The following is a 106,286-nucleotide window of genomic DNA, read 5'->3' on the forward strand; positions in this document are numbered from 1 at the left end:
GACGTCACTGAGCGTTTGGCGGGTTGGGAGCGGGTGCCGGGGCGGGGGGGGGAGTCTCGGTCACACGGCGTGACACACCCCACCCCACCCCCCGCCACCGGCCCTTTGTTCTTTGGGTGGATTTAAAAGAAAAAATATAAAAACTTGTCGGTCGTCATAGTGTTTCCCGCTGTAAGAGGACCGGGGTGGCCGTGTGATGTCAGAGCGGTGAATGAAGTGATCTCACAGTTTTGGGTGGGATGAGTTTTCCCGCAGAGCCTCGTAGGGCCCCAGCGGTGGAGAGGACCCCCATTTCCCCTAGTCTCGCCACTGGCGCACCTGTAGAAGCTTTTCCTGTTGCCCTTAAATCCCCGGCCGGATTTAATTCAGCCTGGGCTTTAGCTCTCCTAGCCTGATCCCCGGCTGCTCCGGCAGTTTCTCTGTATTCCCCCCAGGCCGCCTGTCCTTGCTTCCACCCTCTGTAGGCTTCCTTTTTCTCTCCGAGATTGTCCAGGAGCTCCTTGTTCACCCATGCAGGCCTCCTGGCGGCTTTGCCAGACTGTCTTTGTTGGGATGCAGCACTCCTGTGCTTGGAGGGGGTCGTTCTTGAATATTCGCCAGCTTTCTTGGGCCACTCTTCCCTCCAGGGCTTTATCCTATGGAAGCATGTCCTTGAAGAGGCCAAAGTCTTCTCTCCTGAAGTCCATGGTAGTGAGCTTGCTGTGCCCCTGCCTCGCTGACCTAAGGATCTTGAACTCCACCATTTCATGATGACTGCAGCCAACAAGTACTTGCAACATCAGTCAAATAAAGAGAGCAGCCTCCCTTGCTGAGCCCGTCGCGTGTCCTGCTCACCAAACCGAGCCCTTCCCGGGCTGTGCCGGCTCCTCTGCTGCGCCACCAGAAACTCCTCTGCAGGGGAACGGGATGCACTGGGGGGGCTGACAACCAGCTGAACCGCAACGGTGGTGGCTGCCTGGCATTGACCTGGTTTTGAGAAGATGAGTCTTGTATGCTTAAAGTTACACCAAAGAACCAGGCGGGACAGGAACTGGGTGATGGGTCCCACCAAGAACAGGGGGAGGGATGGTGGCTCACTGTATGTGTGTGCTCACTTGTTTGCCATTTTCCGGAGGGGAAACAGAAGCACGGGCACAGCTTTTCCCAGGTGTGACAGTGGTTCTCCCGTATGGACACTGGCCCATTGCAGCAGGACCGTTACCAGGAAAATATTTTGAATCGCCATCCATCACTTGTTAACGGTGCCGCGTGAGCAGGGTTAAGCAAACAGCCCAGAAACAATGGGCTCTGCAGCTCCCCTGGTCTTCCTCACCTGGCTGTCTTCTACCAGCTTAGTACTTGGCTAAAAACACAAAACGGGTTTTTGTATTGTCCAGCCAAGGTGGGTTGACCCTGGCTGGACACTAGGTGCCCACCAAGCTGCTCCATCACTCCCCCTCCTCAGCAGGATGGAGAGGGGAGAAAATAAGATGGAAAAGAACTCATGGACTATCCCTTTGGTCAGTTTGGGTCAGCTGTCCTGGTTCTGTCCCCTCCCAAGATCTTGCCCACTGCCAACCTACTGGGTGAGGGGGGGATGTTGGAGGGACAGCCCTGATGCTGTGGAACACTGGTGTGTTACCAACACCTTTCTGGCCGTGAGGGCTTCTAGGGGGGAAAATTAACTCCACCCCAGCCAGACCCAATACAGTGAAGAAAAAAATGCAGCATCACTACTACTCAATCAGAACACTCCATTTTCCCGTGCCATTTCATGGAAGACTATTTTTTTAACTTCTGCATTTGTAGCGCATTAATGTAAGTGTGAACACTTGTACGAATAGAAGGTCTCTGAATACAGCAGTAGTTATTTTAGGTTACAACACTGAAGTAAAAATACAAGAAGTAGGTAGAGTAATAAGGAGGCAGTTGAATACGAGTGCTATAAACAAAAATCTAGCAGCTTCTGACAGTCAACTCCTATTTCAGGGTGCTGATTAAAGCGTTATTGCTTACATTATCCCTAAAATGAGATGCGCCATAAATGTGTGGTAGACTGCCAAAGACCAAACCGTCTGTTGTTGCATTACACATATTTAAAGCAATAAAGCAGGAAATGTTCGCATCCACAGTACTGTATACTCCACTAATACATAGAAATTTCCTGTCTTTCCATAATATTTGTACAACACAGAGGTCATTTACTAAGTGCTTCAGCACATTCCTTATGGGCAACTAGGTCACCACAGGGAATGAGGACTACTGATATGTCTTCTTACCAACACTTACAAGTAATACCACATACTCAAACCATCTTTAAACCCAACATACAGATTTATACGTTCTCATTAACCACTGTCCCCTGTCCTTTAACAGACAAATATTGTTCTCCCATTCCACGGGTTTCCTTCACTCCTCCAAATGTTCATAAGAGCAGGCTATGATTTGAGCCCCATCTGTCAAGATGGGTGCTCAGGACAGGAGAAGCAGTATGTTCAATTGTTGGGTGCCAACACCGGCTTGGTTTGGGTCATTGTTATGTTCGCCTGGTTCCTTGTGAAACTCACTCTTTGTCGGTTCAGGTCATCCCCGCTACCTTACTTTCTACAACATACAACTCACATCACAGATTTCTTTTTTCCCCCAGGGTTGAATCTCCTTGAGGCACTCACTGGGTCTCCCCATCCTTCCACATTACCCACCAATTACACCCAGGTCCTTGAGTGAAGACAACCCCACCAATGGGTTTGCCTTTTCCCATGGGAGGAGCAACCCACACTGCCTTCCCCAGCCACTTCCCTACGTCCACTATGGGGACCTTATCTCCTCCCACAGTATGTAGGGGTTTTGTTTGGGCAGGACCAGGACGGTTAGAAGATCCTCTGGTGTTAACCAGCCAAGTGTTTTTTGCTGAATTTATATCCCAGTGCTTCCACGTGCCTTTGTCCAATGCTCTCAACATGGTCTTTAACTGTCTGTTATATGTCTCAATCTTTCCAGAGGCTTGTGGATGATCGGGGATGCGATACACCCACTCAATGCCGTCTTTCTTAGCCCAGGAGTTTATGAGGTTATTTCAGGAATTAGTCCCATTGTCTGGTTCAATTCTTCCTGGGTTCCGTGTTACCACAAAATTGGCCTTTCAAGGCCTTAGATGGTGTTTGGGGGCAGTGGAATGGTTTACAGGGTATATTTCTAGCCAACCAATAGTTGCTTCCGCCATGGTGAGTATGTAGCGCTTGCCTTGGCGTGTTTGTGGCAGTGGTCCAATAAAGTCAATTTGCCAGGCCTCACCATATTGAAAATCCAGCCACTGCCCTGTGTTCCAGCGAGACTTTACTTGTGTGGCTCACTTGATTGCAGCACATGTTTCATATTTATGAGTGACCTGTGTGATGGCCTCCATGGTCAGGTCCACCCCTCAATCACAAGCCCATCTGTATGTTACATCTCTCACTAGATGTCCAGATGTTTCTTGGGCCCATCAAGCTACAAATAGCTCACCCTTACACTCCCAGTCCAGGTCCACCTGAACTACTTCAGTTTTGACAGCCTTGTGTACCTGTTCATTGTTTTCATGTTCTTCAGTGGCATGGCTTTTGGGCATGTAACCATCTACATGACATACCTTCAGAGCCATGTTTTCTACCTGGGCAGTGATGCCCTGACACAATGAAGCAGCCCAGGAGAGTTTACCCCTGCGCTGCCAGTTGGTCTTCTTCCACTGCTGTAGCCACCCCCATGGGGCATTAGCCACCATCCAGGAGTTAGTATAGAGGTAGAGTACTGGCCGTTTTTCTTGTTCACCAATCTCTAGGGCTAGTTGGATGGCTTTCACTTCTGCAAACTGACTTGACTCAACTTCTTCTTCAGTGGCTTTAATGACTTGTCATGTGGGACTCCACACAGCAGCTTTCCACTTCCGATGGTTTCCTACAACACAACAGGATCCATCAGTAAACAAAGCGTAACGCCCTTCATCTTCTGATAACTCATTATATGGTGGTGCCTCTTGGGTACAAGCCACCTCCTCAGGCAATGCTCCAAAATCCCTGCCTTCTGGCCAGCCCATGATCTCTTCCAGGATTCATGGGTGGTTGGGTTCCCCCAGTTGAGCCCGTTCCCAAGCACAGCAAGATGAAGAGATAAGCAGTGCAGCCAACAAACTCTGTGACCAGCAGAGAAGCTTGCCACTTAATAACCACTGTAACTATAGCATGCTTAAGACAAAACTGCTGTTGTCTCAGGACCCACGTTGGGTGCCAAAAAAGACTGTGGTGACTTAACCTTGGCTGGACACCAGGTGCCCACCAAGCCACTCTGCCACTCCTCAGCAGGAACACGGGGGAGCAAATAAGATGGAAAAGAACTCATGGGTTAAGAAAAAGGCAGTTCAATAAAGCAAAAGCAAAGGCCGCATGCGGAAGCAAAGGAAAACAGAAGGTTATTCTCTGCTTCCCATCAGCAGGTGATGTCCAGCCACTTCCAGTGAAGCAGGGCTTCAGTACGCATAGCGGTTGCTCTGGAAGACAAACGTCCTAATAACAAATGCACACCCCTTCTTTCTCTTAGCTTTATTGCTGAGCAGGCATCATATGGTATGGACTATCCCTTTGGCCAATTTGGGTCAGCTGTCCTGGCCCTGTCCCCTCCCAAGATCTTGCCCACCCCCAGCCTACTGGGTGGTGGTGGTGGGGGGATGTTGGAGAGGCAGCCCTGATGCTGTGGAGCACCGGTGTGTCACCAACACCCTTCAACTACCGACACACAGCACAGCGCTGTGAGTGCTGCTGGGGGGGAAATGGACTCCATCCCAGACAGACCCAACACAGGTTTAAACAGAACAACAAAGGTGAGCGGGGACAGCTCCCAAGTCGAGCTGTCTGTCTTTCCATACCGTTGAAAAGCACGATGGCACTGTACAAATATTAGCAGTCCTATGATCCGGGGTGGGTAATGTTGTGAGTGAAGGATTTCTATAACCCTAAGGGCAGAAATGCATTAAAACATGGTCACTGCTATCAAAATATTGAACATTTCCTGTGCTGGAAAATGTTACAAATCTTTGCTGCGACCGGCAGCAGGTGATTTCTAGCTGCCTTATTTTTGCCTTAAGACTTGTAGTTTCTGGGGAAAAAAAAAAAAAATCTTGAATCTTCAAAGCCTGAGGAAACATCAAAACAGTAAGAAAAGAAGAGATGGAAAGATTAAATACGCATTATAAATGTCTACATCTCTTAGGGCTTGTCTAAACAGGGAAGCTATTTCGCAATAAGTGAGGGTGTGAGCTGAAGCACAGCAGCTATTCTGTGCTACTGCCACCCCCAGCAGGGACTCTCTTATTTTATTCGTTTCAGAAAGCCTAAATTTCACATAAAAGTGCCTGAGTTGAGTGTTTCCCATTGCTATGGCTCTGTCTTTACTCAATGTGCTAGTCAGGCCTGAATATCAGTTCAAACGTCCTTTTCAGTCAGCGCATTGACTTGCTCCAGGTTCAAGCCGTCCTGTGCGCAGCGTGGATGGCTGCGGATCAGCACCGGTGTCTGCCCAGGCCAACCCAACAAACTGAGCACAGTCTATAAACCCTGAAAGCCAATGGGTGGGAAATGTGAGTCAGTTTTTTGTTGGCGTTCCAGCCATCTCAGTGGGGTCCTCTATAGATGTGCCTTCTTTCGGTTTAATTCATTAATTAGAGTGTCCGTGTAATTCCTATTCCAGATAACAAATGATGCTGGGATGGGATACTCAAAAGAATTATTCCAAATCATAAAACGTACCATAGGTTCATTTGCCATGGTCATGGAAGCATAGGAAAATATATTTTGGGAAGGAGCACTGGAGGTGATGTGGTACAGCTGGACCTCAAAGCAGGGCTAGCCTTGAGGGTTGCTCAGGTCCCCGTTCAGAAAAGCACACGACATCTCCCAGGAAGGAGATTCCCCAACCTCTCTGGGCAACCTCTGTGTTCATATCCATTGACAGTGTGGTGGCGTTCACATCTTTCAAGACTTATGCAGATACGCGACTATTGAGACATCTGATGTCTTGTGAATCTGTTAGTGAAGGAAAAGGAATTTATGTCAGTAGAGAGAGGAGGAAATCAGTGACAAGCCAATCTGGGCCGTCATCTGTCCGCCATAAGAGACACATTTACATTTCTGATGCAGTGCAGAACTTAATTTTGTTAGTAAGACAGTGTGTCTGGGTGAAATTCTACACCTTTTGAATCAGATAAGGACAAGGAAGTACAAGCTACCACCCCCTAGGGTGGAGGGGCAAGGTGCGTTCTAAATTGAAGATGTATTTACAGAGGGCTGTGCCATGACACCATGAAAGATGCACAATTAGCTACGCAAATTGTTGCATAGAAGTTTAAGTGAGAGGTATGTAAATAGCTCCTAGGGACTGATGGAGCGATACCTTACACACCCCTCCCTCCGTTCCCCAGTGCCCAACACATCGTTGGTCCCACGGAGACAAGGAATTGTTGATGTTTTCAGGGCTAGGGTCTCTCCCTCATCTCACCCCTGCAGCACAACAGAGTGAGTTGAGGTTTCGGGTGTTTCTCTGCTGGTCGCTCCCTCTGCGGTTCTGGCAGACTACAGCCAGAACAACAGCACATCTTACAGGAGGTAGCTGGCAGTTCTTGTGTTCGCACCGCATCAGTACCTCCTTTAAAACTCCTTGCCCATCTCTCTCTCTATCCCTTTCACGTGAAAACAGTACATTATACAATGTAGTTTATGTTCCTCCGTTTAGTAAGTCTTGCTCTTAGCCACTCTCCTGCACCTACGGACTTTAGTTCGTATTTGTAAGGATGAAAAACTGGAAATGATATGTACAATTGGACCTGTTGGAGCGGGTCCAGAGGAGGCTGCGGAGATGACCAGAGGGCTGGAGCACCTCTCCTATGAAGACAGGCTGAGAGACTTGGGGTTTTTCAGCCTGGAGAAGAGAAGGCTCCAGGGAGACCTTATAGCTCCTTCCAGTACCTAAAGGGGCTACAGGAAACCTGGGGAGGGATTCTTCATCAGGGAGTGTAGCGATAGGACGAGGGGGAACGGTTTTAAACTGAAAGAGAGGAGATTTAGATTAGATACTGGGAAGAAATTCTTTACTATGAGGATGATGAGGCACTGGAACAAGTTGCCCAGAGAAGTTGTAGATGCCCCATCCCTGGAGGTGTTCAAGGCTAGGTTGGATGGGCCTTGGAACAACCTGGGCTGGTGGGAGGTGTCCCACGGCAGGGGGGTTGGAACTAGGTGATCTTTAAGGTCCCTCCCAACTCTAACCGTTCTATGATTCTATGAATTTATGTCTCATTCATCTTTCTTCCCTGTGCTTACTGTAGGGTGGGTGATGAGGGCTTCAGAAAGGAGACAGGAAGCAGTCCAGGCATGGACGCATATAAATAGTGCTGGGGAGGTGGCGGTGGTGGGAATGGGAAGTTTCTGGGCTTCTGCCATGACTGAATGACACAGATGGCTTTCCAGGGAAATGACTATTTCAGTAATGAGTAGTGAACGTGCTTTGGGCTGGCTGCACCTACAGTCCCGGGAATGCAAACAGTTTAGCAGCAGGTTTGTCAATAAATACCATCTGCTCAACAGCACTGAACGCAAAATATTGCAGAACCTACCTTACTGGTGGCTGTCGTTTTGCTAGGTAGAGGTGAGATAGAAACCACTACTAAATATTTATATTTTTTTTACAAATACTGTGATTGTCATCTAAACATTATAAAACTCTAAATTTAATCAGGCTTTTTCAATCAATCCCAGTTGAAACCTGGGAGAATTAAACTGCTGCCATTAGCTTTTTTCCTGGTGGACAGCACGGTGCCTCTACAGAAGGCTGAGCCAGAAGCAAAGCTGCTTCTCGCATGGTTTAGGACACCGAAGCGGTGGCTGAGAAACACCTCGCTTCCAGGGCTGCCCACAAGGGAAGGAAACGCCGCTCTGCAACCAGCGGCAGCGTCGGCAGAGCCGGGTTTGCTGGGGGCTGCGACGGGGGCTCGAGGCTGATTCCCTGCCCCGACAAGAGGTGAACCCCTGCCACAGCCTTTCTCCCTGCAGGGGCGCCAAGAGTCCTTTCTACCTGGCTCCCTGTTTTCCACGCATTTTGCCAAAGCAGAGTGTCTTGGGGATCTTTTCTGCTGTCAGATGCGGTTGAAACTGGCTACTGGATGCGAAGGTGTCTGGGAGAGAAATGAGACCTGAGTTTCAATGCTAATTCTTACCTCAGCAGAGACATGAGAGAAAAAAACCCCACACACTGTTGTCCAACTTGGATTTATGGGTCTGCCAGTCTCTTTTAGAGATCTTCATTTCCCTCTGTCTAAGCTGTAAAATGTGGATACGAAGTATAACTCTAGAACTGGGACTCTCCGCAGCTAAATTCATCCAAACCTTGCATAACTGCAAAACACGAAAAGATCAGATCATGAGTCTGACGTCGGAGATTGCCTGGCTGAAACTCAGACTCGGCATTATGTCTGAGTTGGGTTTTTAGCGCAGGATCAGAGAGAATTCCAGGGAGAGGTGGGCCTGAATAAGCAGCTCTTTAAAAGAATAATTTACTAGAAAAATGTCATGTGAAAATAATGAAGCAAGGAAAAAAGTGAAGATGCAAAGGAGGATGAGTACCGAAGAGTGGAGTTCGTGTCTCATTTTGTGTGTGGAAGGACAGAAGTGATGTACAGAGAGGAGTCCTGAAAGAAAAAAGTTGTCTGAGAGAGTAAACCATAAAAGATCCTTTTTTTCACAGAGCTTGCTTATTTGTGTGTGAATCGGGAACAGAGCCGCTTACCGTGACGTTTCATTGACATCAGTAAAGTTTCTGAAATGTACAGAGCGGCAAACAAATCTGGTCTGAAAATGGCTAGAGAAAAATTAGCTGGAGGAAATTTACTACAGCTGCTTGCTCGTGTATTGTGCTTAACACAAAAAAATGGACAGTTTGTTTTTCCGAGAAGCTTTATGACTGATATTATGCATCATAAGGAACAAGTAAGAAATAAAAAAGGCTGCAGTAGAAATATTGAATGAGCTTTAATCTGCAGTTTCTTGCTACGTTTTCTCCATGTAGTCTAATATCTGGTATTGTTTCTGGAATAAAGGAGGGGGGATTTCTGCTTCCAGAAATCAGGCCAGTGCTTCAGAAAGCTAAAGTGTGTCTCCTCCGCTGAAACGCTTGGCACCACAAGACACTGTGTGGCTGGAGAAGCGGTGGTGAGAGGAGTTAGCAGCTCTTGCAGAAGGGTGGCTGTGCCGCCCCAGCCCGCTCCTGCAGGGCCCGCCAAGGCCGTGAGCCCTGCTGGACTCATCTTCTCGCCATCCCAGATAAAGCCCTTTCCTCCAGCACCATCAAGAGACCCTGAGTTGTGATCAGCTTTGCTTCAGGGCTGGTTTTGGAGCCCACGAGATGCAAAAAATTGGATGCAATCCCTGGGGCCTTTAAGCCCCTTCTCCAGGTGCCCTGCAGACGTGACATTTGTGCTCAACAGTGTATAACTGGAAAAAGTCACACGTTTTTCCCCATCTCCTGTCACATGAGGGTCAGTCATTCTTCCTCTGCCCCTTCCTTCCATCCGGCTGCTGTTGAGGAGCGGTGGCCTCTCAGCCGTCGCCAACTTCTGCCTCTCAAACTGCGGGTCAAGTTTGAACTTTTAAATTGCTGACTTTGTATAGAGAAGGGAGAAAAGAAAGAGGAAAAGACAGAAGGGGAAGGAAAAAACAATCTGGAGTTATGCCACAGTTGCGAAAGTGCTGGGAGGCAGAAGGGCAGGACCCCCGCAGCTCCCACTGCCGTTCCTGCCCTTATTCCCTGCAGCTGTGTTGCTGCCGATGATGAAGTATATGAGAAGATTTCTGTATTATTTCTGAAATATTTCCCTGTAAAAGAGTTTCTGTTTGGTGAAGAAGCTGTTCTGATTCTTACTGCTGAGCATTTAAGCAAGGTTAATACAGTCCCCTTTCTTTGACTTCTCTCCTTGACCTTATAATTCAGTATTTTTTAAAAGACAAAGCAAAATAAATACTACAATATGATGTAGTCAGTGTAATATAATTACCATAACTTGTTCCGGTTTGGTCTGTTACATTATGAATTTAATAAGGGCTGATAGGCTCTGAAAAGCAGGAGTTGACCGAGGAACCTCATGCAAATTTAGGATCTGACGTTTAGGCTTGGAAGATTAGTCTTGGTTTAAGCAGGGGGGGAGGGGGGGGGGAGAAGGGCTCTGTTTTGGCATTGGAGTTGCCCCAGGACAAGCCTTGTTTATTTTCCAGAACCCTATATATGTGTGTGTGTGTACGCGTACACGTGAGCAGTTTTGATATGGACAGTCACTGCTGGTGTTAGCAGACTCCTAATGAAACGTGGTCGTCATGTGAGAAAACGGCATGGCGAGCTTTGACGTTTCAGAGGGTTTGGGTTGACTGCTGACCAATGTATTAATCCATCTTCTTTCTATCACTTTGGCACTCATTTCAGGGAGCCTCTTTGCACGAGGCTTTTCGGGGCACTTAGACAAGGATGACATGCAGGTGCTGATGCTGTAGCCCTATGCCCGGGGCTGATTTGGCCACGCTGGCCTTAACTAGTGATGTTTTGGAAACCTTTCCAAGCAGGAGAGCGGAGCCTGGTTTGTCGGGGGCTGTGAACCTGCCCACCTGCGGTGAGCTGGGCGCCGCTGGGTTTGAGAAGGTCTGATTTTCAGAGCAGCGCAATCCACATCGCCCCTCAGAGCAGGAGAGAAACGGTCAGAAATGCAGCCTGTGCTTTACAGCAATCCATAGAAGGAGGATTCTTATTTTGGCCAATGATATCAGCGGTTTGGGTGTCTTTGCTTTCTGGCTGGGCTTAAAGGTAAGATTTGAAGCTTGGAGGACTCTTGGTCAGGATCAGTAGAGCTGTTCCCCACCTGACACTGATCATTTTAACCACGGACTCAATAACCCTGGAGAAACAAGAAAGCTAAAATCATCAGCCTAACAAAATTACAAAAATTACTGCATTGGACCAAAGAGGATCCACAATGTTTCCGTTCCCACCAAGGAAGAGGAACGTACCTGGTTTGGGGAAGAAGGATTTGGGGCAGGGCTCTGGCTGGGCTGTGGGGCTGCACCGTGGCAGCGGGGGAAGGAGCCAGCAGCACAGTCTCCAAAAACACATAACCACTGCCACCAAAAAACAGTCTTGTATTAAAGTCAGCTTAAAGCAGTCCTGGAAACTACAGCCCAGTGGCCATTCGTTTCATACGAAATAAATGAAAGGGAACAAAAAATGGTGGTAAACATGAGACATTTGGCTAAGCATGTATTAATAGAGGAAAAGTTGTGGAAGTCTATACAAGACACTCTTCCATCTCAAAACATATAAAATTCCTCGAATGTATCAGTGAAACAGAAGACAAGGGCAAACCAGCACATACCTTTTATCTAGACTTTAAAAATAAAAATTAAAAGACAAGGACAAACGAGCTAAGGCACTTGTGAAATGCCCTTGAGGCATCTCGCCGTGTTACTGGGTGCTCACAAACCTCTGAAAAGCTGATCCTGAAAGGGAGAAACGGAAGTAGAGGCAAACAGTAAAGAGTTACAAGTGTTTTGAAGGCAAAATACTTATTTGCACTACCTGTCATTGCTGATGGAACAAGCACTAAGTCAATACCATTGAAACACAGTGGATTCAAAATCATCCAGGAGATGGATTTTTTTTTTTTTTATACAAGACTCATTTTTTTATACAAGCTAAAATGAACCCAATCAAGATACTGGCAACACTAAGAATTTAAGTGAAACTGGGGTGTTACACAGGTAGCTGAGAACACCTAGAGACAGAGGAGGGGGTGGTCACGGTGGGGGAAGGAGCCTGAGCTGGTGCTGCAGCAGGTGCTGTGGGATGGGATGGGACGGGATGGGACGGGATGGGACGGGACGGGACGGGATGGGACAGGATGGGATGGGACGGGATGGGATGGGACGGGATGGGATGGGATGGCTCCCGCCGTACGCAGCATGCCTTTCCCTCTTGTTGTTTCATCTGTTTTTATGGGAAAATGCTGGATCTAACAAGCAGTGCCGTGCGCCACAGAACTACTAAATAAACTAGTAAATAACTTGCTATGGGTCTGTGCCTGGGGACTGACAGCCTGAGTTCTCCAGGGCTGCAGCACAACTCTGTTGCTTATAAGACATCAGAGAAGCCACACATTGCAAATGTCCTAACCACAGGAAAAGCTTTAATGGGAGTTCACGCTTCATTAAACACCAGCGAATCCACATGAGAGAGAAACCTTGACTGAAGAGTGGATTTTCTGGTGTCTAATAAGGCACAGACTCCCATCAAGGTTTTTCCCAGGGTTTAATTCATCCCGTTGCCTCTCTCTTCTCTCAGCCTGATTACCTGTTCTCACAAAATTTGCAAGACCTTAATATTTTCCAGACAGTCACTCCTTTGAGAGTAAGGTGGGCAGTGGGTTCAAGAATTACTGGGGAGGGGACGGGCAGAGTGTGACCTTACAGGAAAACAAGTTGAAAATCAGATCCCATCAGCCGGGCAGGGACGGGAGAAGCTGCTGTGCCTACCGTGTGGGTGAGAGTTGTGCACGGTATTTTTAGAAAGTCGGCCAAGCAGATAGTGCCACATTCCTTTCTGGGCTCTTGTTTTCTGTTTACACAAGCTGTCGTCGTCCCAGAGGTCAGAATGGGTGTACAAAACAGCAGTAAAATAGCCATTTTCATGATCCAGCATCGCTACGGAGGTGATGTTTTGCTATCCAATCCATTGCCTGGGAGGAAAAAAAAAAGGGCAAACGACTTGCATGAACTCCTCTGGGGTTTTTTTGGGGTCCCCGTTGCTGGGGGTGGGTGGGCAGAGGCTGCCTGGGGTGCGCGGCCGCACAGCCCGGAGGGGTGTTGCGCTTTTCCGCGTGCTGGAGACGAGGGGAGGTCGGTGTGTGTGCTCAGCCCCGGCAGCGTCACCCGGCCGGGCCCTGCTTTTGATTGCGCTGGAGAAAAGCCACGGAGAGCAGCAGCAAATTAATTAGCTGACGACTGCAAGGCTTCAGAGCGGGCTGAGGGGAGAGAGGAGCCGTTTACTCCCCTGTAAGGTGTTTTTAAGGGGCTGCAGAGCGATGCTTCTTCCATCGCATCTGTTCTTTTCTGCCAGATGGTGATGTTTGAGGGCACAGGTAGGCCGGGCAGCACCCGGTGCTCCGCAGGCAGCCAGCACGAGGTGGCTCTGGCTGCTGAGAGCCTCACGGCTGATTTTACACACATTTCCAAAGGGAGAAATATGTACACGTTAATGACACGAGCCCACGCGCACTTCTTGCTCTCAGCAAGCATGGCTTTATTTTACCTTCCGTTGTGATAAGTTAAAACCAAAGCGTTCATTAGCTGTTTGTACTGTCATTACTTTACCTCTTTGCTATGGCCAGTTATGGACTGGCTTTTGCATTACAATCGGTTGCTTTGGCTCCTGTTTTATTCTGAAGTACTAAAGGTGTGCAGGCTGAAGGAGCGTGCCGGCAACGACAGAGGCATTTGTGTGCTGAAAAGCCTCTTGCCATTTTCTCCGGCTATACCGTCGTACCTATTCAACAACATCACCTCTTACTATAGGTCTCACCATCCCTACGCCCCTAAACGTCATGTCACAATTGCAGTCCTGTTTTTGTAAGAGTTCCCCTTCTGTCTATAAGATTAATCAGCGAAACCGGAAAGTGGGTACTGGCACCCCCTAATGCATCCCCACTCCTGACAGTGTTTTTATCTGCTGAGTGCAAGTATGGGATTGATTTAATATGCAAGCGCACACTTTCTTAGTGATTGATGACGTTTCTGTTCCTCACACAGCAGTGGGGTCGGTATTACCGGGCGATGCGCTGGTAGGCACTGCAGGGAACTGGGCTCTGCGGTGCTGTGCAAGGGAGATTCCTCGTCCTCAGGCATCCCTGCGGCTGGCAGAAGACGCGCCAGAGAAGGTGATGGAAAACTCCAGCTGATTTGGCCCAGACGACACAGTCTCGTGGTCCCCGAGTCCCCTCTTCACCCCTCAGTGTCTGTGCCTTGGTGGGAGCAGGGAAACCTCACTTGAGAGCAGCGAGGGTGGGCACGGACAGAGCAGGGTTATATCTGAATTGAAGCGTGTGAAGGAAATGGCACCGCTTTCTCCTCCGGGATGGCGGCTGAGAAGGCTGCAGGGCTGCCGGGGGTGGATGCTTATTGTGGGCACCATCCGTCGCGCCGTCCTTCACGGCAGTGCCGCCCGCTGCTGGACCAGGGTGGGTGGAGGGCTGGTGCCCAACAGGTCACGGGTGGGCAGTCGGGGGCAACGGACCAGCCTCAACACAAGATTAGCTGCGCCGGGCGCCGTGTTCCCGGGGCGATGGGTATCGCTGTGTCTGGTGCCCGGGATCACCACCCTCCATGAGGTGTCTGGGGAACGGCCCAACGACCGCAAAAGTCCGTGCGCCACAGTGTGAAAACAGCTGCATTAACATGGACAGTCGTCTGCCTGCTTCAGGAGGTGAAAAGCCGTAAAAATAACAAGAATAGGGACTGCAAAGCCTCTTGCATGCAAAACTGAGAGCGCTGGGACGCAGAGTCCTGGAGCAGATGGCCGCAGTGTGGCTCAGAGTCCCTCCACCTTAAAGCCACCGGGTGTTGGCGGGTTCCCAGTGCGCTGCTGGTGTGCCCAAGTGCAGAGCAGCCCAGCGCCTGGGCCCAGCCAGATACCGCTGCCTGCCTTATCTCCCCGGGACAAGGAGCCCCAGGTGCTGGAGGGGAGATATTTCTGCCAAGGCCGACCTGTGTTTGCAGCTCATCCGGCGCTCACACCTCTGTCCTGCCGCGTGCCCGGGCGCTCGGAGGGCAGCGCCTGCACTGCTCACGGTGAGGACCTGCAGGGTCGGTGCCACCGCTCCCATCCCAGCGCAGCAGCGACCCGTAGGTTGGTACCCACTTCTGGCAAACCCAAACCGAGAACCAATATTGCAAAAAGTCCCACAGGCAACACGTGAGCGGGTACGAGTGAAGTCTGGCCGCTGTCGTCTACTGACCTGGGCAGGGAACGGAAGCAAAATCCTTACGGGGGGCACAACTGCTGACTTCTGTAGCCCGTAGCTCACTTTCATCTTCCAAAGACAACGGTGAGACGGGTCTACATATAGGGTATGCAGATTGCGGTGCCAATTCTGCCCGTGGTGACCGTCCTGTAGTGCCGGGGATTTCGGCAGGGCTGCAGCCCTGCGGCTGGAAGGAGGAGGATGCGCTGTCAGCTTTGTCTTAACGGACCGTTAAACCCCAGTGCCAGGAGCCACTATGTGGGCTCAGACCTGCAAGATATTGAGAGCGTGAGAAAGCACATTTCCAGTAGCAATAATATAAAAATACCAAAATGAAAAGTTGCTTTCTGTTCCCCCCCCCCCGTGGGGCTGAAAACAGAAGTCACCACAGCTGGGTGGTGCTTTGCAGCATCCCCGTCACAGCCCACACTGCTGGTGGCGGTCACATCTGCCACAGGGCAGCCCTGCACGGGAGGAGGTGACAGGGAGAAACAGCATTTCCCTCTCCCTGTCCCCAGCCTGCCCGTTCCGTCATCACAGAGCGCTGCCGGCACGCGCACTCTCCCAGGTTTTGGTGCACACAGGCACCGGGCAGCGAGGCGGAAACCAAAATAGAAACTCTGATCTCACCGTGGGAATGGTGCGGCTCCAGACCGGCCCCCGCACACCTCCGAGTCCCAGCGCGAGAGACAGATGTCTTGTGCTTCTCAAGAATTATACATATACATATGTATGTCCTCAAGCTATATATGTATATACACACACACTATACAGACATAAATCGTTTTTATACAGATATAGGTGTGGGGTTTTTTAACTCCAGTACATACTATGTCGTTGGCAGCCCCTCGGGGCTGGGAGTGTTTCTCAGCTGGGCTGGGAAGTGAAGAAGCAGCATGTGGGGAAGGAGTCCGGCAGCACGAGGCATGGGGCAGCGTCCCGGGGAGGAGGAGGCGAGCCCTGCTTGCCGGCCGTCCTCGCGCTCTCTCCTATGCGTCTAACTCGGGGTTACAGAAGAACAACCCACATCAGAAATCCTGGATTACTTTGGTAAGTGCAAGAGTTGGGTTATTTGGTGTTGGCAGAAGCGGGCCGGACCTGGTGGCCCTTGGCAAGCGGTCACTGCAGGGGCTGGGAACAGGCAACCGCGGGCAGCCGCTTCTTCAGTCAGTTTAGTATTGACCAAAACAGCACTTGGACTGATTTTATTGCCAATGAATTGATGAAAAACACTCTTTTGCGAAATGAAATACAGGTGGATTGCTTTTCCTTGAGGGTCTAAGTCCTGGATTTCCCCTCTGCTTCGCGCTCGGCTGCCCAAGTTGCTGCGGACACACGGGAAAGTGAGCAGGAAGAGAGCGAGAGGAATACAGATGAACTTCATCCACTCTCAGTACCGTCCTCGACAAAATGTGGTCTGTGGCAGCAGCATTTTGTTTGCTTTTCTAAAAAATGCCCTCTTCAGCACTGAGGCATAACATCTGTTTGGAGACTTCCATGAAAATGACTCCAAACAACAGCTAGAGATCGACCACTTCCCCCTGAAAGGTTTCACAAGTCGAGATGGAAGATCAGCCTTTAAGGAGCCAGCGGCGGCGGTTCCTCTTCTCTGCCTTGACAGCAGCAGAGATTTATTTCAAGGTTACCTGTGGCCCCCAGACATGGGCACTGGCTCTCCCCTCTGGCTTTGCCTTGTGATATCTCCTGAAGCTGGTTACTGAAAAAAAAACCACAATCACAGCACAAAGTAGATCCCATGACAACTGAAAACCTTTATGGGGGCTGTTTGCTAGCACCGAGCGCCTTCTTTCACCAAAGTAGTTTCCCTTTTTTCCCTCTTCCTGTTTGGGGTGACGGCCGTGAGGCCACACATGATGTGAACAGCAGATGAGGAGAGGCTCTAGACCTTTTGAAGGACAGCTGCTTGCATGCCTTCCCAGCCAAAATAAAGGCTAATGTTTTGGGATGTGGAAGTTGTATTCCCCTGAGCTCCCCCCCACTCAGCTACAGATGTCTTTGGACACCTTGAGCACATCCTAAAGCTTCTGCCAACCTGCTACGAGCCTGTGCTGGAGGCTGCTGGGCTGTAATTTCCCTGTGGGAGCAGCAGCTAGGCATTGGGCACAGCAGGGTAGGGCTTGCTTTTGCCCAGCACCATCTCCCCCCGTGCCCAGTGGCTTTTCTGGCTGGGTTTCTCCCCGCCTGCACTGCCCTTGGCCCTTCGTACTGCGACGCTGGCGCGGAGGGGAAGCGAGCACCGCCCCGGGAAGCGGCCAGATCACGGTTTGACAAACAGGTTGCTCAACCCTGGGCTGGAGTTACCGATCCCATCTCACGCTGACCGCAGCTCCGCAGCACTGGGAAGCCTTTGCGTCAATGTTTTCCAGGCAGAGGACTCCGCTCGGCTGCAGTGCAAGCATCAGCGTTATCAGGGAAATCCGATTTTTAAGTCTTTTCTGACCGTTCAGAATTGCATGGGGAACACTGAGAAAGCGCATCCTGACTGCGGCTGAGGTGCGGTATTTGTAGGCAAGACCTCAAGCCGAGCGTGATGTTTTCTGCCTCCTCCTCGGGGGGCTGCAGGTCTCCCTCCCCCAGGTACAGGGCTGAGACTCTCCCCCGGGTGCTTCGGAAGGGAGAAGGTACAAGCAGCTGGGTGTGTTTTCCTCTTGATCCACGCAGCAAAAAGAGCCCGCACAAGGCTTTCACGCTAAAGCGACACCTTAGGTATTTGTCAAACAAAGCCAATGCCCCCGTACCGAGGGCCAGCGGGCACACAGAGCTGTCCCCACGGCCAGGCACAGGCTCTGTGCCGCCGCACGGCCCGACCTGCCAAACCTTTCCCCGCCAGAAGGACCTCGAGGGTTTCCTTATACCTCGAAGCTCCTTGAATCTGCTGCTTCCCCGAGAAGCGGGATCAAAGGCACCCGTAGGCCAAATAACCCCAATGAACACGAGACACAATTCAGAGCTGTTTCCTCTTTCTGCTTGTAAATCCTTTGGATGCGGTATCTGCGGGGCTGGGACGCACCTGCTTTTCTGCCCGTAAAGGTTATTTTCCTTACCTGTCTTGGGATGGTTTGGGGATCTGCCGGCACGGGCTGGGCTCTGCTCTCGGGATGCTGACGGTGAGGGTGAGCCTGGCTGCCTCTGCCTCCTCCGGAGAGGCACAAGTCAGAGCTAAAGAGTGGTGCAAAGAGCTGATGAATGATGCTTCGCTGCCTGGCACGTTTTACCCGCTGCTATAGGATAACGCTATACAGGTATACTGTTCTGAATAAGAACATCTGTTGCTAGAAACGGTATAGACTGTGTACTAGCCTGTAAAACTGAGTTTTGGGGTTGTTCACCTACTTAACCTTTTCTATCGGATTGAAACAAAACTCATGGATACAGCTGTGCTTTTCTTTGCTTTTCTTTGCTCCTGCACATCTGTTTCTCACCTCCTCCCACCCTACATGCTCCTGCCTCTAGTTTTTCAATGAACACCTGCGGTCAGCAGAGTTAGCAACAGCTCGTTAGGAGGATTAACATTATGCTGCCAAGGGAAAAAAATGGTGCTTTTGCTTAGATGCCTCCATTTTTGCAGCCGCAAGTGTACAGGCTACCATACCTGATGGAATAACACCAAAACATCCCTTTCTCCCAACTTAATCCGGAGAGGCTGGAGGTAAATAACAGCATTTGAGTGCTTTTTGAGCCAACCCAGCTGCAGGTTGTGGAGGCAGTAATAGTGTGGTCACCTGTGAGAGGAGCACAGGGAAATGGGCAAATCTGCAGTAGAAATAAAGGTATTTGATGACCTTTGTGTATCATTTAACAGTCGTCAGAGCTGTTTAGAGAAAAGCAAAGTCTGAAGAGATGTATGGATTGTAAAAGATGCTTTTGTGCTATGTATAAACATGGAAAAAAATTCACTGACATTTCTGGATTTATTCCAAATTTTTGTTTTGTGCCGAAGTCAGATCCTGGATGTGCTGATTGTTTAAATCCATCTTTGTTTTGTCTCCCTGTCATTTTCACTTTACATGTCATGCAAGTTTGCTCTTGAGCTGTCTCTGCTGCGTCCCTCAGCTCTGCCTGGGAAGAGCCAGAGCCCCCCCTCACCGTCCTCCTCGGCGTGTGCACATTCCTTGTGCTGACCAGGCAGAACAGGACGGATTTCCTTCGGTGGCATTTCCTGATGATTTCTGACTAACTGTGGAGGAAGTCGAACCAAAGAAGTGATGAATCTTCCACTTTTTATTTAAAAAAAACCTTTAAAACCAACATATCTTATTTTTGAACTGTAAACAGCCTGCCTACTACCCTGCTGACCGCCTCGTCTACATAGATAAAATATGTACCAAAGTCCAGATATGTCTTCTGCTGGGAAGCCTTTACCCTTTTTGGGGACCTTCGTTTGCCAGTGTCGGTAGGTCAGGCTTGCTCAGTGCTTCAAAATAAATAGTTCATAGTCTGAAAGAACATACCCCGAGATGTGAATGACGGAGGGCTGCCTGCTCCCGTGGCTGAGGGCAAATCTCTCAGCCTCTGCCAGTCTGGATTTTCAGTTTTGAAAGGGAACAGTTCAGCGCCCCTGAAACCCCAACTGTGGAAAGGGATCTCCGCTGGATGCCCCAGTGGTAGAGGCATCCAAACCCCACTCCTGTTTGAAACCTTGGCTCCCTTTGCCGGGCAAGCCTGGCTGCTTCCCAAAACCTGCGTTAATACAAAACAGAGAGACCAAAGAGTTACCGAGGCCTCAAAGATTTTATGAATCCCTTTATTGCTCAATCCTCCACCTCTCTCTGTAGCGGAACTGTCTCTCTCAGGCTGTACAAAAGGTCGCACTGAAAGCTCACCCAGAACTTTGATCTGGAAACCTAAAGGCAAAAGCTATGTTTGCCTTCTGGCATCTCCTCCAGCGCTGGCAGACACCTGCCAGCGCTGCCTTCATTTGATGTTTTGCCTTTTCCGTTGTCCCATAACTCTACAAAACGCTCGGTGCCTTCCCAGGGAAGGCCGAGGCGTCTGCAGAGCGGCGTCCTCCCGGGGTGGGCAGCCGAACCGCTGCTTTCATGTGAGGCAACTGCGTTTTTTTCCTTGTGGGGAAAAATATGGAGTAGGTCTTCCCCATTGCTCCGTGCTGTTCGTGTGGGGAAGGAAGCCAAGAAATAGCAGCAGCAGGAGCAAAACCAAGCGTCCCTAGATAGCGACATAGGCAGAGGCACGTCCAAGTAGCTGAGCTCCCGGACAAAGAGCTGAACGTTTTTGAGTGAAGAAGCAAACCATACTGCAACAACAACCACCACAAACACATGCATGGAAAACAGCCCCGAATTGCGTTAAGCTTTAAAGCCCTCGATGAGAGCCCACCAGCGGAGCAAGGGCTTTCCAGGCTCTTATGCGGTGACGAATTTGCCAACGCTGAGATCCCCGAGCTGCCAGAGCAGGGCATGTCGGGGCTGTATAACAATGAGCTGTTGCTAAAATCGGATGTGAAAGGAAAATCAAATATCAAAGTAAAACAAAACAGGACAATGAGTGAAAGGTTGGGTTGCTCCCTGCTTGCTCTTGCATTACAACAGGGCCCGGGAGCAGCTCCCCGGGTGGGAAGGGGCTGAACCTCCGCCAGACCCATCCTTTGTGTTTAAGCGCTGGATGTGGTGCTGCTGACACCCGGCGCACTCCTATAAATATGTATAACCGGTAGAGCACAGTCCCTCTGCACTCTCTGCCCTGACCAACTGGAAGAGGAGCTTTGGGTGCTGTTTGATGGGGAAATGCAGATCTTAAGACCTGTCAAAACACAGCGCGCAGCCTGCATTCGTTGCTGGCGAAACGGGCAGGACTAAGACTCTGCAGACCCGGGTGTCATCTCTGCTGCTGGTGGGGCAGTCACCGTCCCTCAAAGCACACATAAAAAATCAGAAATAAAGCACAAGTCCCTTCGCCAAAGCTCTTGGAGATCTACTGGAGAGAAATGAGATATCACCACTGTGATATCTCAAGACCTGTATCCTTGCCGTCCCCAGTGTGAACACAATCACGCAGGAATGCCCATTTTTAAGGTAGTGCTCTCTTGAGCGTCTCAGGCTAAAAAAAAGACTGGAGCAATTGCACTCTTAATCAAAAGAGTTAAAGAAGCAAAAGGCACCGGGGCGATAGGGAATTACTGCCTTTCTGGAGGGGTTTGTGTTTCATGCCCCATGAAGATGAGCTGGGGTTGGTAACTGGCCAGCTGCTCTGCAGCTTTTTGCTTCAGGGAAGTGTTTTACGTGGTTGGAAGCAGCGGATGTGATTAGAGGGGTTAACCTCTACAAGTGCTTGCACAGTCATACTGTCAGTTTTTTCCCCTCATTATCTAATCACCAAAGCACTTTGCGCAGAGGCGTGAGAAGCCTGAGAGCTTTCTGAATTTTGTGCAGCCTCATACTGCTTCGTTTCGGCACTGTTTACTCGCAGAGCCCAATTTCTTCATGGCGAGCTCAGAGGGGATTGGCTCCCACGGGCCGGGCTGTCCCTGCCTGCGGGGATGCTCTGGGTGCCGGGACCCTGCGTGACAGCCACCTCTGCTGCTCTGGGAAGTTACCCGTGGAGGCGACATGCCGGGCCATGGTGGGGATGGCGGCGGTGGCTTTGGCAGGGCTTGCTTCCCTGCGAGGGGCCAGGAGCTGGCACAGGAGAGGGAGGTCACTTTTGTGGGGAGAACTCCCTGCCGAAAGGGCCGTTCCCATCTCGGCTGGAGAGGGGCCGTGGAAGCAGCCCGTGAACCGGCAGTCAGGCTTTATCTGACCTTTTATTTATCCGACCTGCCCTGCCTATGAGACCAAACACAAAATGTCATGCAGTTCCCTTGTATCAAGGCCCCAGGCGTAGGCTTATCTAAATTACATGTGTCTGTGCTTCTTGAGTCCTGCAGCCAAGTTTCCATCAATGGCTCTCTAAGTGCTACAAGTCCCTCGACTCACCGCCGCAGGTATCCAGCCAGGATTACAAAGCACACGGATCCAAAAGTGACCCTTGCCTGAAGCAATAAATAAACTATTTCCCAAACTACCTTGCTTGTTAGCAACCAGGCTTGCTCAACTCTGCTCCCATGGACTGCCTCGTTTCATCTTCAAAATCCCGAGATGGGATGTTGGAAGGATCGCACGTCCCCAGCTCGCCGCACGTGGAAATGACATTAACAGCAGCTACGCTCCTCAGCACGGAGCAATGAAAGCATCAGGTTAAATAATGACTAGTCTTTGTAGCCAAGCCCAGAGCATATGCTGAACAAATTTGTGTCTTTGGTCAGTAAGCGCGGCCCCTGCCTGCCCCCGGGCTATGGCAGGGGCAGGAGCTGGGCTGGGGGGCTCCAACTTCCCCAGGAGGATGCAGGCCCCGGCCCAGGTCACAACTGCATTGTTCTTTGTTTCTTGAGTCACCCGCAAATTATCTTCCTGATACACGGGTGTATGAAATTTTTTTAGTAAATTTGTCTGAATTTGCATCCAAATAATTTCTATGAACAAGTTGCAGCCTAATAAGAGATTTAAAAAAAATGGAAAAAGCATTAAATGAAAAATGTGGAGGTTTTCCACCTGAGCACCTTCGCTTATCAAAATAATTAAAGATCACAGCCACATTTTATATTAATTTATTAGAAAAAAGATACACAGTTTAATGTACAAATATATACAACAAACATTACAATGAAACATGAGGAAGGCGAGCCCCTTCCCTCTATCAGCGACTTACTCCTTCATAACAGAGATGACTGTGTAATGCTTCCCCACAGATTTACATATACAAAAAATGTATAATGCTTCATTTGCACAAGACAAAAGTTTATTTTTATTTGAACAAAAAATATTCTGGCTTTGACATGGCAAAAGTCTGCTATTTTGGTGGCTTTTTTTTTTTTTTTTTTAAAAAACCTGAGCAAGTTTTGCGGAACAGGGGAACAAAGGAAAGGCATTGCCCTGTGCTTCATTCTCATCACAGCATCTGATGGTCTTTGAATTACTAAACCACTGAATCATTTCAAGTGAATGCAACTCCAAACTCTACATCTATGATGTAATTAGTGACATGGAACAGAGCGGGTGCTACCGCTGGCAAAATCGAGCTGGTTGAAAGCACCTGGCTCGAGTTAAATGGCTGTTGACATTTCTCAGGTAAAGTGTTCCTATCCGCCAGAAAGGAATCTAATGCTGCCTCCTGTAATAAAGGAATTACAAATGGAAAATACAGTTTGGTCCACAAAGCAAATGAATCTTAGATCCTGCTATGCCTTGCTCAAATGTGTGATCATTGAAAGACTGCAGAATAAGGCCGTATTAAACCCGAACTGAGCAAAGACCTGAGGAATGTGCGTAACTCCCAGTAAGTACTGAAATCCTGCTCGCTCCAGGGAAGACGTTCAGATCAGATTGATTTCTTTATGACTCTGTAGGATGCATTTCAAGCAGGTGTTTGACACAGGCAATTTCTGTATTCGGTGGCAACGGACAAATTCATCAAGAGAGATCCATCTCATCTCTGATCTCCTGCCTCCCGTGCCTGGGTGCTGGCACGCCAGCTCACTCACCGGCCGAGCCAGCACCGGGGGGAATCCACCCGATCGCCCTAACAATAACCACAGGACTCAAACCATTTAGCTTGTTTGTTTTCCACATCGTCCTGCAGCCAAGCTTCATCTGGCAACTCCGCATGGCAACATTTCCAGTTAAGCAAAAACTATTCTGTTCATTTAGCATTTTAAACAAGAAACCCCAGTGGTGCTGGAGAAGTCACTACAAGTCCTGAGCCATGCCAGTTCCCCCAGAAGACAAGAGTTTCCTAAGGGACCACTGGCCGCCCCATGCTCACTTAGGTGCAGAGCCTCTCCCTACATCAGCTCTCACGATACTTTTCAAAGAAATATGTACAAATAACCACGTAACAGACCCACAGCAAAAAGAAGACACTACCAGGAGCGTGCCTGGCTGACCCCGGAGCCAGCCCTAACCAAGGGCTCCTGCCTGGGCTACATTTTCAGACATGACACTGTCAAAAGCTGACTCAGTTTTTGGGTGCTTTCACAGGCTTTCTTTCCCCTTTGGCCACGGGATCAGTATTTAAGAACAGACTTAATTAGAGTGTCTCCTTTTTGCTCTGTACCACCCCCCCTCTCCCACCAGTAGGCTCTACGGGTTGGCAGCGTGGCAGCCCATAGGTATGCCAGTCCTGTACCACAGCAGGGGCTGCTGTGGCTCCATTCACACTGAAATCCTCAATGATGGGGTGGCCACAGCAGATTTGGCCTTTGCCATCCTCCCACCATCCTCCTCCTCTTTACCCTCTTCGGAGTATCATGGGATCTGACTAAAACATAAAAAAAAATTAGAAGCCTTGAGCTTGGGCTGCTCTGCTATTAATTTTTTTTTATTATTATTTTTTTAATTGCTCTTGTTTTGTGCATTGTGCTTACACAAGAATGCATGCCAGGGACCCTGGAGCAGCGGATAAAAACAGACCTTAAATGAAAAATAGGAATAAACCCCCAAACTTAGCTTTTAGTTTAAAAGTGAAAGTTAGAAACCAGGGAGCAGCGTTTGATCAAGATAAGAGAGCGGTGGGGGCAAGCAGGGGACACGCGGAAGTTGAACGGGGGCCATTCTGATCTAAGGACGGTCCCCACCAAGCTATGTGGTTATGTGCTTTTAGGGGGAAAAAAATACCAGCAGAGCTCCTTTTCTAAACTTCTGAATGATCCATTAGCCAGGTTTGTCAAAGTTTAAGTATTTTTACAATAAACTAGAACAACAAGCGAGTCAGTTGTCTCCAATAACTTGGTGTTTTTCCACTTCAGAAGATTCTCTGACAGCGTGAAAAGAAACGCTCCAGTCAAACCTGTGCTGATCTCTATCCTATTGCAATCCGCATCGGAGGCTGCCATGCCACCACGCTGCAATCTGGGGTCTGCAGGAGCGTAGCATAATTTTACCTGCCCTTTGTGGACGTTTTCTGTCCCCTACTGGTCTTAACTGGTCTTTTAACTCTTTCAGTCCTGCAGAATACACCAAAACCTTGCAAGAAAGGCAATTCTTTTGAGCAGAAAGTCTCCGTAAGTGTGGCCCTTCCTTGCGTACCTCTCTCTAACACCTCCGGGGAGGCGCCGGTCTCCACCGCCTCACCCCAAACCCACTTCCCCTGCAGCAGTACCACACCCAGGGCACGGCTGCTCACAGCTCTTCTAAATCCATTTTAGGACAAAACAACTGGGTTTTAACAAACTGAGTTTCACACTGGACAGGCAAGATTCGTACGGAAAAGTTTGAACTCTTTTCCAAACTCTTATGAACATCAACTTTCATTTTAGAGCTTTGGGGGAAGAGGGGGAGCAGAGTAGGAGGAAGCAGCCGGTCACCTATCTGTGGTATAAGCCCCGTTTTTCCAAGCAGCTCTAGTCCAGGACACTTCATGCCCGCAGGCCTGGGTGCCCAGTTTGCCCCAGAGTCAATGAAGGCGCTGGTGAACCTTGTTGTTCTCACAGGGTAAGCTAATAAGAACCTGGTCACCATGGATCCCCAGTTTTGTATTTGCTCTAAAGAAGCAGCGAGACTTGCAAGCACTTCAGCTCTCTTGAGGTAGGAGAAAAATGGCATTTCTGTGAGCTACGCTGCCTCTCCCAGCAGGACGCGTCACTCGGCCGTGTCTCAGCCTCCCAAAGTGCCCAAAAGGCTGAAGCAGAACGGGTGCATGGAGGACAGCAAGCAGGAGCCTTCAAGGAAATGCCAGCGGTTTCTGCAATGACATTTCTACAACCTCTGTTTGGTAAATCAGCGTTTTTGGGATGTCAGATTACAGTAGTACAAGGCGGTAGCAACAGGCACATGAAGGGAGGCCAGTGACTTGGCACTGTCAAAGAGGGAACCTTTCATAAGGGTCCTGGCCGTCTGTCCTGGCTGAGAGGATCAGACCTCCTATGGCTACTGGGACATGCCTGCACCAGCGAAGCCTGCAAGACCAAATCCAGTGTGGGTCACTCAGCGGCGCTGCATACTTCCATGATTCAAATGGCTGTGTGCCACCTGAAAATAAAGACTGCAGCCAAGCTTTTAAAGTTAAATATGTTATAAACTATACACATATGTGATCCTGAGATAGTGCCTGTAACAAGTCCCAAGGTAGATAAGCTTCCTGAACCCAGAGGTCCTCACGCCGCGTAAGCGCATTGTTGTGTTATTTTGGCAGGCCTGCTGGCCTCTCTCGGAGCATGCTGCACTTCCTAATTCTCTTTTTTTTGGGGGTGGGTCTAGTGAAACAATCAGTTTGACGACTGCTACCAGCAATTCCAATGGCATTTCTTCTGCAGTTCAGATGAAAGCATTCTTGATCCTTTGCCAGTTCTCCCAAGACTTGCAGAAACAGGCTCACAGCTTCCCTTTCTATTTTTTGGCCAGCCGAGAGCTGTGTGCCTGCAGCCTCCTGCTAGAGGAGCAGCTGTGCTGTGCCGTGCCGAAGACGTTCCTCAAGATAGGGGAGAGAACATCAGTAGGAATCAGACAGAAAGGCGACAAGTATAAGCCACAATGGAGAGAAGAAGCTTAATACGATGACCGTCGTCTAGAGGGTCAAAGACCATGCATTCCAGTCCCATCGGTAGGGTACATAGTCCTGTTTTGAGTCTCTGACAGCATCAGATCAGACCTTTTAAACCCAGGGGAAAAATATTTTCCAAAATTCTCTTTGCTTAAGCACTATGTATTCAAAAAGTTCTTTTTATTGTTTCAGTATTTTAGCCCTTAGTTGATTAGTCACCAATACCTGTCAGATGCCCGCTGCCCTAAAAGCACTCAGAGCACCCGCAGTATTTGTAGGAATATCAAAAAATAGATTTAGCAACTAGGAATTATGCAACAGAGGGAGAAGGCGGGACTAACTAGATTAATGCAACATGTAGTGGATTTGTTAACATTAAGTGTATGACTTGTTGCAGAATCATGCCAGAAAATGGTACCATGTAGCTTACTGGTAAGGGCAGTAAAAAGGGTAATGCATTACTTTAATCATCAGTGAACCACTCACTCATTCAACATACTATTTCCAGCAAATCAAAGGTTTCCATTAAAAATGTCATTTCTCTACAGACTGTAAGCATCTTACAACTCTCTCTGCCTTTGAACTCTACTGTGATAGCTGCTTCATTAACATTGTGGTTCCAGTGCAAAAAAAAAAACATCCTCCAGATCCCAAATCTTCTTTCTTTAGACTTTCGATTGCCTCTCATCTGTCCATTCCTGCTTAGTGTTCTGTAAAGCTTGAGTCTTCTGTTCATCTACCTGGACATAGTCCACTCTCTGCTCCTCGGAGAGAAAAGGTTTCTGTGGGAGAGAGGGGAAAAAAAACAACGCATTAATTTTAGGGTTGAAAAGGGATGCCTCTGAAACTTGGCTTGATTTTCTGTTTTCCCTTTCCCTTGTTCCTTGATTGCTTCACTTCACCTTGAAGCTCACAGTGACATCACCTGACAAAAGCATTGCTTTACAGCCTGCTTTAGCTGTAATTATCCATCTGTCACCCTGTCACTCAGCCCAGCACAGCGAGCGAGGGAAACGTGCTGTTCTGGCTATTTCCATGCAGATAATCATTCTCTTCTCACCCAAGTGATCCTGCTGCAGGGATAACCTAACTGCATTTTAACTATGGGGTGGGGGGGTGGGGGGGTGTGGTAAATAAGAAAGCTTAGGAGTCTGTAGTCTTTTGCCTCCAGGAGTATTAGCTGATGGGGAAAATGATACACAGGACATAAAATGGCCCAAACCGACAACAGTTCGTTGCTTTGCAGTGGTACCTACCCACCTCCCGGGCAGGTTATAAGCTCTTTGGAACAAGGAATGTATTTTCTCAGCATCGCTAAGGAAATTGAAATGCTTTTGGTGATGCAAGAATAAAGATGCACATTTTGCCATGTTACAAGAGAAGGTACAGTTTTACCCTGTGAACTTGTCATGGGCTGTAAACTTGTTACTGCAAAGAGATTTGGGGGGAAACTAGCAGGAAAGGGTTTGTGGAGACTCGATGAAAATGAAAGAGCATGCAGAGATCCTGCAAGCACCAACAAGCTTGCCCACAAGCCCTCACGGCTGCGCATCCCAGTGCGGTCTCGTGCCCTCTGCCGAGCTTGTGTTAATGGCATCCCTATGAGTCACGCTAAGGACACCTTGTCATCACCCTAATAGTGCTTTTATTATATTAATCTTGAGCCTGCCACAAATGCAGTCAGCTGGAAACACGACTGGCTTCGTCATGATACTTAGGGCACCTAGCAGAGTGTGGCTCTTGGTCTTGTTTTCCTCCCAGCAGACAAAAAGACAGGAGGCTGTGGGGATTTTCAGATGACTCATACCTTCTGTACAGGGGATGGGGAAGCAGAATTAAAATCCAATGCTAAGTAATCAAGGTTAGATTTCCTTGTCCATGGAAAAGCACCACTGTATGGAGATGTTGCCTGTCTGTGTTCCTGTCGGGAAAGAAGAGAAACTTTTAATGCTCTTAAAACACGATCCTAGAAGGAAGCAGGACTACAACTGTGAGGTGGGAGACTCGTCTGGCAGAACGCGAGTGAGGAGGGTCTGCACCCTCAGAGTTTTCTATGCCAAGGGTGCCTTTTGGTGACTAACCACAGGAGAACACTGATTAATTGCAGGATGGCATAAAAAAAACTGAGTGCGCCATTTTCTCCTGGTAATTATGACAAAACAAGCAAACCAGGATGATTTTCATTCAATGTTATCAGAAAGGACTTGCGCCCAGCTTCCAACACAAGCCCTTGTAAGGCTCAGATTTGCAGGGTGCCCTCTTAACTACAATCGTTCTATGAATTTGAAGAAATGGTGATAATTCTGTTCAAATCTAGCAACTAAAAATTAATCTCAGGAAAATCCCAGATGACCACAAATGTATGGAAGATTTTATTTGACTAGAAATATCAAATGGGGAGTCGTTACAACTGGAACTGCCTTCCTGAGCAGACTTTGATCTAGTAAAGGTGTGGGTTAAAATTTGAGACTACGGTTCATGGAGACTGTGGTCAATTTTGCAATATATTTCTGTAGCCACTGCTGTTGGACTTTGGCTACGGAGCCAAATCTGTAGACATTGGCTCAGATCAAGGGATTTGAGATCCATTTCCACCTAAAATTCAAAGGAAACTGAGATTCTGGTCTTTTGCAAGATATGGCTAAAGAGTGAATGAAGGAAAGGAAGCCACAAAGCCAGATGTTCTTCTTTCATGGGATGGGAAGTGGGGTTAGTGCCACCAGCCAAAGCAGAAGCAATAAGAGACTTTAATGGGAGTTCTGTTTCTGCACAATATTTGGTGTGTTTCTTTAGGAAGGGCACTAACGGCTTTCTGTCATTTCCTAGGAGATTTTGCAGGGCACACTTTTAAAAGGTGAAAAGATTTAATTTTCCTTTGCCTTAATGAGTTCTCATGTAAATATGGCTGATCCCTGTGATCTCTTGGAACTGCTCAGCAACATTCGTGGGCGAACAGCTGAGTTCTGCAGAGCAGAAGAAGGGCTTCCCTTATCTCTCCGTAAATTGGTCCCAGTGTGTTTGGTTTAAAACCGTTTCATCATTTTTTTAAAAAAACAGAAGGCAAAGGACAAACCTCCTCAACATTTTTTCTTAGAAAACAAACTTCTGCATTCTCCATCAATGTGACAGAGCAGAATAAAGCAAAGGATGGCTGTGTGAAAATGAAGATTACCATATGAATGTAACTTTCTTCCTCTTCTCCGGAAACTGAATTGGCAAATATTCTTGCTGAATTAATACCGTCTCTTTCTGGTGAGATAAAGCTCATTCGATTGCTATGAAGAAAAACACAGGAGAGGTTAAGGAAGCATCTTACAGATGCTCTGAAATGAAGCCAAAGCCTGACACAGTCCATATGGTGAATAAACTCACACTAACGCTGCAGCCTTTATGGAGAGGATGTTCAAAACCACTCCTTAGTTCCAGAAAAGTGTGCTATATTGCTATGAGTGGTTTTGTTGATTTTTTTTTTCCTGGGATTTATGAAAGTTTGCCATCTCTGGTATGACAGAAAGCATAAAACATTGAAGCAATTCTCCAGCAAGGGGCACAGAGACAGATATCATTCATCCGGGTAATATGTGCCAATGGGGTGGTTACTCAGTTGTGCGGGTATCCACATTTTGGAGATTGATGTGAATTAATCAGCTACTGGAGGTGCATGCAGAGGAATTTGTCTGGCTTTGAACACAGTGTATGTGCTATGGAGATGGCTGCGACTCAGCCCTTGTACAAAGAAATCTCTTCCACTAACGTAACCGTCAGAGGTATATCGTGAGTAAATTGTTGCAGGCTCACACAATGGGGTTAGTTATTAGGAAATTAGATGGCCATGTTGTGCAGCATGAACAGTATAATTCCTTTTGCTTTATTAGTTCCGGGCATACTTCTTTTTTAGTTTTGTTAATGTAAAACATGCAAACTCCCTCCGAGCTCGTTATCCTTCAGGACTCTGCACTGTGTCAGCACTAATTAACCACAGCGCTCTGGCAGGGATGCTTGGGAGGCAGGCTACTGGGTTTCCCTAACAGGCAGCAAGCAGCAGGCAGCGCTGACGGGCTTAACCGGCTTTAGGCTGTACGGCTGGGAGAGGGGTCTGGGGTCTGCAACTGAGAAACTGCCCATCTCGTGTCCCTTTTGCCCTCCAAATGACTACCTGAGGCAGGGGAGCGGAAATGCCCTGTCTGGCTCTCATGCTAGCAAAAACCCCGCATTTTCTGGAGTTCCCAGGGTATGCAGAGGAGGTTGGTGGGAATTCCTGGCTTTTGCATGGACATTTCAGCACAGCTCGCTCTGCTGTCAGCCTTTCCCCATAGCGCCAAGATCCCCCCAGCCAACAGGCTGCAGTCCTCCCCTGCTCATGTGTTCCCTGAAGATGAGTCTCTCACTGCCTGTGGAGCCCAACAGTATCACCTGTTCATACTACCCGCGCTTTGGGACCAAAAGCATTTGTTTTATCCCACAACTAATTTCCAGTGACAAAAGGTGACACCAACAGATCAAGCCTGAATTGCTGTATGGCAGTGCAGAAGTCTGCACATCATAGGCTGCAAGTCAGGCAGATCTTTATCTCGTCTGGTTCTCTTTTGCTATATTAATTTTCAGGAACAAAAATGTCTTGATCACTTTGAAAAAAAAATGATTAAGGCATGAGAAGCTTTTATCCATCACAGCAGCCACACCAGAGTGCAGACCTGCTCTAGTCTTTTCAAAAGGAACCTTCAAAGCAGACTGAGCATCACTGGAGCTGCCCGTCGTGAAAGGGAGCCTTGCTTTTTAGAGACAGCAAAAGCCTAGGGGATGCTGGAAGGAGCCCTTGGGAATTTTTGTTTGTGGACTTTGCCAGGAAACTGATTCTTGTGGGATGTGGTAAGTTATTTTTAACTCCATTCCACAATGTTAATGCTTGAAAGATTGGAACGGCAGGTTTCTTGTTGACTTACTAAGGCACAGTCCACATCCTGGTCACAGCAGCATGCTCCCGGATTGTGGAGAGGTTCCTCAAGTCCAGAGGAGGTGGCCGTGCTGCAAGTAGATACAAAAGGAACTACATTTCCAATAGCAGAGCTAATGAAAAGTACAGACTGTTTTGAAAAAATGCAGTTTTATATTAACAGCAAGAAACTATCGGAGTATTTCGCAGAACATAACTGATGCAACCAAGACATAAATAAGTAACAAATGACCGCTTCAGTCAGCGCTGGAAAGCAAAGTCCCCCATTTACCCTAAAGTAACAGAAAAAATACAATGGGCATAAGGAGAGCAAATGCCCCACAAGATCCATGTGCTTGCCTTAAATCTCTGCATGTGCTGCCTTCAAGAATATGGGCCAGTTCAGCCTACGGTCAAAACAGGTTTTGGGCTCTTTTCTAAACAGAAGTCCTACACATGGAGATCAAGATCATTCCTCTCACCAGTCAATGTACATTTCCCACTCCATTCCCAAAACCCTCTAAGAAAGGACCTGAGCTTAATTTGCTTCCTGGCTATGATCTAAATTTCTGTCCCCACTTCACAGTAGCATTTCCTGAACGAATTTCTGAGTAGTCCTGTGGCTCTGCAGCCCAAAGAGCTTTAATGTAGGCTAGGTTTAGGCAATTTCTCCACTGCAAAGCTGAATTTTATCCCCACTATATCCTCTGGAAGTGCAACCTGGATTTTGGAGATGCCATGAAAAGCAAGAGTGGAAAATTACCATCAGTAAAATTGTCTGCAGGAAATTCCTAATTAACCCAAGACAGCTGCACCTACCCAACAGAGGTTTAACCAACAGCCCACACATCAAGTTTGAGTATTTGAGTGTTTGGATGCCCTGTTCCTGGAAGGTCAGGGAGCTGGTGCGACAGCAGTACACGCAATCCAGAGCTGCAGGATTTAGTCTGCTGTCTCTCCAGGGCTACGGCCATTTGGTCATTTGCAGTCAGAGTGGAGCTGAAGCCATGCACCATGCTAATATGCAGCCACCCAGACCTCCGCTGCAAAAGTAGGCATGGATGCTCTTCCTCTGTCCACAAACAACCCTGCAGACACATCCTGTGTTCCAGTAGTATAAGAGTATAAGCCACTTACACAGCAATTCAATCCCTCTTCTAGAGCAGGAAGCACTTTAAAATGTGCCAAGGATGCTATCAAAGGAGGTCGCCCGTGTCCCCACTATCACCACCCCCTGGCTGCCAATTGGACTTTAGGTCAGAGCTTACATTTCCTACGAGGCTTGAGGTCTCGGTTCACCGGAGGGGGCTCCAGGTCCGAGGGAAGCTCAGGTAATGGGCTGGTGAGTTTTTCAGTGCTGACGACAGGGAAGGTAAAGGTGGCAGAGCCGGGGCTCATGGGGATGTAGCCGTCGGGTGAACAGTCGGAGCCGGGCGCGGAGGGAGAGGTGCTGGGGCGCATGGGCACGTAGCTGTCCTCCGTGCTGTCCGAAGCGGTGGAGTAGAGCGGGGAGAACCGACAGGGCTTCAGAAGCAAAGGAGGAAAAGAGAAATGGGTTGATAAACGAATAGCTAACCCCCTGCAAGCCAGGAGGTGCTGTGAGCTGGCAAAAGATCTGAGCCGAGCCCCAGGCCAGGAGAGTCCCAACGTGGCCTTTCTGAGAGGCGCAAGCTGGAAAGACACGAGACAAACGCATGAGTTCAGATGCACACTCCAGCTCTGGAGAAGCCCATTTCTGAGCTTCGCAAGTCACTGCTGGGAACTAGGACCAAGCTTATGGGTGACTTAAGTAGGTTAAATCCTCCAACCCTACTGAGGCTGCGCTTGCCTCTCCCAGCAGTAATTCCGACCTATAAAACAAAGGAGGCTCCTTTGTACAAAAACAAAAATCTGAAAGGAGAACATCTGATGAACTAGATTTTTGCAAATGTGGACGCTGAGAGAGCAGACACACAGACCTACATGTTGCTTCTGATAGTTGACAATTAACACAAGAAATTAATTTTATGCAGGTTAGTGCTGGCTGAGCGGCAAGAGGGATTGATTACCAACCTTGCAAGCTTCCAAAGGGGAGAAAAATACAAGTTGCCCACCACCAGAGCTTACGTACAAGCAGCAAAGGATCTCCCACAGAAAAGACAGCATCCAGCGCCAGGCAGAAGACTGGCTATGTGATGTGTGAAGGTGCTACATAACACCATGTCTGTCAACGGCTGAGTCGGGAAGCTTTGCACTGACAGAGCCCTGAATCACAGGCGCTTTGAGAGCAGAGACTTGCCTATGTCCTAAAGAGGAGATATCCCTCAGGATCATGAAGTGATAGGCTTCTTTACACCCTTTTTTCAAGAGATAAGCAGTTTTCTCAGGTGCCGTTGGTCAACAGTTTAATTCTCAAGGCCACTAGTATCCTTTTCACAACAGACCTGGCTTCATCTGCTTTGAAAACAGTGCTGTGGCCTCTCCCTCCCTCCTCTGTCAAAGGCTTCCTGCAGCCACAAAGAAGCAGCACAGTAGTTGCCCAAAGCCAAGGGCTTTTTCCATTTTTTTTATTCTTCTGCTGAACACAGGAGAGGAATGATTTGATATCAGGACGTGAAATGATTCACTTTCTGAAGTTTGTCATGTGCCAGTGTTTTAAATTTGTGAAAGCAGAGTACTTACCAAATTCAAGCTAAGCCTCTTATCCCGACTTCTTAAGGAACTGCCTTCCATGTCTGCTGCAAGGAAAAAAAAAAGTGATTAAAAATGTGATAAGGCAGCGCAACCTTACAGAGATAATTCTGGAGTAAAGCATATGGCTCTAAAATAATTAGAGCTTTATAAAGATTCCATAACTCCTAGTATTTATCCTAAATGAGGAAATCAGTGACACTTAAGACCAGAACCAACTCAGTAGCATTTCATCTTAGAGCGATTACATCTATTTTAAGTATGATGAAACCAAGGAACATGTTCATGTATAATCCAGCTGTAACTTACGCTTTCTGTAACACAAGGGGTTGGGGAGAAAGAGTGGTGTGGTGAGCAAGCAACCAAGCAAAAATTTAAACCCAGATCCTGCTTTAGTCCCGCTCTATTTTCCCCATCTGTCAAACTGGGGACATGATATGAAAAGGGACTGTAGAGAATATTAAATCATTACTGTTTGGAAAGTTATTTAGAAGCCTCGTGTGTAAGGTGCCAGGGAAGCACATGTTATTGTACAGAGGGTGCGTGGGGGGACTTAATGGTAGGAGAGAAATTCTTCTCTTTGTCACCCAGAAATGCAGATGTGGTGCAAGTGGCTCACGCTGATGGGGAGCAAACAGCCAGAGAAAAGGTCACCAGTCACAGTGTCCCCTTGTGCAGGCTGGCCTTTGTCTTGGTGTAGGTCAACTTTATTTTTGAAGCAAATGGCAAAAAACCTGAAATCCAGCATTCAGTGCATGGAAGATCAGCCATGGGAGATGCTCACAACTACCATCCGTTTCTGGAAAATTATTTTCTGTGCAGAAAATGACTTTTCTGTGGGAATGCCTTAAAATCCTGAAACCTTGTTAATCCAGTGCCTGCTTTTATGGTGGAGATGTCAATACTGCCCTGCAACTGGGGGTCTTTGTGGCGGTATCATAAAAGGCGAAAGTGCAAAACAAGAACAAAGCAATACTGTTAGTGCAGATACATATTCAGATAGACACAGTCACTGTCCTGGGGCAGCTACATTTATTTATTATTTGGGCAAAAAGGCATTCAGCCACAATGCTCCAGCAGATGCCAGGATAGAGATGCCTTATGCGTGTACAGCTCGTTCTCCTTCATGGCACTGCAACTAGCATACGCCGCCTTTGCACTGGGTTAATTACATCTGTTCAGCTCTTACAGGTTGCCAAGGGCAAAAAAATTAAGTAAATAACGCAAGTGGGTTCACTCTGGGAGCTGGTGAGGAACAGCTGCTTTCTCCCTGTTTCTTTCCTGTTAAACACATTTTAATTCAGAGTTTAACCTTTCAAATAGTTTCAGCTGCACTTAGGATAAGAAAAAATAGCAGCACTTATTAATTCATTGCTGCCCCCTGTCAGGCAGAGATAACCTTGCAGCACGGTAGAGAACATGACATTTGGCCACTTAATCCTCTTAAAAACATTTTGGCGTAAATTGGGTTGGAGGAACATTAACTGTCTCAAGCGCGCTGGCTGCACTAGAGCAGCATACGTGCAGAAACAAGAGCAGCACCTTTCAGGGAGCAACCAAATGTAACTGATAATTAAGAATACCAATTCCACTGATGGGTGTTTCTCCAGAAACCTTCCAAGAATTGTTTGTACACTGATAAACAGGCTGGACAGAGGTCTCCTTGCTTTAGCTTCTGAAGCTTTAAGAGCAAGATCTAAGGGCCCCAAACACCAGTTGGTCATTCAAACTACAGGAGTCTAAAGGATGCTTGTCCTTAAAAACCTACATTTTCTTACTCATCAAAAATGACACATCACTGCAAAATAATTGATGATTTCCAGCCAGGTATTCCAGCTCCCTTCCTCTGTTCTGTGGCTCCACAAGTTAAAACTTTCTCATACTGCACATGCTAGTTTTTGGCACCTTGGTGTTCTGGGTTCTTGACTGTTGTTTTTGTTTGCGATGATGGTGTTTCCAGGACAAGTGGAAAAGTCACCTCAGCTCAGAGCAGAACTTGCTTTGCAGCAGGTTTTCAGGCTACTCTGCCTGAAGTGCAAGGACAGAGTGGGATTTGCTCAAGGACACACAGAGTCCCTGGTTCAACTGGGATTACATCCCATGCCCAGCGTCTCCCTGGCTTCCCATTCTTTACTCTAAGCTGTGAAAAGACATGCTGCTGTTACGGAAAGGACTGGATGTAACGAAGCAGCACAGCTACAGGGGCATTTCCCATGTGCAAGCCCACATTTTGACCTGCATAAACAGAGAGTTTGGCATTGCCCGATTCAGTGGCTGGCTTTTCACTTTTCTTTTTTCTACCACTTTCTTTTTTGGAGAGGGAGGGGGCATGGAAAACTAGCAAGTCATGAGGCACCCTGAGGAGCTCACAGCCAAAGTGCTGCCCATGTGTACACACTGAGGGGGTTTTACAGAGCGGGAGCTGAATGTGAGGAACAGGTCTGAATCCTGTTCACTAATTAATTTGAAACAAGCATTTCGGCTTGCTTTGGGTGGTGTCTGATTTCGCGGGGCAGGGGGGGACGACAGGGAGGCACAACTGGAGGTGGGCACCCGCTCTGCGCTCATGGGCAGCTTCATCCCTCACACCGGTCCTGCTTCACTGGCTCTCGGAAGTGCACTCACCTTTCCAGTTCCTCACGTTGTCTAAGCTGGACAAGGAGATCCTCCTGGGCACCAGAGCGACCTGAGCCCGGCAGATCCCTGCGTGCCCATTCTGGAGGGTCCCGCCGCCCACCTCGTCCCCTCTCCTGTCTGAGAAGTGGGTTGGCTTGGGTGGCCGCGGCGGGGGCGTGTTGGACAGGACGTCCAGCTGGGTTACACCATAGGGCAGCGCGTTTTGGCTCTTGTCCATCTGAAAGGTTGGCGTCAGTGGCGTCCCCAGCAGTGGAGAAGAGGAGGAAAAGTCACTGGGTGGCCCGCTAATGTCTATGTTCCTGGACGTGGTGGAGGGATTTGCCGACAGGGCCCCGTCCTGGTGCACAGTGCCAGCACTGGATGGCTGTACAAGGTACAAGGAGGGCTGGGACTGCAAGGAGTCAACAAAAACATCATCCGAGGAGGTTTGCTCCAGAGATCTGTCTGAATTCGACCAGCTGTCGCACCTGCACAGAGACAGAGGTCAGACTTGCGCTTTCCTTTTCTCCTGGTTGCAACTGAACAAGTGTACAGCAAAAAAGAACCCCAACCCCATATTTTGAGACAAAATCTGTCCCTTCCATATAGCTGTGGAAGGTCCCCCCTGAGCTGGGCTGGGGGCCGGGGCACTTTGTGGAGCACCTTGGGCAGCAGCAGGCAGAAAGGGCGTCTGCAGGGAGGGTGTGTGTGAGGTGTCCAGCCATCCACCCTGGGAAGGGACAGGACCAACACACGATGCTCGACGACTAATCTGTGCTATGAAAAGCCCCCTGTAAACTGGATTAGGCTGATGGTCCCCTGTTGTGCTCAGGAGCCTACCCTGCATGGCAGGGCTAAAGGACCCGTTTGCCCCAGTTTCCCAGGACATCACTGGGCAGGCAGAGGGTAGCTCCAGCCCCACGCATCAGGCAGACCCCAGACCTACCTGTTGTGGCTGAGCTTGCCCGACTCACAGTTGGAGAGGAAGAGGTAGTCGGGGAGGAAGACTGACTCTGACTCGCTGGGGGTCTCCTCCGCAGCAGACACATCAGCAGCAGCGTGGTCGACTGAGAAGGAGGGATCGGCGATGCGGGAGGCGTGGGTGGAGGCAGCCGGCGATGGCTGCGGGGACGAGGTCGTGTGGGACAGGCTCTCCACCGAACCTGCAATGGGAATGGATGGCGCCGGCTGAGGGATGGCTCTGACTCGCCCTGGCCCACTGCCTCTCCTGGCCATTGCCACCTTGCTTCTGCGCCAGGGATGTTTTACCCCAGAACGACAGTGGGTCAAGGCAAAAATGGATCATGGGGAGAGGGGAGGCTGATTCTGCAACTGCTCCCCCTGCCCAGGCTGCGCAAGCCAGCTGCCAAACGGAGGGGCTGCGGGAGGTGCAGACTCCCCTTGCTCCGGGGTCCCCAGCTCCTGCAGGGCTGTAGCATCCCTCCTGTGTGGTAATGAAGACAGCCTCTGCTGAGGAAAGTGCTGAGGCAGAATGGTCTGTTTTATCAAGTATTTCTTAGGACCTAACACAAATAATTAATTATTAATCTCTGACACTTCAAATTAATGGTGACAAGGAACGGGATTGATTTCTTCCCCCTTTCTTGATCTCAGTGGACAAAACTGAGGTTTGCTGCTCATGGAGTAGCCAGATTTGTTGCACCCCTGAACTTGTCTGCAAACTCCTTATGCCTCTCTAGGCTGGACATCAAAGCCATGATGGCCCAGCTTTGGGGGCATTTCCACTCAAAATCAAGTCCTCCGTGCAAATCGGACCTCCCACCGTGGGCAGCTGTGGAGTGGGAAGGGCCTGGGGTATCCTTGCAGAGCAGCTCCCCAAAGGCATCTGCTGCTGGCAGCAGGAGCACAAACCCTCAATCAGAAAATATGATTTTTCTAACAAAGTTTCAGGTTGCTGCACAGCGGTTCCCTCACCAGGGCAGCGTGGGGACCAGGCAGTGCTGGCTGGGCACCACATCTGTCCCCGGCACCTGCGGGGCTCGGCAGCGGGTACCCGTTTCTCCAGCTGAAGCACAGACATCACCTGAGTCAGAGCTGCAAAACCCTTCTTCAAAATGAAAAACCCCACAGCAAAAACAAACACAAGAAACCAGCCACTGCAGATAAAACCAAACTAAGCATAAACATGCCTTCAAAGTGTAGCAAGGTGGGAGATTTCTCACGTCAATACCCAGAATTTGCTGGAAATGCTGGGAAGCATGCTCCTGACCATCTGCGTGGGCGCTGCAGGCCAGATCCTGCACTGTGCAGTAAGGTTCTGAGATCTTCTGGCAGGTTCTAGCTAGTCCTCAGCTCAGCACAGCAACAAGCTCTGGTGCTGTACTGGGTTGTTGTAGTCACTTCTCAACCCTGGGAGGTGCTAGGTATATGCACAAGCAGGTCAGCAGGGACAGAGAGGGCTGCTCAGACTTGGATGGTTAGACAGCCACATCACCAGACACAAACAAACCCCTCCAGTGACCCAGACTTCCACAGTGGGCTTCACCCTGTCATCTTTCTGATCTCAGTCAGAAGAAGAGTAAAAGAGCTGGTCTTTCCTCCCTGCCCTACCCCACACCTCATCCCTTTAAACTGGTGAGGGAGCCACCGCTTTCCTTCCCATCTACCAGTGTAGACTCACAGCTGCTTCCTCTGGTTGGCTTTAGAGGTCTGATGCAGTAGTGAACCCCGGGTCAGCAAAGCACATAAGCACTGTGCTTAAATTTTGAGCTTAAGCAAAGCATTTGCTTAATTTTGAGCCGGTGCTTATAGCAGCAGGATTTCAGCAGTGAGTACCTGGAAGGAATGGCTTTTACAGGGTTTCACATTTGCAAAGCAGAGCTCAGGGCTGCAGTCTTCCCATCTGAAAAATAACTTTTCTCTTGTTCATTGTGCTGGCTCAGATGGTAACTCTGCTTTCAAACCTTGGACTTGGAGAGCTGTCTTGCAAGCTGAGGATGATCAAATATGCACTGGGCTAACTCCATAGGGATCTTAGAAAAGCATGTTCACATCACCATCTGACCACATTTTTTTTTTTAAAAAAAGCCAACTACAAACCACCACAACACATAAGAAAGAGAAATTAATGACATTCTGGATTATTAACACAGAGAATGAACAGGCCTGAACTCCATCTGGTACTCACAGGGTTTAGCCATGGATTATCCCATCAGGAAAGGCTGCGAGCTGCAGACCACATGGCAACCGTTGTGAGCAGGAGGGAGGGATGAGGACAGCACAGACCTGCCCTTTTCTAACCTTCAGGGGCTCAGGGACCTGTAGCCAGCTCCTAACAGACTGGCCCTGTCCCTGCCAGCTCTGCCGGTAACTGAATCAGCATGCATTAAAGTTGTACCGCAGCAGCAGCTGGGTAGAATAAATTATGCATGGCCATTTTCGACAGTGAGAAGGCAGAGAATAGGTTTGGTGCCTGCCCTCCCCTTTGCCAGAGAGACAGCGTGCAGCTTCGGCTGCCAAAATAACTGCTTCTGTGGGTACTAACCCAAAAACCCTGCATCGATGCACATCCTCTGCGGTGACTTTCCCCGTCAGTGCAGGGCCATTGCTTGGAGAAACAGAGGGCTTCTCTCTCCTGCTACAGACCCCAGCCCACTCTCCAAAAATTGTTATGGTGCAGCAGCAGTGCAGGGACACAGTGAAACCGGGAGGTCCTGCTCACAGCAACCCCCCACCAGGCTGCGTGGCCATACCGAGGAGGTAGAAATGCCACCCACCCCTCCTGGCCAGGGGCCAGAGCCTGACATTAAAGAGCAGTCTTGAGTCCGTGCAGCTGAGAAGGGAGTTCCTCCGGCTGAGAGGGGAGTGCGGAGGCAGTAGCCCCAGTGCCTGTCCTCCAGCATGGGCTGGGAGGAGCTGTCACACTTCTCCTGAACTCTTGTGCAAGGGCCAGGCGCTGCCGTGAGCAAGCCTGCCAGGACACTGCCTCCCCTGCTTTGTATGGGAACAGGGAGGGAAATAAAGCGAAGATGCTTAGGAGAAGGCATCTCTGCAAGGAGAGCACAGTCCATCCAGGTAGCCCCTCCATGCGGTGATCCCAGCTCCCCTTGCTCCCAGCACACTGCCCTGGCTGGAGGAGATGCTCCCCAGTGTGGCTGCAGCAAGGTCCCGGGGAATCAAACCATCGCCCATGCCGTGGCAGGGTCTGTGCACATTGGCAAAAGAAAAAAAAAGGAGAGACATTTAAGGAGGAAAAGAAACCATCAGAGGAGCAGGCAGAAAGGAAGAAGGTCCCAGCAATGGGCAAGGATGGGTGTAAACAACAGCAACCAGAGGTGTGGGAGAGGTGGAGGAGCAGAAATGCTCTAATGCAGCTGCCAGCAGCCAAGAGGGACCCAAGGGTAACCTTTCACTTAGGGTGACCCTGCCAACGTCGTGGTCCATGCACTGTGCAGGGAGGGCACCAGGGAGGGGGCCTCCTCAGGGACATCAGGCTCCACTGTGGCCCTGGGTGCTGTGGGAAAGAGCAGAGCAACAGGGGAGCGATGGAGATCAGCAGGGATCTTCAGGTAAGGGCTGCATCCGGAAGGAGCAAGGTATTTACATGGGACGTGGAACAATACCTGGAGCCTGTGGATGAAGTGAAGAGGGAACCCAAGATGAAAGGTCCCTCTTGGGCTGAGGAGGTGCCTGCCAAGGCATGGCCTGGGGGAGCATTCAATGCACAGCTACAATCTTTAAAAGTAAGGGTTCAAGTGAAAAAGGCTAAACACCTTTCACAGCAGTTTCTCCAATGAAAAGCTGCTGTATTGCATTGTGTCAATTAATCATGGTTTCAGCGTGCATTTGGGATAAAGTGTGCCCATGATGTCCTATCGCCACCTCATTTCATCCCCTCCCCTGCCCAGCCACGTGGCCCAAACCTCCTCACGATCCCCTGTGTGGCCACGGGTCCCATGGGGTTGGGGAATGACTGCTCCATCAGGAGCCTTCACCAGAGGTGGAAGCAAGATTTTACATAGAAATGGTAGGAAAATAGGGAGGGGGGCGCCTTCCTCTCTCCTCCAGCTGACTCCTCTGAAGGTGCCAGCTCCCCCGTCATTCTCAGCACAGCCAGCGGCACCGTTTCTTACGGCAGTCGAGTGCCACGGCACAATTGTTGCTGCTGGCAAGTCTTTCCCGACAGCCGCCCTGCCAGGTGCTTCCTGACATCTGCCTGGAGCTTGCACTGCGCCGCCGTCTCTCACCCGTCCCCTCTCTTGTTGACTAAAAAGCTGTCCTCACGGGGGCCAGCTGCGGTTTTGCTAACTTCGGGCCATGTCTGGCTGCTTAGACGTCAGACCAGAGGCCACTGATGACTGGGACCTGGCTGTTCGTCCCACTGCTTTGCTACTGGAAGGGACTCACTGGGAACAACGGGACGGTGTTTACAGCTGAGTCACCGCGTAAACCTGTGGCTGCGCTTTCTGCGCATTAGGTGGAGAAAGCAGCAGGTTTGGTTTTGGCCTCAAAGTCACAGCAAATCTTCAGAGATGCGAGGACTAAGAGTGATTGATTTCACAATATAATATTGGCTTTGAGATTCATTTTAACACACAGAATAGCTTACTAAAGTTTCCTGCAATTGATGTGTCTTTCTGTTGATGATTCATTTCAGGGACTATTATTTTTTTAACAGAGTAGCATTCAAGTTAAAAAAGCATATGGCATTTAATAGAGCTTTTCTCTTCTTATGTTAATTTTTAAGGGTAATTTGTTTAAACCTACAGGCTCTTGGGGGATTTAGGTGCTTCCAAAAAGCTGCAGCAATTAACAACTGGTTGAGATGTGATGTGCAACCTGTGGAACTGTGCAGGTTTAAATCCGAGGATGTAAACGTGCCCTGCAGCCTGGCCCAACTACACTCCCAGACCTGACCTCACTGGCATGAACTGCAGGATAAAGAGATCTTATGAGCTATTCGCCATTAGAGAGAGGATAAGTGCACGTCTGGAAGCTTATCTTACACGGTCTGTGATGAGGGCTGTAAGTTCGGGTGCCAGGCTTTACCCCGAACCAAGGCAAATGCTCTGCACCGCTGAACTGCTGAGGGGATAATATCCGCCTCAAAGGGAGCGGAAAGCTGGGATGTCAGCTTCCCCAGCTGCCACACCGAGACCTGTCACTTCTTGTCCATCAGTGCCTACGCTGGCAGTCTTTGCTGGGAGAGAAATACCACTGTGTAATAGTCTGAGTATTGCCCATGCGTAAGTCTTACCAGCGATGCTGTGCTGTAGCAGCATAACAGAACAGACATTTCCCAGTATAAATGCATCTGTCCTGGGGACAGCCACTCCTCTGCCACAGATCACATCTCCCTATGCACATCCTCGACAGCACCAGCAGAAGTCTGCATACACATTCGAGAGAGAGAAATTATTCTTCTCTTTTCTGTTTTGCATGCAAAGGCTTACCTTCGTTTCAGAGTAATTGGTAAAATTATATATTTAAATAATACTGCACCAGAAGTAGCAACGCAAGAGCAACATCTCAGTGTCAACAAGGGCAGATCAGCAGGAAGGGGGTTACTGAATATCCCTAATTACATCCAAGCTCCAAAGGGCTATTGGCTCCAATCCCTCAAAGGTACCAGCTCTAGTCTGCAAGTTGCATTCATGGGCAGTTTGTACTGGCACATAAAGAATATGTCAGCATATTTTCCTGCTCGTCTCTAAAGCGAACGGGAAAAGAGGAGACATCACGTTTGCAACAGGACCACTGCAGTGCTCTTTCCACTCCCATTTCCCCTCAGAACAAACTACTGAGGAGAAGATTAAAGAAGGCCAAGACCCAGGATAGGTTAAAACAAAACGTCTCACCACAGCCTTTTGCTTCCTTTCAAGTTACGAGGTAATGGTAGGGCTACGTGGCAGCTGCAGACACCAGTAGCAGTCCGAGCGCAGCAGCGCAGGGACCGCGGCAGGATAATCTGCCTCGCCACATTATGATACCCCCAAACCTATTACTGCCCTTGGAATCAAGTCCCCCCCCATCACCACCCTTCCCTGCTCTTGCACTGCCTTTTATCGCAGCGAAGGACTTCGTTCTGACTCACTTCCTATGAAGCTCTCAAATTGCTGCTGTATCTGCCCCTTGGAAATGTCAAGGGAAGGACAGATTGCTGTTATCTGAGCCCAGTTGTCTCATTTGAAAGGTAAGTTAATGATGATACAGGTCCCAACTTTAATTACTGGCTACATCCATCTCAGAGTGGTTAATTCTTGGAAGCTTTCCAAGGAATTCACCCTACTGAGTATATGCAGGTGTAGGTCCTGGCAAACCAGGCTGACTTTATGCTTCGCTGGCAGGACTATCTCTTAAGTCTAGACACACACTTCTAACACTCTCCCATCCTATGCTTTTTCTTTATTTTTCTTCGCACTGACTAAGACAGCTCAGTATTTTTGTCATTGATTTATGTATGTGCATGTACGCCCAAGACTGTGCACATTCCACATCCAGCAAAGCCTGAGAAAATGCGAGTTCTGCAGGACACTTTCCTGGAACAGGTGTCTTACGTTAAGCCAAACTAAATAAATACTGGACATGTAATGAAATAAACGGTCCCAGAAGATAACACTCAGTCAGCCTTTCACATAAACAGTACCTTTTCTTATTAAGGACCTGCTGTTTCTTCTAGCAGGAATTGCTTCACCGAAGTGAGACCAAGCGGCCAGCTATTATTTCTGCCCAGCAGCAGTGAGATCCCTGATAGCCCAACCAGCCAGCAAGGTCCACGCTTCCTCTCACCCCAGGTGCCGCAGTGGAGAAGCCCAGACACTGGTCATCCTCCCGACCCCCAAGACGAGCATGACCATGATCCTACCTGTGCCATCTTCTAGATGTCCAAAGTTACAGATCTGGCTGATATTGTGCACCCAGATCTGCATCTCCTCCTCAGTTTTGGCTACCAGGTAGAAGGTGCGGTAGGTGGTTCTCACGATAAAAACAAAGTTGTTCTGAAATTCCTTCTTGATGAAGTTGGGCCCTGAGTGCTTCAGCACTTCGCACTCGTTGAGGTCGATGATCCGAATGGGCTTTTTGGAGTGGTTGTTCCTGTAGTACTCCAGCACATCTGGGTTCCCGCTCATGCGGCCTCTGCGCAGCACAAACCAGCGCTTCCGCCATGCCTGCGAACGGCACAAACAGCGCCCTTTTAGTGCCAACCACGTAACGCATCAATCAGCCCACAGATGCTTATTTTCTTTTAGATTTTATAGTTGTTTTAATGAGCTGGCCAAATTGTGACTTTGATTTGAAGTCACATTTGTGATAGCACAAAAGGCAGAGGGTTGTCCCTTTGGAGGTCAAGAGGAGCAAGACTTCTCCCCTCCTCTCAGCCTCAGCCTGCCAGCGTAGTGTAATCAAAATGATCTGATACTTCACTGTCTCATCTAGAGAAGAGATTATAACACATTTTTCTTTGTGGAATGAAAACACCTAGGACTGCACCCTGTGTTGCAGTACATGAGCTAACATCTGGCAACAATCGCCTTTTGCCCAGCAAAGCCAAGGGCTCCAGATGACCTGTGCATCTTCCCTCTCCTGGTTTTCAGTGCTAATAAAAAGCTGTTAATGAGCTGCCTGTTACATCTGAAAGCTCAGAACAAACCTTAAGGGAGTTGTAGTGCTAAAAAGTTAAATAGAAAACTTCCAAACCTTACAGAAGGAGGCCTATTTACACAGACACTGCTCCAAGTGACCATCAACCCAAACCAAACCTGGTAAGCGCTGATGTCTTTGTGACTGAAGGGATGGGTCCCATACAGGTTTAAATGAAGTCCTGGAAGGACTAAGATGCATCATGACTCTGTGAAGCTACACACAAGTTTCTAGGAACAAAGTAACATATTTTCCCTTTTTTCCAGCAGCTGTTTTTGTTCATCAACAGTATAAGCGCCTCTGTGTTGATTACAGCTGTCACCAACACACTTACTCTGGGGGCCAGAAGAAATCTACCCCGAGCTCTGTTCCACAGAGAAAAGCTGAAATAAGACATTAGGAGCTTCCCCCTTACCAAACTCCATAAAAACCATGTTGGATAAAGCCATGCTCAAACAAGCTAGGCCTGGGTGGCTGCCAGGGAGCAGCTGCCCCAGCTCTGATGGCAGCCCGGGAGAGGTGCCGGGGGTCACCCGCTGCCCAGGAGCCTGCAATAACTGTACAGACAAGAGTTAAAAGTTCATTAAAGAAACATCTGAACACCCACCACGGCAGCCTCCCAACCCAAATCTCATTCAAAGGCTTTTTGCAAAATGGCTTGTCACAATGATGTAAATCTGGGTGAAAGCTTGTGTTCGAGTTAAAAATCGCACTCATTTTGCAGAGAGTGGATCTGTCTGGCAGTTTAAAAACAACCAACCATTCGGCCTTAAGGCAAAATAACTGAGTTCAGGATCTTTTCACTAAGATGTAAGAGTCCTTACTGGCACAGTTTAGGATCAATACAGGCACTGCAGATTTTGCTGGCACTGAGTTCCCATGGGCATGGTGATTGTTGAAATGATCAACAAAAAATAGCAACAATCATTTGTCAAGATAAAGCTTTTCTTTTTTTTTTTAATACCTAAAAGAGACTTTCTTGCAGTGCAGCAAGCTCTTCACAGTCTGTCAGTATTCATCCAAAAATCTATCTAGAAGTAAGCTTGTTCAGCCTGGCAGTAAAGATTCTTCAAAAACAACATACAGGGACCAGAGAATGAAATATCATAGAGGGAACTCTTGCAATGCTGCATGAGCACATGTTGGCCTGTGTAAAGGAGGGGTTTTCAGAGAGGTGGGGGGTGTCACATCAGGTATAAATAGGACACAGAGGTGAGGTGCAAAGTGTATCACACACAGAAAATTAAGCCTTGCCCTCATGACCTGTTGAGGTTTGAAAGTTATTTGGCCTCTGTGGAAAGCAGCTAGAGATAAGAGATGTCTGAGATCTCAGACAAGTCTGATGTGGGAGCCAGGAAAAAAGTACCCTCCCCCCAAAAAAAGGAAATAGAAACAAAGGGAAAATGTTTAACAGGGAAAGCACTTTCCTGACGAGCAAGCTTCACCAGTGGAATACAGCCCAGCAGGTATCTTACATGTATAGTCCCAGAAAGAGCCCACATCTCTGCCACCAGCAGTCCAAGTGCCACACAGGCCTAATGCATGCCCCACAGGCGCACCAGGACAGAAAGGTAACATCCCTTCACACACCATTACCCCTAAACAACAAAAGAGAAATGCTTCAGGAGGTCTAAGCCAAATGAGACCTGATCCTTTGCCTCCCAGAGAAACAGGCTGCAAAGGCAGAGAGGGGAAGGAGCCATGAGATATCCCACAAGACCACTTCTGCCTCCTCTTCCCAAGGCTGCCAGCCCTGCTGCTTAAATACACATGGCTCCTTCTGATGGAAATTGGGTGCAAATGAAATGCACATGAGCAAGCCGAGGGGGGATGGGACAGAACAGAATGGGACAGAACGGGATGGGACGGGATGGCATGGGATGGGATGGGACGGGACGAGACAGGACAGAATGGGACGGGACAGAATGGGATGGGATGGGATTGGACAGGATGGGATGGGACGGGACAAGACAGCAGCCGGGGACACCCTGCCTCGCTGGCACCCACACAGCTGTGGGGAGGTGGGCGCTCAGCCCTGAAGGCTACCTGCCCGGTGGCTGGTCCAACACCCTTAAGCAGGATGGCCTAGTCCCCTTCTCTTTAGCATTTGAATTTTCCTGACTCTAAAGGGGTTTGTCTGTAGTTTCAGCACAACCCAGGCAGCGGGTGAGAGGAAAGAGAAAACTGCAGCTGTGCTTTGCAGAAAAGCTTATGGTCCCTCCGTTTGGAGGTGAAGGCTGGCTTCGGCATGGCCGTGGCTCTGCTGGCTTTGGTTTTGTACCAGCTGAGAAGCTGCCTGATAACCTGTTTCCCCGCAGATACACAATTTGATGAGGCTTATTATCTGGCCGGAGCTGAGAGACTGGAGATGGAGAGGTCCCCAGTCAGCGCGGCTTATGGTGGGAGAGGAGAGCAGGGCCAAGGCTGTGTGAGAAAACACTGGCTGTCATAGCTGGGCAGCCGTGAAAATAGTGCTGAGGGGGAATAATGCCAGATAGCTGCCCAAATCTGCACTGACCGTGGGAAGGGTGGGCCTCCCCTCTCCATCTCCTGCAGGCTCGGATCTCCACAGGCGTTTAAGCACTCAGCCTCCCTTGAAATCAGTGTGGGTGCCAGGGCAGGGTGGCCATTGACCATCTTTTGCACCTCTTCTCCCATTTCACACATCCAGTCCCACCACTATCTCTCTCCAACAGCTCATTTCCATTCTGAAACTTTCACTGATCTGTGCCTTTATTCGCCAAATGTTGTACTTTGAAACATTTTTGCTTATCCTCCGATGCCGAGCATACAATGCGCCGAGTTTTTGAGACTCTCGCAGTTTGCCTGCAAATGGCCACGAGCAGGTTTGCCATTAGCGATACACAGGGCTCGCTCTGCTCCATGGCGCAGGCAAAGCAGGGGGTTTGGCACACCTTTCAGCACGAGCCTTTTATCTCCAAGAGTCAAATATCCTCTCCTCATTTTCCTGGCCTTTGCCTGCAATGAGCTACACGTCTTCTTTCCCCAGGGGATGGGGACGCAGCACACTGGAGTCGCTGGGAGCCCAGCTGTGGCAGCCCTTGGCCAGACAAGACGGCGGCAGCAGCTTTTAGCTCGCAGGGACCCCGGCAGCTCGTGCGCCACATGGTCCGCTCCTCAGCCCTGGGCCAGAGGGGCAGAGGGTGCCTGGCACCTGCAAGGCAGGCAGTCGTGCCTCGCGGCAGCTCCTCTCCAGTGCCCACCCCAGCCCCATGGCAGAGCATGGTGGGGTTTTACCTAGTTATATGCTCTCGGTAGTTTTCTTTTTACCATTTACCAGTCACAAGGCTGCCTCCTCCTCCCCCTGTTACAGTTCTTCATGCCATCCCTGGTTTTCTGTCTCTGCAGTGTGACCTTCGCCCACAGACCAGGACGCGGAGTGGCACAGCGAGTGCCTTCCTTCCCTTCCCCACCGCTCACCCAAACCAGAGGCTGTAGTTGTGCCGGCACCACGATGGGTGCACTGTGCCGGCACCCTGTGGCACAGCCGGCAGCTCTGCTCCTGCTCCCTCCAGTCCCGGGCGGTGCATGATCAACCTGCACCCTGGTGCTGCTGCAATACCTTCCTCCTCACGGTTTGTGAGGCACAGTTGCTGTTACCGTGAGCCTGTGCCCAGAAGGGGTTTATTTCAGCTGATCAGAGCCAATAATGTCTGACAATATTTAGTCCGGAGCCTCACACACTGCCAAATTTACAAGAGAACTTGGATCAATTTAAGGGTGAAAGATTGCGCTCCCATGGTGTAACCTATATACTTAAATAGGAACTGATTCTTGGGATTTAGCCTAGGCTCCTCACTTACACTATGGAAAGGATCTATGCATCCAGAAGAAGTATTACATTTATTTGGGGGCCTCTTGAAACTAGTTCTTTCTTGATGAAGGAGTGATACAATGATGGTATGTTTACATGTCCTCCAAAGCTTTGCTGGCATTAGAGAGAAGGTTTTATCAGAAAAGCACAACTACAACCAGACAAGAGCCAACATAAATCTAGAACAATTTTCATCTGCCCTTCGTAAGTGGAATAATTCGGTGCCAAAAGGAAGAAAGAATTTGCAGCAGTGTTGGTCGGACGCCAGCGTGTTGCTCTGTGCAACACAAGCTATCAGTGTTTTCTTCTTGCTCCTGAATTTTTCACTTTGGGAATTCCAGAGCCACTTCTGAAGAGAAGAGGCATAGCTCTGTTTCCATTTCAGTAGGGTTTCCAAGAAAGTGATCACTGCTTCCACAATCTGACGTCTCTGCTTCTGCTGAATAAGTGGTGCGAGGTTTAAAAAGGGCTGCTATTACATGTGAACGTTTGCTCTGCCACGGCAATGTCAGATAAAACAGGCCACGAGCAAACCTACTAAGCGCTGGAAAAACAGCTAGCTGGTAAACGAGGCCAGAATGGAGCTGAGCACCTGTGTGGGAAAGGTTTAGGCAAAGACCTTCACCGCTTACCTTCTGTCTGAGGACCAGGTTTTCGTTTGTATGTACAAAATATCCAGTTTCTGAGATCTAAATAATTAATTAGAACACATACAAGCTAAATGAGGTAAATTGGCCTGAAATATAACGTGTCCTGTGGGGTTTTGATTTTTTTTTCTGTTTTTAATAAGAAAACACAGAACAGCCAACAAACTTGAAATTCTTTACCAGTTAAATTAATGCTCACAACTCCCCCATGAGGATAATCTTCATTTTACAGCATGCAGCGAAGGGGATGGCACGGGGGAGCAGAACACCCAGCGGATGCGTAGAGGTTCCTCACCCACCAAGGTGGCCTTGCAGCCCTGCTTCTGGGCAAGGGACATGTGCTCATCCCCAGGTCTGCTGTGGGGAGGTCTGACACTGAAAGAAGAGTCCGAGAGCTCAGTGATGGGGAGGACTGTGAAAGGTTTGAACATTTGGGATTGCTCTCCTCCCGCGAACTACCTTGGAAAGAGAAAGCAGCAAATCCCACCAGATAAGGGTCCTTTGTGGCTTCCCCCCTGCAGCCCGCTGAGGGCTCGTGCTGCCTGCACAGGGCTCCTCATTGCGCTTTAGCTGCCTTCAGCCCCGAGGCATCCCTGGGACTAGAGAACTACCAGAGCTGCAGGATAGTAGTCACAGTATCACACAGTATCACAGTATGCTAGGGATTGGAAGGGACCTCAAAAGATCATCTAGTCCAATCCCCCTGTCGGAGCAGGAACACCTAGACGAGGTTGCACAGGAAGGTGTCCAGGCGAGTTTTGAATGTCTCCAGAGAAGGAGACTCCACAACCTCCCTGGGCAGCCTGTTCCAGTGCTCTGTCACCCTCACTGAGAAGAAGTTTCTTCTCAAATTTAAGTGGAACCTCTTGTGTTCCAGCTTGAATCCATTACCCCTTGTCCTATCATTGGTTGCTACTGAGAAAAGCCTGGCTCCATCCTCATGACATTCCCCCTTTATATATTTATAAACGCTAATAAGATCACCCCTCAGTCTCCTCTTCTCCAAACTAAAGAGACCGAGCTCCCTCAGTCTTTCCTCATAAGGGAGATGCTCCACTCCCTTAATCATCTTAGTTGCCCTACGCTGGACTCTCTCCAGCAGCTCTCTGTCCTTCTTGAACTGAGGGGCCCAGAACTGGACACAATATTCCAGATGCGGTCTCACCAGGGCAGAGTAGAGGGGAAGGAGGACCTCAAGAGTAGCCAGCACCTGGCACACAGGTTTTCAAAGCTTATCTTTTTTTTTAAAGAACGATTTTTAAACTTTTTTTTTTTTTAATTAGGTGGAACTTTATAGCATTTCCTATAAATTGCTTAAAAGAGGAAGTTAAAATTCATATGTAGAAAGGTTTGTAAGCAGCTGATGTCTAAGCCTATTAAGACCATATAAGTTAAGAGAGTCTCCCTCGTTTGCACAGACAGGAGGTGCAGAGTCCCTGCAAGAGGGACCTGTGCATCAGGAAGGAGGAAAGAGTGAGGTCCAGCTCCCAGCAAGCATCCTCACGTTCAAAGAGCCGAGGACATCATTGGGAGCTCTTCATGCCACTCTTGAAAGAGAAAAGGGCCAGTCCTATACAGCTTGAGCTGCTTGGACAGCGAGACCCTTGCAGAGGGGCTTGCACCTCCTGCTCGGTAGCCTTCATTTCTTGGTAATAGTGCTCGATTAACTCACTCGCAGAAATCTGAGATGAAAAAGACCTCTTAAACCACCCAGCCTGTCCCCCAGCTGGAGTCATGGTTTTGCTATTTCAGTTGTGGCTGTTGGTCTGAAGCTCCCATCAGCTCTGCATAATAAATCTCTCCCTAATGAGGCTGCCTGCTTGTCCCTCCCAGTGTCCCCGTGCAGCGCTCTGGGAGCAGTTGAGCTCATTGCCCATCACTCACTGGTTTAATGCTTCTCTTGGATTTTGTCTCCCTTGCTGTCTGGTTTCCCTTATTTTCTACTCAGATCTCACAAACTTCTTCAGCAGTGAGAGGCTGAAACTCATGGGTTATGGCTGAGAAAGAAAAATCAATAAATACTCAATTTCAGAGAGGAATACTTCTCCTTTAGGGCCTTCCTCTGCCTCCGCAGGCATGTAATTCTATTTAGCCTAGAGAACAGAGGAGAAATTTTCTGCAGTGGCTTTTCTCCCTTTGCTTGGGTGCCTGGAAGCTGAAGTGGGTGCTGGAAAGGCATCAGCTCTCCCTTCCCCTGCCTGTTTGTGCCCACTACAGCTCTGTTTTCTCAAGGTTAGGGCTCAGCTATGGTGGGAAAAAGCTCTGAGCTAACCCGTGTTCTCATACAAGACAACGTTCAACACAGACTGGCACAAATGTTCTGGCTTACCCTGTGCAAAGGACCACCATACAACGAGTTCAGGACAGACTACAGTCTAACTGTATTCCGTCTGCTAAGTCGTGAGTCATTTATTGAGTCACTTGTCTTTCTGCTCGTGGTAGTTTCAGTATGACTCTAAATGAATCTTGTTTCAAGAAAGTCAGCATGAGTCTTTTTCGGAGGAGATGCAATGGGTGCATAGTGGAAGGGGAAATACCTTCTTTCTTTCAAGGTGATACAGATACATTAATTGACTAAAAACACTAACCGAAAAATTTCCTGCACTGTAAGTACAATGAAAGCTTTGTAATAAAGCATCTAAGATGACGTCCTGTAGAAGCAGAGAGGTTTCCTTTGTTTCTGTTTCTCACAAAAAGAAACCTGTGGTTTGTGAAGAAAAAAATGACACACACTAAAAGAAAGGAGAAAAAGTCCCAGAGTCATATGTTGCCTACTAACCTACACACATTCCCATTGCCTGGTCTATATCCTAATCCATAATATTTATGGTGCTTTACATATACAAACATCTGCAACAGAATGAGTCACTGCTATTTAATAAACATGCGGATTCTTTGTAAAGCTAATGGGTTTGTTTGGGCATGAAGGGTCAAAGTCATAGAGACCCAAAAACTTGGCAGTTCTAAGTTCTTAAAAACCTTGTGGAAGATAAGAAAACAAGTTCTGAAAATAAAATTAATAACACCGCTACATTTGGGGGAGGGAGGAGGCAGACACTTGGCTGAAGAAACGTCATTTCACTCATGTCCCCCATCCTTTAGTAAGAGCACTAAATAACTGAGAACCGTGCTTCTCGCAAACATTTTGGCTAGAGGTTTCCTCTGAGGACACTAGCAAGGTGACAGAGCATCCCCTTGCTCCCCATGCAAGTAGGAATTCCTTGACAAGATGCTGCTGGCTGAAGGGGAGCAGCACTGCTGTCCTCTCCTTGCTTTCCCCATGGCTCCAGGCAGGTGGGTCTCAAGGTGTTCTCCTGCAGAGAAGAAATGCCAGCGCTGTGGTCCTGCTGCCTGGATGGGTCCCTGAGCTTTGCTGGGGAAGATGCTGGTGGGGCATCTCATCCCACAAGATCTTGCTATGGGAAAGAATTCACCAGCTTTGATCCCAGCTACCACAAACCCTACTGCACCAGAAAAACACTGTGGCTCCATGTCACCTGGGGGGACCGAAATGTGTTAAACGGCTTCGCAGCACTGCCTGCCCTGCCCTGGGGCATGTGGTCAGGCGGGACCAAACCATCCCCACCGAGGCTCCACAGAGCTCACTGCTCTCCATCATCCCGTGGCTATAGAAATGGAAATGCCTCTGGGCCAATAGAGCCTTACCTGTGAAATCCATAGCAACAAAACACCGAAGAAGGGATGGCGGGATGGCAATCCTATTTCAGTGAATTCATTTAACAGTGAAATCCTGACACAGGCACGAAGTAAAAAAGCCACCCTCCCCGCTGTCAGCCCAGGGCATGGCTTCTCTATTCTTCCTCCTATTTTGACAGCAGTGGTGCTGAAAGCTTGGAGCTTTTCTTGTTAACAGCCACCCTGCAAATATGTGCAGGCCCCTTTGAGCTCATTTATAGAAAGCATAAAGATCAGTCATTATGAAATTAGAGCTAACTGCCACCACAGGGCAGAAACCGGGCTGTGCCCCGGGGGGCTGCACCTCCCAGGGAGAGGCTCGTGGCCGAGTGGGGTTTGTCAGGAGCACCGAAGCGACCCAGGGCTGGCCAGCGATCTCGACAGCATCTGCAGGGTGCCAGTAAAAAGACACAGTTGGTATTAATAAATAAATAAAGTAACTCCCCCACTGCGCTTGGCTGTGTTTCATTGGGACTAACAAGACAGCAAAGACAGTCTCACATGCTTTCAGGAAGCAACTGCAATTTTTGTGACTCGGCAGCATTATAAAGCAGCGCCCAAAGGGATCCGGAGAAGCGAGGAAAAGCATGCCAGCTGCGGTGTGAGATCCACACAAGCTCAGAAGCCTCCAGGTGGGGCAGAGCCCAGGCAGCCACGACTACAGCCTGGGCCCTGGGCTGGCCACCCACCCCCCGGGCTGCCGGCCCTTCCAGCGGGCCCCCGGCTCTCATCAAAATGGACCTGCGATGGGAGAGCAAAAGCCCCAGGTGGAGGAAAGCTGTTTGTGGCCGGCTGGCCTTGCCCCTGCCCGGGCAGGCAGGTGGACCCTGTGCCGCCTGGATCCCTGCGTGCTGCAGCCCCAGCGGCCGTGACGCCGGGTGGGGGGTATGGAACTGCTGGGGCAGCCAGGGGTGGACTTTGACTCACATCGTGAGCATCCTCGTACTCTCCTTTCTGTTTCATTCTGTCTGTCTTTTTCACTTCTGATGGGGATGTAAAGTAGGTCGCGGCTCAGAGCAGAGGTCCCAGCAGCAGAAGACAGCACTGAAGCGATTAAAGCCATTCAAGGATCTCCTCCCACCCAGAGCAATCCTCTCCTCTGGCACATTTTTTCCTTCCTGAGGGCAGGCACAGCAAAACATTAATTCCTTTAAGCTGCCCCCCAAATGGCACCTTCTGACTGCTGCTACATTTTTGCAGGCATTTAAGCTCCCTGACAGTGAAGACTTACAGGCAGGACTCTCTCTCGACATGAGGATGTTTACAGCCTGGCCAGCTAGCCAAGAGTTTTAGTTCCATATTCCCTCACAGCGTGTTTATGTGTAGTATCTAAAACGACATTATTACTATCATCCTGAATGCAGCTTAAATTTCTGGAGTGCTTATTTTTCACCTTTAAATCCTAAAGCACTTGACAACTGGTACATGACCACTGCATGCCACGTATGCTGTGATTCGTTCACCTGTCACAGGGGTACACCTGCCTCTGAAGTTATGCTGTGTTCCTGATAATCGGGATGCTTTTCCGTACACCCACAGGTGCGCACTCACATCTGGGTTTGGCTTCGACCAATCCATGGTGCGACTTTTCCATCTGGAATCCCTTTTTACCTGTTTAGGTGGCAGATGTCAATGGACAGAAAACTGCTGCTCTGGCTTATTGTCACTCCTCTGCTCAGTTAGAAAATAAAATTCTGATCTCTCAGGATGCAGGATTGGGCTTATTACAGAAAGGAGTTGAAAACAGGGAGAAAGGAGAAACTAAGACACTGATACAGGTCTTCCTGGATTTGACAACATTGTTTTCTGTTAGTGGGAAAAGCGCAACTGGAACCTCATGCCGTGCAGCAGGGATTCCTGCGGTTACATCAAAACTACTTGTGTAAAATGGCCTGGAAACCCTTAAGGTCTCTCTGACTCGTTCACAATAAATTCTTTAATACCAACATAATAATAAGATAGGTAAATCTTGAATAGAGGTAAATTTCAATTTCTTGGAATGGCTTTAATCCAAAAGTTTTGCATAATCGTAAGTGATTTTTAGGAGGCTCTGCACGGATCCTTGAGATCTTAATAAGAATTAGGTTGGTCCCAGGCTGCTGAAGGAACAACAGTTTCGAAATACAAATGCTGGGCATAATCATCTGCTGGATGACTGAAACTAGCTAAGTCACAGGAGTTTTCAATCATTTTTGGAAGCAAGTATAGGAAAATGTATACACCAAAGGGACTGAAGTTTGGACAAATTTTGAGCAAATTTGCTAAACTAATAGCTTTTGTGGAAGGACTCCAAACCTGCTTTGCGAAGGGAAGAAATAGAGTTGGGGCTAATCCCCTTTCCTATAACTCGCAAGCACAATGTAAATACAGATGTGCAAAGCAGTTAAAGCCCAGAAAGGACTGCCTGGAGATTGCACCCTGCCTCGGGCTATCAGGAGTCCCTCTCCCTCTATTTTACTTGGAACTGGTAGTTTTCTTAGTATTCTTTACACAAACAGACCAAATTTTGCTGTTTCACCTTGTTAACTGAACATGTGGTGTGAGGTCAGCAACAGTCACGCAGCCTATCTATAACTGTCTGTGCTCACATGATGCGACGGCTCCGGAGAGAAGGAACATAAACAGGAAATTGGGCAAAGTGACTCTTTTAGTAGGGGATCACAACACCGCTTTTTAAAAAAAAAAAAATTATTTTTATTTTACACTAAACCCTGTCGGACCTAATGAAGAAAACCAGAGTAGCCAGCAGGATCAGAATAAAAGCCACAAATGTTTACGCTGTTACACTCTTGGCTGATGATAACAATGTGGTTCAGCGCAGGGACGTGAACCCGCGTTCAGGGTTTTGCTCAGCGGCTCAGCTGATCCCTCAGCCCGGTGCGCACAGGAGTAAAAAGACGCACCCTCCACATCCATTTCGGGCCAAATCTGGACTGTTCTTATTTACATCCTTATTGAATTCACGGCTACATGCCGCAAAGGCTTTGACCTTTGCACTTCTTTTCACTCCTAAAATTGCCTGGAGAAAGGAAGTGTGCAGGAGGCAAACAGAAAAATAGGGAGGAGACGCACATGTGTGGGAGGACTTGTCTTAGAGAGCAGGTCACGTCTGTTGAAAATAAGAACCAACCTTTCTGGACATAAGCACAAAGATAGAAAGAAAAATAGGAAGAAGTCCAATATCCTAATAGCAACTAGCCGGTATCCAGATAAGATCTGGATTTAGGCATGTGGAGGGGGACACTGATTGCACTGCATGCTCTGAGCTATACAGACTCTGAAGATCTCTGCTGGGATCTACGTATTGGCCTGAAATCAGTCCCACGGGAACAACCCGGCCTTTGTGGTGACATTTAAACTCCACTGATGCAAATGGCAAAGCTCCTGTTTGCTCCGAGGGGGCCAGGTCCTCCTCTTGACAGGAAGCTCTGAGCAATGCAGAGATTTCCAAAAATGGAAACATGATATGAAGAAATTATCTGAATATAGAAATTCTGCCTCTGGACTGGCGAGGAGCCTTTCTATCAACCACATCAGAAGATGAAGTCTCCCTTCATGGGTCTAGCATGGGTTTTGTGGGTTACACACAGGCTGTCCTCCACACTGAATCTTCTCCAGCCAGAGAGCAAACATCGACTGGTGGCTTTAGGCACAATGAAAGACCCTGTTTTTAGGGGAAGGCAGGCTCCCCCCATAGCTGTTAACCTGGCCATACCTGGACAGGGCAGGTAGCATCCAGCACAAAGACCGACCAGCTCTGACGGCAACGCAGGGCCGAGCCTGGGGAGGGTGACAATTCGGCTCCCCATAGTGCTGGTGGCTTTGATGGGTGCACACCCTCCATGGCTGGGTGCCACGGGTGGGCTGCCGGGTCTCCCGCCAGAGCAGAGAGTGTCTGGCACACTGCGAGGGCTGTCAGAATACAACAAGCAAACAAATGAGTTATGATGAAATAAGCTGGAATTTGGACAGGGCTGTATTTGTCACAGAAGCACGATTCGAGAAATTGGGTCTCTCCAGTCTCAAACTGGAAACGGCGCAGTGTGATTCAGATGCTCAACTGAAGCCAGTCCTCACCAGCCAGATTCCCTCATGGAATATTTACAGAAAACAAAGCAGATTATAAGCTAAGAGTTATTTGTCAGACCTATTTAGTAAATAACATAATTGCATTAAAGAGTACACTAAGAGTGGGGGTAAGACACAAACCAAAACACATGGTGAAATGCGTTGGATGAAGTCTCTTCCTATATTGCATATACGTGAGGATGACTGCATATTACTGGTGGGTATATTAGCTGGCCCATGCTAGCTCTAGAGGGGGTTGAGCTGAACCTCACCAACACTGAAGGAGGCTGGAAGTGCTCAATAGCTGGTTTTACACCCATGTGCTCATTCAAAGTACACTATTAGAAAACCAGCTACACTAAGGAATTTAAAAATCTATTTTGATTGCAGTTCTGCTGTTTTCAGCTGTCTTCTCATCAACTAAATTGTGTTGGTTTACCCTTAAGTGTTCTGCTAGGCACTGTTACGTTTCTAGAACTGGGTTTTCTTCTTCTTTAAAAGCTGTCTAAAATTCTCTGCTTTACATTTCACAGGAGGCTGAGCTGTTTTTTAAACATTTTTAGAATTATTTTTTCATTCTCCTTAGTTTGTGGAAAAGTGGTCATCACTCATGTGGGTCATAATGTACAGCATCCACTGCCTGTCATTTTTTATTTCAAAATACATAAATGGTACAAAAAATATAAACAATGCTCCCTGTGCCAGGTTTTCTTTTGTTTGTTTAAGAATTTTCTCTGACTTGTCAGATTTTTTTTGTTGCTGTTGTGCCCTGTGCCTTGTTCGAGAAAACAGGGTTTTCAGGGCTAAGGGTTTTGAAGACATAACACCCTGCGAGCTCCACTTTCCTTCACGTTTTAGGTGCATTTCACAAAGTCAGCTGGTTAAAGTCAGCGCGAGTATCCAAACATTCACCGTGTAAACTTCCCATGCTTAGGAGATAACTGCAGATTTCTCCGCTCCGCTGTGGGAAGGCAGTGCTGCCTGTGAAATTCTGCAGACCTGCGCTTTTTTCCTCAGTGGATCGTTTCACTGTCTGCTGAGTTCACACCGGCCCGCGGAGCGCAACGCTCTGACGCGGCTGGGAATGAGCACCACGACGCAAACCCCGCAGCCTCTGGCAGGGGCTCAGGACTGGGCGCCCGGGTCCCCAGCTGTACCACTCATCCTCAGGCCTTTCTCTTTTGACCTCCTGGGACTGGTCTTTCCAATCGCAAGTCAAGTATAGGTTATGTTTTTTCAGACCCCTGTTACTGCTGTAGTTTTTGTCTCGACATGACGGCATCTACGTGCCCTGGGCTGGCATACCCTGCATAGCACTGCTATAGAAAAAACTCAGCATGGCGAAGTGCTAATGGCATATTTCATGTTTATCTTAATTTGCATGACTTCTCAAACTTCCCTTGCTGAACCAAATGGTGAAATCACAACATGTTCAGAAATATTAAATCATTTCCTCAACATCTGAATATAACAGGCTGCAAAAGGAAAACAATTACATTTGGCACATTGCGTGCTTTATCCTTAACACTCCGAATTCTGCTATCCCTTCATATTTACAGCCTTGCACTCCGCTCACAGCAGCATTAAAAACAACTATGTGCCTTGATTTATTTCTGAGGAAATCACCCGGACTGGCCAAACACCAGCTTTGCCTGGACAGCCTGGGGTTCAGGTGGCCACAGCAGCAAGTTCAGGATGCCCCAAACCAGCTCCCAACCTGCTGACAGCAGATCGGTGTCGCTCAGGAACGTGCCTAACCTCGTACTGGGTAGTGTCCTGCTGTCTCCGTGGTGTAGTAAGCCCAAATTAAATGTGGCAAAAAAATGATGAGGTGCCATGTACCGCACTGGTTGTGCGTCCACCTCTGCCTCCCCACTCTCCACCCTGACCCTGAGCCAGTGCGAGTGTCTGAACTTCACCACTCTGGCCATGGGGAAAGGGGAGGACAGGAGTGGGGCTGCTTCTCATGAGATGGCAACGGTCCTCCCTGTGCTGTGAAGGGCCAGGTCCCATGCTCCTGCGAGGACAGGCTGAGAGAGTTGGGCTTGTTCAGCCTGGAGAAGAGAAGGCTCCGGGGGGACCTTATATTCCCTTCCAGTACCTAAAGGGGCTCCAGGAGAGCTGGGGAGGGACTTTTTGTCAGGGAGGGGAGCCATAGGACAAGGGGTAACTGTTTCAACCTGGAAGAGGAGAGATTTAGATTAGATATTAGGAAGACATTATATACTGTGAGGGTGGTGAGCCCCTGGCCCAGGTTGCTCAGAGAAGTTGTGGATGCCCCATCCCTGGAGGTGTTCAAGGCCAGGTTGGATGGGGCTTGGAGCAACCTGGGCTGGTGGGAGGTGTCCCTGCCCAGGGCAGGTGGGCTGGAATGAGATGATCTTCAAGGCCCCTTCCAACTCTAACCAATCTATGGGGAGTGGGAGGGCTGGTGGTTGTCAGGGAGGGCAACAAGGGCTCCCCAAATGAGACAAAGAGAGAAAAATAGCGCTCATTTCTGCAGAACCCCACGGGTTTCACATCCAGAGCAGTTCATTGCTGTGAGGTGACTGGTGGCAAAATGACACTTCTGTGATACCAGCATCATGACAGAGCCGAGTAGCGTGGCGTGCCCCGCAGCAGCCCAGGCTGGAGGGAGCCAGCGAGCCTGTCCTCACGTGCTGCCCGCCTCCTCGGCCACGGCCAAAATGTGCCGGTTCCTCTGTGACGCTGCAGCTTGCGAAAGGCCGGGCCGGCTTTCCTGAGCAGGTGCCTTCTCTTTGGGGTTATGTTGGGGCAGTTGTCAGTGTTTTGTAATGCAGATTTTTTGTGAGTACAGCAGGAATAAAACTCCCTGCCAAACTCCACAAATAGTGGAACGGTTTGGGAGTAAAAACAGATTTCAGAAATGAAAGTTCAGCTTGATCTATTGGGAACAATGTGCAATTAATGTGCTCAGCAATATCTTAAATATGAGCAATGTGGGAGAAGGGTAATAGCTCCCTTTCTATCATCTTTCAACCTGTCAGCACGCTAATCTGTGAAACACCAAAAGCCAGATTCTTAGTAAATGTAAACTAGTAAACGCGGCTGAAGGCAGTGGTGTTGTACAGCTTATCCGGATCTTAATCTTTTTCAAACTGTCAAACTATCAGAAGAGTATGTGCTTGTGGGATGGTGAAATAGGACCAATGTTACTGTTACAAAAGTGAGGATAATGAGCCAGCTGGGTTTTTCCACAGTCCTTTTCAAAACTACAGCGCTTATTTCTGCTTTTCTGCAACTTCTTCTCTATCTCTTCTCCTCCCTTCCCTATCCCCTTTTTTTGTGGTTTTTGCACTCTGAGCTACACCCAGAAAATGAGGTCACCGAGGGGCAGCCAGGACGTGGACGCAGTCCGTGACTGCATCGTTTTCCGTGTGTGTGCTGGTGGGGCGGGAGCACCAGGGCTCCCGGGAGGCAGAGAGGGAAAGGACCGAGGAAGAGGAGAAGGCGTCAAGACTGGACTGCTGCGGTGTAGGGATGTCCCACTGCCTCTGTTGCTGGCATTGAATGAACTGGCAGTGGAGAAACACACAGCCTCGATGCTCCCCAGAGGTACACAGGATGCTGCTGCAGGAGAGGCGCCTCCCCGCACCCTCCCGGTGTCTGCAGCTAAAGAAACAAGGGATCCTTCAGACCCGGGCTGCTGTGTCCCACAAGCATGAGGCTGGCAACGCCTGTCACACCGCCACCCAGCCATCCTCTCCTATGTCAAGCCTGCAAGAAAGTGGGCAATAAAAGCTCCACTAGCTCCTTGGCCATCCCCTTTCCTCCCTGTTACCCTGCCTCAGCCGAACGCCTGTGAGTGACAATGCCTTCACACCTTGGGCAGCCCCTCATAGATGGTAATGGCAGGTCAGTGCCACCAGCTCTGTGCGACAGCCACCTATGTGCCTTCTGGCCTGGTGTACATAACTGTACATTTGCTCCCCCTGTGCCCTGAAGCAGGGGGAGCATCTGAGCACATCTGGGGCACCTGGAGCACATCTGGCTCCAGCCCTGGCGAGGCTGCTGGGCTCCCCAGGACGACCAGGCTGGTTGCGCACTGTGTCAGGGTGAAGGACCCCCTCTTGACCTTAGTAATGACTACCAAGTCTAGGTTCTGTTCTCCTCTGATGGGAAGAGTTTGTTAATTGGTCTTAAAACCAGACCTCACCCAGCCCAAGTTTCATAAATCTTCAAAACTGAAAGTGTGCAGTCCCCTGCACAGTCTGCAGTGCTTGCATATGCTTCAGAAGGAAGCGAATGTAAGCGTGGCTGATGCTAAGGCTAACATGACATTGTCAAGTTGAACTGCAAAAGAGGAGCTGAAGTGAAATTCAGGCTGGCTTGGAGTTCCTCTGCTGACTTTTGAAACCGTATAACCTCATTTTCAGTTTTTAAGTGGGTTTTATTGCTTCTAATCCCATGGGAGACATCCATGAGGACAGAAAAACTAGTGGCAGAAATGCCAAGACAGCCTTATACACTGAGATCAGCTCAAACCACAAAGGCAACACATAAAAACTCCAGATTTCTCCACAGATATAACCATTTCCTGATCAGCTGGAGGTGCAAGCAGAGTTAATCCACAGGGCTCTTCTGCCTGGGTGGAGGGCACTGCCCTCCCTTCCCAGCCAATGCCGAATTCTCCTCCGCCTCCCACCAGCGATGCCATCGCCGCAGAACGGTTAAATAACTGAAGGTTTGTGCCCAACAATTTGCTTTCAGCTTGCTTCAAAGGGTGCAGATCCTTGACAGTCGGTGCCTTCACGCTGGCAAAGAAACCACTGCTCAAAGCATTTGTTTTTGGGAGGGTGTGGAGGCAGATTTACAACAAAGACACCGTGTGAAACATCCTTGGCTCCCGGCTGAACCCACAGGGTTCAGTCTGTCAGGGAAAAACAAATAAGACTTTCCCTGGTGCTGCCATCTCTTGAAATGTGGCACTGGGGAGCCGCATGGATCAGTTCAGCCCTTTCTACAAAGAATACAGTGTTCTGGATGAGAGTAAGCGGTCCCGCAGTGGTGGGCAGTAGAGCTGTGAAGTTTTCAGCAAGTGACTGAAACACATTTCCAGGTGCCTGAGTGGCAGCGAGTGACAGTGTGACAGTGTGCCACGGCAGCGAGCACCGCACAGCTCACAGCTGTGTGGGCACCAAGGCAGGCCTTAACCACTATTGTTTTTAAGGGCTGTTCTCTGTAGCCCTGCACATGCACACAGGAGCTACAGGTCACCACAGGTCTCTTTTTTCAAACAGGTCTCAAACCCACTTCTGTTTTGGCAGGCAAAGTTTTGCCCCCTGGTTCTGCCATGTAGACCCCTGCCTGGTTAATTCAGGAGTGACGGCATGTGGGTATCACAGGTCTGTTGGCGTTTACACGCAGTGACGGGAGAGGGGATGAGGGTTGTGTTTAAACAGGGGTCATTGCAAGAATGTTTACGTCCTGGGAGCAACGCAAAAGTAGGGCAATAATAAGTGTTTTGAAAGGGAGAGTTAAAGTGAGAGCTACAAAGGAAGAGTAGGGGAGCCCCAAATGGGCAAGAAAGTTGGAAGGATAGGAATGGGAGGAGCAGGAAAGCTGAAGGAAGAAGGACAAATAAAAAACGAACTGTGGAGGTCACAGAATCACGGAATCACGGAATTTTCAGAGTTGGAAGGGACCTCTAGAGATCATGCAGAGAAAGGACCGGGCTCTTCAGTGCTGCGGGAAGAGCCTCAGCGAGGAGCAGCTCCGTCCCCAGTGATTCCTATCACCCCAGCCTGCTGATAGCAAACCCTGCCCCAGCTCCTCTGGCAGGGGTTTCTCAGCATCACACCCCGGTTTTTACTATGGGTGGAGTAGCCCCATCGCGCTCTGAATCATCAGGCCATGGGCTGGCCATTGTACGCATTGTTACGAGGTATCTTCTTTGCTAAAGCCAAGCAGCAGCTTGCCAGTGAAGCAACAGGAGGGAAGAGGCCGTTACTGAAATCCTATGAGAACAGTGAGGAATGATGAAAGGCTATGCCTCACGTCCCTGCTTGGATTGCAGGAGCAGCCACTGCAACGGCAAAGTGTCCAAAGCACTGAGTGGTGGGCACGGCCATGCCAGGGCAGCTCGCAGGGTTGGCTCTGGAGCACCCGGCCGCTGCTAAAGGATTGCATAGAGCCCTAGAAACCTCCTGTTTTGCTAGTATGCTGCAAGCAGAGGGCAAGAGCTAATCAGGACTTGTGCTAATTAAGCTGCCTATTGCTGGGAGAGGATGGGGATGTGGCTGGACGCCAACAGTAATATGGTAGGCGGGATCAGAGGGGTCCGCTGACTCCCAGAGAAAGTCTGCTTCGGTAAACTGGCGGTTACGCTTTCCTTCTTCCCTGTCCCGGGGCTGCCTGCGGACTGACGCAGCCTGTGAAGCCCTTTGGGAGCCCCATGCACCTCCACCTCCTCCCGGAGACGTGTGGGCAGGAGCCACCAGCCCTGCCATGAGGGCAGAGCCGTGGTGGGATGCAGCTGCTGGGCTCCCGCTCCCCTCCGCTCAGCCCCGCCGTGTCCCTGCGACGGCTCGGGCTGCTATTGCTGGCAGAGCTACAGCCTGGTGTTTTTTGACCTTTTACTCTTCCAGAGATAGAAATGGGATTTGTCTGAGGCTTGGAATAACTTCCTGCGATTGTGCTGGAGAGGGCTAGTCTGGCTCGCTAGATAGCTGTGTCTGTCGGGCTGCCTCAGGAGCAGAGAAAGCCTCTGCTCTGTGAGTAAGCCGAAGGCAGATTTAAAAGATGCCAAAGACGCCACATGTGCCTAAGAGAAAAATAAGCTGATAGCACCGTACATTGTCTCCAGGAGGACAACTGAGCCCGGGCTGCTTCTAGGTTTCGGCATTAGCCATTACTGGAGAACCACTAACAACCCCTAAAGCAAATGATCTCTCTATATTGATAGTCATTCTTCAGATGCTAATTTATAAATCCTCTCCAGGTCAGTAAAGTATGCGTGTCTGCATGTGTGGGAAAGTAGGTAATGGTCTGAAAATGGATCCTTTGGGACGATGAGAGCAAGTAATAGTTGTGCAAGCTTCCCCCTCCTCCTCCAGCCTTCCTCTGCCTGCGCACACGGCCGGCGCTGTGAGCGGTGCTGGGCAGGAGCCCGGGCTGAGGTGAGGGAGCACTGCTCTTCTTCCCATGCGTCTTTTTTGTTACTTCTTTAGCTGACTTCCAGCAGCCTTTACAAGTGATATTGCCAGGTCAGATATTTTCAGCACACCTGTTTGGCTGGAGAGGAGGAGGACGCTCGTTGCCTTCGCTAGGCTGACGGCTCTGGCGCTGGCTGGGGTGTGGGAGGACACCTGGAGAAAGGCACTGGAACGCTCTCTTGCCCACCATGAAAGAAGGTGATACCTACAGTCTGACAAACCCCTGCAGCCCTGGGAATCCAAACAAGGGCTAGATGCAGACAAGGGATTGTAGTACTCCTTGCTGGACTTCATCCATGACCTTGTTGCACTAGACACAAACATTAAAATGAAAAAAGACAGGTTTTGATCCAAGGAGCTTACAATCACGACTAGTGCACTGGAACTTGTAACGGCACTTGCAAGAGCCCCAGCCGCTGCCAGGTAAACAAGCGCCAGCCTGCGCAACCAGGCCATGCTCCCTCTTAAGCCCTAGATAAAGCTTCAATGTAACTGTGCGGCACTCGAGCTGTCATTACAGTCCTTCCACACACCAGCTCTGGCACACGGTGCCACTGCTGGTAAAGGCAAGGTAGGACCAAACTGAAATGGTTTTCTGTCATGTGGCAGAGCTGTTGGGATCTCCCAAAGAATTAAGGAAACCTGTACTTCAAAGGCTTTTCAAAGCAAGCTTCTTGCACTTTACTCATCAGTAGGCAAAATCACTACGTACAAGTCACGTGTGTTAGTGTTCTCCTGTGTTACTCACCCGCAGACTGGCTGCTTCTGATTCTCCTTTCTTAGAATTTGGAGTAGGAATGATCTTGGCCTTTTACTGATACTCCTTTGAACAACTGAACACATATCATCACCTAGTGGGCAGGATCCTTGGCTGAAAAAGGTAATTTTGTACTCTTCTGGCCACCAAACTCCAAGCAGTGCCAGCGGGGGATGCCCTGGCACTGGGGAATGCTCAGGCCATATTCAGCCCAGCCCAGCTATCAGCTCTGTCTCCTCCCCAGTCGGCTCTCTGCACATATTTGCTGCTGGCGTCAGCCGTCCCCACTTGGCACTGCTTGACCAGGGCCAGCAGAAGGGCTCTCCCCACCTCTGCCACTGGCACTTGTCCCTGTGCTGTTGCTGGTCATGAGTGTGTTCCATAGCAGGTAAGAAATAACAGATTCGGCTCTTGCTGCCCAGCAAAAGCAGAGCTGTCCGAAAGCTAAGTCCCATTTCTTTTGCAAATAAGCACTAACATGCAAGTTCAACATACATAGCACTTCTACACATGGGTACCACTCAAGGGTGTTCAGCTTCCAGGGAATTCAGATGTGTCACTGATATGTATCAGCACATGCGCTCTATAATATAATTGTACAATATGGTAAGAAGGGTAACATCACGCCTCTGAGCTTCAGCGCACAGCGGTTCTTTTAAATAGCAGAAGGAAGAAGTACTGGACCATGCAGTTTATCAGTTTGCATTAAAGTTCTGACTCCTGCGTGTATTTCGCTTACTGCTTTCTAAATAGGTAGTGTCAAAGAAACTGGAATTTTGTATCTGAAGATATTTTTAAAAAAAAAAAAAAGAACTGCAATCAAATCAGAGTGAAAAATTTAACACAGAGAACATTGCCTAGCTTAGTTGTAGGTAATCTCACATAATTAATTTTAAATATTTTTTAAAAGTTTTAAAATGCTTTTGTGCATTTTTACAATTCCATTCAAATGCAGCTTATTTCAAATCACATAAAATAATGCCTGCTGGGGGAAGCAAAGCCTTCCACAATGGTACCTCTTTAATATCAAGATTATAACACAAAGAATGTGATTAGTTATATATTAAACTACACAAATGCCTACATATTTATGAATGGATACAGAGTATCCCTGTTAGCAAAAATAAGTGCCACATTTATTCTAAAAACTCCATTTAGTGGTAAATCATTAGACAGCAACTAATGAAAGTGTATTTCAAGGAAATAAATGACAAAGTACTTGTGGAAAAAAGAGAGATTAAACAATTATAATGTAATGCAAACATTTCTACCGTCTCATTTAAATTATTATAAAAATCAATGATATTGCTGCTCTATGCAAAAGAACAGTCTATATAGGAAAACTTCCTCAAGGTGACTGGACTAGTTTGGGTCAGTATCATGAGGGGAGCTGTTGAAAATAAAAATAAAACTACTAGTACTCCCAGATGGAAAAAAAACCTTATAGCCTGTGATCAATGGTGTTGCATGCAATGCTCTTTTTCTATCCCCAATGACATACCAGAAAAGCACAGGGATGGACTGTCACAGCGCAGGGCATCTATTTGCCCACAGTTTAACAGGTACATGAGGGCTGAGCCATTAGTCTTTCTCACCTCACCTTAATTCGAACAATTCGACCCGATAATTTTGCTTGCTTTACAGTAAGAAGTCACCACACATTTGCGCAAGGACCATGAGAATAAACAGATTCTTTTGAGCTTCGCATGCGCCTGGGTTTCCCCCCTGCTCTCACTGTTAGCCGATTCTGAGCTGGTGACTACAGTCACAAGTCAGGCATATTTAGAATTTTGTTTAAGAACAAATATGCAAACATGCCTGAAATCACTTTATCATGAAAAAGACCAGGTCGGGGTATATACGTAATAGTTCACACTTTGGTGAGCAAGTGTAAAGTAGGCCGGCGATGAGGGTGTCTGTCTAGGCATAACATAATTCAGTGTGTAGGTGTGAGAGCGGTCTTACCATACTAAAACCAACAACAAATCCCCAAAATAAACAACACAAAAAAAGGATGCAAAACATTGCAGCTCAGCTCCCTGTATACTTAGGCTGCTTCGCTACTATACCAGGGAAACAAAGCCCAGAGGAGACAGCCTGTCACTCAGACTTGCTTCAGACTTCAGCTTCTCTCCTCATCACACAGTGTCCCAGGGTTTATTTTTTTTTTTTTCTATCCAGAGCTCTTGGGCCTCTGACCCAAACCCAGATACGCATCCCAAACCATGGCACTGCACAGTCCTGCCGCATCGAGGTGCTCTCTCGTGGTAACAGAAAAATTTCATGTCAGCAAAAATGTTAAATTACCCTCAATTTCTATGTGCATTCTCATGAAGTTCCTGGAAGTCTTTGCAAAAAAATTGGTTGGCTACATTGCTGAGAGCCCCCTGCACCATTCCTGAAGATACGCATCTTCTAATACTTCAACAATTAATTGCTTTTGTTGTTTGCCTTGGTACCAGGTTGCCCACAGCGCAGGAAGCTGTGCCGCTGTAATGCCACAGCCTCTGGTACTGCATCTTCACACCAACAATGAAACTCAGCACGATCTGCTCTGACTACAGCGCAGTGCTGGTGTCAGGAGCTGTAAGCAGAAGCGTGAAGTTCAGAGTCCCTGGTTTTGCTAACCGAATCCCACAAAAAGTGATGTGAGATAAGGGCTCTTTGAGCACAGAGCAAACAAACACCCTAGAGCACTTTGATCTGGAGACTTCAGCGTGGTTCACACAGTTAGAAAAGACCCCGTCTCTCGAGTCCAAAAGGATAAGTACAGTAATTAGCCTCCCCAGTTCAACCTGACAGAAACTCTTCTGTCACAGGCTGTTTCCTGAGAGTACCAAAAAGGGCCAAATAATTTATAATCAAATCATTTGCCCTCCATGTTTAGATCCGAGTTCCAGAAGGTATTAGAGCACTCACTTCACAGCAAGCTCAAGAACAGTCTTTGGCCTCATTTAAACCAAAATACTTCAAAGAACTGAGCCCACATTTTTGGGGGCTATAGTCCAAGTTTTCCCTGCTGTTTTCACTGCCCAAAGTCTGAGCAGTGCCTGGCAAGATGAAGTGAGAATCTTTACTCCAGCTAAGTGATGTGCTCCTATTTTCACCTTCTCACTTCAAAGACAGTGAAGGTTTTCTTTCTGAAAAATGCTATTTCACAGTATGTATTTGAAAGATACATATTGTGTTTAGTATGAAACTGTGAGGACACTTCCTCTTCTAAGGCAAAAGCCATGCACCATGGAGAGGCAAGTAAGCACCATACGTGAACGTGTGCACGCGAGGTACATGGAAATCTTCTTGGGTGTGGAACATTGGATGCCCACCAATTTTGATTTGCAAGTGGGCCATGCAAAACCAGCAGGCACGATTAACCTCTTCCTGTCCAGGAGCTCCCTGGCAAGAAGTCTCCTTGGGGTTCAGCAGCGAGCGCGAGGCAGGGTTCGCTTCTGCAAGCCTTAAATATTTCTTTGGAAGAGGTTGAGTCACCATCCCTGGAGGTATTTAAAAGATATAGATGTGGTGCTGAGGTTTAGTGGTGGACTCAGCAGTGCTGGGTTAACGGTTGGGCTCGATGATTTAAAGGTCTTTTCCAACCTAAACGATTCTATGATACAGGGATGTTGGGGTATGGGAGCTCAGACTGCATAGAAGAGCTGTTTGTGCTCTGAGTGAGGAAGTTGAAGTTTGACCTGCAGTGAGTGTGTAAGGCTGCACAGAGGAAGGGCTTTCTCCACTGCTGCACTCAGAGCAATCTCTCTTTTGTCTCAGAGGCCACTGTGGCTATGACTCACACACAGCCATCAGACTATTAACACTTTTATTCCAACTAGTTAGTTCTGGCTTTCGGCAGCCAAAATACCTAAATGCCCAGAGTGCTTCCAGTGTAACTATAGAAATTACAACAACAAACAACAGCAGCTCGACCCGTGGGTCAGCTGAAGCCAAACTCTGAATCACACACTTATTTTTTACCTATAGTTATGAAAAGGAATTTAAGTCTGGACAACAAAGCAGTACGTTTCCCAGCTACCTAGAAGGTGCTCAGCCAGACAAGCTCAGGGCAGACGCTGTGAGACACTCACCCCTTCCACGGGAGCTCTGGCTGAGGGGCGGGTTCCGCACGGCTCCCTTGGATAACACGCAGCCCCAACCGGAATAGCACCAGACAGGCTTTGTAAATCCGCTGGAGGCTAACGGACTGTACGAATGTTGTGAACTGATCTTTCTTCTTCTGTGTATTCATAAACCATGCGTTTCTGAGAGCTCTTCATAGGGTTTCTCACTATTATTTTCTTAAGTTACAGGAAAGATTTTGTTCAAGCTCTACACCGCCTGCATGCTTTAAGTCTCCCTATGTCTGCAGCAGTGGTCAGCTCACCGTCAGCTGTGTCAGTAATTAGAAACTTCAAGTTGGAAGGGGTAGGCTCTTCTAGAAGAAGGCAAGATGCAGTCAAATTAATTACCTTGTGTCTCAAAAACTTTACCTTTTACTTTTAACCAAAAGCTGTTTGCTGACGCAAGACTGCATTGTGTTGCTGCTTCAGCACTATGGTTTCTTCAACTCTCCCTCTCTTAAAAACCTCAAAAATTTACCATATATTTTGATTTTTTACAGTATTATAAAGGCAGCTCAGTAACCAAACACTCTCCAAGTGTGTAAACCAACAGCTGAAATGCAATGTGAGAAACCAGATTAATCACAAATGAAGAACAAAGTGGTTTGAACATCAGAATGCTTAACTCTTAATTACATAAAGTCTGACCCAGTCTCTGGAGACCTGTAAAAGTGCAAAGAATGCCTAACATCTCTGAATATAGAGGATAATATATATTTTAAACAGAGTGGTCACTGATCCTTCAGCTGCATTTCTGTTTTATTTATTCTCTATAAAAACAATTTTTCTAAACCAGAGGGCCCTGAAGTATGTATCATCTGTAAATAGATTGGAATACAGAGGAGCGAGGCCTTCATGATTCACTAATAAACCACGAGAGAAAAAAAACAGTCTGGAAGCATCAAACCTTCCAGCAGAGCAAGGACCAAGAAAATGTCTAACAGGAGCAGCAAAGCTCACTTGGTGAGAGCTCCCAGTTCGCTAAAGCCATGTGCCTCATCTTAACTGAAAACGATCAGAGCTAAATTAAATCCAAAAGCTCAAAGTTGACAAAAATAAAACTAATACACTAAAGAGGAGAAGGAAAAATATAATGAAGTTATTGTTTTCTTCTGGCTTTCATTAAAACATACCAATCCAAAGTGCTGCCTACAGACTTGAAGCCGGAGTTGGACAGCGGTGAGGAATTGTGTCCTGCGAAGGTTGAGATAATTCTTGCACACAATGCCCCAAAAGGGTGGCCCTGAATGAAAAAAGAGATTTTCTTTTGAGGTGTTGCCTTGTTGTCTGGGTGTTGCACACAGCAACAGGGCAGAGAACAGCGCGTAGGAAGGACATCCGTAAAACCACGGATGTTGTCAGGAGAATTCAGGGATGGGCACCGTGTTGGAAACCTTTACAGCTTTCTGCTGTGGATTAACTGACATTTTGAATAGCAAATCTTTTGTCTTCTGTAAGGAAAGACAAAGTTCATCGTTGTGCCATTCCCCAGGTCCTTGTTGATTTCCACGGGAGGGATACTGCAGGAGTTCCCTTCAAGAAGAAAACCAGATTAGTAAAATCCCTTCCTCTGATCCCTCCTACCCCAACAACACAGAGTATTTTTGAGTAAAAATGGAGCCATAGTCACAGGCATTAGCAGATACAAAAGAGACATCTGAAAGCAGTGGTTGTACACAGAAAGCAGTGACTGCTTTCCTTTTTTAGATTTCATGGCTTATTTGTTTAAACCACAAAGAGACATTTGCATGCTACCCATTTCTGGTCAGATACCAAAAAACAAAGTAGAAATAACATGCAGAGCAAGTAACACCTCCCGCTAACTTTCAAGGTTAATTTTAACTCATAAAACACTTTAGCAAAGGTCCATCACTTGAATTTACATTTTTAAAGAGGTAAAGAGTATGATCAAAAATGACTTTTCAAAGCGGTAGAAAGAAACAACAGAACCCCAACTATTATCTTTTCTTATTTTAAACTTCATCCCACACTTGACACAAATTTAGATCTGAATGCGGAATTACTCCTACTCTTCTCCTTCACTTATGACTTTCTTACCATGTTTTTCAGAGAAGCAGTTTGTAAATGTGGCTTGTTAGGATGCAGCGTAAAAAGTAACATGTACGCCGCAGTCAGTAACCCAACCAGGCTGTGCGTTGCTGATGCCGTTTACTGAAATGTTAAGTCCAACTGTTTGGTTCAAACGAAGCCAACTGGGAGGTAAAATACCCCCTGGTCAGGACAAAGAGTTGTGTTACAAAAGCACACATTGCTAAATCAACCAGGAGTGAGTAGATTCTAAGACATAAGTTTATGGATGTTTTTGAGCCAAAGGGTAAGTGTGGCTGCAGCACAGCTGCAGACCGCTCAGAGGATGCTGACATGGTGCTGATGTTTTTAGGAGGCTCTTAAAAGACAGGCTGAGTGAGATGGTAAAAGACAAGCACACACGTGAACTTGTGAGAAAGTTTATTGATTGATCTTATCCTTCTGCAGATAGAAAAGACTTTCCTAAGTAGAAAATAATTTTTTTTTTTAAATAGTTTACGTAGCCCAGGAAGAGTCATATGGTGACGCTGTCTTGATGTCTGTGTTAGAAGTCATTGCAAAATCCCAGGGAGCTGTTTCCCAGGGGTATGCCAAGGGAAGTACTTCTTCTGTTCCCGAAGACTCTGATTTAGATGGAAGACCGCTGAGGGAGAAAACAGTATCACACTGGAAGATGATGAATGGCATCCCGGCCTCGATGAAACAAGGAGAAAAGTTCCTTTTCTGATTTCAGCAGGTTACAAGAATAATCAGATGCATACAAACCCCATGTGTACTGCGCATGATAAAGATAAGCGATACAATGTAATGTCTCAAACTCTGGAGGTATGCTGAAAACCAGTCTTTCCAGAGAGCTAAGGGATTAGCTGTAAGATGTGGAGGAAAACCGGAAAAGCTTCCAAAGAAGGCAAGGGAGATTTTTCCAACACGACTCCTCACCCAGCAAACTGTATTTTGCTGGGGAAATTTCAAGGATGGCAACAGACAGAAAAGCCTCGGCCACTTTCTGGTTTTGCACTCAACGCTGCCTGAAACTTGTGGTTTCTGGTGGTTTTGGTCTACAACAGGTACAGCTCAAAGAATTTTGCCCTGATTTTGATCCTGCCTGTGGCACTGCCATAGCTATTTTTGTGTGCAGTCAGAGCTGAAGGTGGACAGATGAAGACTTGAGGTGAAACACGAAGCATTACTACTGCCAGCCAGCAGCTCCAAAAGTTACAGTATTTGCTTAGCTGGGTTCCAGGAGATTTTAAAGAAAAAGCAACCTTACTGATTTTCATGGCATTCCAACATGCTTCTTGTTTTAGATGAAGCAGTTCTAGTGCCATTATTTAATGTTCACATCAGCAAAAGACTGGGTGCCGCCAATTTTCATTCACCATACCAGCATGGATTCCCAGCCTATCTTTGACGTAACGATTAACTTTTTATTGTGGGATCAAACCAACATCAAAGAACTGACATAGGAAACAAAATGTATTTAGATGCTTAAATAACTTATACAATCTTAAAATCTTACAATGTAGCCTGGAAGCAATGCAATATTTGTACCTGTACTACTCAAAAGGGCACATCTAAATTAATAATGCAGCAAACTATTGATGCCACGCTCTTCTGCATATTTTTGCCCTGCTTTGCAAAAGCAAGAATTTGGATTATTTTTTCAGTTCTGAAAAAAGAGCTTGAAATGTGTCTTCCAATAATTTATTCATGCAGTGTAATCAAGCACAGAATCTGACCCAGCTTAGCAGAAGCATGATTTCCAGCTCTGTGGTTTTCACCTCTGAGAGTATTTACTATTTGCTTGCCAGTAATTACCACAACCACCTCCTGCTTTGAACTCTACTACAGAAAAAGGTTTCCAGTTTGTTTCTTTAAACTTGAAGGAGACTTCATTTTAAAACTCAGGTGAATGCAGAACTTCCATGAATCAGGTGGTAAAACCAATTGCAAGTTTTTTTCTTCTTGTACACCAAGTTAGGCGTTATTGGCTTCTGTCTAAAATGCCCTGGCCAACAATTCTTTTCTGTTCATGAAGTATTTTTTGCTGTTGTTGTTTAATACACCCTGTGCCCAAAGGGACAAATGCTTGGAAGTGTTTACATTTTTCACCCGTTTCTTGGAAATCATGACCCATAGATAAAAAGAATACTTCTGCAACAATAATTTGGCACTTACAGAGCTTCTGGTCTTACTGATTGTTTGAATTCATGTTTTTAAACCCATTGTGTATTTTCACATTTTCATATTTTATTCTGTGACTTTCCTATTACTTAACAAAAGTTGAGAAGTACAGTGCTTGCTAATGTTATTGTGCTGCTAATGTCATGAAGTTACAATATACATAGTTTACACGATGATTTATTTAAAGAAATGAAGACAGAGTTTTAAGCCTATCTAGGAATTTGGGGGTATTTGGGTACTCATCTTTCAATAAATCCAGTAGAAGACTATCCTGCTGATATTTTAAATCTGCCATAGGACATCTTTAGCCATATCCCGGAATGCTAATTTTGCTCCTGTAGCCTGAGTCTCCTCTCCATTATAATTTATTTCAATTCTTACTAACATCAAGCAGAATAACGCAATTGCCTTGAAAGAGAGCTGGATTAGGATTTTGCATTTGTTTAATCCAAGACTCCTTCTCCACGGCTGATTCTGCGTTCACTCCTATATGACAGCTAAAAGGAGAACTCAAGATTTTCAAAACTGGGTGCACAATCAGACCCATAACGTACAACTGAAGTTGAAGATGAATGAAGCACTAAAATAATCCCATGCCCCTTCCCCATACCACTTCCTGCATCCAATTAGAATTTTTTATGTTTTCGCAGAGCCAGAGCTACAGTACTCTGGTTTATTGTTTTTCAGGATATTTTCACTTTCATTCTTTTACAGTAAAGAATCAATGTCTTTAGCAATAGACTGTTGCTATACATACTTTCCAATCCACAATTAAATCAACAACCACGACATATCCCTATGATTAATTTCACTTCAAAAATTGCTTCAGCTCTGTGTTAGAAACACCCTTTTGCCACGGCGTTCTGTGATAGATGTCACATGCTCTGTGTGAGAAACGCCGTTCGAGAGAAGCAGTTCTGCTCCTCTCGAGCTCCAGGACCACACAGCCCTACTGACAGGCAAACCCACACCTCTCCATGCACCGTTTTGCAGCGTGGGATTAAGGAAGCTGCAGTTCAAGGCAGAGGAATAGCAATGAGAGATCTTTCTGTTTGTTTGCCATTTTCTAAGCCTGTGGCTACTTTGCTCTTCCGTGGGCTAGCGCAGGTCACAGCCACCCAAGGAGGCCAGGGAAGCCCTTGTAAGGATGCTGAGGGTTGGCCATGAAAACCCCCAGAAGGAAGGATGCAGGAGAGGTGGGCTGGCTGGGTACAATCAAAAGCAGCAAAGCCAAAGGCCTCTAAAGAGACCTTCAAGTCTTGGGCTGCACTGAGCATAAGATTTTGTGTGTGTGTGTGTGTCTTGCGTTCCCACACCGCAAAGCTGCTGCCTCTGTCCTGCTCCAGTTCCACGTGTGGGACACAGCTGGGCGCAGATCCATGATGTGGTCGGTGGCTGCGCCTCGTCTGTGGCAGGGAGAAGGCAGCGGCACTGCATTTGCAGCCCGGGGAATGCGTAAGTGGAAGGCAAGCTCCCCGACCGCAGCCTGGCTCCGCTTCCACAGGGGTTCACTAGCAGTGACTTTCAATACCTAAGAATTTTCTCTGCAGTGCTCTGCTTCTGGTTTGGTCCTTGTTTAATTAATGGCTTGACACTGTGAAATGAAGAATTTTCCCAACAGCATCGTATTTAGGAAAGAGCAATTAGAAGCTAAGGATTGAAACCACTAAATGCACTACACACACAGAGTTGGACTCTTTCTTATTCCACTGAACTGAATTAGTAATTAATGACATTTTCACAAAAAAAAAAAAAAAAAAAAAAAGAGCAAATCCAGGAATAATAGTAAGCCAGATATATAACATAGTTTGACACAGGGTTCAAAAGGACAGGGTCAATGCTGCCAAGGCGTCGGGTCGTTCGACAACTATCTGGATAGCTCAGCCCTTCTTTCCACCAAGCTGAGATGTCCCCGGCCTTATCACAGTTGTACCCCTGACCATAGGAGCTGAGCATTAGATGAGTCCCCTTCCGGTGTAACAGGTTTTTGGTCAGAAGTTCATCAAGTCAACATTTATTTTTAATAATTGGATTATCAACAGGTGTTGGACGAGTTTCCTCGTCCCCATCCCCTCTTGCTGACTCCCTGCCCTGGGGCTCTGTTATTTGCTGAGTAACGGGGGCGCCTCTCGCCCGTTCCCAGAACAGACCCCGGCCGCTGCTCAGCGATTTTACCGGGAAGAGAAGAGCCAACACCCTACTCTCGCAGAGTGATAACCGGCTGTTTCAGCCAAAGGTTTTCAAATAAGTTGCTATGCTACAATTATAAGTGCTACAGGCAGAAAGGGTTTCTGCAATGGCAAAACCTCTGTTAGAAGTGGTCGGTGCTTCCTACAGTATCTTACCAAAGGTTAAGGTTTTTTGCAGCGCTTGGGCATTTCTCTTTGCTGCTCCAGAGGCTCCTCCAGTGTTTTTACCAGAAACATGTCAGGCCTGTTGCCACCATTCCTATGTAAGGACAGTCCCTGGATGACTCAGGCGGCTGCAGACTGGGTCCGAGGGTAGCATTAGCACCCTGGTGCTGGCTGGCACCATCTCCAAGGAGGAATAGTGGCAAACAAGAGGGGGTTTTGTCCTCTTTATGTTTCTTCCTGGCAAGAGTCAACTTACCCAAGCACATGAAACTAATTTTAGTTTCCTTGGAGGTGACTTCCTCACTCAGCCAGTTCACTGAATATAGGTAGCATGCAATTTTCCAGATGGCCACTGATGTTCAAGCATGAAAAAAACAGAGTTTGATTATTGTATTCTGACTACTCTATTGCACAAGTATGTTATGAAAGAAAAAGTTATGTAAAAATTGTAGTGGATTTCACTATTTCCTATTTAACGCTCTTACTGTAAGCATGTATGATGCCCAAAAAATTCACTTATGTAGAAAAAATGTGAGCCAGCATAACATAGTTTTTCACATCCTTCTGCTTCTTTACAATAAGACAGATGATGATGTTTAATTTTTCCTTTACTAACATAAAACCTTCCACTTTGACTCACAGTCTGTATGCTGAGAGACACTTCAGAGAGTTTTATTTTCCAAACAGTGAATATAGAATCACAGAACTGTAGAATCATCTAAGGTGGAAGGGATCTTTAAGATCATCAAGTTCAACCATCAGCCTAACACTGCCAAACCCACCACTAAACCATGTCCCTCAGCACCACATCTGCCTGTCTTTTAAACACCTCCAGGAATGGTGAGTCCACCACTTCCCTGGGCAGCCTGTTCCAATGTTTGATAACCCTTTGTGTGAAGAAATTTTTCCTGTTATCCATCCTAAACCTCCCCTGGCACAACTTGAGGCCATTTCCTCTTGTCCTATCACTTGTTACTTGGGAGAAGAGACCGACCCCCACCTCTCTACCCCCTCCTTTCAGGTAGTTGCAGAGAGCGATAAGGTCTCCCCTCAGCCTCCTTTTCTCCAGGCTAAATACCCCCAGTTCCCTCAGCTGCTCCTCAAGCCTTGTGCTCCAGACCCCTCACCAGCTCCGTCGCCCTCCTCTGGACATGCTCCAGCACCTCAATGTCTTTCTTGTAGTGAGGGGCCCAAAACTGAACACAGTATTTGAGGTGGGGCCTCACCAGTGCCAAGTACAGGGGAACGATCACTGCCCCAGTTCTGCTGGCCATGCTGTTCCTGATACAAGCGAGGAATATAGACCTGGATTTTTTGTTGCTGTTGTTTGGCTACTGTACATACAGAATTTAATTATGGAAGATCAGAACGTTCTCCTTGCTAAACACACTTTAAAGGTCCAATAGTGAAACAGCCTCAACCATGTATCCTAGTCCACCACCTGGTCCACACAACCTTCACTGGGGGCTCACAGAATTACTGTCGTCCCAGTGGGCCAACCCATGATGGAAATGACAGTCTGTGAGCTCCATGTGGCTGGTGGGTTGTGCCGGCTCCAGGGGACCATAACAAAAATAGGAGGGATTAAAGAATCTCTTTGTTCGCAATTCAAGTAAATATACCAAGGGTGAAGGAGACACAAAACCTGAAAAATGCTCTTAAGACTGCGAGATGATAAAAGGAATCTGGCAGGACAGCGTGTGGGAAAGCAGGGATTACCACTGCTGGTGTCACTGCTTGAATCTATGGGCTTGTCTGCAGTTTTACTAGAACAGCTGAGCTGCCACGTGTCTGCTGGTATGAGTATGCCATGGGAATGCTCTGATACTGGAAAAAAGAACATTGTTCCCAGTTTAGTTTATACTGCTTCAGAGGCAGTTTAAGATAAGGGCAAAAGATGTCACTCATCCCAAGAACATCTGAGATGTTTATCAGCATAATTATAGTGATTTGAATTCATGCATCATTATACACCTATGTAATTTTCCTGCGGATTGCATTGGAAATGGAGCTTCTTGAAACAATTTAGTGGCAGTAATTTCACCATTGTTACACGTAAACTGGTTAGTGAGGCAGATTTTTGCAGTATCACAAAACACGGATTATTGGAATTTACCACGTGAATATATTGTTCTGGAATAACAGAGGTTTGTTAGAAAACCACTGGAAAAACCAAAGCTCCTAACACTGTTATGCTGAGCAGCAGCGCAACGTGACTGTGAGGTGGCAAGAACTACTCTGAGCTATTAGTGGTAAAGATGTTTTTTCCAGGATCTAGCTATAAGTGCATAGCTGATTTGCAAATGGAGCCCAAAAGTCTCACAGATTCCCCTGGAGAAAGTCAGATGCAAACTGGTCAGTTCTTAAACAAAGAATGGATTTTTAGAGATTTTCCCTAAAATTCCCTAAGGGCTGCAGTTATTAGGGAAGGTGGAAAGCACACAGGATGCACATGAAATCTCTCTGGCCACGGGACTTTGCTGCTGGAGGAACTGGAATTGTAGGAGACAAACCCAAAACATCCCAGTGAGGCAGTTCTACAGCCCAAAGTGGGAGTTTTTCCATGCTGAGAGCTGCAGCCTGGCACAGGAGAAGTTAGTGATGTAACGTCAGGGGGACTGGTAAGGACCTACACTTCTGGGGATGGCTCTTGCTCTGTTTGTGGAGGGGAGGCAAAACATGGTGGAGGAATTGACTGTAACGCAGAACAGCAATATGAAATACTGTTGTGGAAAGCTCGGTGCGGGAGCCAACAAAGCGCCCTGATGGGGGATGGAGGGCCCAGTTGGGCTGAGGAACGTGGCATCTGACGTTACCCCGTACCACGCGCAGGGCAGGGCTACACTTCTTCATGGAGCGTCGCCGTTACTCTCATGTTCTCACACATACGGTGGTGCATAGCAACTCATCTGCTGGGCCATCTGCTGAGCTGCCGGCATACTCGAATTAGGACTGCGACTCTTCATTCCTACACGCAGCCTTTCAAATTTTACACCCTCCCATTTGAAAACTTTCTCCTCCTGCTTGATCCATTACATCACCCATCCTTGCCAGCTGGGGCTGACTGCTATGATCGTAGGTGTTTAGCAGCCTTCACACGGTCTCTCACCCTTCAGATTAATAACCTCACCTAAGGGAGAAACATCATATGCACTTACCTTGCACTCCGTGTGTTGCCCCATCAAACAGGATCATCATTTCAAAGATGCTATGGGAATTCCCCAGCCAGCGGCCAGCAGCCTGCATCTGCTTTTGTATTATGTATTACTAGGTCCTCAGCATGCTGCTGGCTGTGAGTCATGGCAAATCTTATGCCAGGCAAAGCAAAAATGGCTGCACCATGCATAGATTTTATCATTCAAATAGAAAGTGAGATTTTTCAGTGACAGTTTACTCTTTTTAAGAAGTCACCAATTTCTCTGCAACTCTGCTTTTATTTTTCACCATAATTCTAACTGGCTGTAATCTCTGAGTGGAAAGTTTTGTACAAAAGAAGTTACACAAAATAAAGTGAAATTGCGCATTTTAACATATTATTATCCATTCATTGTCTTCAGTTTCCAACTACAAGCTGGTAAATGCTGCAGCTCCCATACCACATGCCACCTTTCCCAGTTACATGGGAGCTACCAGGAGCTCTGATAATGGCAGATCTGGGGGGTTCCATCTGGAGGCAAAATCCTCCTATCTGCTTTTGTCTCCCTGTTCCCATGGTGCTGAGGACTACGGCTCTGTGCTCGATCTGCATCCAGCCAATTGATACAAAAGCTAAAGAGAAAAGCCTGAAGCTCAACTCTGATATTCAAGTTTGGTGTTTAATGAAGACAAGATATCACCAGTCATAAGGTACTGTTGCTAGTAGTAAGGAATATGTAGGGGAACAGCTCAGATTATTTAAATGTTCCCCATAAATATGGTCATAATGGGTTAGAATTTGAGACTGCATTTTTTTTGGCTTCTGGTTTCTCCTTAAGCTCCTATATTGCTAGAGAACATGAGGTGCCATTTCTATTTCAGGTTATTTTTTTTCTGATGAGTCTAAGTACTTTATATCTGAAATCTTTTCAGAGATGTACTCCAAGCAGATCTGTGCAAACTGACAAATGCAAATGAAAGCTTCAGATCTAACCTTGCAGTTTGACTGCACACCTGCCCAATTCCAGCAGCTTATTAAACTCAGCGTTTACTTGGCCTTTCTGTCCACGATGGGTGCATTTTATTTCGGAAGGGAGAATTTTCTTGCTTGATAGTATAGACTCAAGTGTGCTACATCACCATACTTGCTGTTGTTGCTGTGTAGGGTTATATGCCTTTTCTTGTCAGTCCCAGCAAGGAAACATGAAGATCCTGCCCTAAACTGGCACCATGAACTAGATCTGGAGTGATTCTGCATGACCACGTTTCCACTCCGAGCAGGTACCTTGACCGCAGCAACCCTGGGTGCAAGTCAGAAGTGACCAGCTGCCCTGTAACAAAATGAGTTGCTTTCATCTGAGTGCTTTCCTCTGTTCCTTATCTTTCATTCCTATGCATAGATGGCACATAAAACAGTTGCTTTGTTAAAAAAACAACTGATCTCTCAACTAAAATCTACAACGATATGCTCATATAGAGATCCCAGTTCCATTTCCAAGTCCAGTAAACCTGAGGAACGAGTCAAACTGAAACCTGCCCGTGGGTGCACAGCAAGTTCTCAGCATATGAGAATTAGGGCCACCACTGCTGAAATTTTCACGTAGCTCAGGTTGCTAAACTACATGCAAATCATTTGCTTGGAAACGATCCTGAGACATATCACTGGGGTTCATCTCTCCGACGATCCCTCTCCATCAGCGTGTTCTGGAAAGGACTGCACAGCTCCCGCTTCACGCAAGCTCACTCTGGCTCTTCACCTCCCAAACCTGCGTGGCCCCTTCTCGAAAAGCGAGTTTCACTAAAGCACCCCTGAACCCACCACAAGGTAAGTACCATCCTGAGGGGAGTCCTTAGGGATTTAAAGCAGCAGTGTAAAGACAATCTTTCCCTAGCTAACTATAGCTTATCTGAAACCTGGCCATGTCTGCCATCTTTTGCCTTGACATCATTTCATCCAGTTTTAACAATCAAGCTGTTTGCCCCGACAAAGAGCACAGGCAAACGTCACTGCAGCCCACTTGGAATACTCTAATGGGTAAACAGCTTTCATTTACCAGCCAGCAAACCAAGTTTACTTATAAAGTTTCGAAGATCATTTCAAGCACAAAGGACCTGGAAATATAATGAAAGACAAATAGGTCCTTTAGGAGGATAACATAAGAGAACTGCAGAGGGTATAATTCATCCTCTTTGCCATTTAGCAGTGCTGCTGCTGCTGCTGGTTAAAACTGGGCAATTTGCTGAGCGTGGGCAACAAAGCCCTGGAAAGGACAGGCTGTAGGTTGCACTTCTCCCGGCTGGAGATTTCTGTGTAGAAAATGCCTGGTAAAATCTTATTCACTCCAAAGACAGATAAATCATAATAATTGCACTTTAGAGTCTGAGATAAATGCAGTCTCTGGCAAGGGTAAAGGACTTGACAGAGCCCAAACGAGGGTTTGAACTCCACAGGGGACAAGAAAGCCTCTAACACTCTCTCCTTCAGTCTGAGGCTGAATACTGGTTGTGCTAGAAAACAAGAAATGTCTCCAATCGCAGCAGCAGCAAACTCCTAATGGAAGTAAATAAACAACCCTGATGGATCCTAAACTACTTGTTCCTTTTCTGATACAGAACCTTAGACATTCCGCGGACATGTCTCAAGGTCTCAGGCACTAGGGGTTGGCTTGTGGCTCAAAATAAGGAAAGTTTCTTATTAAACTAGCTATTTGCATCCATCGTGTTCAGAAATACTCCTACCCATTCAAATTCCAGCCCTCCATTCAAGAAGTACTAATAAATGAAAAGAAAATTTAACCCCCCTGCAATTCAGGAATAAGAATAAGTGTATTTAGCATCATTGGCTCCTGTTGTACCCTCTAATTTAATTCTCCTCTGTAAGTTTTATGGTAAGTGTGGGATTTTCTGGAATGCCTCAGATTCCAACTTTAAATCCAAAGGTCTCTTAGATAGGAGGCACATTTACATTGTTTGTAGGAAAGTAACAAATTTGTGGAACTATAGAAATACCATAAAGAAATCTCTAATGGCATTGCACACACTGAACTGGTTTAGGTTATGGTTGTGGGTTTCTTGCCTAATTCACAAAGAAATTAGATGCTTCATATTGTGTCACATTAATGATTTGTTTATAAGTAAACATATATATTTAAAGAGAAGATCTTCCACATTAGGCCAACTGCAAGGTCCTGAACATGGGTCAGGGCAATCCCAAGCACAAACACAGGCTGGGCAGAGAATGGGTTGAGCGCAGTCCAGAGGAGGAGGATTTGGGGGTGTTGGTGGATGAGAAGCTCAATACGAGCCGGCATTGTGTGCTTGCAGCCCAGAAGGCCAACCACATCCTGGGTGCATCAAAAGCAGCATGGCCAGCAGGGTGAGGGAAGTGATTCTGCTCCTATACTCCGCTCTCACGAGACCCCACATGAAGTACTGCGTCCAGCTCTGGGGCCCCCAACAAAAGAAGGACATGGACCTGTTGGAGCGGGTCCAGAGGAGGCCACGAAGATGACCAGAGGGCTGGAGCACCTCTCCTATGAAGACAGGCTGAGAGAGTTGGGGCTGTTCAGCCTGGAGAAGAGAAGGCTCCAGGGAGACCTTACAGCTCCTTCCAGTACCTAAAGGGGCTACAGCAAAGACAGGGAGGGACTCTTGATCAGGGAGTGGAGCGATAGGACGAGGGGGAATGGCTTCAAACTGGAAGAGGGGAGATTTAGAATAGATATTAGGAAGAAATCCTTCACTGTGAGGGTGGTGAGACACCGGCCCAGGTTGTCCAGAGAAGCTGTGGCTGCTCCATCCCTGGAGGTGTTCAAGGTCAGGTTGGATGGGGCTTTGAGCAACCTGGTGTAGTGGGAGGTGTCCCTGCCCATGGCAGGGGGTTGGAACTAGATGATCTTTAAGGTCCTTTCCAACCTAAACTATTCTATGATGCTATGATTCTATGATTAATTACAAATCTGCTAAATTAAACTCACACATGAGCAAGCTTGGTCCGCGTTTCTCTGTCCCACCTCCTACTAGAGGAAGGTCTGACAGCTCACAGCTGCTCTGCTGCTGATGCTCACATGAGATACAGTGGGACCAAGAGCAAGGCAGGACCAGAGCATCGGGTGCTGTGCACACCCACAGCGACACCTGCACGGGGCTGGAAGGGGACTGAGGAGCTTTGTGGCTAGGGGAACACAGCCCAGAGCATCCAGCATCTGCGATAACGTTTTGGAAATAAGGTCAGAGGCAGCTCTCTGCAAGGAAGGAGGCTGCAGTGCTTGTTCCCAGGATAAGGGCTGCTCCTGCTCTGGCTGAAATGGATGGAGGAAGGACTGGGCTCTAGTTCTCACATCAGCGGCTTGCAGTTCCCACTATTTACTGAATCAGTTGCTGGAGCTTAAACGAGAGCTCGTTGTGCTAGGGAGGAGCGTGTGCAGGCAGCGGAGGAGGGACAAAAATGACCCTCCTGTACAAATGAAGCACTCGCGCATGGTCACAAGCCAGGTTTACAGAGATGTTGAGGTAGCTGAAGCTGCAAGCAGGTAGCTAGGGCTACTTGCACAAGAGCCAGAGCACGTTTTTGTGTATCTGGTCCTTGGGAACTTGCCAAACTCTGCCAAAAAGGACAATGGACTCAAATTTCCTGTTCCTGGCTTCACAGGAGCACATTTTCTCAAAGCTTGTTCCCTCTGTTGGATTTTCCCTTCTGAGCACACCTTTGCAGAGTGAATTTTCAACAGCTCCGTGTGCCCTTTGATACCTCACAGTAGTGATTCAATTCACAGCTGTGCGAGGTGCCATGGTTTTACCAGTTTCCCTTGCAAATTTGATCTTGCAAAAAACAAAGCCAAAAGACTTAGTGGAACTCCAGAGATGTCAGTTTTTAGTACTCTCACATGTCCAGAAATTCTGTTGTAATTTCCTTCTAAGTAGTCTGGGGTTAATGAGACTGAACAGAATGATAGGAAGGAAAGAAATAATTATATATTCTCTTTTTTCTCAACATGTCCCAAATGTCACCTCTGACCTGGCTTTCTATTTCTGGCATGGATTAAACTCCCTCTATTTATTTAGCAGCCTACACACCATTACAGTAACATAGCAACAGTACTTTCAGTTGTGAATTTGAAAAAAAAAAAAACAAAACAAAACAAAAGAAAAAAAAAGAACATATTTTTCATAAGAAAACTATTAAAGCATTGCAGTCTAGTAACACTTCGATAAATGCTTCTATTTTTCCCTTTACAAGCCAGTATTATTAGGTTTCCAGTCTGGAAACCCAATGCAGAGGGATGCATAGGGTAACGAAAGCAGCATCACCCTCACAAAGCCTGTCCTCCCTGTGCCAGGCAGACTGTCCCCTAACCTTTCTGTTTGTTTGTCTTAATGATGTTTCAGCTTGAATATTTCTCAGGCTCAGCACAGATGAAAGCAGGAGTTTGGGGAGGATACTGAAATAATGATGGGATTTATCTGGTGTTTTCCCCTCACTTTTCAAAACTAGCTCACCGTTATTTTATAATCCATAGCTCAACGGCGACATGATGCTCAGAGCTATCTGTCAAAAAGGAACATTTTAAAAAGCACAAAGTGAAGTTGGAGTAAGAGTCCCATTTTCAGCTGACAGTCCAAATCCCACCATTTTACAGGGAAAGTTAACCAGTGAAGACCCATAAAAACAGCCCTGGAGTCAGAGGAGTACCCAGCGAAAACATTTTGCAAATCTTATTTCAGTGGGAGCAACGTGCCTAAGTGGCTCAAAAAAGCAATTCCCTGAGTCACTCAAGTGCTTCTTAGTTTTAAACCTAAGGACACAGTGAGAACTCGATCATTTTCTTAGGATGGGTTCAAAATGTTGAACTTATTAAAAATAAAACTTCTTAAGCTTGCAAAGCTTCCACTATAAATATTAGTAAACAATACAGATGTAGTAGCTGGAATAGCAGCGAGCACTTCATGAAGCAGCGTAAGACTTCTCGTGAAACTGTTTCTTCATTGCTACTGTAAACTCAGCTGGCATCTCTTCACATGCTTTTTCTCATCTCATAGCGATTTTATCAGCACACAGTCACCTCTGAATGCCGGTGGCTTTTCTGTGGAATTGGCAACAGATCTTGGAAGCACAGCTTTACAGCAGGCGTACACGTTCAGCTTTCCCAGCGTTTATAAACTCAATACTTCTGTAAACTTCGCAGCTGTACTGTACCGTTTGTAAAGTCTGCAAGTAAAACATAGCTCAGGCTTGTTCCGAACTATTGGCTTCTCCTTGGCACGACCAGTTTGTGTCAGCTTGAAAAAATGGCTCCACAACTGTAAAATCCTTGAACTTCTACAAACAGTTTGCAAGTCTGGTATGTAGAAACAGATTATTCACAAACTATGAACTCTGCTAAGAGATTACAACAGTTGCAAACTTAGAAAGGGTCTCGTTATGGCCATTATTCTGTCCAACAGAAATATGGATACATAACCCACAGTCCCTGCGACTTGGGAGTCACAGGATAAATAATATTTGTCACTAACAGGGCTCATGGGAACTACTGTCTTTTAAAAAGCATTGTCAAAAACGAGCCAAAAACTTTCAGATGACAATCTGAGTTCCATTTAAATTAGCACCTTCATTTAGGTAATTTTAAATTCATACTAATAATGACATTTTACTGCCTTTCTGTAAAACACTCTATGGGAAAGGATATTAAATAAGTGAAATGGGCTTTTGTGGAAAGCTACAAAGCAGTTTTGACTGCAGGGTCAGGTGGGGGTTCTGGCATCAGGAGGGAAGGGAATAACAAAATCTCTAAGAACAGTTGTCTCATTCTAACAATTACAAAGCAGTTAATGAGTTAGCCTCAGAAAGGGAGTATTTTTCTGCCATTGAGACTAGACATCAGTTTTGGTTTATTTTTAGAAAATACCAAGTTGCAGCAGATTTTAAAACTGAGTTTTGCATGTCTATATGTTTGTTGGAATTTTTTTTTTCTGATGCAACACAAACTCAAACAAGCCAAGGATATTGTAAAGCAGAAAAAAACCCCAAAAGTTGAAGTATTGCATTTTATTCAACAATTAAATGAGAGAGAGGAAAATCTATTTTATCTGGCTGGATGCATTGTTTTGACATGCAAATTTCATTTCAAAGATGGCATTTTTTCCTTGTCTTATCACATTACTAATTCATTTCCAACTCAAATGAAAAGGACAAGAAAGCAAACAAAACGACTGTTTCTCTACCGAGTAACATTATAGGAGTAAACTTGTTCCTTTCCCTAAGAACCTATCAAATTGGCATAATAAACATTCATAGCACTGTAATGCACTATTGGTAGAAGTAATGTGTTTATCCATATTATAGTTTTCATGCTACAACAAAGAGTTCACCAAAGCACTACTTGTAATGATTTTTCCTCTACGACATGTTTGATTGCATCACTAGTTTAATTACCACTCAGTTTAATATTTCCTTCTCTATTTCAAACTAGCATGTTTTTTTAAAGTCTCTATTTTTGAATGCAAAGACCTGATAACTCGTGGGTTTCTGTTTCGAATAGAAACCAATAGCTGGACATTCCTGTACACTGAAAACATGTAGTCAAAGATTAAACTGGGGCTTCAGGGCTATTACAGCTCCACCCAAATAAATAGTCCAAGGGAAATTATTCTGCTTAACATTCTGATACACAGGTTGCCAAGAACAGCAGTGTTTTTTAGAAATTATTTTTTTCTTAGAAGTCGGCCTATCTCACTAAACGTTGCATTTAAACTACCAAAACATGGTTAAAATGGAAGAAAATGGTCTAGAATAAACATCTCACTTAACCTACCAAAACACGGTTAAGTGATGGAAAATGATCTGATTTGCACTTAGCTAATTACAAATGTTTAACGCCAATGATGGAAACTCCTCCCTAAAATAAATTTTCTGCTGTTATTTTACCAGTGAGATCAATTTTTTTCAGGATTTCACAGGGAAGAGAATATGTAGTCTGCGGTATAGGAGCTTCTGTACGAAAGGCTTCATTTTCTCAAAATTAAGTTATTCCTCAATATGCAAACCAGATAGAATATATGCTGGATTTTAAAAAGAAGTAACAGCAGGAAAAAGATAAGTACAAAACTTACAACTGGAACCAGCTAAAAGGCTCTGTCAACTTCCTCCATCACACTCCTGTTCCCACCCAGCCTATAAACTAGAGTTACAAAACCCGCACAAATCAATTAAATAAACTCAATTATTTCAATGAGGGTTTGGGATGTTGATTCCTGCAGGGTATGAAAGGTGGCTGTAACTCTCTATTCAGAGGGGACAGAGCTCAAGTGGTAAGGCTTTGTAGGAAACATTTGGAAATAAAAAAGCTTATTGACAAAAATTGAGATTTCTTTTTAATAGTTATTTTTCGGAAACTTCCCCCAGATCCCAAACCCGCAGAAGTACTTGACCTCACACAGCACATGGGGATTTCTTTCAGGCGAGGGTGGCAGTGTCCTCTGCTGACACCAGCCCAACGCTAGATGAGAGAGCAGCCGCTCTGTATCCTACCCACCCATAGCAGTGCTGAGGGACTCTTGTTCCTATTACTTGAGCAAACTCTTCCATAATTCTACTTTACTTTTTCTTCTTAGTGGCCAGTAACTTCTTGTTTGTTCTCCTGATAAATACCAGAACTTCAGCTAAAAATGCAGAAGTCGTCTAGATTCTCTTACCTTGTAAAAGCCTGGCAGTGGGGTGCTGCGGTTGAGTTCTGGCGGATCCCACCAGCAGTCAGAGCCCTCCATCTGCAGCTCCCTGCTGCTGTGCCCTTCTGCCCCTTGTGCAGTGACAGCAGGAACGGACACCGCTTTACTAGCTTTTTGCATCTGGTACATTAATTTATACCTCGATTTGTCTTCCCAGGCCAGACACTTCAAGAAGAAGGGTGGTAAGAAGTGCATGGCTAAATTTTCTAACACGGGGTCCATTTTGGACTCTTGTTCTAGAGATGCTGACAAGGAATTTTGTTTTTCAATAATGTTTGAAGAATCCGCTCACTCAAGTGAAGTGGGAAACTTGCCTTTTTTTGAGCAAGTGGTCTTCCCTCATCAATTTGTATAGTACTGGGGGTTAAAAATAGCTCTTCAGCTGGGGTACAGCTGTGCAGCATTGACTTAAATGGAGCAGCACTGACTCACAACAAGCGAGCATCTGTACGTAACCCTTTACTATTGCAAACCACGAAACTTAATGCTAACGGTAAGTAAATACCTGCGTGGCATTCACGGGAGCTGGCGGGCAGGCTGGCTAGTGACTGCGGCTGCTCTACACAGGTGTGACAAACTACAGGACAGCGATTTGAGGACAGGTTGAAATCAGCTGCCTGTTAAAAATCCCATCTCCTTCTCCTTATCAGCACATGAACAATGTGTCTTCTCAATGGCACTAATCTTGTACTTCATTAAACATCCTCTGTGCCTTCTTTCATGTCTTTTTTCCCCTCATAGTGACTTTTTGCACTGGCTGTAATAATTCCTTTGTTTTCTAGGCCATGAAACCATTCTCCCTCCTCTCCAATAAACAGAAAATAGATATTAGCAGTCAGTGAGCAGATATATTTCCATATGAAAAGTACAAGAAGCTGGTTGGTCAAGGCTGACATTACAGAATTGGGGTATGTGAACAACACCATCCTGAGACTTCTGATTTTTTAACAAAATTTAACAGACAGAAACACTTTTTTCCCTTGGGGCTCTGAATCCCTAATCCAAATCCCTGGTTGGATGTATTCAGCGCTAATACAAAGCACTGCGAAACCCATCAGACCTGAAGCAGGTTCTGCCACGACATCTCATTTCCCACACAGGCTGGTCCTCATGATCCGCTAATACCAATATCAAAGATCTCCAGTGGGGCCGGGCTTTCCTCCCGTGGGGCTGAGTGTCAAGCTCTGCCCGAAACTTAGCATTTTCGGTCTACAGCGTGATGGACTTCACCTCCTCCACCACCACTTCCTAGTTTTTGGTTGCAGCTTCCTCCTCTCTCGCCCCTGCCCTGGACCCAGGTCCCCTGGAGCTCGAGGGGTTCCCCGGCACCCCTTGGACCCACACAGACCCCGCCGGTGAGAAAAGCTGGAACCAAGGGGGAAAAAGAGAGCAGCACATCTTTCAGGTCACACTTGGAAGACAAAGAGCTGCAACACACAGGGAATGCTCTCCCGGGAGTCTCCTTGCACAACTGCCTCTTTAGGTAGGCTGACATGGTGGATTCATGGGTCAAGTATCAGACAGAAGGAAAAGCACAGCACACACCATTAAACCAGTATTAGAGTATTTGCCTACTGAAGTGAAGCTCCCCGTGCTTTCTAATGAATTCTCAGCATCTAGCATTAAGCTCTCTGTTTTTACAGAAAGTTACACTTGGGTAATTAATCTCATGTTCGTTTCCTGCACATGTAAGAGAGCAGCCTTTGTTAGGGAATGATAAGACACTTCTAAGAATAGTGCTACTAAGAGCATCAGCTTTGTAAGACATTACAGGAAAAATATAGACTCTTAGCACCTGCTTTTCGCTTTTCAAAGTTTTGAAAATAATGTTCTGCTTACCTAGAGTCAAATTCTGACTTGTTTATGTGTAGAAAACCTAATTGCTTTCATCAGAGAACAAGCGTAAATGAAGGCATACTTTGGTCTTTAGGCTCCAGTCTCGCAAAGATGTGTTTGTTTAATTTTATAAACACTGTAAAATATTCCCAGTGGCTTCGGTGGGACTCTGCCATTCCCAGTCTCACAATGTGAATTCATCACTTTGTCTGGTCTCTTAACCACACATTCCTCTGAAATTAATTGGATCTTCTTAGTGATTGTAATAGAATGAGGATTAAGAATTTATCTGTGTGTAAAACACGAGACTCTGAGGCCGGACTTTACAGAGGCCAGATGCTAAACTTAGGAAAATGTAAACTGGGAGACAAACCCCTGAGAGCAACTGAGTCACCCCAGTGTAGCAGAGCCCCCTCTGAGCAGCCGAGCACGCCTGCATTTGAAGCTCCCTGGAAGCTTCAGCTCAGAGCATGGGTTTTGCCAGCTGAACACAAAGGGTGGTGTAAAGCTTGGGGATTTATGCATGTTGTCAGTTCAGAACCGGAGCCAACACCATTCTCCTGTAAGCGGTTGACACTTGACACCTACTGAAGTCAGTTTAAACAGTCATTGTTTTAAAGCTTGTGTTGTTTTTAGGCAGTCACTGTGGTTCAGCCCGAGCTATCTACCACCCCAGCGCAAGATGCACAAGCTACCATGCTGGTGAAACTATACAAAAAAGTGGGGGGAAAAATAGTTTACAGCGGGTAAGAGTCAATTTCCATTTGGTTTGTAGTATCCACTGTGTAACCAGCCATATGAGAAAGGACATTAATCTTTGCTGTACTTGCAGCAGATTTCTTTCTGCTTTATTATGGACAAAGGAGTAGTTTATCCTGCTAACCAGAAAACAAAGCCTAATCTGCAGAGATCTGGCTAATCTAGTGGTTGATGATTGAAGAATAACATAGACCCAATTTCCCTAGATTTTTTAGTGCAAAATCTGCACAGAGCAGACTGCAACTAGTCTTGTGAGCTGATCAGAGCCCCTGTTGTGACTATTATCTTGACTGTATAATGGGGGCTTTCAAATCCCAGCTTTATCGCATTCTGTTTTCTCTACTTTGCCCTTTTATGAATATTGAGTCATCAAAAATAGCTTCACTGACAGAGTTACTAATGATACCAGCTGGGTGAATCAGTGGCTCTTACATTGTCTAGTGCCTGCTATACAGTGCTATTAGTACACTCGTTACAAAATATAACAAAAATTAGATATCCATGTCTTATTTGCAGCTCCCTTGAGACACATTATAGTGGTTATTTTAGAATTGGAGAAAGCTAACTGAACAAAGCAAATATTCAGCCATTTCAATGCAATGCTGTGATCTAAGGGAAGAAACTCCGTCTTAGAATAAATTATAAGTAAATTCTAACATCAGTAAATTATCCTTTCTCCCAGATTTTAGTGCAAAGAAAAAACACACTGCCAAGTTATAGCTACCCCATTCTTCACGAGACAGTTATTCCTCATATTACTAGAAAAAGCTCACATCAGCAGTCCAGAAAAAATGCTGATAAACAGAAGTGAATATGACAAATGATGTAAGCTACGTATAAGGCTCGGGAGTGTGACAGACACATATGGTGGCATCCTTCTAGTATAGCACAGTGCTCTGAAGTAAGTTAGGTTAGAAGTGCATGATTCAAACGAGTATTACCAATTCCAAAAGTGTGACAACTGTAACAACACGCCTGATGAAGAACCACCACAAATGAGTATGCAAAATCGCCCATGATGGGTTTACATTTTTAATCCTGTCCCAAGCAATTTTTTAAAGGGTCATTTATTTCTACCCGGAATGCCGTCCTCACAGCCCTGCAGTGATACAGTTTCCTATGTTTGCAACACACACCCTTTTTTTTTTTTTTTTTTTTCCTTCAGAAAAACAGGCGGGCAGATACAGAACTAAACAAGGGGCCCCCTTTACACATAATGCAGTCGCAGCCCTCCATGCATGCGGTGCTCGCTTCTTCTTCCCAGCACCCTTCACCTTTCAGCTAGCAGGAACTTTGCAGCGTGGCATCTTCCAGCACCTCTTTATCACAGACAAAAAGTAAAGCTTCCTGCTAGCAACTGCATCTGGAATATTGGATCGGTAAATAAAACTATTGCAGATGTTGCCTTCAGCAAGTGTCATAGAAATTACAGAGCATCCCAACAAAGCAGAGCCTCAGAATTTAAAGAATCAGCTTTCTTCAGGAGGTTCTTGCCCTTCCCTGTGAAAAATGACATCTGAAATTCTGTTACAACAATTCTGTTACGGCAACATTAACTGAAACTGAAATGTGGTTTTTAACCCAAGATATGTTGCATAACAACTGAATAGTATAATCTTATGAGTCGGGAAAGGTTAATTCCAAAGGGCACAAGAATATCGGTGAAAACTAAAATACTCCATAAGCGCACGGACTTGCAAATCTTTTTGTTTTGGTCCAAGGCGAAGCCGAAGCCGGCGAGACATTTCAAAGGCAGAGTAAGACGCGGAGCACATGCCGAAATCCGTTTAGCGAGAAAAAAAAAAAAGAGAAAGAAAGAATAATAATAAAAAATTTCAGCAGAGCCTCTGCACTTACGTATCTCTTGAGTTTCTTCTCGGGGGGCGATTTAATGAGCCATCCAGTGCAAACGACGTCCCCTGAGCTCATCTTCCCCCCCGGCGCGGAGCGGCGACGCGGGAGCCAGGGTGCGGGCTGCGTGTGTCCGTCTGTCCGTGTGTGTGCGTGTGTGTGTGTGTGTGTATTGTTCCCCAGCCAATTTGAGCCCAGCAGTAATCAGCTTCCTTCAGCTGTGCTCTGATACTGCCCCAGCCCGAGGAGGAAGTCATGACATTGATCACTGACACGGCCAGCCCTCCCTCCGCCGCGAACACAATGCAACACACCGAGCACGTGATGGGCGGCCGGGGCTCGCCGCCACGCAGCCGGCGGCTGCGACACCCACCGCCACCACCGCCGCCGCCGCCACCGCCGCCAGCGGGCGGCTCCCGCGCCCGGCCCCGCGGCAGCCCCCCGGGGAGGCGGAGGGGATCCCGGCCCCGCGCCCCGCCCGGCGCCCCGGGGATGCTGCCGACCCCGCCGGAGCTGCGTGAGCCTCGGGGGGCGGCGGGAGGAGCGGTGGCTGCCGCGGCCCCGGGGAAGAAGGGTTTCGGCGGGGTCGGCCCCTGGGGGAGGGAGAAGGGCTTTGGGCCGGCGGTGGAGGCGCGGGTGACAGCCCGAACATCTGCTGTCCTCTGTCCCCGCTGAAATGTCCACCCCAGCTTCCACCCTCTGCCCCGGTCCGCTGCTCCCAGACTTCCTCGGGTTGTGGATTTAAAGGTTTTTCAGTGGCATTTAGTCTCCTGTATGAATTCACTATGAATAAACTTGACTTTTCTGGTCGCATCATTGCAGATTTTTTAGAAATGGACTTTTTCACAGGTGACTTCAGGGAGACAGGTTGCTATTCCACTGTCACAACTGAAAAATGTGACTGCAGAGTGCATAACGCCACTGATATCCTGGGAGTCAGTGCCCATCTCTGGGATGGAGCCTTGCAATATTATTTAATTCCCAACCTGACATTCTACTACCACCTTCACTCAACTCCATATATCCTTTACACACAGTGATGTTTTAACAACTTCACATGTTTAATAGCAGGTTTGTGAGCAAGGCTTTGTAACACTTCTCCTTAGAGAGATGCTTCGAGCCATGGAACTTATTTAGGGAAGGAAAGTCACACTTTCCTTCCACATGTGACTTGACTGTGTCACTCTGACAGATCTGATAGCCCTAAAGATGAAGGCTTTAAAACATTAGTTTGCCACAATAAAATGAATTGTGATATACTTCATGTGTTATCCCTGCAGTGTGATAACAATACCCATTTTTTCCTGGATCATTCTTCAGGCAGATGGGTTTCCCCACCAGGCTCCTTCTGCAGCTGTGTAACCACTTGCAACAAGGCAGCAGAGGAGCTGGAGAGGGCGCAGGACAGGGTGGCAAGGAACCTGGACTGCCGAACAGATCTGAATGCTGAATACCAAACAACAACCTTAAAGAGAGCGCCGGCTCCATCTTTGTTTGTGCCCAGTGCTAGTGCTGCCCAAATCACCCGTAGTCCCTGCCTCTTAAGCCACTTGTTCCTGTTCTGCCATCTCCTCCGTTACACAGGCTCAGAATACTGTGTAGCTACAGGGTGAATTGAATCAGAACACTGACTGTTTGGAAAAGAACGAGTCAAAAAAAAGAGATTATTTTCCAGCTGGATCAGGACTAGTTTCCTGATCTGATAAATGTTGTGCCTACTGCACACTCGTACCTGACCAACGGAGGGAGTGATGCAGGGGCAGTAATAAGAAATCAGCAGTTGCTTTAAATTGGCACTTCTGCCCCAAAAATGCCTGCTGAGTGGTAGCCATGGTGACAGGGAGGGGTACATCGATTCTGTTCCCTGCTAGATGTGTCGCTCCTCTGTCAGATGGCTCCTGCCCTCACTGCTGGAAGGGCTCAATTGCTTGTGAAGCACCTGCCGAACTACTTGCACATTGCAGCTCAGCATATTCAGAACAAATAAAATCTGTGCCAGTTTGCTTATGGTGCCAGTAGCCTCAGGGGAAACACAGAAAGCCAGAAATCATAATAAAGCATAGCATGTGGGGGTTAACACGTTTGTTATGAAAGCTGCTGTGCCTTCTTGGTATTTGTGCTCCAAACATTAAAAGAGCAAATAAAGTTATTTTCTTACCCTAATGATTTTCATTGTGCTGATAATGTGTCACTCATGCATGTGTTTGACAATAGCAGGCTTACGAATGCATGGTATCTAACCCTGATGGAAGAAGTGGGATTTCACTTTTGTCCTGGTGTATGCACAAATTTTTCAACCACTTTTAAATTATAAAATTCTTTACTTAAATCCTTCATCATGACGGTGAATGACAGGGTCTTTGTTTCAAAAATCTTACTGTTGAAGAAATATGCAGAGAGTGAGCTGAGGTTGGAAACAGAATGGAAAGTGAAGGGAAAGAAGAGCAAAGAAAAATTGATTTTGGCTGAACATTTCTGCGAAACCCTTGGGGTGTTCCAGCTTTTGGATTTATACATTAGCATTTAGTTTCGGACTTCAAGAATGTTTTGAATACATACGCTGAAATAACTAACCCCATTAAAATAGTGTAAAAATAAAAATTACTTTCCTGATATTACTGCAATGCCAAAAGGTTTGAAAGTGTAGAATTACATATATTTGTTTAGGTTTATTTGTCTCACTTTTTAAGCTTTTATTTTATACACATTGCATAGTTACCTTGAAAGAGATTGGGTTTTGCTTGGTAACAGTAACATCAGCCAGTGGTGCCTGCCTCTCCAAATCTGCTGTAGGTAGAGCTACAGGAATGTTCTCAAAAATGACTGACCGCTGAAAAAACCCAAACCAAAACAACTTGCAGTTAGGATAAAGTTCTCTTTCTTTTTATACGAGACTAGAGCCAGTCTTAGCAAATTTTCAAAGTCTGATGAGAATTTTTTTCTTGATGTGACACTTCTTAGAATAAAGTCATAAGCTGAGAAGCCTTCATGGTTATGAACTGTAGACACGATTACAGAGAAAGCAAAAATACATAAAATATAAAACATAAAATTGAAACCCCAGAGGGTAAAATCATTCTCAATTCTACACAAATTGTGCAGGTCACTCATGTTACCATATGTCTTAACCAAATTTCAAGAATATGTCTTTATTTGGATCACGTAAGAGTGTTTATCCTCACCAGACTAATGTCACATGTGCCCCTAGCAAAGATCAGAGAAAGCAGGACCAGTTTCACCCTGAATGGCAATTCACCTCAGCCAGATACCTAAAAGAATTCTCTGCTCATCATGAAAGTACTGGTCTACTCCTCTCCTTTCCTAACTTAGGCTACTGATGTTTCAGAGAAAAACGTTTGACTATTAATAAAACAGAATTTGCTAACTGCATTTGATGGGAAATTCCTTCATGACTCTCCAGGCAACTGATTTAAAGAAGCAAGTGTTCTATTTAAGCCTGCCCATTTCCATGTTGCAGAGCAACTGATGGTGTTATTAATATTGAGAACAGAGCAAGTCCTTGCTCCCCTGTGGACAGAAGAAGAAAAAGTGGGATGGAGAGGATGGGGAGAATCAGAAGGATTTATTTCATTCACAAATGTATAGGTATCAAAGCAGGAAGAGACACCGGAGTTATCTGGACCAACACTCTCACGAGTGTATATTTTCCCCAGAACCTAGCCCCACATTTAATTTACAAAACCCTGCAGGCGTTGTGAAGGTTGAGGTGCATGCAAGAGACAGCCATAGCCCTGGGAGAACAGCCCTTTTCTCTCATCTAGTGACTGATCCCTGTTTACAAATGGAGCTCGCACCACACTTACTCAGCAAAATGCTAACATGCCTCTGCAGCATTCCCACAGCAAGCAGAAAAGCCCAGTACCACAAAAAGACATGACACAGTATATATGTTCCAGCTGTTCCTGACGGTTACCACTCTGCTCCCCCCTGCAGACAAATATTTCACTCTCTTCCCATTCACAAGGACAAATTCAGTAAAGTCACAGGGGATAATTCAACCCCTTCTCTTCCTTTCAGGAGCCTGTCCTCACCATACAAATCAGGTCTAATAGAGGAAAGCACACAGATCATCCCAGCAACATCATTTGTTGTTGTTTAAACAATTAACTACAAAAATTGGAGCCTGACTACTGGCATAGAATGATGCTGATGCTGTGTGTACTACATTGCTTAACTGACAAATATATTCTGCCTGAACTGGGCTGTGTCCTGTGTTACCCAGAAGCTCTCAGCAGCGGCAGGACCCAACGGTCAGATAGCTGCTTTTGAAGCGGGAGCCGCTGTGAAAATAAAAAAAGAAAACAGACAGTTGAACGTTGCTGTGGTTTTGCTTCAGGAAGTATATGAACTATGTAAGCTGCATGTGGGTATGGCCTTTATTGTTATGGACAGGGCAGAATCTAATTTTATCAAAAATTGCCCCATGACACATAGGGGCAACTCCATCAATCCATTTCAGAAAACAGACCAACGCCCTCTGGCACTCATCTCCTCTGGGAAACACCAGCAGACATCCAGCATCTCTTAGGAAAGTCTCCCGTTCCGGAAAGTAACAGGTGGAAGACCTGGCATTCTGCTGAATAGCATATCTATTTGCAAATGTACAACTGCCTTTTTCTCAAATGGGGGTGGTAACAAGCAGAGCCCCACTTTGGTACAAACCTCTGGCCTGGCACTTTTGCCAGAAGGTAAGTTTCTCTTTTCTCTGTCATCCAGGGAAGCACACATTAAAAATTGTGGTTTTGCTACTTTTCAGCTTCTGTTTGTGGACTAGTAAACAATGTTACAATGTCTACATAGCCGGTCAAGAAAGTCGTGGCTGTTACTCTCCACATATGCATTGATATCAACCCTTTTCTGTGGATTTCCTTGTGGGGTAATTTTATTCATGGCCCCTCAAGGTCAGCAAATAATCCTTGTGTCTGAGGGACGAGATACAGAAGTAGAGAAGATGGCTTTTTTAGAGCCAAAATTTCTTTTCTAATTGTCTTGATTACTTTTAGAAGCTACTGAAAAGTGACTTCCTTTTTTATATATAACAATGATGAATACTGCTTAGGCCACATGTGAGAGGGTCTACTGGTTAACCATATATTGCAATTTGGAGGAATTTACCTGTGTACAGCTGATTGATGGATTCTGGTCAAATCTGTAATGGCCAGAAATCCAAAATAATCTATTTGATGTCAAGACTGTGACATGCTTCTTCCAGATCAGAAATAGCAGATTATTATTAAATTTTAATTTTAATCTCCTGAAACTGAGGATTTGTTGAAACCTGTTTACTCCAAACTGTCTGGAGCAGCCTAAAGCTTAAAGAAAGGTCTCAGGAAGGCCTGCAGAAACAGATGGAAAAAGAAGCCTGTAGTTTTATGTTTAAGTAAAAAAGAATCTACCTAGCTATTTTCAGACTCACAGATGTGGAAGGCTCGTCATGAAGTGCAGGATGGGTCTCAGCTTCCCTAAAGAATTCTTACTGAGACCAGAGAACACTCCAGAGTGATGAGAAAAGGAACACAGGAAAACTAACACAGGACACTGTCTGCCTCTGTTCTCTATGTTGCCCAAAAATGCATTACTGCAAGTTATAGGAACCCTACATCTTACATTGTGGTTTTTGAGAAACTTCCATGCAGATGGCAAAACAGTGAGTGAAACAGACACCCTCCCCTTCTAGGCAATTGAAGGAAAAATGAAATACTACTGTATTTAATTATGATTGAGTAGAGGGTATTACAGCAAACAGACCAGATTTCTGAACTACGCGTGTAAAAGGTTGCCCTGTGTGAAAAATGTAAATGCAGGAAAGGAAGAATTGTTTTGATGGCAGCTGTGTGTTTGAGATTGTTACAAAAAAGGAAGAATCATTACAGGATGAGGAAGAAAGAAGGCCCAGGCAGTCAGGGAAACAAATTCGCAAAAACACGGGGGAGCAAGGAGAAAGGCAGAAACAGATTCTGTGTGGACTAGGATAAACTAAAATCAGTTGCTCTAATTTAACAGGTCCTTCAGCAGAAATGGATAGTACTCTGGAAAATGTAACAGGTTTGGTCTAGCTGTCCACAGTGAGTGGAAGCTGGCAAGTTAAAATGGATAAAAAGGACAGGATTAAAAGTATTTTCACAGCAGGATAAAGCCTGTGGCAACTGTAATGATGGCTTTTGGCTTATGCAACACATCTGCCATGTTTGCAAGGCTAAGGAAGGCAGTACTTTACAGCATCCTTCTGCACATTTCCTATATTTAAAGGAAGTCTTGGTGCATGCAAAAACCTTTGAACCAGAACTGTTACATTTACAAATAGTCTGTGATCAGCTTAGGGATAACAGTGTGAAATCAAACCCACAGAAACAAGCTTATGGTTATTTATTTTGTGCAGAGAATTTGTGAAGAAAGAATTTCAACCAACATTAAAGAGAGTTAAAGGCTATACTGTACTGGCCTGCTTACTGGATACTCACAAATATTCAAAGTTTTGTAAGATTCTGTCTCTGTTACGGGCAGGTTATTCACAGGTTTTCAATATTGCAATGCCACTGCATAGGCTAGAGGAGAAAAGAACGCCATTGCAGTGAGCAGCAAAGTATGCTTCAGATTATTTGAGTTGGAAAAATCTCTTTTGACAGCTTTTGCTTTGATTTAAAATCACTTTTATTATGCCTTTCACTTTCAACAAAACTAGTCTCTTCTGGTCAGGGGCTTTCTTGACACAACACTTCAGGTTTTGCCAAAGTCATAGCTTACTACATCAGGAATTATTGTACAACCTCCAAAGGTATTCCTGATCATTGCTAAATCTGCGTGACATCATTGCTTGTAGGTGGCAAAATCTGGAGTTCATCGCAGAATACACAATCGTAATGTTGTTTATTAAAGTCTAGTTTATGGTAGCTTAAACTGATACAAATTAGCGCAGCAGCAATCCCACCCTCCATCTTGTCATGTATCTGTTTCCCTGCTGTATTGGCACTGGCCCTTGTGTGTGTGGGCAGTTGAGTTGTTTTGCTGTGCTGATCCAAGAAAAAAACTAGTAACTCTCTTTGTTGGGCTCAATTTTTGCTTTTTAGGACCTTGAACTAACCCACCAGTCACCTGCAGAAACACCAGTAACAGCGCAAGTGGTCAGGCACACAGAAACATGGTGTAGGGGGAAGGAGACACTCTGTTTAATTTCAAAGTTGCGAAGGACTAAAGGTATCCACACAGGCAATTAAGGTATCTTGGCAATAAGTTCCTGATGAGGCTCAGTAAATTAACACATTCTAATGTGATCACATAAACCTGGCTCAACACATCCATGAAGAGATGACAGTCTTCTCACTTTCATAATTTACCAAACTGTGAGAGTTCCTGGCTCTCCCACGGAGAAAATGAACACACAGCCAAAAAAAAAAGTGGTTACCAAGTGAAAAAATGTTTAGCAAAAAACCTGTGTGCTTGGGAAATGCAGCCATATTAGAAGCCTTTGCAGTATCACAGTAAAGCTTTGGTTGCTAAAACCTGGAATTAAAAATGCAATATTGCATAGAAGATGGGAAAAAACAATGACTATTTGTACAGCTATCAGTTCTTTGAACCAGACACAAAAGATACATTAGCTATTTCGTTCTAGTTTTCCATGCTGAATGAGGTCTTGTATTTGCAAACCCTGATGGCAACTCCAGAGATGACTGTTGGGTAAAATGAAAACTTGGTACAGAAAACTGATGCATGAATATGAAGTCTGCACCACAAAAAAAAAAAAAACCAACCCACAAAACAAACCCCAAACCAACCCACAACAAAAACACAACAACAACAACAACAACAAAACACCCCCCCCCAAACCAACAACAATAAAAATAAAACAACCAAAAAAGCAAACTAGAAAACCAACAAACCCAAACCCCAAAAAGCCCCTTTCTATAGGAATACTTAATGTCAAGCCTATTAGAGTGCATCGCTTGGATGTGCTTGTGCCTGTAACCAAGGCAGAATCACATGTTTGTGGTCATGAATTACATCATGCAGGGGCTGGACTGCTCTTATCTGCTCAACTGCCACAAAGCTCTGCAGCAGTGGACATCCTTGGAAGTGACATCTTCAGCAAAACCTGCATTAAAAGGAGTGACGCATAAACCAAGAGCTCAGTTTAGAAGTAGGTTCTGTATTGCAAGCTCTAGAGGAGAAGGCCTAGGTTTCTTTCTAAACCTACCTGGAAGGAAAAAGTCTGGAACCCTACTGTGGATAAACTTTGGAAGGGAAACTTGGAAATAAGGATCTGAATGAAACAGGGCTGCATGGGTAAGTGCAAGAATGCATAGAATTGTGCTGCTGGACATGACCAAAGTTACTTGTAAGGACATAACCACTGACCTACGAACGGAGGCAGTGTTTCTGAATTCTCAGCAAGAGAAGACGTAATAACAGAAATGGGCAGAGATGGTTTCTCTGCCAAACAAGCAACTCCAGTCAGGCAGCAGAATTCACAGAAACACCGATCATTTCTTCACTGAAAGAAGTGAGGAGATTTCGAAAACAGCATCTCCATAAAATGCTCTCCTTTAGCTTAGGCCAAATGAGGGAGCAGCTAAATGGTTAAGACAACTTAAACAATAGGAAGCACATGTTAAACCACAGGCCATAAGTAAAACTGTGCAGGAGATGTGTGGCGGCAGGTTTTCACCGTGTGAGTTGACTTGAGATCCATGAGACAGAGATAGTGGTGGTGGATGAAGTTTGATTATGTGCCTGTTGCTGGAAGGAGGCCTTGCTCTCCTTCCTGTCCCTAGCTATGAACTCCTCCCACCACTTTCCTTGTATCACTTCTGGCATTTTTATGACCCGTCTGCAAGTCTGTTTAGAGCATTAAACCAGTAGAAGAATTATAAAAGATGGGAAATAGTTTTCTGGTGGATCAGCCTTGGTGATGTTGCTTACCTTAGGTTAAGATAAGTGGGACTGCTTGCACAGGACAGTACAGAGCAGGACCCCACCGGGAGAAAGGTAACAAGACCACCATTTTCAGACAGCTGTTAGATTGGCTATGTTGCAAACTACGTTCTAGAAGAGATGTAAGAGGCAGAAACACCATGAAAGAAGACAAAGAAGATACAAGGAAACCCCTGACACATTCCTAGGAGCGTGTACGAACACAGAAAAAGCCTAGTGAGAGCTGTTTGAGAGCAGTACTGTCCTGGAAGATGCTTGGAACAGACAAGCAATATATCACCTATTTTCTGCTGCGTTAAGAGATGTATGATTTTTGCTGACAGCCTGAGCATACTAACGGGCTTTAATAATCCTGGTCAGCCTCACCTGGGGCCTTTACTCACACTCCCTGCCCATAGGCCCAGGAGCCTCATTTGGGCTCAGCCCTTGGCCTTCAGTCCCTGCCCGAGTTGTGCTGTAGAAGGACTGGTCTTCAGCCCAGATGAATGTTGGACCTGCCTGCTGATCACCAAAATGTGCCTGATGCTGGTTGCCCTCACCAGATGCGATTCTGACATGTGGATTGGCCTGGCCTTGGATCTGCTTTGTTACCACAAACTCACCTGATGATCCAGACTGTTGGTGGAGCCTGGCTAACATTTCTAGACCTGCCCTCCTTGCTCAGGTGCTGTGGGGCTGGACACCAGCTGGTGAGGCTCCTGCCCTGTTCCCCATGCTACTGTGCTTGGCTCCCCATCCTTCAGGGAGCAGCCATCCCTTGCTGTGCCCTGGGATTTAGCCGAGACAGGCCCTGGAGGCCCAGGTCTGAGCTTAAAGGGGGCTCTTGGCCCCCCTGGGCAGGGAAGGTGGCCAGGGCCTACTAGCACTCCTGGCCCTGAGAACTTGGCTTCTCAGCCCTGTCATCAATGTCCTTTTAACCAAGGCAACTGCAAAACCCTGAACCAGTTAGCAACTGACCTGAAAAGAGAAGTATTTAATATAAGCAATATTTAAATAGCAACACTTGATAGGAAGCATTTTAAGCAAGATTGTGACACTGCACTCAGGGTAACGTGTGGTTAGTGCACTGCGGTTGCTCACACTTGGGCTAGGCTAACGTAGGTACACAGATAAAGGTGGCGACTATGTAGGACAACTCACAAACACCTCAGAAATAGCACTTTTGGTACTCCCAGATCCTGTTTGTTTCTGAGCTATAAAGCTGTTTATTGCTTACAGCTAACATATTTTATACAGTTGTGGTTTAAGTTCATCACCAGTACATTTAAGCTAGAAATGACTAATGTAGTAGATGTGGATTTTGGACTATGGCATTTAATGGAGAACCTCCTGAATGTGCACAAGGGAGTAAACACATCCCAAAGTCAGAGGATGCGATCGAGCGAAGGCACTTCTTAACAAGACACTTTTGCCATTCTGGGGCAAAGTACTGAATAGACATAGAATCATAGAATGGTTTGGATTGGAAGGGACCTTAAAGACCATCTAGTCCAGCCCCCCTGCCATTGGCAGGGACACCTTCCACTGCACCAGCTTACTCAAAGCCCCGTCCAACCTGGCCTTGAACACCTCCAGGGACGGGGCATCCACAACTTCTCTGGGCAAGCTGGGCCAGTGTCTCACCAGTCTCAGAGTAAAAAATTATACAGTTCTAAAAGTAATTAAGCAACAGCAGGTAAAAGATGGTTTGCTAATCTGATTGATATAATTTTTTTTCCTATTCCTGATCAAATCAGTTTTAAGACTGAGCAGCATTCCTATTAAATAGTACATAGGCTGCTGGATCACCCTGAAGTCAGGACTCCCGCAGCCGGCCACAGGCGAGTACAGGTCGGTGTTGCCACCTGGTGGCATTTGACAGCGGTACTGTCACTACTTAATATTGTAAATTGGATTTGAAGTCAGGGAAGGCACAAATCACAACCGATATTTAAAACACGTTTTATTATTTAAGCAGCTCTTATCCATAGAATCAAGTTTTTACTGCTAACAGCAAATAACTATCCACACAATACATTCACGTGTTTCGATTATGCATACACACACAAAGATACTTGGTTTGTGCAACAGTTGGGAGGACAACCTCACCTGCTTACTCAGGTGCTCAGAAAGTCTTTGAAGGGCTCTTCTTTCTGCAGCAGGTGTACACATAGCCCTGTTGGCTTCATTTGTATTTAGCAGCCATAGCCACCACTTTTGATTGTGGTCCAGGTGACACAACCTGCTGATGCTTGTGCACCCTGGTGGCCTTGTATGGATTTGGCAGACTCTTGGTGTACTGAGTTTATCTGTTCTTGTGAATTCAACAGGTCTACTGGTCTCTAAAGCTTATCACTTCTCGGGGGACTTTCACACTCCCTCTCAGTATGTACTATTTCTTTCTTCAGCTTGCTTTTTGGTAACTTTTCTCCATCCTCACCCATAGGTAGGTACCTATACAACTCACCCACACAAACTCACACAAAAGGGGCTTTTGTAACAACTTGGCCTATAAAGTAATTCCACAGAATGCTAAGATTTATTTTTAAAAGTTACCCAAACCCAATATATCTGTGCTAGAGAAATTAAGACCACTACAATTAGTCCCCTGTTTGGGAAAGGTTGAGTAGCCACAGTCCAAGATTTCAAAAATCTTACTGTCTTACCTGGGTAGTAATGAAAATGCCCCTGGATCCATGTGTCATCAATTCTTTCCATATTGCAGCAGCGTCTGAAACATAAAAGCAGTTAACAGTGAGCCTAAGTACATGCAATTTCTTTTTGTGTCTGACAAGAAAACATAATTCTTGCCATGCAATCTGTCAAGTGCCACCTTTCTGAGTAGGACAGAGAAGGCCTTCTTAGTTGCTGTGAAACCTTAGTGTGTAGGAGACTACACATTCAGCCCAGGTGATTGTGTCTGGCAGACTCTAGAAAAAAGAGTAATAAAACTGGGAAAACAAAGAGCTGGTACCTAAATCTACAACTTTAACATGACAACTAGCCCCCTGCCTCCCAACCACAGGAAAAAAAAAAAGTTGGAGAAATTCTCTAGAATTTTGCAAATATATTAGAAAAGAAATGACTACAAAAATAGTGTATCAAGTAAGTACAAAAAGCACGTCACTACTTTTTTTTTATAATTAGTTAGATGATAATCACGATAGACTGTTGTACGGCTAAGAGATTTGTTTCAGCCAATGGCCTGTAGATCCACAAGAGTACACAAGATAGTCTAAGAGAAGCAACTAAGAGCATCTACGCAAACTGCCAAAAGCAAATGTTAAGCACACAAGCAAAAAAATATCCAAAGGGGATCTTTCATGAAAGCAGCAGCTTGATTGTTTTGTACAGCATGTAATGTTCCTGTGAATTTCAAGTAAAAAGCAAGCTGTGACAAACACTTGAGAGGGTTTTGCATAAACAGAAGCTAGAAGCATTTGAAACCAGAATAGGAAAGCCAGATATTAAAAATGGTTAGTGAGCTATTTTCCATAAAGGCTAAGAACAAAGACGTCATAGACTGGAATTTTCCCACCTTAGAGACTTTTTGCATAGCTAACGATAAGCTTCATTTTCTAGATAGCCCTGCTTGGAAAAGCTATTTGGAGTACTCTTTCAAAACCAGTCATGTCAGTCTTCTCAATTGTGCTATGAAAAAAGTACTTCCCAAAGCTTTTAAAAATAAATTGTGTGGATGGGCTACTGCAGAGGCTGTGGGCCTTGCTTTGTTGCAAACTATGCAACAGACGCAGAAGGCGCAGAAGGGTGCTAAATAATTTGGAACAGCTCTGTTACTGTTTTGCAGCTGTTTCACAACATGGAAAATGGGAGTTTAGAGCTTAAAACTTCTATGTTGGGCTGTAATTTAGACAGTAAACTCCAGAGTAATCAGGCAGTCATGGAAACAGTTCAGACACACAGTTACTCTTCACAAATTAGCACATTATTGGAGTCAATGTATGGATGGAAAAGGTCTCAGAGATCTTTCTAAATGCAGTGTATATGAGCTGCAAAAACCCATTTGCTGAGCTTAGTTATTGAGTTATGCAAAAAGATCTTGATAACAGCTACTGAGCTTTTTACTGGAATGCAAAAGCTTTTATTGCTCACTCTGCTTACAAGGCTAGAGTTTCATCTATTCCTCTGGACAAAATGCCTTTGTAAGTAATTGCCAGGTAAAACGGCTGATTTTGAGCTCTCTTTTTTACATCTGCCATCTCAAGGACCGTTTTGGAATCCTTTAGCAGTATGAGCAAAGTTACAGCTCAGCAGCTAAGAATCTGAATGTCTTGCATGGACAATCACCAATGTGTGCATTGACAGTAACTAAATTGAGTGGCTCCATTAGTGCAATTTTCAATAGGAAATACACAACCACCACTGAATTTGAAATGGATTAAGATTTTTTTTTTTTTTTTCCCATAAGCTACTCTTGCTTTGGGAGCTCCACTGGTACCTCTTAGCCCTGCAGATGTTAAGAGGTGATTTTCTCTCTCCAACACAGCCTGGGGCCTTTCACAGAATCATCTAGGTTGGAAGGGGCCTTTAAGATGATCAAGTCCAACCATTAACGTAGCACTGCCAAGTCTACCACTAAACCATGTCCCCCAGCACCATGCCTACCTGTCTTTTAAATACCTTCAGGGGTGGTGATTCAACCACTTCCCTGGGCAGCCTCTTCCAATGTTTGATAACCATTTCTGTGAAGAAATTTTTCCTAATATCCATCCTACACGTCC

At 46.7% G+C, this 106,286-nt stretch overlaps 1 protein-coding gene across 1 annotated transcript; it reads right to left on the reverse strand.

The window, feature by feature from the left end:
• Nucleotides 1-27,181: 27,181 nt before the first annotated feature.
• GAB3 (GRB2 associated binding protein 3) lies at nt 27,182-92,890 on the reverse strand. Its single transcript, XM_082488244.1, has 10 exons — nt 92,620-92,890; nt 44,650-44,953; nt 37,771-37,987; nt 36,834-37,312; nt 34,200-34,255; nt 32,807-33,062; nt 31,549-31,630; nt 29,778-29,880; nt 28,413-28,526; nt 27,182-27,387 (listed from the first exon to the last, which is right to left on the reverse strand). The coding sequence occupies exons 1-10, from the start codon at nt 92,689-92,691 to the stop codon at nt 27,271-27,273; spliced, it is 1,800 nt and encodes a 599-aa protein (XP_082344370.1). The 5' UTR covers nt 92,692-92,890; the 3' UTR covers nt 27,182-27,270.
• Between the last annotated feature and the right edge of the window lie 13,396 nt (nt 92,891-106,286).

Source organism: Vanellus vanellus (genome assembly GCF_965231255.1).
Source record: "Vanellus vanellus genome assembly, chromosome: 10".
Classification (NCBI taxonomy): Eukaryota; Metazoa; Chordata; class Aves; order Charadriiformes; family Charadriidae; genus Vanellus; species Vanellus vanellus.

What these genes read in the sequence shown, in the direction of transcription:
- GAB3 (XM_082488244.1), bottom strand. Translation starts at nt 92,691, where the DNA reads ATGAGCTCAGGGGACGTCGTTTGCACTGGATGGCTCATTAAATCGCCC. An exon ending in AGAGGCTTAGCTTGAATTTG is followed by an intron (nt 33,063 to 34,199) that starts GTAAGTACTCTG and finishes TTGCTTCTGAAG; the next exon opens with CCCTGTCGGTTCTCCCCGCT. An exon ending in AGGATGTGGACTGTGCCTTA is followed by an intron (nt 29,881 to 31,548) that starts GTAAGTCAACAA and finishes TTTTCTTCATAG; the next exon opens with CAATCGAATGAGCTTTATCT.